Consider the following 144179-nt stretch of genomic DNA (forward strand, 5'->3'; position numbering starts at 1 on the left):
AGCATCTGTTCCCATGGCATTTCAACTACCGTCAACCATCATGCTACAAACAGCTTACCTTTTGTCAAAACAAAGTAATTTGATAGCATTTTGTCATTCTCTCTTATGTCTTTTGGATGTGAGGGCAATGTCATGGAGAGTATCTGTTCTCCTCACTCCTCCACGCAAAACCTACAAATCCAGAAAGCCCCAAACCCAACAGTTTTTTGGTTTTTGGGTTTTTTTCTGAAGAATATTTTTGATCCGTGTGAAACCAGAGATTTAGGGAAAGGGCTTCAGGAAATCAGTTATCATAGTTCCTGTGTTTCAGAGTCTCTGGTTTAGACTTTGATATAATCCAAATACTTAAATCTGTAGATTGTAGAGGTAGAGATAGTCTTAAAACAGCTTCCATTTCAGATACCTGAAGATACTGGAGAGAATATAAGTGCATGAGAGTCTCACCTCTATGTGGTATCTTAACCGTTAGCTGTAATACTCTCTATCGGCTGCAGAGATCATGCTACAGAAAACACTTGTCTCGGTTTGATTTTTTTTTTTAAATTAGCTGCTTATAGTAATATTTTTATACTTTTTAAATACATTTTTTGTTTCATTATCTGAATTCTGCATTTCAGGTTCCCGAATTCTCAGTGTGCGATACCCAACGTGCAGTAAGTAGGCTGTTCTGTCTGATGCAAATGACAGATTTCTCATAGTCTCCTCCCTATTGTTCCTGTACTTTTTTCCACCATGTAGATAATTAAAACACCCAAATGTAAGTGAGTGTTTTTAGAAACATATCACAACTATTCCCCTGGTTTCTAGGCAACGCTGAGGGAATGTAGCAATTTCCACTGGTTCCCTCTCAATCAGCAGCCACAGCATCCTAGAGATGTCCTGGCTCTGAAATTTTTGACCTCCAATGGTAACACATACCAAAGCTTTATGTATTTCTAATTGGTCTCACTTATGGTCCTTTGGCCTTTGGTTCACTTTGGTCTGTGAGAGTATAGATATTTTAACTGTGATTAAAAAAGTAACCCAGAGGTATAAAGATATGCTAACACATTAAGTCCTGTAACATGAACTAAATAAAAATAAGCATTAACAAAAATTGAATCAGTCCAGGACTTTGATACATCCAAACAAGTACAGAAATAAATAATACAGATCGCTGCAGAGAGCCTACCATTGTCGAAGAAGCAATAATGACAAAACCTGTAAGATTTCTCCTTTTCCCATTTGAAAAGAGGAAGCATTGAATGTTGTTGGCTGTCTTTTTCAGCAGGGCATTTTCCCCTTTTCCTTGGAATGCATTACAACAGAACATGGTTTTAAAATGCACCTGCACTAGGAGGAAGTGAAAGCAGCAGGAATATATTATGAGAGTCACATTTGCAAGCGTAGATGGGCATCTGTGCCCACCCTGACACGAACTTACAAAACTATTGCCTTCTTGTCTACTACCTCTGCCCTTTGTATCGTCCAATGTAGACACCTAACTGCTATGAAAATGTACAGTTAATAGTATTCAGCAACAAAATAGCATTTTTAAGCCCAGGGTAGTGTTTATTTTTGTGGAAGAAACAAGGTTGTTAGAGAAAAAGATTTCAAAAAAAGGAAATACCCCATATGATGTCCACTTTCTTTTTCATGCTTAGCCCAGAGGCAGGACAAGTTTCCTCTGAAAAAGACTGTGTGTCTGGTAGGACCTCAAATGGTTACCTGCTCACTTGGGACAGAGATCTGTTCATAATGTCAGAACTCTGCATTTGTGGGATTTGGCTTTCTTGGAAAAAATAGTTTGTATGTACACTGGAAAATTCAAATCTGCAGGTTTTTGGACAGTCTTTTCTTATTTCAAGCAATTGATTTTCTTTCATGCTTGCTTTTCCTTATAGCTGTCTATCAAAGTAAGCCTACATATGCAGGCAGAAAACATCCCAATAACCAGCTCTGCACACCGTATGCACATAGTATTCTAGAAAAGCCCTAAATTCATCACACTGTGCACTTTATGATGGAAATAAATCTCCTAGGTTTACTTGAGTTTTTATTTGGCATCAGTGCCCATTCTCAGTGCGGGTTTGTCACTCGCCCGTGGCTTGGGGAGTCAGCGTTCCAAGCCCATCGCTGCTGCTCGCAGCAGGCTGCTGCTGGCTTGCAGCAAGCCCCAGCTGGTGCATTCAGACCATTAACCTTGCAATCCGTTCCTCTACAACTATCTGGAAAGAAAAACGTTTCCCTGAAAGATCAGAGGAGGCAGTGCTTTCTAAATGCATTTAAATAGGCTGTCTGAGCAGGTTATTTTGCTACCTACTTAGGAAATTCTTGTATCTTAACAGGTGGAGTAGCTCTCATGCAGCTGGGGTGAGGAGGAAAAAGAAAAGACTTAATAACTACTGAAATACTTTGGGTTTGTTTTGTTTTTTTAAAGTATATTTTTCCAGGAGGAATGGTAGGTTCTTTTCTGCCTCATGTTTGCTGCATGTTCTTTGGTCATATGGTTCTTTGAGTTATTTAAAATCATGTACAGTCTTGAAATATCATTGCAACTTTCTAAATGATAGAAAGTTATGTGTTCTGGCAGGGCTGGAGATTCCTTCCCTTTCTTCATGGCAATGCATTTCGTTGTTTTGTTATTGTCTGTATGGCAGCAGTAGTCAGAGATTTTTGTAAAGCTAGGGCTCCAGTGGGAAAGATGATGCAGAAACAATTTAGAGGAGATGGTCCATGTCTTAAAAACTGCAGTATTTAATGCTCTGTAATTTAGAATGCAATAAGGGAACTAACTTAAATTAAGTGGGAATGTGATAAGGAAGGTGAGGGGAACTATAGGAATGTATAATGACATAAGGTTTCTGTGAACACAGTGTTAAACTGTCATACTATTTATCGGCTTAAAAGAAAAGGTGTCCCCTGTGGTATGAATAACTACTACCAAAACCCCTTCAGGAAGCTGCTGTGCAGACATACTCAGTACAACTATTCTTTCTCTTCAGATCCATACAGAGTCTTACAATGCATCTATCTCTGTGATACAAGAGTATTTTTAAATGTGGCAAGGAAGAAACCACTATAAATTGTGTAAGATGTTATTCTCGGCTGTAATGTAAAACCTAGTAGCTGGGGTGACTCAAGATCTGCTTATATTTATTCTTACTCTGTGTCATTTTCTGTTTACTGTTCCCATGAAAGTTTGCAGACAGGAGGCTTGTACGTGAAAAACTGTCCTTTATTAGGGCTCACTGCTGGGGGCTGTTCTTTTCTCATTACTTTACTTGAACTATTAGGTATTAAAGAATGCAGACTGCAGCAACTACTGGAGTAATTGGAATTTTAAAGGGAAAAATGATGTGAAGGTCATAACGCAGTTGTCTAAACCATAAGAAATGCTTTATTTTCCAATAGATTTACCTGTTGTGCCACATGGAAATGCTTACTCATAGTAATTAATGAGAAACAGGATGAAAACATATTTTTAGTATTTCAGTCAATATCAGGAATTTAGATGTATATAAATGATACAACTCCATTAAACCCAGTGAAGCTATTCCTGCTTAGGCTGAGATGGATCGTCTATGTCTAACCAGCCTGTGGCAGGCAGACAGAAGAATGTCAGTGTGGCATTTTGTGTGGCCCATCCACCTTCTACACAGTTACTACAGCACGCTCAGGCTTGCCTAGCAGTGTATTAATCCATGCACATGCTTGAACAAATGGGATCCTAAGTGCTGAAGAGAGTTCCTTCAGCTTTGCCAAGAGGAATTCCAAGAGGAATTCGCGAGGGCAGCTTTAGAATTGCCTACAAAAGACAATACTGATATACTATGATTTTCCACACTGCTTTGATACATTTTCAATATCTGCATCAATGTGAAATAAAGTTTTACTGGAAATAGGCTGAAATTCCCAACTGGAAGAGTTTGGGGTTTTTATTTACCTTTAAAAAGGTACTGTAATGACATTGCTTGTGTGTTTATTTATACTGGAAGATGAAGAAAACAGACTGAGAAAATGTCTTGCATGCCGTGTTTCATAAGTAATAACAATTTTGGTCATGTTAACTACTTGTAACTATGTGTGAAAGAAAGCAATGATGGGCAAGAAAATGGCAGGAATTAAAATGGAGTGTGTGAAGTTTAACTGTTGCAATGAAATCCTCTAAGAGTAATTTTTCTGTGGAATCATTTCATTAATACTAAAAAAAAAAAATGTTAGGAAGAATTGCCATAAGTACTTTCTGTTACATAGTCTAGGACTTCCCTTCAGCTAAAAGTTATATTCCAATGAAAACGTCTGCTACTTACTAAATTTGTATATTGTTACTGACATCGTAAGACTTCAGGAATGTCCATGTTCAGATTTAGACAGAACCTGAATTTTACTGTTTTAAAATTTGGTATAAAACCTTTTTTTTTCCCCCTTCCTGTTAACATGTTACATACATCAGAAAAGAAAGGGAATTCAGTTTGTTGGATGTTTCACAGACCCAAGAGTCAGGATGCTCAGGGTGTGTTTACAGCTCTGTCAGTGACTTGTGTGACCTTGTGTACACCAATTTGGGTGCCTGAATAGGTTGCAGTCTAAATCACCTTAATGTGATTCATAGTTGGTAGTAAAAATGGAGACACTTAGAGTTAGTGCACTTGTTTGCATTTTTGGGATGAGTCTTTTTGCACTATGCTTACCATCAATAGAAACAGAAATTACATTTATCCTTTGAATAATAAATATAAAAACTGCACATTACATGATATGCATGAGACCTAAACATAGAATAATATTTATTCCTAATCTAATGTCACAGAAGTCAGTAGGGCCAGTGATTTTTAATATTGAACATTAATAACTTTAGTGGAGAATAACAATGCCAGACAAGACTAGAAGGGGTTGAATTTACTCTGAGTAAGCCAATCAGTTATACAATGTAGAAATAAAGGAAAATAGGACTAGGATAGGGAGAAGTCTTATGTGTTATAATGGTTTCTTTAATGAGAGACAACATGGTCATATAAATCTCTTCCATAAGCTGTTCAATCTCTGCCTTAAAAGTTGTATGCTTTTATTCTTGCAGCCCTCTTTAAAAGTTTGCTCAAAAACTCAATTCCTAAGATGGCTAGAAACCTTTAAATTCAGTTAATGTTGTACCCATATTAGTCTCATGCTCTTCTATTCACTTTTCAGAAGTTAGGATTCCCATTCTCCCTGTTCATGTTTTTCTTCGTATGTTCTAGTAAGGTCTATGCTAGAAACTTTTACCTGATTAATATGAATTTTATTTTCCAAGATTTCCCATGTTCAGTTAATATTCCCATGTCTCTTTCCTCCTGTGTCATTTACTGTTCATAACAACAATTCTTCTTTGTCCTCCAATGCATGCCTTTGTACTTGGTGCTACTAATGCTAATTGTGTTCTAATCTGTACCACACAAACTTGCAGTATTAATAAGTACTTTCCAAATTATAATCTCTTTTTTCTCAGTATTGGCAATAGCTTCCAATTCCTGTCATTCCCACATCCCATATGTTATAAATATGCACAATTAGCTATTTTACAAAATGTACTGTGAAAGTACCGGAAGTCTTCCAAGATTGGTCTTCCAGGTTCATCACCAGTAACCTCTCTCCAATCCTTGTAGTTTACCAACAAGAAAACCTGTTTTGTCTCCCTTTTATCTAAGTACATCTCAAGAACATCTCAGATTCTATTTGGTTAATAAAACATATCAGGTTTTATTGCATTTACTATTTACTTCCACATGTCCTTGGTTTCTGCTTTCTTTAAAATACATCCTTGAAGAGTGTTGAGCTCAAACTAGCAGGCCTGTCACTACCCGAATAATTTTCCTCCTTTCTAGATTACAAATACTACGTTCACAATTTTCTAGTTATTTGGTATCACCTTGAGCTTGGTAGCTTGGTTATGGCTACTCATGTTCCTCTCCCCCATACAATTCTCTTTTCCTTTTTTCAGTTTTCTCAGAGCTATGGAAGGATTTCTGGAGAAACTTCATTGTATTGTGAAACTTCATAAGCTTGCTCTGTCTGATAGATAAGGGCCAGTGTCCTCACCTTCATCCGTAAAGGGCTAAGACACCTGACAATGATAAGGCAACATGCTTTTCAGTAAGTACCCAGTAAACTATGAGTTAGAAAATATTAGCAGGTTCTTTCCACCTCAGCAGAAGTTATGGGGAAGGAATTTTATTCACTTTACTGGAGATGTAGTAATTTGATTTTCAGTGGTGTTTGTTAATCATATCTCTAAGTCTAGGGATTTAAGACACAAGTTACTTGACTGATTAAAGATTAATGCAAGTTCTAAATAGCCTCAGTTGTTGTTGGCCTTAACAACATTAGCATTTTTTTAGGTGGAATAAAATATCTGAGAAGGAAGATGACACATAGAAAACAAAGCAGTCATGATCAAAATAAAATGGAGGTGAATGCAAGGCTCCTTGTAAGACTGTTGTCTTTAGATTTGCAGACTTAGAGATATATTTTCCTTGTTGCTTTGGAAATGACTGAAGAAAAATTGGTTCTTTTAGTAAAAGTCAAGACAGTAGCAAAAATCTTTGATTTACAAAGTACAAATGGGGATGGGGGTAGTTCAGCCACATCAATTCTGCTGCTTTTTCTGTGTGTGTAAGAAAAAAATGATTGTTGTTTCATTTGCTGAAAGTAGAGCTAGACTGCCTTTTTTTTTTTGGCTACTGATAATTTTCTTTTACTTTGAAGATTTCACTGGCCATTTCTTTTGGATCTCAGCAGGTTTTAAGGATTACATTACTGGTAACTAGCTCATGTTTGCTGTGTTGTGGCTGCTGCAGTGTTACTGATTTGAAAGCTTGTTTCTCCAAAATAATGAATCGTATACCTATATTGGTTTACTTTTGTCAGTTCCCACAGCAGCCTCTCCAGCTCTAAAGATGCTATGGACTGTCAGACTGTTGTGTATCCAATGTTTGCAACAGCTGGATTTCCTCCTACCACTATGTGTGAATCAGAAACAACTGCTAAAAAAGGAAGTGGACTGCCTTTTATTATTAACCCCTGATTAATGAATAATGAATGTCGTGGTAGAGGGTAAAGTAAGCCAAAAATAGATGTTCATTTTAGTGACATCATTCCTAAAGCCAAAACTGAAATATTATTCATTTTGGAAAATTTCATAACAAACAGCCACAATCTTAGAGAATTTTCATGCACAAAGCCCCTGTTCACTCTATCTCAAAACTCATTTTTTTGTGTTTGTTGCATAAACAAAGAAAAAAGCCCACTTGTTTAAATATCCATCCCAAATCAGAGTGAAGCAGAACTAAACCAAGTCCTATCTGCCATGAAGATGCCACACCTCTGGAGCAGAACGAACATGTTGAAAAGTCAAATACTAGATATCACTTCATTTGTTTTAAAGGTTGTTACAGCTTGAGCAAGTACTGATTTCAGTGCTTCAGTGAGTTTCCTACGAGAAATGAGGAAATGATAGGATCCCAGCTTTTCTGTAGTTTGCCTTGAGTATATGTCTTTATCCAGTTATGAGAGAAATAAAATGCATTCCAATGTTGAAAAGCATGGAAAATAATGCAAAAAAGAAGTTTCCTTTATAATTAAATAAAGTTGCAATAGATCTTTAATGAACATATCTTTGTTTCATTCAGTTTTGGCCACTGCTTTTCAAGACAGCAGAATAAAGATTGAAAAGACAAAGAGAACTATGGGAGTGAGAAAAAAGGAAGTTGACATACAAGAATAAATCGACAGGTATAGATTTCTGTGATTCCACAAAATGAAAAATTAAAGAGCCGTTGTGATTTGTTCTTTTTGGACTGTTACAATATCAAGAATGAGATATTTATTATAAGGATGATGCTGTATTACCAGAAAGTAATATGAAATGCTGATTTATAAACCAAATAGCCAGCATGTATAATCTATAGATGTTTGTGGTAATTGAGAGGGAGGGTGGGTTTATGCAAAGATTTTGTATGGAATAAACTACTGGAATAAGAGGTATATTTTTACCAAGCAAAATGACAGTAACAGATAGGTATATGTCTTGATTCTTATATTATTTCTTTAACAACAATATTTTTCAGTATACCAGTCTGTGTTCTTATGTCATAAAATTACTTTTTTTTCTGATTAAGTGGTTGGGCTTTGGAAAATCTCATTTTCATTTTTCACTGTATTCAGTGTTCTCATGAAATTAGATGAGATGCTAGACCATTCTATACACCAATTACCTCATCTGTAAATGGCCATAATAATATTTATTCTAAAACATTTCCATGATTCACTTTTGCTAGTAGAACGTTTTCAGATACTCAGCTGGAAGATGCTAAAGAAAATAGAATTAGCTGTATTATGTTTCTCCTTGAAATATCAAGTACAGGCATTGGCAAAGGCAAGTTATTGAACTATCTAGCAAGGACCTGTAATAGCAAACTTCCACGCTTGTTTATATATTTAGTGGCATCTAATGTTAGTAGAGTCAAATTCCTGTCAACATTTTTATAACCGTAGCTGCTCTGAGGTTCCAACCTGACATTCAGAAAACGTGCACCATAAATGTACACTTTTGCACTACTGATCTGACTGTTCAACAACCATGTTAAGTCACTTCTGAACTCTACAATGGAGTCCATTTTTATCACTGTCTGTGCAGATAGATAATTATGATGATGACAGCCTTCATTCATTCCATCTCCTTGCTTTACTCGAAATGCTCGCCAACACAGTTCTGTGCTAAATCATTTTCTTCTTTAATTCCATTAGCATGGTTACAGTACTGATGGATTGGGTGGTGTGTGCTTAAAATGAGGACCACAAGATACTTAGTTGCCTAACTGCCATTAACTCAATCAGAGTTGCTTGCCTAAATACCTTTGGGAACCTGTGCTATAGTCATTTATAATTATGGATCAAGACTAATTGTTTTGGATCCCTGAGTTCTTGAATGATCAACTGGAGATGATTTAAAGGGGCATCTTTTTCTCAGAATGAATACTCAGCACTGTCTGAAAACTGTTTTTTTCAAGGTGTCTTCAGCTGGGGAGCAAAAATCACTTGTCACTTTTGAAAGCTTTGGTTGACAGCTGCTATAATAAAACAGTCACCAATTCTCAATACTCTTTAGTATTTCAAAGAAGTGTTCTAAATGAGGGGGAGGTTTTTCCCTTAATAGACAGCCTTGTGAAACTATTTCTTTGTAACAATAAAAAAAGGAAAAAAGAAAAAAAACCGCAGAGTGGTTATCATCTGAGTTGTACATGCATTTTGTAGCACAAGTAATTTTGATCTAACTGTTCAACAACCATGTTAAGTCACTGGAAACTAGAGATTACCTGCATCACATTAGTTTATATAGTAAGGAAGCAGATTAGAACTACTAATAGACAAATACAATGTAAAGATGTGAAAGATATATAGTGGTTTCTATTGTTCCTTTTAAACAGAAGATCCCAAGACTTTTCTATGTATTACATACAGAAGTAACTGCAGCTGTTTTAGAGCTGTAAGGATGCATTCCCGAATTACTCCATAAAAGGCTTAAAGAATGTGTGCATTCAAAATGTAAATGGATAAAGGAGGCTGTAGACACCCTGCAACCATCAGCTTAGGAAGTTAAAATACATTACATTTTTCCATCCTTCAACATAAAGATTTGTTATCTCAGTACAATTCCAACTCATATAATCTCTTCATTGCCTTTATATTCCCAGACTACATATAGTCCAGAAGCTTACTATAATTATATATGGTGACACATTTCTTTTCATGGGTAGCAGAATGAAATGCATGTCACCTGTTGGTCTGTAGGCTGTAGCGGATGTGCTAACTGCGAGAAGCTGCTGCCTATGGGTTGATTCGCAGTGAGCTTCTCACTTTGCTGAGCGTATGCCATGTGTGAACAACACTGCAGTCTCTTGCCATGTTGCATTTAAACTGTTGTAATTCCTCTATATCTTCTCCCACAAAATACTATGAAAGAGTTAATGAAATGGAGAGTATGTTCATCAGGGTAGTTGTTGTAGAAGGTGATGTTATATACTATGATAAATCTAGTCTTTTAATTGCTTTCTTTTTTACCAGGTCCACTAGATTCCACTCATGGGTTTGTATTTGTGTTGCTTGTTCATGACTATATATGTGTGTCTGTACCATTTGTGTAGAAATTCAAATTGGGATGCACCTACTGTTAGGCTACGCATCTTCAGAAATGCAGGAATAGCTTTTTCCTTGCTGGTATATTAAGACATGCAGTCATGAGCTGTTTTCCTGATTTTTATTGTAGTGCCTGGCACACTGTTCCTATAATTAATATTAATGTTTTCTGATTTACACTCAGAACATAGACTTCACTCTTCCTACAACAGAATAATAATTTATTGATTCAATTTTGCTTGAAATATCATCCTATTTCAAAGTAATTTTCCCCTGAGAGATCCAGCACTGAAGGTGCCAGTGGAGTGCAGACACAGAGACCCAGGCAATTCAGAGTGTTAGCCTTTCAAACAATGGATAAACTACTGGTTGCAAGAGTTCTAAATCTGTGTGGCTGAAAAGACTCATGTCCTGGGCTACAAAGTTGAGGGAAGGTGGGGGAGAGTGCTGGGAGTGAAACTGAACAGGAAGCCTCATCTCATTCCTTATTCCACAGCTCCATAAAAAATACCATTGCTTTCACATTTTGGGAACAGCTTCTTACTACACAAGCCATGTGAGAAATATGGTACCTAATTTAGAAAGTAGTAGAGCTCTTCTAAGTACTGTAAAAGTGATGATGATTAATGCAAGAGTTGTAGTCAGCCCTTTAAATGCTCAGTATAGCTTCTTTCTTCCCCTGTTGTTCAGAGTAGAAAAGAAATAGGCATGACTGAAAGCTATAGGAGGACTGGTCACAGTGAATGAAGTCTGTGCAGACTGTTCCTCCCTACTTTAACTGTTCTACAGCTTCATTAATCCCCACATTTAATAGGCTGCTGAGACGATATACTGCATTGAAAAACACTGAAAGGAACAGCTGCAGTTAGTGGCATACTTGATTCTAAGAAATGATGTTTTCAGTAAAAGGGGTGGTAAGACAATGCTTCTGAGACCATCATTAACGTCTTTGGTGTGTATGGCCCCTGACCCTGCCCCACTGGCTGATAAGGCTGCTGTCATGTCTGCAGGAAGTAAGGTCAGAGGACAGGATAAGCATTCTTCCATGTAGCTGAATTAGTTCTACTAGTCCTGCAGATTAAGAAGGAAATAGTCAGGCTATGCAGCAATACAGAAAATAATCTGAAGTCTTGCCCAAGATCCCTGCGTGTTCTAAGTACAAAGCTTTGTAAGTGTATTTCTTGCACCTGGAGGCATTAAACAAAAAAGCATTAAAGCAACGAGCATATACATAAAACCGTGTTATTTGGCTCTATTTTCCTTGATTTACTCAAGTAGTGCAATTTTATACTACTTCTTGAATGACTCCTATATGTGCAGGTGTGATTTGATATATTTCTGTAGTGCATTAAACACTTCCACTCATTTATCCCCAGTTCTGCCTTCAAGCTAAAGAGTCTGTGTCCCACCCATTTATCCTTACCCTTTTCACGTCAAGGCCATCTATTCTTCAATCCTTCATTGGTATCACAGGCTTTGGGGTTTTCCCGTTCCCTTTTTACCCCATCACTAGCATGGCTGCTCGTACTTCTGTCAGTATGTTCCTGATATTGACTGCCCTTCATCTGCTGCCCCTCATTTTTCCTTTCTGGATATTCTGTGTTACTACTTTTCCCCTGTGCCTGCTGCTATGTTCTTTTACAAAGTCTGCATTGTCACTGCATTGACACTGCATTGCCTTGGCAGGCCAAACTCTCACATGGGGCCAGGAAGCTCATGCACCAGGGAGGCTCATACCCATGTTTTCTTGCATCGCTTGTTTCTCCCATACAATCAGACCCAGGGGTCCGCCCAGATCCCTGGTGTCAGTGAGACCGGTGGGTAAATGGGCAGCCGGGTAGCAGAGGGCTGCCCGCCAGCTCGTGACTGTCCAAGGTCCTGAAAGTCGTCAGCAGGCTGGGCTGACTTCTGCGTGTACCCTTCCGTTCGTTAGTGGTGTGAATGCCAAAGAAACATAGGTATCTCCGAAGGTTAACTCCCAAACTTTCTGTTTAATATAGAGGAAGGTTATCAACCTGCTAAGGTAAAGCATCATGTATCTATCTAGTAAGAAATCCTAAAAAAATGACATGAGGGAAGAGAATAGTACTGCTATAAAATGAATTTGATGGCTTGTTTTTATTAATCAGGGTTGCTATTTTTGTCAGATATCAGCCTTTGATCTTAAGAGAATTCTTCAGGGCCATCATGGAAAAACTAAAAGCCAGATTGTAATTCTCCCATGACTCTGATTCAGGAGTAATTGTACTGAAGTCAAATTAAACTAATGTGAAACAGATGTAAGTGGGTTCAGACAGAGACTCAATACTATGCAGCTTGAGTTAATACTTTTTTACATGGCAGATCTTTTACTGAAAAAAATGCTACATTATACTATTACCCTAATAATGTGCTTGTACTGTACTTTTTCAGATAGAATAAAAATGTGAGCTAACTACTCCACTGTAGTCCTTGCTGGCCAGACAAAGGGATTGATATAACAGGTGTCTGAAAGCTGGAGTCTGGCTAATGAGGAATGGTTACCAGAACAGAACTGAGGATGGAGAAGATGATTACAAACGGTGAACCAGGTACCCCCTCTCCTGTTCTGGCATTTACAGGGTGGATGTTTAAAGTGGGTCTGAGGATATGAATGATGTGTTAGGATATGACAGGCAGGATCCGTAGTGCATTCTGTTTAGTGTCACTGGCCAAAGGAACCTGCAGACAGGCTGTGGTAACTCAAACAGGTCAGATCTGAGAAGATACCTTCCTGGCATAAGTTATTACTGGGGTGTAGTTTCCTCAGGTAGACTCACTGATTTCATTGAAACCATTTCTGCCAGTAAGTAAATTTTCTGTTCTGTGTATTCATCCCTGAATGAATGAAGCCACAGCACTGCATGCTGTGACTTAAAAAGTGCTAAGAAACTGCATGCAATAGAAGACAATAAAAACAGTAAGTTGCTTTTCCTTGCACAGTACGTGGTAGTCCTGATTTGTAGTTAACTTCTTGATTCCTAACTACACTAAAGCTTCTGAAAACCATCTGAAAAAAAGATCTTTGGATTATCCTAGAGAGAAGGCTTTAAATGTCCTCCTAGACAGAAGGCTTCCTAGAGAATAAAGACATTATAAAAAGGATTCTGCACTGGATCCTGTCCAAATTCATACTATCAAAGGATGGGTCAATAGTATATAAAGAACAGGATGCACTTCACTTGTGTTATTCTCTGGCTCTCTTGGTCTGAGTGTAAATAACAGCAGTCCTGTGGCAATAAACTGAATGAAGAATGATCTTCACAATCAGAAATACCAGATTTCAAACAACCATATAGTTAACCATAAACTGAACAGTTATATATACAAATGAACATATTGCAAAGTGATGACACAAAGACTGTCTAGACTTCCATCTATCCATGTCTCATCTCTTCAGTGCATTCAAGAAATGGAACATACAAGTTACAGATTATTTCTATCTACTATTGATGCATTTTTCTGTTCCTGCTCACTGGATTTAAGTAGGTATAAGAACTAGTTATTCATCTGTTTGCTATGGCTTTCTTCAAGTTACATCAGAACTGCTTCTAAAGTACTCATGCCATATTACTAATGAACAGTAAAAGGGCACTTAGTATTTTATTTTTATTCCAGTGAGACTGCTTGTAATAGAAAGCCTCTGTCTATTGTTTTGTGACTGTCACAGGTCCAGTCCTGTAAGGTGCTGATTCTCAGCTAACACCAGCTCTGAGGGCATTAAGGCTGAACAATGAGCCCTAAATGAAAAGGCAGACCAGTCTGATAAACTACTGATATAAAGTCAAGTCCTGAAAATTCTTATGCAGGTACTAAAGTAGATTGATCATGCTATATTTAGTTTTTTGACTTGGTGATCTTTCATTTAAATATTAAACATTACTGAATCCACTTAGTTTATAAAAGTTGACAGAGTAACAGCTTGAAACACTATAGCTTCAAGGCACTAGTTCTCCCTATCATGAGAATTCGACATCACTGAGGGGTGAAAGGCCTTGTATTTGCATAAGATAATAGTTATGTTTCTATGCAACAGCTGCGCTGTCAGTGAAAGATGCGTTCATTGTGCCAAACCCATCTCTGGAGTAACCCCATTGATTTTAAATGAGTTACTTTGGGAATAAATTGGCCCACTAGATAAAACTGCAGGTCTGAGGCATCAAAATAATTGAGCAAGATTTCCATGATCATAGCATGGTAAAAAATTGCAAAACAATTACATGATGTCATGCATTTATGTACCTGACAGATCACAATTGATTTGCCACAAGGTTTTTGAACCATATAGCTAGAGCAAACATTTATGTAGAGCTTACACTTACTTTTTGGTAATATGGGATCATTAAGAGGATACAAGAAACAGTAATATGGTATTGTGTCATTATTATCTACTTAGTGTTACTGTAAGTGAAACAAATATGAGATGTCTCTCTAAGGTCAGTTTAATAATAAAGGATTCATGTGGCCACATGAAAATTCCTCTTCTTTAGACAGTAACAACCAGGATCTGTTTCTGGTAATGAACTACCTGAAGATTTCACCTCTAGACTATAGGCTTCTATATGTTAGCAGGAATTTAATGCTGTTGGCCTTTCAGTAACCTCTTTGAGTTTGGTGATCTTAGGTGAGTTCTCAGTGGACAGATGTTTGTGGCAGAACACCCACCACATCTGTTAACTGCTGATAGTTATTGCACAAAGACAAAGTAGTGCTTGGGTTAGGGTGACTGAGCTCCGAATCACAATTGAGTAATATATGTTTATATGTTAGTTTTTCCCAGTAACGTACAAGGGAGATGCCAGTAAACTGGAAACTGTTTTGAATGCTGAGGAAAAGTTATGTACCTGCATATATAGATGATATATTTGTGTGTATAAATGTATAAGTAGTTCCTTATTGATACATATTTGACAAGTGATCTTTTGGGGGGTTCAGAAGCCTTCTTTGAAGCCGTTTTGATTATTAGAATAATGAAAAGACTTCCCAATCATGATTCAAGTGATCGCACAGAACAATTACAAAGCCTACCCTCACTTTTGTTTCCATTCAGTTTGCAGAAGTAACGTCAACAGGGATCCCGAAGCCTGTTCAGAATGTGTCGTGATTTGCTTGCAAAGAAAATACCTTGTGCTCCTGATGTCATCATTGCAATCATCCCAAATTCAAGTCTGACTGAGCAGGCTCATTATCATTCTCACCATGTCCTCCCTTAGAGCAGCCTCTCCCGCCTCCTCCTGTACAGCACAAAACAAGAGCCACAGGGGTGCTTGAATTAGGGAAAGGAGAGACACCCAGCACCTCCCCCCAGGAAAACTTGCTGAGCTACTTCCATATAGTTCCTTCAAACTACATACTGCTTTACAGGACCTTGCACACCACCACCAAATGAAGGTGTGGATTCACAAATATTGATTTCCCCCTCCTGTTTAGGGTTGAACAAAGATGGGACAAGAATGGATGTGTGTATTTATTTAGCTTCTGAATGCGGATATGAAAAGAGTGTGCCAGCCTCCACAGTAAGAGTTGCCTGAGGAGAGCCACACATTTCAGACTGCTTTTTTTTCATAGGGCAAATTTCTCCCTTTCATCTTAGAAGGTTAACTAACATCTGAGCAACAAATAGGAAGGCAAGACAGAGAGGGCAGTTGAGCAAAAATAAGTATGGGGCAAAAAACAGGGGAAAAATTGTCTCAGGCACCAAGTTTAGATCACAATCATGTTTTCTGAAAGTTCAGAAGGCCCTGGCTATGGACCTCAGGACTGATTCTGTCTCTGACCCATGGCCCGTATGAATTTGTGGATCTCTCCCCAAACCATCCCCAGCAAACCATCCCCTTCACACAAGTTTGATTTCCACTCTGGAAGAGAGGAGGCAGGACAGGGTTAATCGCGCACAGTCTTCCTTCAGGCCCCCAGAGGGGCTGAGGTTTTGTTTTCCTGGCTAAGAGAGGGGAGCTGGGGCATGTATTGTAACTGGAACTGGAGACCTTTCTGGTGTTACCAGCCTGTTTTGGGTTTGAGGGAAAGCCTGGAGCAGCAGGGAAAGGAGGGAGAATGCAGACTTGGAAAGCAGCGAGTGTCTAGTAATTGCACAAGGTAAGCCCAAGTGTCCTCCATTCCCCGGAGCCTCCCTCCCAGCCCTCCTGCCCCTGCCCGCAGCCTGGCCAGATCTTTCAGCACTGCCGTGCCCGCCTTTCCCTTGACGCCAGGTGTCCATCCCTGTCCATAGCGCGGAGAGGAGCAGGAGGCCCCTGGCATTGGGGGTGCCCGGTCCTGATCCCCCAGAGCCTGCGGGGGCTCGGACGATCCCCTGCCCTTCCCCTCCCCCTGCGCTGCAGAGGCTCTGGATGCTGCCGTACTCCTGCCATGTGCTGCCGCCGCCGCTACTGCTGCTCGTAGCTTAGTCGAGCGTGTCTCCGGCTGCAAACTCCGCCAAACAAGCCTGCATCCTCCCCCAGGGAAGGATACCCTGTAAGTACCAGCCGGAGCCTGCCCCCTCCCTAGAGCACCCCACCACCGCCTCTTACAAAGGGACTCGCAGCCTCTTCCCCTCGCTTCCTCTCCCCACCCCCTTTTTAAGCCAGTGCAGAGAGGGGCTCCGTGAATTCCCTCCGAAGCTGTAGGGTGGCTCCCTCCTCCTCCTCCTTCTCCACCCTCCTCCTCCTCCTCCTTCTCTTCCTGCTCTGGCTCTCCTCGGCGAGCCAGGCTGCTGCTGCATTCAGCCGGGGTGGTCCCCAACCTCGCCCCAGCCATGCCGCTGCGGCTCACCCCCCACGGCTGACTTTTGTTACCCCTCTAGTGCCCGGGGCTGAACTGAGGTGGGCTCATTTTTGGGGGTGGCTGAGGCTGTGTGTGCGTGTGGGAGGTGTCCCTGGGGGTGTGGGGTCCGGGTGCCCCCTCAGGTGGGCGCAGCAGAGGGGCCGGGCTGCAGCGGCGACTCCGCCACCCTGACATCTGCAGGTGGACTGGGCGAGCCAGCTGCTGGAGCCTCCCCAGAAGCCAGCAGCGCCCTGGACCCGCTGCCCATCTAAGCCTGCTCCGTTCCCGCTCCCCCCCAGACCCTCTCCCGTCCTCACTCCATCCCTTCGCCCCCTCTCTCTGCTGGGGTGCCTGAACCCCTCCTCACCTCGCCGGTACAAACCCCTCCACTCCCCTCCCCTCTCCGCCCCTCCCCACCTTCTCGGATTTATTTGTGTATTTCTTTCCTTGGCAACCACCAGTTCCCCTCAGTCAAACAGCGCAGGCTCCCTATAATTTGAAATTAATTTGTTTGACTGCAGCATTGAGACAGGAAGGTTGGGAATTTATTTAATTCTTTTTCCTCCCTGTGCAAAAAGGAAGCGATGAAATTTCCAATCGAGACTCCAAGAAAACAGGTGAACTGGGATCCTCAAGGTTGGTGATTCTCTATTACTATCATTACTATAATAATAACAATAACAATTATTATTCTTCCTTGTGTCTAGTGACTCACAGGAGAGTATTTGACTTCAAATGGGAGGAGATGTTGGATGCTTGTCTGCTTCCCATGTGCACTGCTCAGTCTTTCTTGCTCAATCCTAGCAGTGTGTTAGAAAATGCTCCTCAGATGTGGGGTTGGGTGGGTGCGTGGGTAAAACCTCTTCTAGGTGTAAGTTTTATAGTTCTGTATTTGATATCTCTCTTCCCTCCCCTCCCCTCCCTTTTTCTTGAGTATTTCCATGGCAAACTTGCCTGGGATGGCAGTGATCTCTGGCTCACAGCATTGTTTGTTTTATCTATGGCTCCTTTGTTGTTTCTAGTGATCATTGTCTCTGCTAAATGGGTGGTACAGGAGTGGACACAGATGTGACTGCTTGCTCAGGGCTCCTTGATCGCAAATGTTTGTTGGCAAGCAACTGGAACAAAATGCTGCTGCAATATAACCCATAGTGTGGACGGTATAAAAAGACATATTAAATAATGGAGCCCAAACGGACCTTTAGACTCTTTACTCTGTCCTGTTAACAATTGATCAGCCCAAGTGGATAGTTTGATTACCTCTATAGTTAGGTTTGGAGTCTGTCTTGGGGAGTGTGTTTGTGTGATGGTGGAAGGAGATTTACGCCAGTGCAGTGGTTTTCAATAAAACGGTCCAACTGGTGTTTTAAAATAAACCATAATGAAATGCTCTCCTTTCCTGGCATGGGGAGGAGGTTCGTATGCAACCTACAGAAGAAGTGACTGAAAAAAACTCTACTGGTAATTTGTATACTGTTGTGTCATATTTCTGTGCATCGGTACAGGAGCAGAGTAACTTGAAGCCATATGCTCAGGTTTGCAGCAGAACTGCTGGCAGCCAGTCACTGTACAGCAGTGCTTGCAGGAAGTATGAAGTGATAGCACAAGCTTTGATTATTCATCTTTATTCCGCAGGTTTGTTTTAAGTGGTCAATTTGTCTGTCATCCTCCGTGCCCTCACATCTACAAAATGAAAGTTAGAAACAGTTTCTCCTGGTGTAGAAGGAATACAGCAGAACAGACACCTTTCTGCTGAGCAGATCTGATGTGCTGTTTGAATAATATACACAATTAAGCTTTAGTTTAAGCCTTACTACATCTTTAATTAGGTGAAGGCTGAAATCAACACATCAGCCTCCTCCGTCCTCAGTTTCACAACAAACACATGGATAGTAGTGCTAACAGAGATTTGATTATTTTAGTAACAGTATATTCCTTATCCTAGGGTCAAAATTCTGTGTGGTGAACTTGCTCTTCCCGGGTGCTTTTCTGAATAGGTGTTTGCTGTTGCTTCATTTTAATTCATTTTATGTATTGCAAAATGCCTTTTAATGCAAAAAGTCCTTTCCTCCCTTCCCCTGACAAGGCACACAGAACACTGTACTGAGGGCATTCTGTATGCAGCTCCTTTGCTTGGCAATCAGCTTTAAAGCATATGGATCCAACAGGTGGTTGGTCACAATTTACGAACGTGTCCAAAACCATAGAGTACCGTAACAGGTAAAAGACCTCAAAACCAGCAGGTTTCCTCTCTGCCAGGCTGAATCCCTGCTAAGGACTGCAGAATCCTACGTGTTATTTCCCCTCAGTGTATTGACTTCGTTAGCCAGGCAGCAATGATGCTAATGTATAGCCAGGAAGGAAGCAAAAAATGTTAATTTCTAATTCTCCAAGGGACTCAGGAAATAGATAAAATTTGGTGGAATGGAAAAAGGCAAATGGGTAAGGAAAAGTTGTCTAAGGCCCAATCCTTTAACCAACAGAGGAACAGTGCAATGACATTGTACTCACATAGTCCCGCTGAAGAATTAGTGATGTGGGTAGAAGACAAGGTAGATCAGAGTTCCATTCTTTTTGAAATGAAAATATATTTATGTAGATCTAAATGTTAGCAAAGATCTACACAAAATCACTTAGAGCCCTAAAATGAATTTAATTTACAGTCACATATGTAGTCTGTTCTCTGCATGTACATGTGAAGAATGTTGTGTTTTTCATCCTATGTGATATCCTTGGAGTTAAGAACTGAAGTAGCTTTTCTCAGATACAAAGATCAACATGTGGAAAGCTGGTGGTGCAAGGATACAAAGTGTCCTAAGTATTAAAAGCAGAACTCATGTCCAGTTAATGTTCACACAGAAATACCAGGCTCATTTCAGTGCATATTGTATGATTGTGCCCTGTTCTGGTCATCAGACAGAGAACGTGCGGTTTCCACAGTTTTGTCTGGTAGGATTTGTGCTAACTTGTGCTAACAGTAGTTGAAATATATCAACTGAGGTTCCTGGCAAGCAAGCTAGCAGTCCAATGATGTAAGTGAGAGCTATGGTATCTCAAAGATTGTTTAGCTCTGATTATTCCAGGCAATATTTTCTAGAAACTGTAGACATTTCTAAAGGCCAGGCACCTTGCTGTGGAGATATGGCTAGCTTGGGACTGATGATGTTGCTGGTTTGAACCCAGGTCAGAATGATAGTCATTGAAATGAATTAATGCTGAAACTCCGTAATGCTGACTGAACTATAAATATTTACATAGATAAATAGATGGTAGTCTGCTGGTAGCTTTCATCTGGCATAAAACTGGTATTCTCAGTTAACATCAGCAAAGATCAATATACCGTAGAAAGACTTTGTGGAGAGAACAGGTTCAAAAGAATAGAATTGACATGAGGGATGGTGTCTGACAGACAGCTAATGGGAGGATGATTTCTCAGCCATTAAACTGGAAAGACCAGGGCACTGAGACTGAACTGTGCTTTTATCCTGTGGTGTAGTATCTTCACTTCTTTTGGGTATAGAGTACATCTGTGTGTTTCCTGTAAATGCTGAGTGTGTTTTCTAGATAAACTAAATATTTCACAAACCTGGAAGTATACAGGGTCCAGATTCCTCCAGTGAAGTCCCGTACTGTCCCAGGCAATCAAATGATATAATCCCATTAACAGATCAAACTCCATTCCAAAAGTCTCTGGGACTTGTCGCTAACAATCCAATGTGAAATACATCCTAGAATCTCATATATATTGATTAAAAAACATACTATTCATATACAGTGAGTGAATGGGGTAAGAAATGAGTAAAAGACCTAAGCAGGCACCTCAAGAATGTTTTAGGGAAAGTTAAACACATTGAGTATGGTACAGGATCTCACACTACCTGGCCTTACATTTTTAAAAAAAAGCCTGCCATTTGTGTTACTGGTGCAATCAGCCTGGATATACACAATCATAAAACATTTGATCTGCCTATCACTGATTTTTGCTTGTCCCATTTGGTGCAATTCAGGTAAAGCAATAATAACTGAAATTAGTGAAAGACCAGATTTTTAGTTTTGTACCTCATAACATCTTCCCATCTATACTTTTCAGAATACAAGATTAGGTTTATAGCAGCATATGAAGACATTAATTCTCGTACTTGTTATTCTCATCTCTCCTCTTTCCTGCATTCCTCCTGCTGTTTGTTACACCCACCTGTTGTCTGTGCTTAAATTGGCTTATAATCTCTTTGCACATGTATTTTTATACAGTACTTAAAACACAGTGGGTCCCTCATCCTGACTGAGACATCTGGATGTTACAGCAACATCAGGGTTTTTTCCTATGAATTAGCTTCCTACGAAACAGCTTAAAATTGCTGTTTCTTTGTGGAAAAGAAGGGTATATGAGACCGTTTCTAATATGCTTAGAAATTATCCCCAAGCATGACTCTCTTGCAGGGTGATGGTGAGATGTCTTTTCCAAGGGAAAGATGTCTATCTTGGTGATGCTCTTAGTAGGCAGAAAATGGAGTTCAGTCTTGTTCCATCTTTTGTGCCTGCAGTTTTTTGCTGTTGTTGCAGTGATATGGATTGTCAAAGCCTTTTGAATTTCCAGGTAGATGTTTTGTTTACATTGACCTTTTGGAATTCTGAAGTTTTGATACAAGTTCCCGCACCCTTTCACAAAGACATTATTTGTGTAGGATGGCTTTCTGCAGTTTGGAAGCTTAAAATCATGCATTTATTATCATCCTTATATTTAGTGTGGGAGTTAGTGGTCTGTGGGGAATTCAAGCTGTGGTTGAGAGTCTGGAGCTCCTCTTCAGATTTTGCCACTAACTTACTGTTTAACCTTCAGTAAGCCACTTACCCTTTCTTTTCCTCCCTTATTCCTTGACTGCAAAATGGGAATATTAATGCTTCCTTAATGCACAGGGTGTTGTGAAATATAATTAACTTGTTTAGAGCAATCGGAGATCTGCTATTGAAAGAAGAGCATATGTATTGCAATCAAATGCTAAAACAATTAGGAGGGAGCAAAACAGCCTGTCAGCATACACAGATCACATCAATTAACAAATAGGGTTATCTCTGCACTTTACAAAGAGCAGAAACTAGTATTACTTGCGCTTCTTTACAGACACTGAAGACTCAATTGAGTTTCCCATAGAGGTATCTAGAGACCTTTGATATTCCCCAGCTGCCACTCCAGAGGGGCTCAAGTCTTCCACAGGTCCTGTATCACCTGCCATGGGATTTCTCACTTCACCTGAGATGTCTCAAAACAGCACTGGATACCTATATGTGGAACAACTGAGCTGAGTCTCAAATACCTTCATGCAGGTATCAGGATTGGATCATCCCTTGATGACTGTTGGAAAAATCTTCAGCATCAGCTATTCAGTATAAATTAAACTGATTCTGCCTGCAGAGTGTTACAAACTGCCGCAGTTCCTGCTTTTTCTGTCCTTTCATTCAAAGAGACCAATGCAGAAGGCAAACTTGATTATAAAGGCATAGATTAGTAGAATGAGGGTGTTCATTTCTGTCCTCTGTTTCCAAGAAGATATATGAAAAAAGTGGAGTCCAACTGTGAGCTAGACAATATCTTTCTCAATTAGTAAGTAAATTCTTAGTAGCTCCATGTAAGAAGACTACTATGGAAAGCTATAATAGCTAAAAAAGTAGCTCCGATCCCAGCAAATGACCCATGGTCAGCAGGGTACTGACTATGTGCTACCCGTATCACAAAATTGTATTGGCTACTGACCCATCTGATAGACCAGGACTCTGCTGTGCCTGGTAAGCATGTGTTGCAGAACAACTGTAAGGAGTTTATTTTAGAGAGAGATGTGAAGGAGAATAAAAATTGGATAAACAGGAGGATACTCCTGGCAATGCATGGTGTAGGTGCAATAGTGCAAAATACAGTCAGGTGGAAAACTTGAAGAGTTTGGAAAACAAATAAAAGAGAATTAAGAAATCAGAACTTTACTGAAGGCTATGTGGAGCCTGCAGGGGAGGCAGATGAATACTGTGGACCCTAATGTGGTAAAAGATAGGAAGATATGACTGAATTAGCAGGAGAGGAAGAAAGACAGCAGAGAGCTATTAGTTTCAATATTGTTGTCTTTAGGATGCCCTGGAAATGAAAAAAAATAAGGATTCAGAAAAGTAAAATTAGTAATAAGAAAGTGGCAGGGTGAAAGACTGGACAGCAGCTTTCTTAGTAATAGTGAGGAAACACTGAACTCCAGTCAAGGTAAGAAAGATGAAGGGTAGGTTATCATTAAGATGTCATCCATACTGTGAGAAAAAGGGAGTGAAAAGAATCAAAGGCAATATGAAGCTGTAAGTCTAAGATAGGGAAAACAGTAGAATTGTCAGCAGTGGGAGAGATTAAGACAGAATTATTATTTCAGTGAAGAACACCAATGCTATTTTTTGCCACATATGTACAAGAGTAATCCATTAGTAGGCTTTTGGACTGAAAAGTCCCTTGGGCAACTCTTGAAAACTGATGCTGCCTGAAGTGATGGAGTTTGCTTTTGGGAGAAAGATATATGATATCAGTTGTAAATATGTAGGTTTTGGTTCAGCTTTTGGCGTTTATGTGGATTTATGTAGCTAGCGTGTGGACTATATCAGCGTCAGACAGAAGAGTGCATATATATGGTGATACAGTTTAATTCTTACCCTCTCAATTTAATCCAGAGCTAGGAATTTTACCATTCACTTCAGTGCAAGCAACATGTGATTCTTCATTTTAAAAATATCGGAACTCTGTTGTCCCTGCAGGCTTTACTGAGTTAGAAGTAAAGGAGTGCCTGGAATCACTGGGAGAACAGGGGCCCTAGATGTTCTCTTGTAGATAGGGTAAGTACCTGGAGTGAAATGGGGAGGGAACAACGAAGAGGTCAAGATAAGAAAGGGGTAACAAACACACTAGTATTCAACAGGTAGAGTATTACAGAATTAAGTGTGGTAGGAGTATCTAGCCTTTATTTTGTAAGAATCTCAGTGTAATAGCAAAAGCCAAAGCAGAGAATATAAATGTTGGATGGTTGTCTGGTTTTTATAGAGTTTTTATGTAAAAGAAGTGACATTCAACAAAAGGCTAAATACTACCTTTTTAATACCTTTTTTATAGGAACGTCTCTGTTTTTTGTTTTCTGTAAGAAATTGAAAACATCCTGGGACCTGGCCTTTGTCAGACAGACACTGCTCATATTCTAGTTCCTGAGACATTGGTTATACTTCTCTTGTTTGTCTATAAAGCATGTATATGAAAAACATTTTAACTATAATGGAATATGTGCTTTAAGATTAACCCAATGACTTTCATAAATAACGTGCCATGCAGTTCTCACTGGTTACCCCAATGAGATAAAACAAGTGAGAACAGCACGTATCATATACCCTTGTACTTCAGGGTGGTAGTAACAATCCTTTTTAGTCCATGGACCATTATTATTCTCCAGCATACTTTCTGGCCTGCTTTTCACAGTTACAATCAAACATTAACCCAGATTATTTAAACAAAATGATATTTCCAAAGTGAACGATGAATCTCTTACCATGTTAATGAACCACAGAATTTAGGGGATATTTCCTTGGTCTGGGAATGCTGAGACCAAGAATTCAGATTTCATCTTTTTCTTTAACTGCTAATACAATTCTTATGCTATTAAAAATTTTATTATTGGCAAAGTGTCCGAAATGCATGTATTATTATGTGTTGTTCAGATGTTCCAAAATACAACCATAGGAGATCACTGGTAAGATTTTGAGGTTAGAGTGGAAATTTCAGTGTGGGTGTATCTGGGTGTTTGAAGTGGAAATGAAAGCCAGTAAGGTGATAGAATTTGTATCACAACCTGTATAGAGGGAAAAAAAAGGTGGAAGAGAATACACAAGCCTGGTTTCATTTTATTTTTCTGTTTTTAAAATGGAAGGGGAATATCCTACTGAAAGCTGGAGTTGTGACAAGAGGCATGACATATAAAATAAATGAAAGGGATTGAAACTTGTTGCACTTAGGATCTGGAGTCCTGAGCAGGGGTAGTGATCAGCTGCAAAGTCTGGGTGTGGGTTCAATTTTTTTTAAAAGTCCAGACATAGTTAGGTCTAGCACTTTGTCCGAGTTTACTATTTGAAATTTTAGAGGACATTTGAAAATAAATAAAGACCTAACAAGGAGAAACAAAGGAAAGCTGCTTCAGGTAATGTAGATTACAAAAGAATGGACCCAAAGTGTGACAGGGTTAGATCTGCTGCCAGAGGTGCAGAAAATGCAGAATGAAAAGAGTGTACTGTAGTAAGGCTGAAAATGCTCTGAAAAAAAGAAGGGTGGATATGAAGACAAGTTTGGCTGTCTCCAACTAGAATACACTGTTTTCAAGCGCATGACGTTCTTTCTACCTTTTAGAAGTAAGCACATAACCTAGGGCATATTTTTTAAAAAAAGAAGCATCTTTATGTTCTCTATTGGTTCCTCAGGCATGTATTAGGGTCCTCCTTTGTAAGCAAATCTAAAGCTCAGTATATGGGCATACTACAAAATATCTTCATCTCATGAAATAAGTATCTTTAATAGATGATCATCTGTTTATTTGGCTAGTCCTTCATTGGAGCAACATGCTTATTTTTCTTCCATTTGTTCCTCAATTCTGCCCCCAAAGCGATGCATTCAATAGATCTTTAAATTACTTCAGCTCTCTGTCTTTCTGATAACCCATAGATTATGCATGACTCTGTGACCGTTGTTTGCTGAAGACAAGAAACTGTTTAACTAGTAGGGGATAACAAAAGTTAACACCCTAAAAAACATCTTCTGACAAAGCAATACAAGTTATTTTGGTATCACTATCCTACAGGATCATCACAGTGCTTTAAGGATCAGGCTTTGAGTACCTAGATTTGTTAGAGCCATATGTTCATATCTCAGCAGGACTGATTCATTTTTTCTTCCCTAGGAAGAAAAAACAACACATTGCTGACTTTATTGGATGAGGATTTTGGATTTTGGCACCTTAAACTTGTGCCACTGAGATTCTTAAGAATCAGTGATATGCTGTTAAAGGGTGCTTGGATTATTTCTCTCTTACTTGATACTGTAATATAATAGTACTAACATGATTTGAAAACAGCAAATACATCCTGACAGCTTGTCCAGGGCTTTTATCCTCTCAAATTTCAGCTTTTCATTTAAAAGAAACAGTCACTAGATACTATGTGTGAAAAACCTCAGTGATGAAAGAATTATAGAAAAAATTGTACTGCAGGAACTCCCAGCTGAAATGAAGGAAGCACCTCACATATCTCAAAGGCGTCCCTCTAGGTTAACTCAGATCCACCACTGATTACTTAAATGTTAAGACTGCTAAGTTTGGATTGCACAAGAAAGGGTCGTGCAGAGAGGTAGCAGCAATCATGACAGCTACAGAAACAACACCAGAGCCACCTCTTCATGATGCTACAGCCATCATACTAATTTGCCTTCATGAGAAGCAGAGTTCATTACTGGGTTACAACGTAACCTTGCAACCTGAATTTCTCATTGCTACAAGACATTATTTGTTGATTCATTTTTCTAAAAATAGGCATCTGCTGCCTTTTAAGGGACTGTAAGGCAGCTGGGACATTTGCATAAGCCTGGTATGTATGATAATCGACCTGAGGGAGACCTCTGCCCTTTTGGAGCAACATCTTAAGGCCAATTAGGATATCCTAGGACCTCTCACTTATTACTATATAACATGGATGAGCAACTGAATTACACCATTTGAGTGTGACTTACATGGAGAATAAAACACTTAGGTAGGTATCTGAAATGCAGAGGTATTCTAAGTTTCTAAAGACCTGCTATGGTTAGGGGAGATATAATCAAATATGGTTCATGGAGCCTGGAGAACTTTCAGTAGATGTCTGGTTTAGGGTCAGCAGAATTGCTCTCCAGGCTGCACTGACCAATTTGACCACATCATTGACCCTAGTGGGATGTACTCCAAGTTACAGCAAAGGAAAGAAATGAGACAAGGGTTGTTCCTGCTCATATTTTGAACTTCAGCTCAAATGGCTTTGGGTAGCTTCTCACTAGAAGGATTTATGGCAGGTATACACCACTTTTTCCTCGTGGATTCATTCTCAATTTGTGCACGCTTTGGGGTTACAAGACGTTACACCATCATGGTTAGTGCAGCTCTGCCGAAAGTTATAAAGTACTACTTTGAGCTTGGCATTATTAACAGTGTTTTCTTTTGTTTTCCCCAAAAAGCAAAGTCCAAACCAGCTTTGCGCAGCCAGAATCAGCCTGGCATTGACCTGGAGCTCTGTGTGCCTGACCAGCCTCCCAGTGACACTGCTCATCTGTTCTGTTTATTATATACTGCTGTGAGCAGCATAATGGGTCTGAAGCCTCTTTAATCTACTTCCTTGTGCTTACCTGAGCTCTCTTCAACTCACAGTCACTTTCTAGTAATTGTCTTACATGCAGATTGGACAGATAAATCATTCTGACTGTGGCAACTTTACTGCTGCAACTTACACACTGAAAGTGTAAAAGAAAAATGAGTATGTTATAAAGAGTTCAGAATAAGGGAAAATAAAAATGGCTATGCTGGACAAGTGCATTTCAAATAGCAACTTTCTCTTCCTTGTGAAAGATCTTTTCTGCACAGACTAATTTTGTAATAGCTATCTTATATTATATGTATTCTTTGTCCTGTTCCAGAATAGGTATTCAAAGTGTTGAAAAGCCTTCGTTCACTTTACTTAAGACTGTTACTGTGTATAGGAAATTAAGACCACTAAATAGACTGGATCCTCAGGATATACAAATAGTATAGCTCCAGCAAACTAAAAAATAGCTCAACTGATGTGCTTCTTACAAGATTTCTGACCATTACCACATGATAAAAGATCCACTTTTATTGCTGTTGCCCAGAAAATTTGAGAAACTATCACTTAATTGAAATGGTGGACCAGTAATGAAATTTGCTTGAATTCGAAGTATTTTTCTGTAGATTCCAATCATTAGCCAGATTGGGGAAGACACAACTAGACTGATGCAGAAATTCTTACTTCTTGTTTTTACAGAGGAGCATCAGTATGAGCTCTTTAGGTATGGACAGTAATGTGCAGATACATCCTTAAGGATGTCCCAAGAAATCTTTGAAGGGGAACAATTAGTGCTGACACTATTCTTATTCTGGGGTTAGAGGCTATATTGCATGTGTTTTTCTGGCCTTACTCACATGTGAAAGATCTGTTCCTTCACTATCAACCTAAGAGTCCTGCAGGAGATATTGTACTGCCCCAGCTAAGCGATGTATTGGCCTCTCACAGTTCCAGTCTGTACTATAGTCAGTGGTGCTGCTAAAGTCCCCTTTGCATGACTGAGGTGATCAAGAGATTCCTTTACTCCACTGTTAGGCTGTACCCCTGGCAGACAGCCAGCATCAATCACATTTCAAATGTAGATTAGCTAGCTTCCTGCTAGGAAGGCCAACATGAATCTTTGCTTTGTTGTTTGTCTCCTCCACTTGCTTGTCTTACCACCAGGTTTCTGTCAATAAGAATGTTCTTCCGTTTGTATACACGTCTTCTTATGCTAAGTTGCAAGACTTAGGCTTCCTTCACTGGTTGGTCTGGCCATGAGACCATTGGCTGAATTTCTTTTCTGAATCCTTGAGATGGGATATTTGGAAGATCCCCATCCAGCTGCTCTAGTGGAAGGACACCAGCTAAAACCCTGACCCTACATCATCCTATGAGCACTTTGAAGCAGAACACCTTGAACTCCTGTGGTGGGAGATTCAGACTCTTCCTAAATGTTACTAGAATCCTGGGACACTTCCTGGTGAGGAAAAGTAATCAACTCGTTTCATCCAGTGGCATGTCATGGTGCAATGGAATTTTTTTTATTAGTGTTTAAAAAGAAGATTATGGATAAGCAGCAGCATCACTGCTTCAACCTGTCTGTTGTTCATCAAAGGGTAAAGTATGCAGAGAACCAAAGAGCAGCTATTTATTCTTTGGTGCTTGTACTCGAGGCTTGTGACATACTGACAAGAAAGCAGTTTTTCTATGTATTACCGAATAAGGAAAAGCAATGGTATGTTCATCTCTTCTGACAGGAACTCTTTTTCACAAAGTCAGCTCTATACCCCAAGATCTTGAGCCAAAAGCACTTGCTTCCTATTTGGCTCTTGACAGAGCAGAGACTTGCATGAACTAGAACTCCCACTTTTAGCAAGTGCAAGAAATACTGATCTAATGCTAGGGAAACAGGTTTTAGCAATGATCTATTGGTTTTAGTCTTATTTCAGAAAGGGAAAGGTGAGAATTTTTCTTGGGTTTCTCTGTATTCAGTTTCTCTATAAATAGCTTCATAAACCTGATGACAGCACTGCTGCCAGTGAGTGTGTTGGAACAAACACAGTCACCAATCTTGAAGCAGGAGGGCTCCTTGTTTGGGACTTGCCCCTGTCAATCACTTCTAATCTCCTCTCAACTCTTCCTGCTCCTCACTGTAAAGCTTTTCTACTCTATTTTCCATTTTCCAATACCTGAAGTTCATTGATGAGTCCCATCACATGTGAACATGTGCTTGGCTCCTTGCTCTTAGCTCAAGTGTGAGAGGCAACGGGGAGGGTAGCTGAGTGCCGAGTGCCAACAAGAGGAACTGAGCAGGGAGTTACTGGTATGCTGTCTCCCACACTGCCAGCACGGTTGGAGAGAAGTGAGGGACAAGAGCAGATGGATGGATTTGGAGGAGGGCAGGGTGGAAGAGAGGTCAGGAGAGAGAGAAAGCAAAGCAAGGGAAACAAAATTCGAACTGCCCTCCAGCAGTGTACGATCTCACTCCAGCACAAGACAAATCTCCCTCAAGTATTCGTCTGGACTTGGCAGCTCTGTAAGTAGTGCTACAGATGGTGTCAGTAGCAGTGCATCTTCATGTTAATGCCAATAAGTGTTAGCTAGGAACCCCCTGAGGACTGTTGTCCTGAAGCCAAACCAGAAAGAAAAAAACGAAGATGCTTTCGGCTGTTCCTGGAGTTCACATCCTCCCTTAGCACATCCACTCTTCCGACCAGTGAGCTGTCACGTATGCCTTAGAAAAGTGCAGTGCCTGAGAGAGGGAGGAGGGAGGGGAAAGTATCCCAGCATCCCATGACTGTGACTTTTGCAGAGATTTTTTTAATGTCAGTGGATAAGTTCTGGTTGATACCTGTGCAAGCCAGCCTTGGGCTTCCTGTTGTTTCCCTGCCATTTGCATAGCCTCAGTAGGCAGGAGCTCTAAGGCTATGTTTGCAAGAGAGCAACTCTTGGGCAGTCCATTTTAGGTTTGTGGGCAGGCTCTGACTGCAGTTCTGGTAGCAGAGAGGCTGGGTCAGAATCTGGAAGTTCTTGTAAATAATCAGCAGGAGCAGCTTACACATCGGTATCATATTTTTCCTTTATAACCAGCAAAAGAAAGGAGTCTGATTTATGGCCGTCTATTAATCTTGTAACAGACAGACTGGCATTTTGTCATGTATAGTGGAAAAGAGCGTGTCCCCTAACAGAATTTGAAGATTTGCTAATACATTGATGACAAATTGTTGTACCTGGTTGATGCACGTATGTCAAAGACCTTATTTTAATCAACTTTCAAAACTACTCTTGAATTTAATTAATTTGCTAACATCTCTGTGGCAGTGTTTACATGAGACAAACTGTGAACACATACAATATTGTTTTTCCTCAGTGTCACAGGGTTTATCTATTATTTGTGAAATGCTTTGAGATATTTAGACAATCATGAAAGATTATTACAGACTTGGCACAACTGATGTAAAGAGGAATGTTGAGATGTGTTTGACTGTCTTACACAGAAGGGAAGGGAAAGGATTTCAAGAGCATTTTCCTGCTGTGAGTCAGGACTAGAATATCAAGATGAATGTTTTTGAAATTTTTTTTTTTTTTTTAATGCCTTTAACATTTCACCAGTTTGTTTACAGATCCTGGATAATGAATACAAGCCTACAACATTAGGCTGTTTGTTACCCTTCACTGATAGCTTTTCTTCTTGAGTCCATAGGGCACAGATTGAAAACACTGACCTAAATGATTTCTGGCAGATGATTTTATGCCCTGTTCTTAGATACTTCCAATGAAGGAGATTTCAATATCTTGATGTCTGTTCCCATGCTTAGCTATCCTTGTAGCTTTTTCCTAAATATAAAGTTTTTTCCTAAAATATAATCCCCTACTTCCTTGGTACAGATTAATGGGTTATTTCTTGCCCTATTCTTAAGGGCTCTAGGGAAGAATTCATCACTGTCTTCTGTCAGTCAGTGTCTTATTTTTGTTTGTGAGACTACAGTTCACATTTTTATACTTAGTCCAAACAGCATTTTCATTTATATTAAGATAATACTTTAGAAAGTTGCAATGAGAATCAAAGTGGGATGTTGAAAAGATGACTGTGTTGATAATAATTTTGTGTGATGGACAAATGACATTTGAATATGTGGTGGAGTTTGATTTACTGTGGTTCAAACCAAAATAAGAGATCAGTCAAAACTGTTTGAAGGAAGAGACTGATATTTCCAATATTCTTTGAATACAGATCCAGCGTTTGCCTCCTGTAGTTTGATAACTTATTCTCTCCTCCTATATTCCTGTACTCTTAACACTCAGTTACAATGAAGCATTGTCAGTATTTAGTCACCATTCAATATCTTGGTGATAAGTGAAGTGGAGAAAGATGTTGAGTAGAGCAGCCTTTTCTGTGCCATTCAGAGTTTGCTTCCCTTTTCTATTAGCCCGAAGAAAGAAAAACATACCTTCATTTTCACTGGTTGCTAACTATATGCAGTCATATGCAAGGTTGTGTGGAAGCCAAAAATGGACATAAAGAAATAAAGTACAGATGTCCAAAATAAGAGTGGCTCCTTTTGAATAGGTCTTAAAACACACAAGTCTGGGAGCAGGACAGTGGATTTCTACTCCAGCCTTGGCGTTTTGTTGTGTTATCTTAGTTAAGCAATTTCTTTTTTGTCTAGGCTATACCTACACACTTGTATTCAGCGAGAGTTGAACACTGCTGTCTGAGCTAGGCCAGCCCAAGGGAACTGTGAACTTGAACATATCTGGTACAGCACTCCTTTGAACCAAATGTGTCCTGTTAAGTGGCTAGGCCTATAAACAGAAGCTCAGCACTATGCTAACAAAGCTACCCAGCTTTTCTTGGCTTGAACCTAGCTTCCGTGCAAATCTTAATGCAAGTTGGATCAGTCTGCAAGAAGGAGCCTAAAAATACTTTTGAATTCCTCACATGAAAGATTAAAGAAAAATATTGTTGTCCAACATCAGATTTTTCCAGAATTATTTGAAAGACAGTGATATATGTTAATTATTGCTATTTGTAATATATTCCAGACAGTGACACTCCTGTTCTAAACACTGCTAATGTTAGGGCCCCTGTTCTGAAGAGTTTATTCTCTATGAAATAAATAATATGTAACTATTAATAAGGACACATACAAAAATTGTTCTGGATTGGATTTGTTGGCATAGTGAGATTTTCTGTTTTTTATATGGTTAAGGGCACTGAGATTTTAGTCCTGCAGACTTCTTATTTTCCTAAGCAGCCATTGTGAGTTTTTCCTTTCCCTGCTTTGAAAGCTCCTTGTGAGATGAATGCTTGAACTGCCATTCTTCTGTGCTTTAAAGAATTTACAATTAGAAATGGCAGCGCCTTTCAGAAATACAATAAGTATAAAAATGGTATTCAGACCCTCCTCTCGTTCTCACTATACTTTCTTGACTAAAATTAAATTAGCTTGTACATACTTCTTTTCTATCTCTTTAAGGAGGCTAGGTTCAGAATTGCTAAAGTGAAATCATAGAATACCAGAGAGTCTTTCAACAGCCTCACAAAATCCGTTGAAAACAAAGAAAATAGACATGGCATAGCTCGGGGAATGGTAATTGCATGGACTTTTTAATCTTTTACACACTTGTTAAACTAATCACAACTAGATTAAAAAGTAATCCAACCAGCCAAATTTACCCAGCACGCAATTTCTAGCCATTTAACATCTGCAAGCCAATAGTGATTTTCTTATACTTTTCAAAATTGTCAGTCAGAGATATCACATTGTATTGCTATTTTTCCTTCATTGGTTAAGAGTGTATGGGCTTCCTACCAGCATGATATATTTAATGAATTTGACATTAGCTTTATGTGAAAATGTATGCTGTTAACATCCGTTTTCTTAAATGTGTATAGAAAATGATTGGAATAGAATGCTTATGTGTGGGAAGAAAAAATGAGAATGAAAGATGATAAAAAGTGAAAAAGTCAAATCCACTCAAGACAAATGAATGTTTTTGTTCCATATTGACCCAGCTCCAGTACAGAGTGGCAAAAAGGCATTATTGTTGGAAGGCTGCTTGCTCTCTCTGTAGCTAAGTCACGTTCATCACTGTAGTTTGGAGTCCTGATCTATACATTGATATTCTCAGGGCATGATTGTAATGGACTGATGACTTTTTCACCAAAATCCATATGTACCCTATGACTGGTGAGACTCGGAGGAAAACCAGTGCTGAACAATACAGTCTGAGTTGTGTCCTCACCTTTATTGCCCCTGTGCAAACTGTCTGTGGTGGGTAAACCTTGGCTGGCTGCCAGATGCCCACCCAGCTGCTCACTCACTCCTCCTCAACAGGAGAGGAGGAGAAAGTAAGATGGAAAAGTCTGTGGATCAAGATAAAGACAGGGAGATCACTTAGTAATTACCATCATGGGCAAACCAGGCTTGACTTGGGGAAAATTAATCTAATTTTTTGCCAGTTAAAATAGATTTGGATGGTGAGAAACAAAGACAAAGGTTAAAATACCTCCCTCTCCTTTATTTTTTTCCTAGGCCCAACTTCACTCCTTCATTCTTGACCCCACTTCCTCCTCCCCACCACACATGGTGCAGAGGGGATGGGCAATGGGGGGTTGTGGTGAGTTCATAACAATTCCTCTAGGCTGCACCTTCCTCCTCACAGTTTTCCCTTGCTCCAGCATGGGTCCTTCCTATGGGCTGCAGTCCTTTAGGATAAACCTGCTCCAGCATGGTCTCTCCGTGGGCAGCAGTCCTTCAGGAAATATCTGTCTGCACTGGTCTGGGGTCCTCCACGTGCTGCAGTATGGATATCTGCTCTGGTGCGGTCCTCTCTGTAGGCTACAAGGAAATGCCTGCTCCACCATTGTGTCTTCCAAAACTCACAGAGGCTGCAGGAGAACTGGTGCACCTTGACACCTAAACCAAATATACTGTCATGAAGACCGGATAGCCAGGTACTTGGTTTCAGTCAGGCAGTTGCTGCACAACTAAATGGAAACAGTGATACTTTGGTAGTATGGACAGTAGAAATTGGAGAAGATTCCCACAAGATTTGTCCTTTGGAAGAAACTACTATCAAATAGGAGCGTCAGTGTCCTTCAGTGGAAGGCAAGATTCATTCTGATGACTTACTGTATAGCTAAGTTTCTTGTCTGCTACTGAAGAAGCTCTCCAGGATCAGAGAAGAGGCTTAAGTACCCCTTAGTTCTTTTGATCTCCAGTGAACCAGCATCACCACTCTGTGAAGACTCTTATAGTTGGGAAGTGCATTCTACAGAAAGAGAGACCTTAACTCAGATGACACTGATTTCTTAATTTCTACCATGTTCTGATTTAGGCTGTTTAAGATTTTTTATTTTTGCCTAAACTATAGTTTTCTAATGAAGAAGAACAAAAGCCAAATTATAAAACAGTGGTGTGTTTTTGTTTTCTCACAACAACTGCGTTCCAAATCAATTAAGCAGTTGAGGTATTCCAAGAGCTATTAATTAGTATGTTTCAATTATAACTGATGAAGCAGAATTATGTAGATTTTTTTTGGAAACTTACTGAGAATCATAAGTTCAAGCACTAGCTGGGAATATACGACAAATAATACAAAAATTGCAGAAGCCTTTTTATGTGACATTTTCCCCAAAGCTGCTGCCAGGGATGGCAAAGCAATGGTTAATATAATTCCCTCTGGTACTTATTACTGACCGCCAGTAATATATTATATTTCCCAGAAATATAAATATATTTCTCTCCCCACCAACAGAGAGAACTCAATATATGAACTTTTACTCTGTTTCACTAGCATTATCCTATAATAGGAAGTAAAGAGTGACTTTATTCCTTATGCAGTTTTGTAACCTAACATACTCCTCCCTTCTCCCTGCCCCACTCTGGGAAAGGAGCAATTGGGAGCAATCAGTGCTACTTTCTTTCTAACAGCACATTCAATCTTTTCGGTTTAATGTATGTTGCCCTTTCTGCCTTTACCTGTCTCTCTTTCCGTAGTTCATTGAATGCCTTGCCACTGATGACTGCATTTGCAGCAGACTGCTGAGATGTTGCTGAAGTCAGCAGCACTAATACTGCATTAGAGAATCCACTTCAGGGAAAACAATGTTAGATTTAACCAGTGGGGTACTGCTGCAGTGAAAAGCTATATGCTCGGAGGCACTCTGTGCATTTTCCAAACAAACAATATGTGAAGCTTTGCTTTCATGAACAGTAAATGTAATAGTAATGCTTCTCACTTCAGTGGCAGTTTGCAGCAAAATGCTTACAAGCAGTAGGGTGAAATTCCCCTTGTGTGGCAGGCTCGCGATGACTTTCACTGCTCAAGTGGTGTGGTTGAACACTTTGGGGATATGCAGAAGGAACTGCGCCAAACCAGTGTAAAACATGTCAGCACCGAGAGCAGTTTTCTTGATCCATAGCTGTATGGATCCTGTGGTCCCCAGACAGCAGTGCTTATTATTATGCCTCAATCCAGAACAACAGCCACAGGGATACTAGTGTTCTGCCCCATATGTAATCGTAGCCCGCAGGCAGGATTTTGTCTCCCATTTCATGATCACAGCTGAAATGTCACCTGTTAATTAGCCCACACCATGCAAAGATGCTGCACAAACACAAAGGCAGACACAATCATTGCCTACTGGGATTTTTGCTCTAAAAGCCAGACCTTCTAAACCAGTGTCAGATTTTTGAGTGCCCAGTGTGTAAAAATCCAACATTCATTGTGTTGGTTAAATGGATGCTCTCAACAAAACCTGTTAAAAACCCACAACAGGCAGAGATGAAGAATGGGGGTGGGGAGTGTGCTGGAATAGCAAGCAAAGCAGGTGGTGGAAATGATTAGCCATGTCCTTGTAATGCAAAATTTTAATGGCTTAATGATTTTTTTGGTTACACATGGACAGAAACTTCCACGTTTCATTACTTCCATCATGCATATAGCAACCACCTGCTTCCTGTTGGACATACAAATTCCCTTCATCCATAAACCCGCATGCATTTTCTGTTTGTGGCATATTCATGAGAAGTTCATATAGCTGATAGCTTAACACACTGATTGCCTCAGCTCTTCCTCTAACATACATCTTATCCTTGCTCTGACTTCCAGACACAGCTCTGCTATCTTAACTGGTAGGGGAAATCACTTTGGGGAGTCTGGGGGAAGGTTGTGAGATTGGAAGCAAATGCTAGATACCCATATCCCGCAGGAGCTTCTGTCTGGAGATGAGCCAGAGCCTTGGAGTGCAAGACCATATGTTATCCACTGGTGGGCTTTTCATTTTCCTGCCTTTCCACACTGTTCAATCAGGAAGCCTTTTGATGTTAACTTCAGTGTGTGGCCATTTCAGAAGAGGGATGGGGGGGGGAACCTAAACAACTAGAATACTCTGTCCAGTGAAAACAAATTAAATGAGGCTCCTGCTAGGATGCTAAAACAGTTATGGCCAGTGGAGTCCCTTCATCCCCCAGTCTTTTACGATCCATTTTAGAGAAGGGAGATCCACCTACTTTTAGTGGCTGGTTCAGGGAAGCTGTAGTGGACTTGGCTAGCACCTCACAGACATTTCTGAGCCTTGGTGCTCCAGGTCTCTGTTCTGCAACTTCATACACTTGACAAAATACTGTACTTCTAAATTACTTCAGGAGAGAATTCTGGCTTATAAGTAGTGCTACAAGAAGGATGTACAAGTGCTGTTAACCCAATGTAGGATCTTGTGAAAGCTGTAGGGAGGATGATTTGCTCATGAATTTTCTCAATGAAACTGAACTTCATGATAAGATTATTTCATAATTTGAACTAAACTTCTAGTTTTAAGACAAAGATAAGGAAGACTCCATGGGAAATTTTGAGTGCTTGGCTATGTAAATGTTTGAAGAAAGCATAATTTCCTTTCTTTAAAAAAATCTCCCATCATATTATGAGGATTTTGGGGAGACATACTGGTACTTACCCTCAGATGCACATCAAAGAACCTTTTTACTTGAGCTGAAAGTACTTTGTTGTCTTCCTTAGATGGACCCATTAAAATGGAAGATGAAATGTCCAGTTTCATTTTTGATCAACTCATGTATTAAACTTAAAGCCAGCTGCTGGGTTTATGAATGCATAAGTATATATGGTCTCAATCTAATTCTGTGCTGAATCCTGTGAAGCAACACTTGCATCAGACATGTGAAGAATACTCTATTATAGTCACATTAAAATGTACATACATTCATGTAACACAGGAACATAGAAGAAAATAAAGAACTAAATAAGACACTCCATTAAACCTGACTTACATCTTTTCACAGATAAAAATTGTGACAGCAATACCACAGAGGATGGTATGTTAACTTTAAAAAATTGTATTTGGTTTAAACCAGTTGAGAAACTCTCCCCTAAAACCAGATTTCTTCAGTAACTCCTCTGTTCTTGGCATATTGGGTAAGATAGTTGCCAGGATATAGGTCAGTGTGGCAAAGCCATGCTTAATGTTTTCATAGTCAAAAGCCAGTTGAACATTCTCTCAGCATTTTGGGTCTTATTTGAAGCTGTCCTTCTGAGGTGGCTGTACATTGAACCTCTCTGACTGGAGATTTTCCCTTTAAATTGCGACTATTTTCACAGAGTCATAACAGGTTATCTAGCTCACCCAGCTGCTGTAAAGCAGTGCCAAATATACCTAAATATTTCTGGCAGAAATTAGTCTAACCTGTTCTTAGAAACATCAGGCTCCTAAAGCAAAGCATACCTGCAGTAATAAAGGACAATTTTTAATCTGAAGCAATGTCTTATGATGCATTGTTTCAATAGCTCCAATGTTTTACAGCATTTTGCTTTAGAATAGAATATTTCAGTTGGAAGGACGCTACAACGGTCATCCAGTCCAACTGCCAACTGCTTAAGTTTGGTTAAGCTTTGCCCCTGTCTTCTTGATGGTCAGTGAGTGGGAGTTTTGATTCCTTAATTCTCATCAATATTAGCAGAAATCTCAGGTATTTAAGCTCCTCACATATCAATGGGAAGCCTGGCTGTACTGTTTGTCAGTACATCAAGTGCAGGTAGTGTAGTGCTCTTGGAGATGAAAAACTGTACAGATCCTAACATTTTAATTTGACTTGTAACATCAATACCTTCAGTTGCTTTATTTTGAAGCTTATCCAAACAAACAGGAACTCACCTTTCTTTCCCCACTGGCATCCTTTTACTAGGGTAAGGCCTGTGTCAAAACACTGGTGTGTTCCTTTGAGGTTACCTGTCTACTAATATTTAGTGCATGCATGTGAATGGAGATTTATCATTGCTTTCAGTGAGGCAGATTTAAGTTTTCTTTGATATGATTTAACAAACACACATGTATGAGACTCTGTTCTGGGAAAAGCCTGTTCTGGCAGCAGCTTGTTTTGAAAAAACATGGATAAATAAAGCAGGGATTGTTCTGCATTTATTGTAAACATATCCTCTTCTCTTTTGCTCTACATTTGTCCTAAACTATAGCCAAAACTACAAATCTAAGAATTTATGTAGTCCTTCATTTTCTTAAACTCTTTTTATACCTCTGACCATTGTTGAATTGCCACTGTAGTCCATCCTTTGATTTTAGTAAAACTACTTGTTAAACTTCTGGAAGTTTATATAGCTTTTATATTCATATGTTTGTTCAAAAATTGTACAGACATGGATTCTTACAGGACACTCGTGTTAGAAAAGTAAGCACTATTTTATCTTTTTCTAAGTTGGTGAAACCATGGTTTAAAGGCGAATGGTAGCACTTTTCTGAAAGCACAAATTCATGCAGGCAGAGTTCCAATTAGAAATCTGGACTTCTGACTTCTTACCATGTGCTCAAGTCACTAACCCCACTCGCTTGTCGTAAAGAGTGAGATAGCTGCTAGACGGCGCATCTACACTGGTTTTCCAATACCTAACTGCTGCTTAAAACCTACCCTGAAACATCTCTGCGGTATTGACTGCAGTTGTGCCTTCTGCATCAGCTTTGTAAGAAGACCGTCTCTGTTATACATCAGTTGCTCAGCTAGCTGCTTTAGTAGAGTCTTCCTGTGTATTAATTTATATAATATATTTTAGGATCAACATTTCTGCATACACTTACAATAGATATTACTAATAGCAGAAAATGAAAGAATTTAACACAGTTCTTCTTACGAAAAGAGTTATCTTTTATTTTAGAGATAAGCAAGCCGAGCACAGTAATCCAATGAGCTGTTTAAGTGACACAATATTTATAAGAACATTTTACGTTCCCCACCCTGAACTTCCCATCTTGTTCTTAAATCAGTACAACACATTTTCCTTTGAAGACAGAATCAAACAGGCCATGATTTTACTGTAGAGCTGTTATTAACACTTTGCCAGAAATATGATTTGAATAAGAAACAACATTTATACTAGCAGAGCGGAAAAGAAAACTCAAAAAAGCTGTTTTAACTCCACCAGCTTTTGACTTCCTTCCTCTTGATTTATCATTTGTGGGTATCGAAGTCAGGAATCTCTCCACTGAAAGGCTCACCCAGCCTATACTGGACTATGCCAGTCATGGTGAGGTGGATAGCTGTTTCAAAAAATTGCAGCATGCTGTTTCTGTCATATGAATTCTGCTCTCTTCTTACCATGTGAGTCTCGGATCCTGAGACTATTTTGCTGAGTAATCTCAAGTGTGCAAAATCAGCCCTCAGGCTTGCAGATTTTGTGTTGATTCACAATATACACAGTAGTTATGGGCTCTAATTAATGTAAATTGATTGATTTCCATGGAATCCATGATAGTTATGTTACACTGATTTGCATCAGCTGAGCCACTTCTGGGAATACTCAAGTTTATTTAGTTCAGTAAGGAGACATTGTGACTCATATTTAAGACATTTGCCTATAGAGCAGGGCAAGTTCTAACTGCTTCACACAACATCTCTATTTTACATTTTTTCTGAATACTTTTCTGATATTTCCTGCTGAAACTCATTGTATCTATTACAATAATCCTTTCCTTTCAGGAGATCTAGAGAATGAAATAATTGATCACTTTTACAAAAACTGTGACTTCTTTCTAATACTGTCACTCTTCTCCCTATTGTCACTTCAAGTTCTTAGAACTTACATGACATATATGTGGAGGTAAGAGAAAGTATCCTTTTAAGTTTGATGTCACTCCATCTTGGCTGATAAGGGAACCATAATGACCTTTTGATGGTCAAACTTAGCAGCTGTGTCATGAGGTATTGCAAAACTGAGACACACACGAAGGGGATCAAAGAGTCTTTTCCTCTGATCCTGATCCTTTCTAATATATTTAGTATCTGGAGCCTCCAAGTCACATATGAAAAAAAATATTAAATGTAAGTGTAAAGCAACTATAGATTTCTGTAGTTTATTGGTTAGCAAGTAACCTGGAAGGTCTATCCTCAATGCAGTGCTTCAGAGATGTATCACTTCTAGGAAAATGTGACTGTAGTAAACAGCTGAATTCTTAAATTATTCAGTATCATAAAATGGTTTCTACTGGGAAAGAGTTGTAGCCCACTTCAAACTCAAGGTGTAATCACATTGTGTGTTCAAATTGTATAGAATCAGTTTATGGTGCCACTCTGATCAGATGTTGTAAATCCTTCTGCTTTAATTTCTGAGCAAAACAGCAAAGACACTTTGGGAATAAGTTCAGGAAATGCAGCTAAAGTTACAATATTTTAACTGTAATCTGATTTAGGTCTGATACAAAATAAAACAATCTGGTTTCAGAGAAATTACAGGCCAGTGACAGCTCCACCGTGGTAAGATTACAGCAGGGATTTGGTTTAAAATGAATCCAGCATCTTTAAAGTCTGCGTGTGGTACCATTATACAAGTGGATGCTGAGGAACCCGGCCTCATCCTGCCATTGCTAACACCAGCAACGGAGAGTGAGGAAGTGTGATGCTGAGACACCTGAATTACTTGGAGGCAAGCCAGCTTTGATTTGGATGCCTTGGTAGCTTGACACAGTGGTCTGACTAACAAGTCTGGCTGGAAGTCAGGGCTATTAGCTCTGATGTACTGCTAATGTCACATTATATATGTGTGCTATACAGTATCTCAGTCCCAAACTGGGAGGTCCATTATTGTGCTTGGCGTGTGAGTGACTTTGACCTCAGATACCTAGTATGCTTTGGCTGAAGAACGATTTATGCTAAAGTTTGTGAAGCTTCCAGGCTTTAAGCACATTTTCAGAAGTGATGGTTTTGTGAATCCATGTAAATAATATGGGCCTGCTTATGTTGGGAGCCAAATGGCATTACGGTTTGGAAAGTATTTTCTCTTTCTGTCAATACCGGGCCAGGTAGCAGTGTTGTTGATCACCAATCATTAACAGTTCAATTTCCTAGCACTGTTAATACTAATAGTATTATGATTTAAGGACATAAATCACTGCCAGGGTCCCTCACTGAACACCACCTTGTGTAATTTGTATCCTAACTAGTCAAAATTTTCATGTTCTTATTGGATAAATGGTTTTCTGCATACATCTGAAATTTTTGTGTGTGCAACTGGCCTGTCCAGTTCTAGAGGTAATGGGTGAAGCAAACCCTTGAGGTGGCTTATGTATGTATGGATAAAAAACACACATGGAGCCTTCCAGATGAGAAGAACCGCATCTATGTGGATAACATGGTTTATGTGAGAGTCTTGAAAACCGTATTTAGGAAAGTTCTATATGATGATCAAGGTCATACCCTTAGGGATTTGATTTTGAAGAAGATTTTTTTACTTTGTGTTTCAGTGGCTGTTCCATCACCAGTGCCAGCTTGTGAACCTGAGCCCAAAACTAACGGACATTACCCAGCTCCACGACTCTCCGTTTCCTCCCGAGCCACTGTTGTTGTTACCATGGAAGCCCCTTCTCAAGGCCTGCAGACAGTCATGAAGTGGAAAACAGTGGTGGCCATCTTTGTCGTGGTGGTAGTTTACCTGGTGACTGGAGGACTTGTCTTCCGTGCCCTAGAGCAACCCTTCGAAAGCAGGCAGAAGAATACAATCGCACTAGAGAAGGCTGACTTTCTTCGGGAGCATGTTTGTGTAACCCAGCTAGAGCTGGAGACACTGATTCAGGTAGGCCACGTGAAGAAGACAGTACTTCTTGGAAGTTAGGATAAACAGCTTGGTGGTTCATTGATCAGCTGAGTCGGTGGGGAACAAAATTGTTCACAGAGCCCTCGCAATGGGCAGTGTGAAGAATAGGCTCTTTCCAGTCATTTTAAAATCTGGGAAACAGAAACTAGGTCTCCAAACATTGTAAATAGAGGTAAAATGTATTCACTAGAAAAATGAAAAATGTGTGCAAAGAAAATCAGAACTTAGTATCTGGAAGAAATTTTTGTCAGAGGTGACAGATTTGCAAGATATTTGCTCATCATCTCTCTAAATTTTCAAATTATATTAAGTTCTTAATTCTTCCTCCAAAATTAAACACAGCAACCAGGAGAGCAAACAGAAAATGATAGGTGGGAATTCTGAAATAAATATTCAGCCAAGAATTCTTGCTTTTTTGCAATTTACTATTGCGAATTTTATGTAAATGAATGATGATGAAGTATGCAATTAAAAGTAGAAAATAATTGACATTTAAGAACTACAGAATTTTTAGTCTGGTCTAGTATGCAAAGCTTTAGAATCAATTTTGAAGGAAATAAATATCAAGTATGTAGGGATAAGTGGAAAATGGCATAACATGCAAGAAAGGTCTCTCAAGGATAGAGTTATCTTTCATTGATTAAAATTCTAAACAAGGAAAGTATTACGGATCTTACAAGACTTCAGTAGAGTATCTTCTAGGATGCTATGTAGAAACCTATCAGTTAGCCTGGAGAAAATAGAGATTAGATAAGAAATGTGAGATACCTAAGGAATATATTCCAAAGTTGAACTTCAGCCTCATATTTCAGATCTGAATTTGTGTCTGAGCCTTCCAAGAGCACAATGTGTTTCCCTCTGGGATGTCACACCAGAGCTCTGTTGTGATTTCAGGCTGTTTGAAAAAACACAGAGCTATCCCCTGGATTCTTGTGTCCATCCAACCAACTGTGTTATAAAATCCTTTCTATAAGAAGTGAATCAAATTTATAAACTTAGTATTTCTTTTAAGAAGCTGTTCCAGTATCTCATTGCTGTGATGGAAAAAGCATTCTCCTACTTTTCAGCCTAACCTTGTTCCGTTTCCTTGTAGTTGGTCTTCCACAGACAATGTCCCATTGCTTAATTGATTCCTCTCCCTTGCCCACATGTGTAGAGAGCAATGCTCTTCTGCCTCTCCTAAGCAAAATGAATTTCTGTTTCTTTGCAGATAGATGTGGGGTCTCCCTGCTTGTGCTCTGTGTTCACAGAAGACAGGTCAGTTCTGAGTCAGAAGCTGTGTACCTGTACCTTTGGGCAGCCTGGTACTGTAGCTAAGAAGCCAAACCTGCTTCAGCAGGAAGCGGTATTGTGCTGATGTGACTATACAGCTTTTGGATCAGGGCTGGCTTGGATCACATCCATCATCTGTCTGCAAAAGACAGGTGAACATATTTGGTTGGCAGGGTGAGCTCTGTTCAGGGATATTGGTTCAGATGTGTTTCTCGTGGCAGTGTTGCAGAGATACATGTTTACCTCAACTCCTTAGGTATAATGTGTGCTGGCTGATTAAAGCAAGCTGACTAAAAGCAAGAAGTTTGTATTCCCTTGATGGGAATGTCACTATTAAAAGATACGCAAAATGCTTTCTTTTCTAGCAGAAAGCGGAACACATAATAGATGCAACAAGTAAAGCACCTCAACAGGATGGTAGACTCCTGCATGCTGACTGCAGTACAAAGATTCCTATATAGCCCCTATTCTCTAGCCTAAGCTATGTACCAGTTTTTATTTTTTATTTTACAACATTTTTCCTTCTTTCACCTCAGAAGTGGTGACACTAAAATAAAAAACAGGCATACTGTGTCACTACAAGGCAGATACTCTGAACGAATCTTATCATCTCCTGAGATTTCAGTATGTCCTCAGGCATTACACTGGGTAACTGGAAATCATTTTGCAAAGGTAAATTAAATGGGTTTAGCAGCTTAGCATGTGAATGTCTTAAGGCCAAGTGATGTGAAATATTGAAACAGATTTGTCAATAAAGAACAAATTCCTTTGGATTCTTCCGTATGTCGGGGGGTGAAATTGTCTCCAGTGATGTAGTTGGGTATGCTGATACAGAAAACTCTGATTGTAACTAACTGATTTGCACAGAAGAACAATGAACCACTGCTTGAAGATAATGTCAGGGGGTTAATATTGTGCTTTCATGCCTTCATGCTGATGATCTCAAAAGTGACATCTCCCTGGCTGGCACAATGCATTTCTGCATTGCACCAAATGCTGCATCTGCCTTTACAACTATGATTTCAGACTGATGTGGCAACCTCTATGTGTCCTGGCTGCTTTGGTGTGTGCAGTCAGCACCTGGCTACTGCTAATGGAGCTATTTATAATGAATGTTATTTGATTACCTGAAAACCTTTAGATGAACACAGATCATACTATCCAAAATGACTGTGTTGATTTACGTCTATGCTTTGGAGAATATGGAAAAAATACAAAAAGACAGACCTTAGAACTGGCTTGTATCCTTTTACTGTGGGAGTGGCTCTGGAACAATCTTTTAAGGAGAAGAGGAAAGAAGTGTCATGGTCTTTAAAAGGCTAATGATGGAAAAATTTATTCCTTTGCCTAAATTTCAATCTTTCAAAGGATTCTCCTTTGGAAAACCTGAAGGAAGATGTACGGCACTGTATGAGGAAGCTGTTAAAATTTAGTGTGGGTGAGACATCCTTTCCAACTTGATCTCCAATAACCCACTGCAAATATTAGCCCTGGTAGCACCAATCTGAATTGCTGAGTCCAGACTGTGAAGTTCATTCATAGACTTCAGGAGTAATATAGTGATGAATGCAGTGCAAATCCCTAGGAATATTCAAAGTACTTTAATTTTGTATTTATCTCTTGGCTTTTGGCTCAGGTCTGTCTAATACTAATACAACGACAGATAATTTTTTCTTAACAATATCAAGTATTTCACAATGCAGCCTATATTGTCCAAATTCACTTGAAATGGAAGTTCTTAACTGTACATTTTTAAAGCCCATTTCTGCTTCTGAAGTCATTTGTTGCAGTGAAGCAAGTTCATTATTTAATGCCTTGTGTGATCTACAACTTGGCACAACGGTGAATACCAGAATAAGAAAATGACAAAATCGTGTGCTCTATCTTGACACTTTTGAGTTTTCAGAGTTAGAGAGAAATGAAATCTAGAATATGCTAAAAGACAGTGAAACTTCCGGTGCTTCAAGTGCATTTAGCTGTACTGTACCCATTTGAACAAACAGCAGAAGACAGCAGGACTCAAGTGACTGGACATACAGTTGGAAAGAATAATAACATTGGTAGTTACACCTGCTAACATACTACAAAACTTTTTTTTAGTTCTTATATGTCATAGCATAAGCTTATTAGTAGCTGGGCTCAAAAAGAAGTTGTCTTGCCTTTGTAATAACGCACACTTAGACTGTATAATGGGGAGGTTATGCCTCTCAGAAAGATGAGATGTTATCTATCATTATGAGAGGTAGGCAGGAAGACCATCAACGTGTTTTGGCAAAGTAATTCCTATGGACCTGATAAGGTTATTCATATTCTGTTTCTATGTAGCCTGTGCACTGTGTATGAGTAAAAACTTTTGTAATAAGCCCTGCTTTCATAATGAGCCCTGCTTACGTCATTCATAATGATGTAAGGTAGGGTGGCTTGCTACTGTAAGAAGTTGCTTAAGTTATTGGTGGGCTGTGTTCTTCTTCCTTTTCCTTCAGGATTTAGTTTAGGAGTGTGAGTGATTATAGTATAAAAAAAAAAAATCACCCACATGGGAACTAAGTCATATTATCAATGTCCACTACTGACAACAGCAACTCATTCAGACTTAGCTTGTAAGCTGAAAAGGAAGCAGAGCTGGAAATAAGCTAGTTGGGCTTTCTGGCTAATTATGTTAGTATGAGTCCATATTTTGGATAGGCACTTTTTATTAGTGTTCTGAACTATTTTTGCCCTGAAGGTGAGCAAGAAAGGAAACATCCTGTAAAAGATGTTTCAGTTTTCAGCCGCTTGACAGGTTCACGAGTGTCATAAGCCACCTTGTCTTTTCAGGGTGTTTCTTGTAAAATGAAGATAACTTGGATGGCTTTCATGTGCTAGAAGAAAGCTCTAGATGGAGCAGAAAAAAACAGTGTTTTGAGTTAACTATGGGGAAGACTTGCCTGTTGCTGAAGACAGGAGAAGACTATTTGAACTGTGAAGAAAAACAATGGCAAATATCTTATTGAATCTTCTGCCTGTGCCTCTGGAAGTTGTCTTCTACATGTCCCTTCTGCCCCTGATCTTTATTTTACCTTATTGCCCCTAAAAGGATATGAAAGAAGAATTCAGATCTCTTGGGTCCTGTCTAAGTTGGTGCAGGCACTCTAGTTTGTAACTTCAGTCCAGCGATACTCCAGTTGGATAGGAGACAGACTGAGCCCAGGATGCTGCAGAAGTCTGCAGCTGTCCTGTAGCTACGTTGCTTCCAGAACTTAGCTAAGAAGTTTTCAGGGAGCTAAGCCCTTTGGACTTAGATCTCTGTACATGTCCCTTGTTGAATGCTGTAGGTCTGCCCTCAGACATAGTGCATGCACCACAATCAAATCACTGTAAGTGTAGGTAGATCACTGTCTGTCTGATTGTCACCTAAAGACCTTTATGGGATAGGCAGAAATATTTAAGGGATCAGCTTTCAAAGCTTATTACTTTTGATTATACCTGAATAAAAATTCCTGGCCTTGGTCCTTCGAAAATGCTATTGTGGAAAAGTGAATAAATGGGAATTTATAATGAGGATCCCTTAATCACTGTATGAGGGGTGGTGAGAATAAGTAGAGAGGTAGGAAGTACAGAGGAAAGTTATTAAGGAATTAGTCTTTAAAAGCTGCTTGCTAATGAGAAGCATCCTAATAATCGTAAAAGAGAAACATCAGATCATGAAAGGCAATTGAAACAACTTTTTGTATGCTTGATAGGAATACGCCTGGAAAAGAATTGTAGAGGAGATAATCATTATTGGATTAGCATGATCTGTGGAGAGGAATTAATGGAACTAGAAAAAAGATGACAAGAATTTTCTTTTCTTATCAAATTCCCATCCTTGATTACACATAGGGTACATCCTTTGAGTAGCTCAGCACTCAAAGAAGGGTATTATGCTTGTCCTTGGAAAAGATTTGTCTTCTTCATGCTTGGGATCTTACTGGAGAAATTTAAAAAACATGAACAAGCGAACCAGATAAAAGCCTTTCTTCCCAGAGAAACCATAAACAGTCTGTTTAGTTCCTGTCTCCTCATCAGCTGCACTAGCTCCCAGCTATCTTGTTGCCTATGGGCATAACTCTAGACTTTTTCTTGATATAATTGTCTTAATTAGTGATCAAAGTACCTAATACATTAGTGAAGGCTGGCATGTATTCACTCATGCACCAAGGAGGATCAGGTATGTGAGTATCCTGGCACAGTGAGGACCACCTACACTCCAGGGCATAGGGAGCTGGTGGCTGTGGACCCCACCACTGCTAGCCAGGGAGCATGGCTGGCTGGGGGCAGCCAGGGGCATCTTCCAGCCGAGACTATCAGGCACCTCACTGGGAATGGGGATGGGCTGAGGCTGGGCCAGGACATCAGTCCACAGGTCAGGCCCCAGCTCAGCAGAGCCTGTGGCTGGACAGGGCAGGGCTGTGCGGAGCTAGAGCCCGACGCTTGTATGGTGTTGCTGGGGCAGGGACTGAGATGGTGAAGCCCGAGTAGTTTCTATTTGGTATAATGAGAATATAATTGATTTTATCCATACAGAAGAGATACTATCGATCTTATGTTGTGTGTGTGTGGGGAACTCTTGACACCTGGTGAGACAAGTTAGTGTTCACTACACCTTTCTTTGGACTTTGAGTCCTATATGCTAACAACTAGGCAGCCCAGGGTGGGTCCATGCCTCATAGCCTTTAAATATTGCTGCCTGAATATCAACAGGTGGAATTGGTAAATCCTATTCCAGACTGAGTTGGAGTCTGGACTGCACTCTTTTTGGGAATACAGGGTTCAGTCGTCCCAGTATCACCACATATGCTCGGCTTTTACTGTGGGGTTTGCCTTCAGTCCCATGAAGATTCACCAGACCATGTCTTTTTGGTTACAGAGGGACTATAATGTGCTGATACCAAAGGGGCCGAGAGTAAAATACACATCTGTACAATGATAGGGAACCAAACTGAAAATCATGATCAGAAAGACATGTTTAAAAAAAAAAAAAATAACATTGAGTACTTGGATTTACTTTGGTAGCTTTGTCATTTCCCTCACTCCTATCTGCCTATCGGCTTCAGGACACATCCATTACTTGAACAGCAAGAAAGATGATTTCAGTCCTTTGAGGTATTCGAAGTTATTGCCTTCCCTGAATGGGTTGCATTTCGAAAGATAAATTACCGTTGATTAATAATTATTCATTAAAGAATAATGCTTTCTGAATTAATAAAAAATATTGAAAAAATGTTGTGCACTGTGTAGGTAACTCCTCTTGAGAAGGAAGAAGGGATCAGGAAAGGAGTAAGTGTGAAACAGCTATGGGTACTTTGATGACCTCTTACTTCTGATGATACTTCAACTATAAAAATACTTGAAACTACTAGTTTAAAATTTCTTAAATGTGGAAAGTTTGCCAACAGAGCAGTTAGCACTCTGGAAATTGGTTCTTTCCCTACTCCAAGATAACCTGAGGATGCAGCTCTTCAGGTCATGCTGCAAAGCCTATCTGAAGTTTCACAGATGGGAAACTGTTGTAAAATTTCATGGTCTGTGTGAACTGGGAGAGTCTTGCCAGTGATAGTGTCCTTGTTCGAGTTTTGTGTCAGTCTTCATCTAGCAGGATACTTCTATGTAGGTGGACTTGTGGTGGTGGTAGTAAGGCATCCTTTACTCATTGCATGGCCTGAAATTGCATATTTAAGTGCTGCTAACTGCAGGGCTGCTCTCCTTTTACTGCTCCCTTTCTGTCCTCCATCGCTGTGCGCAAAATACTATGTATTAAGGGATAGCATTGGGATAGTTGGATATTTATAAATGAATGATGTCAGTTAATCTTTAAAGAAAAAATGAATTTGTTCTGGATGAGAAGGGAGTCTGAGAATCTCGAAGCTACCTAAGGCAACGGGATGCTCCTTCGCTTCAGGGGTTAGTGCTTGGCCCTAACAGACTTGCTGAACTGTGTAAACTCGAATGTGATTAAAGTGTTGTAATTAGCTCACAGAGATTCACACACTCAAGGGGAAGGCAAGCAGCATTCCTTGGCAGAAGTAACATGCCGGGATAGCTGACAGTGTGTCATGGCCTATTTAAATGGGCAACCTGTCTGTTATGTTGATTTACTCTCTTCTGGGTAAACAAACAAATGATCTCTGGTTTCACACCATCTGCAATATGCCAGCAACTGGTACAGAAGCCCTTTCAAAGGGTTTGGTCCTAAACACTTCCTTTCTCTATATCCCTGTTTCTTGAGGTATGGACAGGTGCTGAGGAACCCTGGCTTTCTGCCCACATGAAATGCAACCAGTCCAGTCTGGAGCTTGCTCATGCTGTAATTTCACAATCACCTTAGCCTGGCATGTAGCGGCTCTACTGTTAAAAAAGGCTGTCCTGTACTGATATCTTTAGATATACCTGGCCTCTGTTCTTGCCCATGCGCCTCTTCTCCCACTGCTTTCTGTTTTCGTGGGGCAATGTGATGAATAACTAAAAAATGGGGAGCAGATTAGCTGAAACTAGCCAAAGGAAAAAAATGTGGTAGAGGAACATTTGTGATGGTGAAGTCAGTTGGAAATATAGGCAAAAAATGAGTAAGGAAATGTGCAAAATGGAAGGAGAAAAAATGTGATAAATGAGCCATCAGAGGGAAGAGCTGGATGATGAGAAAAGTGTATCATGAAAGTTAGGGATAGAAGAGGTGTTAAATGGATGTATTTAAAAGGCAGTGCTAAAAGCACAAGAGAATATGAGGTTATAGAGAAGATCAGGAGAGAAATTATAGACATGAACAGATGAGAAGTGGGGCAATGGTCAAATAGAATGGTTAACCTTGCTTCCCACATGGACTGTATAGAAAAAGGTGAAATAAAAAATCACAGTGACAATTCATAGATCATAAGTCAGAGACAAAAGACAAGTGGTTAAAGAAACAGAATAAGGAAAGTCAAACCAAACTTGTATTGACAGGTGGTAATTCTGTGTTGAACAAAGTCAAAGAAAGAGAGGAGGTAAGAGGCAGCACTTTGCCTCTCCTGTTGAGCCTGGCAATAAGGTCACTGAAATAACCAAGGCTAAAGGCTGGTGGCAATATTTAGGAGGAGGAGCAAATATCAGAATGAGAGAGAAGGGGAAGATCTGGCAGTAGCACGAGTAACATGGTAACAGCAACATTAAGTGAGGTTGGAACAGAATGGGAGAAAAGCAAAGAGCTGGAAATGGTCAGAGGCAGAAAGAGAGAAGCTTGGTTTCTTTGCATTGGTTTTATGGAAATTAATCTCAGTTGGGAACATTTGGGAAGGAGAAGTTTACTTTGAAAGGCAATCTGCTGTTCCAGAGTGAGGTCTGAATTTCTCTACGACAGGCAATAGAATGCATGAGACCTACAAGCAACTAGAGAATACGTACCAAAGGGCATCTCAAAAGTGAACTTAGAGCAATTCAGCTGAATGTGCCAGATGCTGATGAAAGATTTATTTCTGTGCTTTGGAGGCTGGGAAGCTGCAATGAAAGGCAAATGTGTATGCCCCCATGATACAATATGGTGCATTTTTAGAAATTCCCAAGCAAACATTCAGCAGGCTGATATGTCTGCCTGGTTTGATTCAGTGCTGTGTGAGACACAGGACAGTGACTTGGAAGTAGTAGGGCTACCTCAGCTTCTGTTCTGGATTTAGTTCGTTCAAGCACTAGCTGGGAGTCTCTGTACCATGCTATATTTATGGACAGGCGATCATGTCCGGTGTGGCAACTGAGAAGTCCTAGCTGATCACAAAGTTGTTTCATGATATTTCCATAGCTATCCTTTTTGTTCATTTCAAATGGGATATGTATATATCCTATTTTTTCTTTAGTTAGCATAAAATATAAATAACTTAATCAATTATTAATTGATTAATTGGGAATTAAAATCCTTGGCTAACTAGCTGCAGTTGACTTCACAAACATTATTTGTATTTACCACCCTTCTTGCTGCTTCTAACATCAGCTGTTCCCATTGGGGAATTTTTCCTTTGACAGTTATTGCTACAAGAGTGATATTTATGGATCTCTTTGTGGTGTCCATCCTCTACTTCTCAATTGCCTCAATTGTCTCAACATTTCTTTTGCCATTTGTCTATGCATTGTATCTTTCTTCCACCTTAGTAGCTATTTAGTTCAGTCGTATATTCAGCTCTTGTGTACAGAGGATGCTACTATACTTTGAGCAGGTATTAAAAAGTTTAAATCTAAGCTGTTCCCATGGTCCTAGAAATTTCTCTTTGGAGCCTATACCGACTTGCATAGGATATGGCAAAGCACGCATAAGGCTGATTTGTTGTCTCTTTCTTTGCAGCATGCTATTGATGCTGATAATGCAGGAGTCAGTCCCATAGGAAATTCCTCTAACAACAGCAGTCATTGGGACCTTGGAAGTGCCTTTTTCTTTGCTGGAACAGTCATCACAACAATAGGTATGTTTATTGCTTATCTTTTAAAATACATAGTCACACTGAGACCTGGATAATGAAATAAATTTGAGGAAGGTAGATCAGAAAGAAATAAAGTGGCTGAACTGTATTTCTCTCAATTCTCAGAAGGCATGCCTCTGGTATGTGTCAAGGGCATTGAGCCTCTGGGTAAATATCACAAGTTGTTTACACAATTAGGGTAGAATAGCAATGCTGAACTGAAAACAAGTAGCACTGATGTAGCTAAAGCTTTATAACCCTCTTCTTGGTGTAGATGCAGATGGTCTTAATTTTCACTAAAAAGATCAAGAACTAGTACCCAATGAAATAACTATTCTATGGTTGTTGGGAATTTGGATTTTAATATTATAGATGAATTTACCCATAATGGTAACTTTCTTCCTAAGTCCATCAATTAATTTTGGCTTATGCTCTGAAGTTTGATATAAGTAATTCTTCTCATACCCTACTCCTTGTAACTGGAAATGTATTCACATAAGTATCACAACCTTTTAAAAATCCTTCCTCACTTTCATACTAATAATTGGAAGGAATTCCAAGAATTGTACATTGTGTAAAAAAAATTTTTTTTTCCATTCTAGAATTTGTGGCCTTGAAACATTGACACATTTCTCTGTTTTAGATGAAGGGTATACTGAACTGCTCCATTTACTTTTCTTGAATCACTGATTTTAGTAAAATTCATTATTCAGACCCTTATCATCTGTCCCCCCTGCACATTGTGTCCAGTGAGTTTAGTCTCTTGATCTCTGAATGCTGGCCTTAGATATGCTAACATTTTTATCCTCTCCTCTGTGAGCCAGTTCCTCTCCTGAAGATTGTTGAAGCAGCTGGGATTTCGGAAGATGGTGTGAAGTGAAAAAGTGATAAACTGTTAACATTGATGATAAAGTTAATCTGCTGACAATTATACTGTGGTTTTATAATTTTAAGCTTGATTTCAGTGCTGTCATGGTTAGAGGACAAGAGATCTGATTATTTGGAAATCACTGGCAGATTGTTGTTTTTTATTTGCATTGCCTTTGAGTATTTTTCTGATTTAAATATTGGATAAAGTGCTTCTCCATATTACAACTGTGATGCACACACTGGTGACTGTATAGACAAATAATCTGACAATCACATAACCCTTCATTAAAGTGTGAGTATTTGACTGAATTCTACAAGTTTTTTATGCAGGCAATACAACAAAAAAAAACCTGTGGCAGTTACAAAACTTGCTGTGGTGATCATCTCCAACAGTGGAGTCTGTGCCTTTGGCTTTGCCTTTTCTCTGTTGTCAGAGTGAGGGTGAAAGAGCGATTGGAGAGAGTGTACTCCTCCCTGTGCTCCTCTACATACTAAGCTACATTACCAAGTATTTTTAATGGTAGCATAAAACCAGCAGGCGGAAAGAAAGAAAACATTTCTGAATCAAATGTAAGAAAACCCTCCCTTAATATTTGTTTACTCAGTAGACCCAAGTGACAAGCTTTTAAATTACTCATTAAAATAAATGCCACTATGTAGGCCTAGTTTATGTAGGCATATTCATTGACATCTGCTATTTAAATAACTTATTGAAAAGAGCTTGGATTTTTGCCCATATTTGCTTTAAATTCTCCATGAATTAGATTTTTATAGGTTGCATAAAGTCTATGTATTGTGTCTGAGCAAGAAAATGATTTTATTTTATCCACCAGAGCCCTGTTAGGGCTTCTCTTAGGCAGACACTCAGCAGGCTACCTGGTCAACCTCAGTCCACTGGCCTGTGGAGCCTGGGTTTTCTTGGACTTCTAGAAGAAATCTGGGATCACGGATGCAGCCATGAAAAGGACTGTGGGTTTGGGGGAGGCAGTGTTGTGAGTCAGCATAGTCCTTTCACCCATGATAGAGAGATATATCCAGTGCCAGTGTCACAAACCTAACAGAATTAGGACCTGGGAGCCAGGCCTTAATTCCCAAGGACCAAAAGGAATTGCTGTAGATGAAGCAGACACTCTCTTACATCTCCATCTGTCTGGATGCTTTGTGTTTCCACTTTAATTCATTAGTGATTTGTGATTGTGTGATCATTTTTAATATTCAAATAATTATGTCTAGTCAGAATACAAATCTCTATAACATTCCAATAAAGATACCTGATCTTAAATGAAAAGGTGCAAATATTACTGCCACAATTCTTTTTTTTTATCTTTAACATTAACATTTTAACAGAAATACCATGGCTACTGGAGTCATAATGGTCTACGTAGGTTCCTAAGGTTAAATTCACATGGGTGGTGCAGGGAAGGGAAGAAGTGCCTGAACAAACTGTGGTGACTGCATGTAGGTTACTGCACAGGACAGGTGGAGAGCTGCCTTTCTGCCAGTATCAGATGTTCCCCACATTTTATCTGGGGTTACAAGGCTAGGAATCGAAACCAAACATGCCCAAACATGCTTGGGCCAAAATGAGAATTTTCACTCAGGATATGTAGCTGGATAATTATGCCTTGGTCAGAATCTGTCATCTTTTCAACAGCCCCAGGTTATCCTAACAGAGGATGGAATGAAGGCATGTATGCACCTTTATTACAGCATCAATAATGATTTTTAAATGTAAACGGAGTAGGAGCTTCAGAAGGAAGGCTTAAAAACTTCCTTGTTAAAAGCTATTAAAAAACATCATGAAATACAAATGTTAGGCTCTTTATTGTCAAATTGAAAGGGGAACTGAATAAAGAGTTCAAGGGCAAATTTGCATAGTGTGGGTACAGTTTGGAGGCTGCAGTGTAGCTAGTCAGTGTGATGAGGGGCTGAGGAAATTATGAGCTAACCACTGAAAATGAGCCTTGTCAGGTGAATCACACTCCCATCAGGAAGTCACTGGCACAGCCCAAGAGGAGCAGCAGCATGCAGGCACCAGGCCAGCATGGAGGGATTTCTGTGCCATGATAAGTCAAGCTAGGTTAATTAATCAAACAACAACTTTAGACAGGACCTGAATCTATAGAAAATATTGGTAACTGGGGCTACAAGAAGAACTAAATCACAGGGGGTAGCTCGCCTGGGAAATGACACCATGCCATGGGAAGTCTGTAAATAGGAATTACATGTGGAACAAAGGTAAGTCTGCAGTAACAGCAGTTCTTCTAAACCCATTAGTTTGTCTAAAAAGCCATGTATAAGTTCTGAGAATTTGACAATTGTTTTTCTCCTCAGGGTATGGGAACATTGCCCCAAGCACTGTTGGAGGCAAGGTTTTCTGCATCTTGTATGCCATCTTTGGGATTCCACTGTTTGGCTTCTTGCTGGCTGGGATTGGAGACCAACTTGGAACCATCTTTGGGAAGGGTATCGCAAGGGTGGAAAAAGTTTTCAGAGTAAGTTCACTGTCAGTTTTTTGCTTGTGTTGTATAACACTTTTAATTCTGTTGCTATTACCTGCAGTCCTTTTTATATGTTGGGCACCATGTAATATTTTCATACTTAATGTCCTTAGGGGCGTCTGTAGTCAGTGGAGAGAAATAGACTTCTCTAGATGGTGATGCAGGGGTTACAGATCAGGCTCTGAATTTCCTTCTTGAGGCTATCTCTGGGGAATGTATCTCCTAAGCTAGGTTCTTTACAAGGACTGGTTGTAAAGCAGCCTTCAAAACACCACAGGTTGCTTTGGACATGTACATCCATTCACTGAAAACAGAGAGAAGGTAGAGTAACTTCTGGAGGAACAGGGATGCAGAGCAGGTCATGACTGTATTACTAATAAACCCTAGAAGACTTGGAAAGCAGGGTTACTGGAGTGAATGTGAACTTGGAAAGAGACATGGCTGAGTGATATGCTGTTACTGCAAGAGGACAGATGCATTGAAGTAGATCTGCAGCTGTAAAAACTGGCATAATGCCACTGACTGGAATCATCTTCATGGTATTTACCTGCCTTGCCTACCATGGATAAATCCTACACCAGATTTCTGTATAGAGTTTCTCATGTGTAATTTCCCTTCATGTTGCCAGTACCCTCTATTTTTGAGTCTGTATCACCGTAAGCAATTCTTTCACAAGCAGTGCTGCAGACCTGCCAAATGCTGTTTTGCTAATTTGCCAATGGTTCACTTCGGGGATTCTCTCTTTGAAGCAGAACTTCTAGAAGTGACCTGTGTGATGCTTCCCTTGGAGGTGGTGTAACTGGAGGTAAGTCTTTCCAGGGATGGAGTGGATGAGAAGCTGTCCAAGCTGGTTAGTTTAATAGGCATCTATTTCTAAAACATTCCCACAGATGAGACCAAATTATTTGTAACTGTTTTTGAAAGGAAGTAATTGAATATTAGACTGTAGTATGAGCAATTTCCCTTTTGATTAAATTACTGTGAAGTGTCCCAGACCAGCCATAAGGAGTATCTCTCAGGCTACATGTGGAAAAAGGTGACTAGTGATTATGGGTGAGTAAGCCAGTACATGCCTGACTGGAGAACACTTGAAAATGGGCTACATTTTCATGAAATGAAAAATAAGGTTATTGAAAGGTGGCTCGGGTTGGGTCTGCAAAAACAGAAGTAGCTAAGATCCCTAGTTTCATTTTTACCTAGCTTCTTATTATACCTGCTTCACTTCAAAGGAATCTCTGAACCTTCCAGCCTACTTCTGCCCAAGAAAAACCACATCTCAAAGTCACGATATGAATTGCAAGTCAGAAAATCTTTGATTAATTGTCAGCTGTAGTATTGGCTTTCTGGGTGATGTGGACAAGATGCTTAAACTGTTAGCATGATAGATTATGAATAAAATAATACATGCTCTACCTGAAGTATTTTAAGATTCACAGATGAATGCTGATACTAACGTTTCATACAGAATATAGCCCTTTGCCACTTAATGGGAGTTCTTTTGGTATTCAAAGTACTCCTTCCTTGTCTTGAGTTAAGGCAGTTGCTTGTTTATAACCATCTAAACTATTTCTTTTCCTCCTTGGTATTTTGACAGCTTCCAAAGCAGTATAGAGATCTGTGGTCCCCTTGTTTAGCCAAGATATATATTTATTCCTTTTTATTCTCATAAATGCATTACATCTGTTCTTTTGTGATTTGGTGGGCAAGGTGATACATAATTTCCTTAATATTCCTAGTAATGAGGTTCCGCTATTTGAAATATTCCTGATATAGTTTACAATTTACATGCATCTTAGTAACTAGTCTTCATATCAGTGGTTTCACTTTATATGATTATTTACATAACATTTGATGTATTATATATAATCATTAATATATTATACATGATATGTACTTTATATTGTTAGCTAATGCAGAATATAAAATCATTAGAATTTTAGTAATTATGTAATTTATTACCACATTGTGTTTACATTGTTAGGCTCCATAAATGTTTGAACCTAATCAGAAAAATCCACAAGTGGAGTAACAGTTCTTGATTTAATCCTGAGCAGTGAAGAAAATTTAGTTCAATGTGTAACTCTTGTTTCTTACTTTGTAACTGTCTCCATAATGAGCTCAAATTCAGCATGTTTGTGGGCATAAAGCAACCTGCTACAACCTTTAAAGAGAGGACATAAAAATTAGGATTGTAGTTAGGAGGAAACTAAAAGGAACAAACATAGGCTAAAAAGGCACTGAAAAGCATAATAAAATATTGGGTGTTGTGCCTTACAAATCTTTTGGAGCTAGCTGAGGGGTCACTGGGTCTGTGTCAATGATCTAGTGATTATAACAGATTGAATTTCCAGAAAGCTTTTGCCAAATTTTATGATCAAAGGCTATGAGGAAATGAAACTGTGATGAGGTAAGAGAGAAGGTCTCACAAGTCAGTACATGTTTAAAGGGTAAATGGAGATTAGGAATAGATGATAGCATTTTTGATGTGATTCTATTGGAGTCCTTGCTGGGATCTTACCGTTTTAACAGAGGTGGTCTGGAATGGTTCAGACAAGAAGATGAGTGTGCAGATGACAGTGCAAATTATGTCTCCAGATGTTTCAGGATAGCTAAAGTGGAAGCTGCAAAAGGATGATAAGATGGTAAATGGAATCCACTGTTGGTGATAGAAAATAATACATATTTCATAAGTTTGAGGAAAGAAATCCTAATATGTTGATACAGGCATAGCAACAAATTTCAGTACTCCAAAAGACACTTGGGATTACTATGGATGGTTGTCTGAAAATAGCACTGTGAAACTTAGCAGCAGTTAAAAAGGGAAAAAAGAGTGTCAGCGAAGGAGTTGAAAACCAAAAGACCATTTCACCACTGCACAAATCCATGGTGCACTTGCACCATTAATATCACATGCAGTTCTAATAATCCCATTTTGAAAAGCAATTAACAGAAATGAAACTCAGTGCTAGGTCTGCCCCACAGGCCTTGTATCTGAGCCTCTAAGATGGCATTCACTAGCTACCTGTATTATTTGCCTTCTAGTGGGTCCTCAAGGGCAATTTGGGACAGTCTAGCTTGTACCTTTAGGGAAGGGAATGGGAAGAAACTTTGCATGTGTCCTGGACATTATAATAGATCAAGTTTCCATGTGCATATGCCTCAACACTGCTTCTGTCTGTCTCCGGTGGCCTCTGTTTATGCCATTCACCCTTAGGGGTGTTACGTGGCAGCCAAGAGTTCCTGAAACCCTTGCCACTTTGTCATTGTCTGTACAGGTGAATGGGATTTGAAGGCGACTTGATTTTGCATTGTTGTTAGGATCATTTTTGAAGCTAGGTAAAAGGCAGTATGCATACACTGGCAGGTGGGAAGGAGAGGAAGGTTTCTGTCGGCACAGCAGTCTTTTCACCCAATGCATTTCCTTAACAGGTCTCTTGCTCCATCCAACAGTGTAACTGTGAGCATGGAGCCCATGCCACACAAGGGACAACTTGCCCCTGACATCCCCTGACATAGCTGGGAAGATGGAAGGAGGATTCCTCCCAGAGGAATTGTGCTAGTGCACTTGTGCTGCCTCTGACATGACCTGTGCAGAGCCCCAGAGCCCCACTAAACTTATATTAATTAGCAGCACAAATTAAAGCCCAAGAATGCCACATTTAGCTATTGCATGACCAGCCCAGGCACTCTGTGGGGATTTTAAGAACAATTTGAACTCCATAAATGGGGAAAGAGATCTGCTCTTATCAAACACACACTACCCCCACAGTAGCGACAGAATATTTCAGCAGAGGAGCTGGACACATGCCACTGCGCATCTTGTAATCCAAAGTGTTGCCGCTATTTCAGTGTGTAGATAACCAGGAAAACAACTACTCATTTGTGACTAGGCAGGACTGGAAGTATTTCTTTGCAAAATGATGCTTTGTAAAAACAGAAACTTTTCATGTCCCATTTTAGGAAAGGGAGGCACTGGCAGAGTGACACTGCCTGGGATACGAACACCACACATTGGTGTCAGATCTATGCTTTCTGTCCTACTGGAGTAATCGTTTTTGGTACAAGTAAATAAACATCAACCAGGTCAGAGACGTAAACCAAAGCGTCCCCCATACAAGCCCTACCTACTCAGCTACTGATTATTCCTATACATCCCATCTTCAATAATCTGGGGCAGAACCTGGCTATAGTCTGTTCTCACATGCATACAAGTGTGATTCCCCAGGAAATGGATATGTACAGGGTCACCATATTCACTATATGCACTGGTCACAAGCATTCAACATCTGGGTTCAGTGACGAATCAGTTATCCTGGCCCATCTGCAAAACCCACGTACACACTCAAAATGTGATTAAAAAGTTGATAATTCTTACAAATAATTTTCACCTGGCAAAGCTTTCCAGACACTACAGAAATGAAATATGCATTCCACAGTGACATAAAACCATAAAAGTAGTATTATCTTACATATGTGAGGGATCTTATGAATGATCTGAGACTGTTTCTATAATAAACAGCAGAATAAACCCCATTCTTTTGGCTTGCTCTGTACACACAGAGGCTGCAAGCATCTAAAGATAGAAAGGAAAGCACTCCATAGACAGAGTGCACAGTTACAGAATGCAGCAGCTGTCATTATCATGAGTTAAATATAGGGTAAATTCAGATAGACTTTATTCAAACGTTGTAATGAGTGTTGAGATTCTCACTGGAAATAGATGAGATGAGCATAACCTGATGAATCTTCCCTCATCTTGCAGTTCAGTACATGATGCAGGCATTCAGCCTGGGCACAACATGCTGAGAGCACTCCAGGATTTTCTGGCTTCTGAGGTGAAACCACTGTGAGCAGTTCCTGGACTTGCTTACTGCTTTCATGCCTCTGGCTTACAGCACTATGCTGAGGACAGGCCTGGCAACACAGCTGGTAGGATGTGAATTGCAATACAGAGATGTGAGCGAGCAGCCAGAGACATGGATGGTGGCAAGGCTGCACCCCTGAAGCTCGCGTCTCAAGAAAATACACTGCTTTGTGCAGAAACGCAATGGCTCTGTAAACAACTCACACTTCACTGAACCAGGGACTTGCCAGAACAGACACATCTGATATCTGTCTTTCAGGTTTTAAGCTTAGAAAACCTGTTTGTCCATTGATCTCTTGAGAAATGGTTCACTCTAGATTTAAGAGACATGTAAGCATTATGAAAATTATATACTTTTTCTGAAAGACAGCAGTAGGCATTACCTTAACCTTGAAACAGTACTAGGAAAAGCAGTTCTTCGCTGGAAGATGGGGCTGGGGCAGGAGTAAGAGAAGTCCCACTGAGCTGGTGGAAAGCTTCCTTTCAGCAACTGCCAAAGCTCTATCTTTCCTAAACTTTGTTGTCTGTCTTTCTGAATACGTCAGATCTACTCTAGCTACTCTTTCTTTTAGAGATTCAACTTCTTTTTAGAGATTTTTGTCTTCTCTGATCTCTTTTGTTACTGTACAAGTGACAGGAATTGTCTTTACAAATTCATTATCTGAAAATGAATGGAAAACAGATCCTGGGAAAGAAACTTTGTACAAGATAGTAACTGCGCAGAGGAGAAACACTTAAAAGTACAGCCTTTTTTCTTTGTCTCCCCTCAGTCCATCCATTTGCTCTATTATCTCTCTGCTTGCTCTTTCTCCTCCTTTCCTTTGGCTCACATCAAACCCATAGCATTATACCTGACACCAGTGAGGGACTGGTGAGTGAGTTCTCAGCAAAGTTTGCTGTTCAGAGAAGTTGTTTGAGGTATCCTTGAAGTACCACCTTTACCTCCTCTTCCCTAGGGTAATGCCATAGCCCAGGGACCCCATCTGCTTCCTGCCAGGCAGCCCCCACCCTGTGCTTTCTCGTCCAGCCCCATATCAGCATCGATTCTTCTCATTTTTGGCAGCTGAATCAAAATTTCAGATGAGGTCCTTCCCAAAGCCAGAGATTCAAATCCAGATCACTGTTTAGGCAAACTGTGCTGGTTTTGGCTGGGATAGAGTTAACTTTCTTCATAGCAGCTAGGATGGGGCTGTGTTTTGGATTTGTGCTGAAAACAGTGTTGATAAAGCAGGGATGTTTTAGTTACTGCTGAGCAGTGCTTACACAGCACCAAGGCCTCTTCTGCTCCTCACCCCACCCCACCAGTGAGCAGGCTGGGGGTGCACAAGAAGTTGGGAGGGGACACAGCCGGGACAGCTGACCCCAACTGACCAAAGGGATATTCCATACCATATGATGTCATGTTCAGCATATAAAGCTGGGGGAGGAAGGAAGGGGGGGACATTCGGAGTGATGGTGTTTGTCTTCCCAGGTAACCGTTATGCATGATAGAGCCCTGCTTTCCTGGAGATGGCTGAACACCTGCCTGCCGACGGGAAGTAGTGAATGAATTCCTTGTTTTGCTTTGCTTGCCTGTGCGGCTTTTGCTTTACCTATTAAACTGTCTTTATCTCAACCCACAAGCTTTATCACTTTTACTCTTCCGATTCTCTCCCCCATCCCACCTGGGGGGAGTGAGCGAGTGGCTGTGTGGTGCTTAGTTGCCGGCTGGGACTAAAACACGACACAAGCCAGTGAAATCATTCTGGATTTGCACTCTTGTTACTGAATTCAAAATTTGGGATATGGTTAATAGATAAATGTATTATAACCTAAGTGATACGTTAGCTAGTAAGATCCTATTTGTAGTTCTGAATATATGGCCTGACACCTGCATTTCTGAGCAGATTAAGTTAATGGAAGATAGATGGAAAAGTTTCCTTTCCACTTCCTGACATCTAACCAAAATATACCAAGAATCAACACCATCTCTTTTATTTTGTTTTATTGCATTTCATTACTAGCCAGCATCAGTGTGTTATTACATCAGCTGCTCAAAACCCACTGAGGATATTAACACCCTATCTTCTCTTTTTTAATATGGTGTTATTCATTGTGGTTTTCTGTAAGGAAAAAAGCTACTTTTTTTTTTTTTTAAATTAACTCAAGGACTTCCACAGGGGAACAGTCCAGCACAATGACCAATCTGCCATCTGCTGGCATCCTGTCTCTGGACAGAGCTGTCAGGATGGGGTGTGAAATCCAACATACTGGTGCACATACACAGTATTATTCCAACATGATACAAGATTTATGAGCTGAAATTTCAGTGTTCAGAGCTTAGCCTAACAATTTCCTGGGTCATTTCCACCAAACAAAATGGCTGAGAAATGCAAAAAATCAGTCACCAGAAAGGAATCCTACATTTTCATAATCTAGTAAGAATTTCTTATTGTTGCAGTAAAGACAGTAGATATAATTATATGCTGTTATTAGTTATTAGCACTTGGATACCATAGAAGCCAGCCAGGAACAGGACCTCAGTTTATGAAGACTCTGTGGAAACACTGATTTGTAAACAGTGTTTTTAAATGGACAGGAAAATATACAGACAGAGAAAAGGATGTGATAGTAACAAATGGCAGGTTGGTTGTGAAGCAGAAAGTTTTGGAGGGAAGAAGCCATATGGGAATTAAAGACAAAATGAGGCTGAGAGGTTGGAAGAAGTGGTTAGGGATGATAGAAATTAAGTGAAGCTTATGTGAGGATACTGCTCGAAGAATGGGAAAGTATGAGCAAACAACCACTTGCTAAGGAGGACTACAACGATCTTGTGAGGTTATGCAGGGAGAAAATTAGAAGGACCAAAGCCCAACTAGAACTTAATCTGGCTACTGCCATAAAAGACAATAAAAGACATTTCTATAAATATATTAGCAACAAAAGGAGGGCTAAGGAGAATCTTCATCCTGTAAAGGATGCGGGGGGAAACATAGTGACAAAAGATGAGGAAAAGTCTGAGGTACTTAATGCTTTCTTTGCCTCAGTCTTTAATAGTAAGACCAGTTTTTCTCTGGGTACCCAACCCTCTGAGCTGGAAGATAGGGACAGGTAGCAGAGTGAAGCCCCCACAACCCAAGGGGAAATGGTTAGTGACGTGCTATACCACTTAGACACCCACAAGTCTATGGGGCCTGATGGCATCCACCCAAGTGTACTGGGGATCTGGCAGAAGTGCTCATTATCTACCCTCAGTCCTGGCTAACTGGGGAGGTCCCAGTTGACTGGAGGTCAGCAAATCTGATGCCCATCTGCAAGAAGGGCCAGAAGGAGGATCCTGGGAACTACAGGCCTGTCAGCCTGACCTCGGTGCTGGGGAAGGTTATGGAGCAGATCATCTTGAGTGCCGTCACGCTGCATGTACAGGACAATCAGGTGATCAGGCCCATTCAGCATGGGTTCATGAAAGGCAGGTCCTGCCTGACTAACCTGATCTCCTTCTATGACTAAGTGACCCGCTTAGTGGACGAGGGAAAGGCTGTGGATGTAGTCTACCTAGACTTTAGTAAAGCCTTTGACACTATTTCCCACAGCATCCTCCTGGAGAAACTGGCTGCTCGTGGCCTGGATGAGTGTACTCTTCGTTGGGTAAAAAACTGGCTGGATGACTGAGCCCAAAGAGCTGTGGTGAATGGACTTAAATCCAGCTGGTGGCAGGTCACAGGCATTGGGGCTGGTCTTCTTTAATATCTTTATCAATGATCTGGACAAGAGGATCGAGTGCAACCTCAGTAAGTTTGCAGACAACACCAAGTTGGGTGGGTGTGTTGGTCTGCTTGAGGGTAGGAAGGCTCTGCAGGGGGATTTGGACAGGCTGGATCGATGGGATGAGGCCAATTGTATGAGGTTCAACAAGGCCAAGTGCCGGGTCCTGCACTTGGGTCACAACAACCCCATGCAATGCTACAGGCTTGGGGAAGAAAGCTGTTCAGCAGAAAAGGACCTGGGGGTGTTGGTCAACAGCCGGCTGAATATGAGCCAGCAGTGTGCCCAGGTGGCCCAGAAGGCCAACGGCATCCTGGCCTGTATCAGAAACAGTGTGTCCAGCAGGAGCAGGGAATGTTTGTACCTTTGTACTAGGCACTGGTGAGGCCGCACCTCGAATACTGTGTTCAGTTTTGGGCCCCTCACGACAAGAAGGACATTAAGGTGCTGGAGCATGTCCAGAGAAGGGCAACGAAGCTGGTGGAGGGTCTAGAGCAGAAGCCTTATGAGGAGCAGCTGAGGGAACTGGGGTTGTTCAGCCTGCAGAAGAGGAGGCTGAGGGGAAACCTCATCTCTCTCTACAACTACCTGAAAGGGGGTTGTAGCAAGGTGGGTGTTGGTCTCTTCTCCCAAGTGACAAGTGACTGGACAAGAGGAAATAACCGCAAGTTGCAACAGGGGAGGTTTAGATTGGATATTATGAAAAATTTCTTCACTGAAAGAGTTGTCAGGCATTGGAACAGGCTGCCCAGGGAGTTGGTTGAGTCACCATCCCTGGAGGTTTTTAAAAGACGTGGATGAGGCACTTAGGGACATGGTTTAGTGGTGGACTTAGCAGTGGTTAACAGTTAACGGTTGGACTTCATGATCTTAAAGGTCTTTTCCAACCTAAACGATTCTATGATTCTATAATTCTATAAAAGTGAACTTAAGGAATATAGGTACTGTAAGAATCCAGAAACTGCAGCAACTGTGTAGGCTCTACAGAAAGAGCACGGCAGAAAGAGCAGCTTGGAAGAGCAATGTACAGCAGCTAGCATACTGAGCATGGATGCACCAGAGTCAGCAAATGCACTGCCTCTATTTATTTCAGCTTATCTTTCTCTTCAAACTTTATTTAGACCAAAAGTAACTGCCTTTAAAAACACAGTCAGTGCTGAGTTGTTAGACTCTTTGGAATCATTTGTCTCTAGCAATTTAAGGCTGATGTGCTCTCCTCAGGAAAATAAGACTTCAGCACAATGACTTTTTAAGCATATGGAAATTCAAACACTGTATCTCCCACCACACTGGAATGGGTTGTGAACTACTTCTGATGGGTGCACTCCTCCCTCCATCCTCTTGAAAAGGAGTTTCACTATGCAGAAAACAATAGGGTGCAGTGAGGAAGCATGTTTCAATCCTTCCAAAAGATACTGTCTGACAACTGTTTAAGTCAAAATTCGTGAGGACTCCTGAAATCCAGGACTTCATTGTCAAGATGCATGGTCCAGGTTGGAAAACTCTGGGTGCATTCTCCTCTAGTTCATAAGTAATGTATTTGTTACAAAGAGGACTGTTAGTCTTTCTGTACTCTACAAATGTATTCCTCACTCTGCTCCTTCCTGCCTGGACTCCTTCAATGTCCTTCTAAACAAGAGTTGTTCTAATTGCTTTTCTTGGATGTAAAGCAGTCCAGACCCACAGCCATCTGGACACTTCACTGTAGTATGTCTGGTAATGGCAGAAGTGTGACTGTAGACTCTTACAAAGTTGAACTGGAGGATGAAAGGCAGGAGTGGTAAATTTACAATGCCTGTCTCTGAAATATTTTTCTCCTTGAGGTACTGCAGGCCACATCTTTTTTCATGTTTCTAACTGGTGCTTTAATTATGGTGATGGAAAGATAGCAGGAAGTTTTATTTTTGCTTTTGATCATCACCTGCTTTAGTAGTCCTTGTGCTCCAGTGCCAACAGAAGATACAGGCAACGATAATCCTATGAGTGAACTAAACAACTAAAGGTGCAGGCTGTGACTTCATTACATGCAGTGACTTTTCACCCACCAGATCCAAATCTGTCTCTGAATTCTATTTTAGGTTCAGCCACTGGCTTGTGGTATGGTCTTGAATATGTTGGTTTTACTCTTTGGATCACTTTCCCCCTCCATGATATTTGAGCTGCAAGAAAGTATCTTTTTCTGCACAGTGCTGAGATAGTATGCTAGTACTAAAAAATTCATGACAAAATCTATGGATCCCAGGTTATGGCATTTTATTCTTTCTAACTGGGTATTTAATTCACTTAGTGATGCTTACAGCTAATCTGCTTCAGGAAAAGTAACTTAAGTGCAGCAAACCTTTTGCTGATTTGTTCTTATCCAGTGGTCTTTGTTGCTAAGTTTAGAGTCTAAAGATTACAGAGGCTGGTTGTGGAGTACATCCTTCTTTAACTCTGCAAGTCAATAACCTCTTGCAAATTGGCATATATTTTAAGGGTTAATATTAACCTGAACAGTTAAATTCAGATCTTGACATCACTGAAAGATCTTTTAAACATTTTGGTTTATCAACAATGTCTGTTGGGCCTGTAAGGGCTTGCGAGAAGTATAGCATCAGACTGAGATGCCTTCAAAGATAGGATCATGAAGGTCTTGAAGTGAGTCTACCTCTAAAGAGAGCCCCAGGAGGTGTTAAGCCTGGTGGTAGTTGAAACAGCATTCCTGGGGTTGCTGGAAAGAGAAGGCAGCAGCTCTAAGAAGGGAGAACATGTCAACACCAGGAAGAGAGAATAATTCCTTCAATTTTACAATCAAATCAGTCTCACTAAAAAGATGATAGTATAACCAGAGGAGGAAAGACTATTCTAAACCCAGGCTTTAAAACTAGCTTAAATCCAGAGTATAGTGTTATCTGGAAATCTCAAGTCAGCTCCAGTCCACCAAAACTAAAACCCAATATGCATTGAAGTCCATCCCCCAAAGTGATTACCACTGGTATTACTGTAACACCTCTTTCTGTGACAGGCATTGCACAGTGTAGCTGTTGACTACAGGGCTCTTCAGAGGAAATCTTGTACTCTTTTGCCTGCTTATGTGAGGGCTTTTAATATATTTTTATTATTTTTTCTTCATTATTTAAAATTATTAAGGGTTCAAACCTTCAATAATTCTTCTTACTGGAGTCATACTCTTGTCACTGAACTGCAGTGCTCATAATATTTTACAGCTCTTAAAAACAGAATATGGTAGAAAACCTAGTCAGAAATCCGTGATTAATACAAAGGCTTTATTTGTCATTGTTCAGGTATCTATCTGTATTACAGTAAATTGTAATAGTTAATTTTTCATTTGGGAAGGCAATTTTCATTACATTGCTTTCTGACTGTGGATAGACTGCAGCTATTGTACTATATGATCCCAAGACCCTCTGCTTTCTTCAGGGTTTTTCTTCAACTACTTTAGCTTTTTTTGGTAGGGTGCCTAATATTTTAGCACCTGTTTGAATGTTTACACAGAAATAATTGATAAACCAAAGACAGGTGTAGTAGGCAATTAGTGGCTAAAAAACTGATTTAAGTGCAAGGTAAGAGATATTTGGCAATTGACACTGAGTAGAAGAGTTTCCAAACTCTTCTATGGATGATGAATCAATCTATGGATGATGATTTATCTATCGTCTTTAAAGAAGAACATAAAAACAATAGAGTAATGATGAAGTAAGTTCAGGAAACTGTTTTCTTCCACTGTTAATTTGAATGTACTCAGGCTATTTTTTATGTGCATCAGGGATTATCTCTGGAATATGATCTCTGTTCTTTTTCCAGCTATTGTTCCCCCCTCTCCCCCAACAAATACATAGAGCCATTCTATTTTGTGTTCTTCAGAATATCCTCCAAAACTCCTGTGGGCAACCTTGGGGGAAACATCAGAGACTGAGCATGAGGGGGGTGATGCATTTTGAAAGGCAATAGATAGAAATTACTTCATGAGGGTACCTGTACATGGTGCCTCATCCCAGGCATGAGGACTGTGCTAGTTTCCCACTCAAGAGATGCTACTTCAAGGTTATGTACAGGCTGGATGAAGGTGGCAAATTTAGCGTTATGTAGCTTTACATATTCAACCTTCACCTTTCAGGACTGTCAAGCTATCATATTAACCACTCTAATGTAATTTACATGCTCATATTTTCCCTCGGCACATACACGTGTCATTGTGGCAATAAGAACTATTTTGAGCCATGGGACAAAGTGTTTGATGTACCCTTCACCCTACACCAGACCTTTCCTTTTGAACGCACTCCCTGCCCTCCTTTTACCTTTGCAGATAAGCAGTGGCAACTCCTGCAAAATGCTGGAGAAGGCTGGGAGGAGCAGGGGGAGAGTTGTGGCATGGAGGGACACTTCAAGGAGTGACACGTTTTCCACTCTTTCCACGTTTTTTACTGGGGGAAGCTGCTCTGTCTTCCTCCTCTTACTTCTGTTCTGCTCTTCTGGGATCTGTATCCCACCCAGAGTAAAATTCACTCCCTGTGGGCTAGGTACCTGAGAGAACACCCTTTGGTTACTTGGCTAGTCACAAATAGTGTTTTTCTTTAGAAAGACTGCAATATCACAATCTTTATAGTGTTAATATCTATAAGAAATCTCATGGTAAATACAAAATATGCTTTGGAGGCTTCTCCAAGAATTTCTTGCAGAGAATAATGTATGATATTGTACCTGAGAAGGGGAAAGGGAAGGCTGCTTAGCCAGTTATTCCAAACTAAGCAGAAGTGGAAAACTGTGGGCTAGAAACAGGTACAAGAAGTCTAGCCTGAAGATCTACTCCCTGTTTCAAAAGGTCACTGTTTAACCTTTCAGTATCTAGTCCAACAAAGTATCCACTCTAGCCTTACGAATGCTGATGTTGTTACACTCCTAATCACTAGAGAAATGTTCTGAAAACTCAACAGTATGAAGGAACCTGGATGCTTTATTCCACTGTAGAGGAAGAAAACAAAGCAAAACAATAACAGAACAAAAAAATTAAAGCCTAAACAGAGCTAAAAAAAAGGAATATTGAATTTCTACACCCTGCTAAGGGAGATAATTCTAACATAAAGTTCAATTACCTTTTTCTTGCTAAGTCTTTGAAAGTGGCCATGTCATGCAATATATCTCTTATTGATTTAGCTACACTAATTGTCTTTTTCTGTCTCAGTGCATTTCTTAATTAGATGCTGAGCATATACTCATAAATCTATCCTTGCTGCTATGTGGCACTTTTCTTTACACCATCATAACTGTATTTTTTTTTTTTTGGCCTGAATTGCACTGATGAACAAGATGAAATCATTGACTCAACACTGATCAAAATCAGGGTTACCAGGAATGGCAAGGTAACATCCATTCAGGTACAGGCAAGTAATGTGAAACAACCATTATTAACCCATTCTTGCACTCCCTGGGAGAGGGGAATATACATATAACTCAGAAGGGAGTTGAAGGAAGGAAGGAAGGAACAATACATTCCAAATTCGGCCTCTGTGAGCATCCTTTGAAATTGCTTAAGTCTGTGCTATGAGCCTCTGTTGTCCTTTGTCTGCTCCAATGTCTGAGAAAAGCATATATATACATGGATCTCTCTTATTCAACATTTATTTTTTCTGGGGCTGAACACAGCTCAGCCAGAACATAGGTTTGGGCTCATTATTGTTATTTTTGTTTCTTCAGTAGCGTAATAAGCAGCGTGCAGAAATTAGTTGGTGCATACCACAAAGCCCTACGTATGCTTTCTAGAGAGAGGAAGAAGGCTGAAAAGGGGTGCATCAAGCCCAGAAAATTTCCGAGCCAGTGTTTCTGTTTTTTCATAACACACTATCAGTACTCACATTATGACTGCAGCAAGATCCATGCCTAGAGGTTTACAAAAATAACATTAGAGAAAGCTGCTGCTCTGTGAGAAGCTTACTGCATATTCCATCTGGGTCTAGACAAACACCCCGCAGAAGTGTGGTTTTACGGGGAAAACCAGCAATGTAAAAAAATCCTTCTTTACTCTGACCCGTGCCTTGCATGTATTCAGGACTGTCTCTCCCAAGCTTAGTAACAAATGCGAGTGCTTACAGCTTTTTTTATCTGTCTCCCCTATGGTGCTTACTACAGTTAAGAAATGGGGGATGGATTTTACATCTTCTTGTGCAGCTATAGCAGCATTCTTTATAAAACGAGAATTAAAATAGCACTGAGGCACCAAAAGATCTGGTTAGACAAAGTGGGGGAAGCCAGTCTCTAGTGGAATGGTTCAAACCACTGTTCTTAACCCATGGATATATTTAAAAATATGTTATTTAGAATTCTGCTTTGCTTTCAAGGGGCGTTGCCTTCTTCATTAATGTGGTGAGTAGGCCCTGGCTGGCAGCAAGCACCCACACAGCCACTTGCTCACTCCCTTCCCCGCAGTGGAACAGCGAGAAAATAGGAAGAACAAGAGTGAGAAAACTTGTGGGTCAAAATAAAGACAGTGAAATCACTTACCAAGTACTGTCACGGGCAAAACAGACTTGACTTGGGGAATTTAATTTATTGCCAACTAGTATAAATTTTTAATTACTGAGTTGGGTATTTGGAAATAAAAAAAAAGACAAACATTCAAATTGCCTTTCCTCTCCCTTTCCCAGGCTCAGCTTCATTCCCAGGCTCACTTCACGCCACACACTCCACACCTCTTCTCCACCCATGTTATTGATGCAGGTCACACTCAGTCCCTCCAGTGTGGCAGCACAGGGGTTGGGGTCAAGACACAGTGTTTTCTCTCTGCCAAGCCTTCCTTTTCAACTACTTTCCTCTGCTCCAGCGCTGGTCCTCCATGGGCTGCAGTCCCTCCAGGGAAGTACCTGCTTTGCCATAGAGCACCACCCACTCCCCTGACCTTGTTACTCTCTCCTCCTCTGCCTGTCCAGCATTTCTGCCCTTTCTTATTTAAGAATTTCCCCAGAGGAAATTCTTTTTCCCAGAGGAAAAAGAATTTTCCCATTTTCCCAGAGGCGCCACCATCTCGACTGAGGGGCTCAGTGGTGTGGGGGTGGTCTGTTGGAACTGGCTAGTACCAACAGACCCCCTGTTCAGGGAACACAGAACAAAAGATTTGTATATTGTTCTTAGGTGTTATCTCTAAGCCAGTGATATCTAAAATACATTTTGTTTCAGTCCCATTTTGAATGTGAAGGAGCTAGGACAAGTTAGAAAGAAATCCACAGTGACAGGTATAGGCATCAGTGAAGTTGATGCGACCATACCGCTGATCACTGAGGAGCTCTGTGAGCCCAGTGCTGTGCCAGTTTTTCCCTACAGCCTGTTGAGATGGGCATTGCACTTTACTGAGGAATGTGCCAGGCTCTGGACCAGGGCTGGCTTGCATTTGACTGATCTGAAAGGCAAGCAGTGTGAACCTATGTCTATCTGCACTGTCTGTGCTAGCCTAGCAAAAATGATTTGACTAAGAACATACCTAATGTTTGTGGCAGAGAAAAAAATAGAACTGGTATATCTGATGTTCTGTTTTATGCTTTGAGTACTAAGACTGGCTTTCCTCTTGTTAAAATATTTTGATCTGGAGAAAGTGATTTAGAAGGCAAGCTGTTTAATTAGTGCATGGGCAGAGACAATCTGTTCCAAGAATAGTTGGCAGCATGGGAGAGGGCATAAAGTTAATAGTAGATGAAGGGGACAAAAGAAATGTTAAAGAAATGTGTTTTCTTTGGAGGAGTGCTCCAAAATGCAGAGCCTTGTGGAGAGATGAGGACAGCATGTTCCTTGAAGGCGCCATATACTAGCACTAAAAATATGCCATTGCTCATCTAGCCAAAAAGGTAAACAACTTGCTTGGACTCTTGGGGATATTTGTCAGGAATTCAGAAAAGAAAATGTTTGGAAGACAGAGGAACCATCTGAGCTCACTGTGAAGCAGCAAATGTTCCAGTGCTATTTTTGGTTGAATGATACTGTATATTGGGGGAGTTTCTATGAAATGGGATGTGACACCACGAAATCTTGGAATATGCATCTTTGAACTATGTTGTCCATGGAAATAATATATGTTCCATATATTTAGCATTTAGTCTAGTCTGAAAAGTGACTGTATCACCTTTTTATCCCATACTTAATGTCTTCTACTTGGAAAAAAACATCTACTCTGTTTTAGAAGGAATATATATAATCCCTCTGGCCTCAGCTTGGGAACTTAAGAACCTTGTTTGGTCCTTTTGTTGTCAACAGTCAGAAAAATCATGCCTGAGTTAATGACCAGAGAGAGAGAAAAAAAAGGAAAAAGAAAAAGGGATTTCTTTTAACTCCTGAAATTATTGGATAAGACCAAAACCGATAAGACCCCAGTGTATGTAATAAAAAACAAAGAAAAAGCAAGGTCAAACTCATTGATGGAAAAGATAGATAAGAACTAAATTCCACTGATAAGGATGTCTCCATGAGAATGTCTGTCCTCATTCCTCTTGGCACTGGAGCAGATTGATTAGGTTGTTTGAATTAATATGAGCAAGATGATGTCACATGCAGTTATGTTGCCTGTTTAGCACTTGACCACCTAAAGAGTAAAATCAGCACCTTCATTAGTAAATGGAAATGACCCCTCATAGGTTGTTATATGATCAACAACTCTTCATAAATGACATATATGCCTTAGCATTTTTTGGCGCTTTAGCAGTTATACTATACTGTGACCGTCCTCAGAATGCATATCTAACTGTAAAAAGACCCCCTTTTCACCTGTATCCTGAATTTCATGTGTCATTGTCCATTAAGTAATCCTGGTTCTGAGTATTGCTTTTGTGCTCTTTTCAGTAGCTCTAAAAATGCTGTGCCTGATTCACCATTGCTTTCTGACTTCATTTGTACCAGTGGAAGAGTAAGGAATACATAGACCCTCAGCCGCCCCGCTTTTGTGGGAGTGACTGAGGTGCACAATAACCATGAGTCAGGCCTTTCTGCAGAGCCTCTCATTAACATTGTTACCATTTTTACTTAAAAAAACCAACAACCTTTGGCTGAATTTATCACTGATGAACAAGTGGATGTCCTGAACATTTGGTACTGATTTGTAGGCCATTCTTTCCACCCCTGTTTCTACCATGAGACAAGACAATCCTGACACATATTGAAATGCATATTAATGTTGCTATATGGGGACTGGAGGAAGGTTTACTATGCGTAACTTTGCTTTACTAGTAGTGCTTGGCAGCTCCAAAGTACTTTTTGTCCGAGGATTCCCAGAACTATACAGCACTGCATGTGCCTCGTAACTTCCACTGTAGCGAGGTGTTTGCCATTTCATTTTTACATACCAGGAAGCTGAAGCATTTAGCAGAAGTAAATAAGTCACCTTGGCCAAACCAGTAAATAAACAAGAACCTGGTTCAATCCTGATCCTCCATGACAAAAAGCAAGTATGCCAATCTAAGACACTATGTAACATCCTTGTGATCAGTTGCTTTCCCTTCACTACACATAAGTAAGTCTGAAATTCTGTCATTGTGAATGTGTGTCCCTAACTCTTAAAGAAGGTAGATCATCCTTTAGTATTTTAGCAAACTGCTCAAAATGGGTCCTCCGAGGGAAAGAGGAAATAAAAAGTCAAGTCAGGTTTTATATTCTTGTGTTGTTTTTCTCCTTGGTACTTCAGTGGCAGTTTTTTCCATGTCTTGTATTTGATTAATCTTATTTATGGCGTTATATTACTAATCCTATTTAACTACTTTTGTTCAGCCAGACACAGAAAACAATGCACACACACACACACACACACACACAAATAAAATTAAGCATAAGGATCATCTCAAACAGTTTCAGAACTAAAACTATTTCTGAAATACGGTATATTTATTCTGGGTTCTAAACGCAGAGCATCCCAGGTCAGATGAGTGCCTAATGAGGGTCTGACATTGCACCTCTAAAATAAACGCTAATGCTTTAGTGGAAGCAGTAGTACTGCTCACAAGCTGGTTAGATACTTACCAGTTCAGGCAATATCCCTTCTGTATGTTATAAAGATAACTTAGGAGACCTTATTTCCTGTCTAGGCAATGTCCTAATCTGAAATGAGATCTCATTTCTGGCTTAAGGGAGATGCTTGATTTGGAAAACGAATTTGGAAATATGTGACTTACAGTGACCTCCACATTCCTTTTCCAGCATAAATACAAAATTTACACTGCCACTGTAATTAATCCACAGTAAGGTTTCTAGTAATTTCCAGGTTTCTTGTGGAACTCTATTGTGTTTTGAGTTTACTTACAGCACAGAAAATCTGAAATAAATCCTTCAATTGTGTTAATCCAGGCTTACATCAGTATTACTAAGTTTATATTAAATTAAATGAGAGTTTATATGATCTAGGAGTGTAAAATGTTGCAATTACACTGCTCATATTTGTATTTGGTTCATAGCCAGTAATACACATACTCTTTCTTCAAGAGCTTTCCAGTGTGGATTTGCATAGGTAATTTTATCTCAGGTTGTTTGGTATTTGACATAAATCCTTCATTTCTGGAGTGAAGCGATAATATAGCTATCTATTTTTGAAAAGTAGATTTAGCCTTCAGATTTGTGAATGAAAACTGGAAATCCTGAGTCAAGGAAAGTCTAGAAAACTCGAAGCATTAATTATTTCTACATAAAATCTCAGGGTTTCTGAAGAAAAAAAGGGTTTATTTTCATTTCAGTCCTGGTCTTGCTTGTTGAATGCTTGGGGCTGGTGAGGCAATGTGGGTGTACCTATATATGTATGGAGGTGTGAATGTGCACTTTTTCTTACACATCGAACCTGAACTGGAGCGTACTGGAGCCTTTCTGAAGTTCAGGACTGTTTTTCCAGGCTGTATTTCTGGTAGGTTAGTAACTGCCTAGTGCACGGAAAATGGGAATCACCATTTTTCTGAGGCCAGACATAAAGGTTCACTATTACTCAGGGAGGGCTCTCACTAATGGGGAGGGAGGGTTGTTTTCTACCTAATAAGCTCACAAAAAGCAGAAAGAGGAATACCAGGTGACACCAGAATGATCAATCTGCCATTTACAAGGTATACAGTCCCAGAAATCCACTCAAAAATATATTTTTTCTTTTGTTATTTCCTTTTTCTAGAAAAAGCAAGTGAGCCAAACAAAGATCCGGGTGATCTCTACCATCCTCTTCATCCTGGCAGGCTGCATTGTCTTTGTGACCATTCCTGCAGTTATCTTCAAGCACATCGAGGGATGGACAGCCTTGGAGTCCATTTACTTTGTGGTTGTCACTCTGACTACCGTTGGCTTCGGTGACTTTGTAGCAGGTGAGCAGCTTCGAGCCTAGGCGCTGTGCACGAGGGCCTTGGCTCTTAGAATTTGTTTTCTGGTGTAGAAAGGAGGCTTTTCATGATGTTTTACATTCCAGTGAAATGATGCCAGGGTTTCTGTTGAGGTTACTGTGCAATAGGACACGAGGTTGATTTAAGATCCAGGTGCTTTGCCATCTGTAGATTGCAAGCTTTCAGCAGTGTAGATAACGCAAGCCTGGGAAGTCCTGATTATCCTTTATCGTGCAATGAATTATGCACAAGTCAAATGACTTTCCCATTGAATTCAAGATTTGTATTAGTTCATTAGGTCTCAATCTGAGGCTGATTGCTGAAGCAAGTAGCCAAAATGATGAATGGATGAAGCTTTTACAAAGTAGGGCTGAGCCATAGGGCTGGAGAAATCTCTGGTCAGATGCAGTAGTGGGCTGCTACTACAAGAGCTGCAGCTTTTCAGAAGCTGCATTTTGTTCTCTAACCTTGGCAGAAATTTTGACATTGCAGTTGCCCTGTTAAGGAAAACTGAGGTCGGAAGAGGTCTATTGGGGTATGCATCTCAGTGCTAGGAGGATACGCTCCAAGATTAATATAGTACTAGCAGGAACTATAAATATCCATCCTTATCAATTTCCGAAGAGGGAATCAAGACTGTTGGCTGGAGACATGAGAATTTTTTTTTTTCACTCTACTGCTTTGCTAACAAAAAGGTGGTTAAAATAAGTGGAATTTTTTTTCCCATTAGTGCATGACCCCAACACCTCATTCCTGTTAGTGGTCCTAATTAAAGGCATTAAAACACCTATGTTACAAACAGCCATGTAATGCTATTGTTCTGTTACTTTCTACAAATAAGTGAAATATGAATGAGTTAAAAATATCAAATGAAACTACAGGGATATATAAAATTTTCCTTGCTGAAGAGCTGTAGACAAGGCTTTATGTAGACAAGACTGTGATCTTCCTTTTTTTATGACATAGTGGTATAGAAGACATGAATTATTGAGGAAAAAAAGGCACTGAACAAAGAGAGCCCCAGATATGAAAAAGCAGTGTTTTACGAGCATTCAGATACAGAAGTGATTGTATAAGCTTGGTCCATTTTAACCACTTAAACATGAAGAGAAGCTCAATGATACTCTGTCTTTGTGGTATCACAGCGTGAAATAAAAATAATTCACAATACTTTTCTTGAGCATATCACACTTCGGTATTGTTTTCTTTAATAATACAATAGTAAAAAAGCTCTGAATATTAAATTAAATTGTTCTAAATCCAACATGATTAGGAGAACATAATCCACAGCTGGGTGGCTACTAACAACCAGGATTTTTCAAAAATCAAAAGGAGGACACTGAATGAGAAAACTTCAGAGGTGATCTCATGATAAATGTTTAAGGCAGGTGATCACCATGAGATTTGGGTTTCATTGCTGCTTTTGGGACAGATTTTCTTTCACTTTTATTTTCTGTCACTTTAAACTCTCTGTATCTCTGTCCCTTCGACATCAAAGGAAAAATAATACATTGCATTGAGTAAAACTGCATCAGTGGAGCTATGCTGTTTTATTCCACCTAGAACATGTCCCAGCTCTTCCCAGACTGGGAAAGTTTTTGTACTACTGTTGGAAACACAATTGTGGATGGAGCCTGAAAAAACAGAATATCTGATAGGCTGAAAAAAGTGGTCTCATACTTTCTCAGTCGCCTGATTACTCCGTAAGACAGACCTAGACAATCTGCTTCATAGCAAGCTTCCTCAGGGACACGTATGATCAGAAGAGCCTCGTTGTATCATGGCAACAGCAGTCCCCACCTCCCATTGTTTCCCACTCTTAAAGACTGGAAAAAAGAGAGTGATTCATGCGGTGTATGGGGAGAGATTAATATCAAAACCTATGTTTGTGTCCCTGCCAATTCTCAAATGTCTGAGCTTCCACAGGGATGTTTGATCACTGTACGTACACTCATACTGAGTCTGCATAAAATTAAAGAGTCGTAGGAATGTTTCAGATTGCAAAAAGCTCAGGGGGAAATGCTGAACTGTGTTGTCCGGTGATTTTAATGGGGGAAAATACTAAAAGCTCTCTGTAGTCATACAGAGGTACAGATTGGTGTCTAGCTCTTGTCTAACCAAGACTGGAGTCCAGGAAATATGCAATCCTCTGCCTGAGTCCCCTGGTAGGCTTGCTCTTTAGGCAGAGATTTACACAGGTACCACCAAGGGTGGTGTTTCTTCACCTGCATTGAGGGATGTGGCTGTGCAGCCTCTTTGCCACTCTCTCTTCAGCTTGTGGCTGTGCCTGCCTCTTGCTGTTTCTCATTATTGCAATGCACATAGTACTGTGAGACGACTGGCAGTCTCAAAAGTGAGGTCGTGGTTGCTTTCTTTTGGAAAAGTTTATTCTATTCTGTGGTAGGTAGCAGTCTCGCTGCTACTGCATTTATTTTAGGCTCTTCATAGTCCTTTAGAGTTGCCAAATGTCTCACATACTTGCTTTACCAGCTCATCCTAAAACTTGCATGAAAACAATATAGGATATTTGTTGCTTCATTTGATCCGTATCTCCTCTCAAGATGCTGGCCAGAGAATGTATCCCTATAACTGATACTCAAGCAGATGGTATATCCTTATTATCAGGGCTGACGCAGGGCTGGCTTCCTGTCAAATGTCCTAATTTGGAGGGGAAGACAAAGCTACTTTTCTTTCTCCTGCACATAGGTCTCTGAATCCTGTAGTTAAAACAAAAAAAAATCTGGAAACTCTATAACCTGAGGGGGTTGAACTGTAAAGTTTCTCAACTACCAGGCTTAGGCAGTTCAGAATAAGAAAGACTAGCTGCATTAAACTTTTTTCTTGGAAATGTGCTCATGCTGTTGCAAGTACTATCAAAGCAGGAATTTCAGACTTGCTTCAGAGTATGAGCGATGTAAAGAAAAGTGTTTACTAGCTGCTCTGGCTGGTCACATAGCAGCAGAACAATAGGTAATTTTAAAGAGTCTTAAATTAGGAACAGACTGTGTCCCATCTGACAGGCCTCTTGTCTATTATTAGAACTACAGTAGTGTTGGCAAGAGTCAAGAAATACTTTCAGGAACTTCTCAGAATTGCAGACATTTTTTCATAATTTTGGCATCTCATGACATGATTCCTAAGCATAAGTATATGCTTATTTCAGGAGGAAATGCTGACATCCATTACCGGGAGTGGTATAAACCCTTAGTGTGGTTCTGGATCCTTGTTGGCCTTGCCTATTTTGCTGCTGTCCTGAGTATGATTGGAGACTGGTTAAGAGTCCTGTCCAAGAAGACAAAAGAAGAGGTATGACTAGCAATTTCTCAGTGGTTTGTCATTTTATAGAGAGCTTTAAGTGCCTGATACCTGCTTGTCTAAAGACGGATGGTCCTCTGCATAACCAATGCTCAGTATTCCCTGTGGTTTACTCCACTGGCTGCCTTTGGTATCCAGTTAGCTCTGATCTTTAGCTCCTTCACAAAGGGAGGAAAAAAAGCAACTGAAGCAACCTAGGTTGTTACACCTCTATTAGTACTACCAAATACACAGAACACATCAGCAGGATTGCCATTATGCAATAGGAGAGGCCAGCCTTCACTCTGAAACTAGCTACAAAATTGTAATAAAAATTTCAATGTACTCTCTTTAAAAATTGGAGAAGCATAGGTTTTGAAGATGGCGCTCTTCATTATGAAACAAGAATCTGCTTTTAAACCAGGGTTTTATATTGAGTTTTCCCACCTTTCCCTATGTCAGGGAATATGGTTCTGAATAAGAGTTTAGACTCAGGCCCCTTACTGAGTACCATATTATTAAAATTTGAAGAAACTGAGTAGTCAGCATCAGGGAGAACATGATTAAATTCACTCAGAACATGCCCTTCATGATTCAAAGACAATATTGCTAGTGCTTCACTCAAGTAAGAGTAGAAAATAGAAGGCAATTGCCATGACTGTAGAGCTGAAGCCTATTGTGGAGGATGTTAGTCATACAATTTCAATTGTTAAGGCAATCTCCTCCTGCATTACTAGCAAAGCTAACCTGGCAGGGTTAGCCAAAGAGCAGGCATAAACAAAGTCTGGCAAAGGGGTACTGCTGTTTATCATTTATGAAGGCATCTGTGCTACCTGAGGCCTAGTGCATCCCCTGTGCATCTCCATGAATAAAGGGGGCTTCACAGAGAGTTTTGCTGTCAGGTTGTTCATCAGCAGGCACCTATAGGTGGGAATCTGATCTCTCATGGTGAATGTGAGATGCCTGCTGCCACAAGTAATACAGTTCTAAATGGACACCTGCTCATCTGGCCTAAGGAACCAAAGAAGATGACTTCTTTGTGGATCACTCAATGCAGAAAGTGAGTGCTGGCTGCAGCAGCCCAAGCAAACCATTGACCTTGGTGGGCTCCTGCACACCTCGTACTCCTGAATTTGTTCTCCTTTAGCTGAACTTTGGAAATGGCCTGTGTTGGCTGAGATACTGCTTGGTCATTTATCTTCTTTTTTCTCTGTATTTATTCAATACAGCAGCCACGTAGGTGATTTATTCTTAGCCATTATTCTGCTCTCAGGTTCAAAGGAGTAAAATAAAACAAAGCAGCGAGATGTTTAAGGACATGTTCATGGTGCCCATGCAGAATATGTGTGGACAATTCCTCCAGCTGGCTTGAGAAGGTGGTATTTAGACAGTTATGCAATGGAAACCTCCATTAAAAACAGCTACATTTGTCCCTGAGAATGAACCCTAGACTGGATCAGTCAGAAGTTCACTTGAAATTATCTAATAGATATTTCCAATGTTAATTGTTCTGGGGCTCTGTGGCACTGAACAGAACCTTCAGTGGGGCTGAACAACTCCATCCATGAGCAATACGGGAAAATACATTACTGTATTGCTACAATGGTTGTTGTGCTGTTCTGAAGCATATTGGTATAACTGTATGTGATTAATTTTGCTCACCCCTGACCATCTACCGCTGACATTATAAGAAGTCAGGAATTTTGTTCTTAACCAAGGAGGGATTAGCATGAACCTCCCATCATGTAACACAGCTATAAAATGTGCGGGGTGGCAAAATGTGAAACAGGCAGACAAGTTATATGTCACACAAGCCATTAGCTAGCCACTAGTTGGTGTGTTTAGAGCTTGCCTGGTATAGCCACTTTGCTGCTGAAGTTTGGGTCCAGGTGGTTGCACTGGAGCTGGGACCAGTCTCCGATTCTACACCAGACAAGAAAGCGCTTGTGCTACCCTTCTATAGGAAAGACTGTCGCTTCATTTTTCTTTTTCTTTTTTTTTAATTCATTTCTCTTTCTTGTTGTTGTAAAGGTTGGAGAAATAAAAGCCCACGCAGCTGAGTGGAAAGCGAATGTGACAGCTGAGTTCAGAGAGACACGGAGGCGGCTCAGCGTGGAGATCCACGACAAACTTCAGCGGGCAGCCACCATCCGGAGCATGGAGCGCAGGCGCTTGGGCCTGGACCAGCGAGCCCACTCCTTAGACATGCTCTCTCCAGAGAAGCGCTCTGTCTTTACTGCCTTGGAAACAGGACGCTTCAAGGCCTCATCTCAGGAAAGCATCAACAACAGGCCTAACAACCTGCGCCTTAAAGGGTCAGATCAGCTCAACAAGCATGGGCAGGGGGCATCCGAGGACAACATCATTAACAAGTTTGGATCGTCTGCTAAGATGACCAAAAGGAAAAACAAAGACCTCAAAAAGACCATCCCTGAGGATGTGCGTAAAATTTACGAGACCTTCCGAAACTACTCCTTGGATGAAGAAAAAAAGGAAGAGGAGACAGAGAAGATGTGTAATTCTGAGAACTCTTCTAGCACTGCAGTCCTGACCAACTGCATCCAGCAGCACTCAGACCTGGAGAATGGAGTGATCCCCAATGAAACCAAAGAAAGGGAACATGAAAACAAAGCGTTACTTGAAGACAGAAATTAAATGTAAAAGATGCTTGACTTGAATTAACAATGTTAGTGTTTTTATATACATATATATATTGAGACACGTGCCTTATACAGACTCCTTATTCAGTCTGAATTATATAGCATTGAAGAATATTTCACTGTGCCATAAAGACTCAAGCTTGCTCTGCCAAAACAAATCAGGAACACAGCACTGCAGAATGGCAACAGAAAGCTTCGCACATGGAAATTTCAGCCTGTATAAGATTACCAGGGCAAGACAGAAAGGAAGAGATTGAACCATGGCAATACCACCAGAGTACTCCTACTATGGCATAATATTAGACAAAGGGCAGCTATGTAAGAAGAGCCTTTGAAGGGGATGAAAAAGAGTATAACTTTGTAATGCAGTATGCATCCATAAAGCCTTCCCCTGGTGATTAAAAAGAGGAGAAATGGTTGGGATGAACTAGAAACTTTCACTAAGGCTTAGTATATGTTTTGGCACGTGATCCAAGCTAGATTTTTTTTCCCCATTTTTGAATCAGATGCATTATCTTTCTAAACTCCAAAAGAATGTCCGCGGACACAGCTACCAGCTGGGTGCTGGTTTGAAAAATCAACACAGACATATTTAAGGGTTGGATTGCTCTTTTCATTAAAAAAAACAAAACAAAACAAAAAACCTCTGTGGGTATTTATCTTAACCAGTGACAAAAAAAAAGGAAAAGAAACAAATGGATTTTTTTCCTCATGTAGGAAATATTCCATGTAGAGTCAAAGCAAGAAAGTGCACATGAAGAAAATACAACATCTCGTGCTATGTTGTTTAAAAGAAGAGAAACATTAATTTAATGATATTTGGCTAGGTGTATAAAACAGTGGGCCAACTGTGCTTTTTAAAAGAATTTCTCATTCACACTTTCTACCACTGAAAAAACCCCTTCAATTTTAATGCTGTAAGACTATGAAGACAGAAGGAAAGCTATAGCTTTTGCATGTCAGCAAACTGCTGTTCTCTGTAACTGAATCTGAATTTTTAAAAATAGACATAAAAGCATTACGGTATTCAGATGTATTGGGCCAGGGCAACCATAGCATCTCAGGGTTCTCTGCCCCTTTTGCTGGGTTTGGGTTTAGAGATAAGCTGCAGTCATAATCTCAGAAGAAAAAAGAAAAAAGAAATTTAGGAAAAAAAGTTGAGAAAAATATGGTGATAATCTTTTAAGTGCTTATAGCTTTAAGTGCCATTAATGCTGTCATATTTTGTAACTTTTTAAACAAGTATTTTGAATTATTTGTTTTATTTCCTTTCAGATACTATCTTTGTTTGACATTTGCTATCTCTTTTCTTGATAAAATCTAAACATGAGCTCTCTGCATTTCTAGACTAAAGTGACATGTAACCAAACTGTGGGCATTTTTAAAAAATCTTTTGTGGTGTCTGGACATACGGATATAAGAAATACAAGTGTCCCTAGACTTCACAGTAAATATTCCAAGAAAAGGTTGCAAAATAATTAATGAGAATTACAAAACACACTAAATTTTTGTAGCCTCAGCCTGTGGGCTACTGTGTTTGCCATTGCAGATAGAAGATCTTGCATGCTGGAAATGAAATGCACATGATTGCACCAGCGATGCTTTCGCTGCGCCTTCACAAAATCCTAAATATTCCTGCAATTCAAACTGTAGGCTTATAGGTAAAGTAAGCATGGATGTAGATGGCAGAGACCTACCGAGTCTTCAAGCTAGTCAAACATACAGACACTCACACGCTTCATTTTCTGTGATAGTTTCTGAGATTTTATGCACAGTGAGCAAACTCAAAATCTAACTGGTCACCAGAATGCATGATTGCCATGGCTATGAATAGAAGCACGGCAATGCAAATGCAAATTTCGAGTATGCATATTTGCATATCTGATTGACTGCACAATTTGCAGTAGTGAGCCAAATTCCACCAGTGCAGAGGAGGAAAGAAGTTCTTAGTATGTTCTGTCTGCTGGTTCACTTCACTTGAAATATCATAACATCTTTCTAATTTTGTTATCTGTCTGAAAATTACGGATGAAAAAACAACGTTTGAAAAATTTCAGGTCGTTTGGGATTGCTTTAACTCAATAAGACCCAACAGAAATTGAATTCCGCTTAGTTCACCAATGAATCTCTTAAGGTGCAGGGCTGTGCTCTGGCTTTAGCTTTCTGGAGGCAGGGCAGTGAGCCCAGTCCCCAGGGAAGGTTTCCTCTGACTCAAGAGCTGCCGTGGCTCCTGGAGGCTTTTGTGCCGTGCAGCCCTGTGCTCGGCTTCACAATGATGCAGATGGCAGCTTGTGGCCATCCTCAGATCCTGTCTTCCTCAAGCCACAGGCAGACACCAGCAGAAAGCAGGTTGTTCAAGCATGGGAGTCCTTTAGCCCTCCTGTTGTCCCTGGTTTTGGGCCCGCCTGGGATGAAGTCCAGCCTCGAGTGCCACACGTGAGCAAATCTTCTGAAGTCTTACTCAGAAATACAGCAAATCATGTTGTGGTAATTCTGTAGTGTCAGGACAGATGAAGCATACTTGGACGTACTAAGGTTTTATGTTGTTCAGATCTAGGGTTTTACTGTGGCCTGGTGGGAAGTTAGGTGCGAAAGCTACAATTTAGGTTTGCTTTGGAATTCCAAACATGGTTGAGAAGAGCTCAGACGTGCAAATTGGGTCCTGGTAGTTAAAGTAGTGCCTGGTTACACCACCCTCTGCTTTCTTGTATGAAGGATCAGGCACACAAAAGCATCTCATCTGACACTGAAAGTATGCAACACATAGAGATTGTGCTAACAATCTCCTTGATTACCAAATGCCCAAACCAACATCACGCATGCAGTGTTATTTGTTCCTCAGCTGAGTTGTTCTCACAAGAAATGCTTGCCTGTAATGGAAAAGTCCTGCACAGATGCGTAGGCAGCTGTTAGGATATGGGAGATGCATTTCCTGTATGTGAAAAATAAAGCTTAGTCATAGCCAGAGCATTTCTGCTGATTAGGGTCAGGGAAAGCAAAAGTCTGTCTTGTAGGACTTGTCTGTGTGAGCAAGAAATTGGATGGTGAGCATATCATGGAAAACAAGTCAGCATGGACAAAGTGACTGAGGAGGCGAAGTTTGGTGGCCAAATTCAGAACTGGTTGCTCTGATGGAATAGAATGACAATGCAATCTTGGCATATTCTTCATCTCTAAACTGAGTTCTCAATCTGTCCCCTGTTCAGATTCTAGCTAATGGGGTGTGTGTCTCACTCTAGTTTCTGCCTGGCCATGCCATGCAGGAGTCCCTGGCTGACATTTTATCAGCTGTGTCTTCAGCAACTGCTGGTTTGGGATATGATAGTTTCAGGGACAAAGGCTGAATAATCCCAGTGAGATACTGAACAGAGCATTTGATGACCTTTTACATGAAAGCAAAATGCTTTCTTTCATTCCCACCCATTTCTGTGTCTGTGAAACTTGCTGAGAAAGCTGCCATTCTGCTACTGGAGTAAATATTTTCTCCTATATGATTGCCTATTAAATACCTCAGTATACATCATTTTTATAATAATATGGGAAGAGCAAATGGTTTATTGCATAGGGGGCCAGACAGAAATATCTGACAGCTAAAATGACATTTTAATGTCCAAAATTGCTTCTCCCCTTGTAAAGGCCATCCCTTGGTTTTAGTTGTATGCAACAGCTTGGGAGACAATCTCAGTTCAAACATCAAGTGTTTTTATGGCTAAAATTGTCATCCTTTGGCATTTAATAATACTTACAAATATCTTGTGACGTTATTTCTAGTGAGGCTGTTCCACCATTATTGAAAGTTTTAGCAAAAGGTAGTCTGAACCATATCCAAAACTCCTTGCTCTAAATTACACCCTTTCACAGCAGCCTGAAAATAAAAAGTCAAACAAAAGGGTCACTCACTGACTTTAACTGTCAGATCCTACCCTGAGCACAACATGACTTGACATGGGAATTGGGACCTGAAAGAACAAAGGAAACATGGATTTTCTGTATCCACAGCCCTCACACATAGAGAATGACTCAGCTTCTGTTTTCCTACAGCTTTCAGATCTGCAGTCCCACTTTCTACTGTCTTGTGCAGGAGGATTCTGGCATGCTCCTTTGGGGATCCTCCTGAACCATTAACCATCACTGAACTTGTGCAGATTTTGCATGAGTGGTTTTGAAAAGGTTTGTAACTTCATCCATGTGGCAGTCTGTGAATTTCATTATTCTTTAATAGGGAACATTATTTCTAATAAATGTTATTAGAAATAATAGTAAATAAAAACCCCAGTGATTTATATTCATGAAATCTGATTTTGGTTGTTGCTGTGAAATTATAAATCATCAGAGCTTCTGCTGTCTGGCTTTATGATGTCTCTAGTACAAGTCTGCTTCTTCCAAAGCCATTAATGGGCTATGCCAGAAACTTTCTGCAAAATTCGCTAACCCACCATAAATGAAAGTATGTCTGTGAGTTCAGGGTGTTAAAAACCCTGTCCTTAAAACCCCTGCATTTTCCTGAAGCATTTGTGCTTATGCTGTACATGGGCTTTTTGTTTGCCAGCTTTGGTTTTGTTTGCCAGCTTTGGTTTTCTCAGGGGCTTATTTGTGTTGTCAGGTTGCATGGTGTCTGCTAGTCTCACTATTCCCATCATCCACTAAAAATAAATAACAGGCAAAGACCAAGCTTTATGTTATGTTGTGTACTAACTTAGAACAAGAAGTCTTCTACTAAACAGATACGAATTTAAAAGGTGACTGGGAACTGCTTCAGCCCTTCCTGTACATCTATTTGTTCTGAACTATGTTTTGTCTAATCTAAGGCCAAAATCTGCCCCCATCAAGTCAGTGCAGTAAAGTGGAGCTAGCTTGTTATTTTTAAGCTTTTTAGAGCGAAGACCTGCTGTTTTAACTCATGCCTGCCATTTACACTTACTGGGATGGCATTATATCGATACTAAATACAAATAAGCCCAGCTTCAGAAACAGTTCCCTAGGCAAGTAAATATCAATGAAAACACAAATGCAAATCAACACAAATCTATGAAACTCCAATAAAGGCTTGTAGATTAATGTATGAAACTAGTTGCCTGAAATATATCAGCAAAAAAATGCAGATCTGAAAATTCCTTTAGGTTGCCTAATTCTGAGGTCCCCATCTCCTTTGCTACCAGTAGCAGTTACCCTCCTTAATACTATTGCTGATCTGGACCATATTTTTTTTCTCCTGCCAGTGCAACTGAAAGTACATAATGATGTTAGACTCTGTTGACTCATGCTGTTGAAATCAACCACTGAGGAAGCAGTTGCGAAAGCTAGTTTGTGGGTGTCCTCATGTAGCCAACACCTGCTCAGTGAACGAGATCATGCTGGGTTGAGCAGGTCACTCTAAAGGCAGGTCTTATCCACAACACTGGTGAGTTCTCAGGACCCAGTTGAAAAAAGGCCCCATGCGAACACGTGCACGTGCCCACCCTTCACATGGCACGTGTAATCAGTTCTTGCACACAGATTTAGTAGTGATGCCTCCCCCTTCCATGCAGGTAGATGTGAACTTCTGTACTCTCTCATCTCCGGTTACAGGTCACGTCTGAGCTGAGTCTTATCACCAGGAAATACCAGTGCTGCTGCTTTTGGGGGAAAGCGGACATTTCTTTAGCAGGTGGCCTTTTGAGGCAAATAGGATTTGCTTTCCTTGCCTGAACTCCTTGCGAGCAAGTCACAGGCAGGTGATATTTGGCATGTGAGAGAGAATATTTTAGTCTCCCAAATACATTCCACCCACACATTCTTTTTTCCTTGTGAGAGCTGGGTGCTTAAAGAGGAAAGCTTACGGTGCCTATTGTGAGATGTAAGCCAAACATACCAGCTTTCAGCCTACCATTTAGCAGTTTCTCAGATCCTGGAGTCATGTAGTAGGTATAATTAGAAAAAGGCAGGATTTGTATCTGGATCACAGCTTCCCAAAAATTTGAATTTATTCAAGCCAGTGTTCCAATGTAATTTTAGACTGAATTTTTTCAAGTTCTAATAGAATTTGATCTGGACCTTGTGGACAGGGCTGAGAAACCATGATTAGTCATTTTCAGCCTTGCATTTGAAAAACTGTTACTTAAAATTTGGGGAAAAATTTCAGTGGGATGCTGATCTACTATTTACTATTCCTGATTAACTTCAAATTATAGTATAAGCAATCAATAAATCCACTTGCAAGAATGTTCTACCTACTCTCTTGTCTCTGTCCCTCTTTCTCTCTCTCTCTCTGTGAGATTTTATGGTGCTTTAGAAAGGCATTTTCAGAAAAGGGACAATTTCATAAATGTCATTACCAGGGTACAGAGCAGAATGTGCTTGTACCATCTTGATAAGTTTTGCTGCTATCGTCTTTATTTTACAATGTAATGTTTTACAAAGATGTTAAAAAAATTGCAACAAAGACCTTCTGGATGATGAAAATGCTTTTCCTGTTGTTTTTTTATCTCTCTGTTGTCCTGTCATCCAACAAGGGCAGAGGAGCTGTAATTAATCTTCCCTTTTGCATATCCCTGTGGAAAACAGTTCATTGCTGGTAATCTCACTGTTGCTGGATTTTTGTGTTTGGTTTTGCCCCTCCTACCTTTTCTCTTTGGTTGACAATCCAGATTGCAGTGTTTTCTGGGTCTCTGATTTGGGAATTGGTGGTGCTGGGCTTGTTTAAAAAGGGAGGCACAAACTTCCAGCCACTTGTACTGAGCCATGTTTCTGCATCTGGTGACCAGTCAGTACGGAAGCAAGAAGCAGAGCTTTGAGGAGGCTCTGTCTCTCTTTCCTAGTCTCTCTCCACAGAAATTATTTGCCAGGATGTCTGGAAAAAATTACTAATGCAGTGAGGAGGGAAGAGGTGAAGTTTTTGACCTTGGGAAGCACAGACAAGGTTGGGGTTGTCTTTTACTGTGAATTCTTTTGTCTTTTTGCAACTTTTTTGGTGTCTTCATGTTGACTACCTTCTATGTGAGGCTTCAGTTTCCTCTGCTGCCTTGCTGTTTTTCTACCAACTTGTGAAACAGCAACACAGGCCACTCATAGTACACTTGCAGAGGGTGCAAACTCTTGAACTACAGTTCCTTTGGCAGCAAATAGGGGTGACAAAAAACTCCTGCAAGCACGGTTGATACTTCTGTATAGTGCGTATAGAGACCCCTCACGGCTGAGCCTTCCCTTGACTCTGAGAAAAAAAAAAAAAAGAAAAAGAAAAAAGCCTTCTCTGGACTGAGCAAAAAACCTCCCGTTTTTGTGCTACTCTTTATATGCTGTTTATGCTACACAGTCCATACTGGTTCTTGCTACTTGTTGTGTATTAATTGTGTAAGTCAAGACATATTTCTCCAAAGCCCACCGACTATTTCCAAATTATCTCTCTTCCCCTATGAGCATGTGTCTCTTAATCAGACCTGCTTTAGCTACTCTGTATCACTCCCATTTTTTCTTGCAAAAGTGGTTATTTGCATTTTCTAGTTTATGCACATTCTCATTCTGCTTGTCCACTTGATTTCCATTTCCAGGGCATGACCTTATCTAGGTCCAGCTGCTTGCTCTGACTTTGTGACCTATTGCTTGAGATATACAGAAGGCTACTTTGTTTTTAGAGTCCTCCAGCAAGCTGATCTATATAGCCAGCTGACCCAAACAATTGTTCCTAGAGCTGATTGAGAAAGAGAATGAAAAAAACCCCAACAGGGTGGATGTGTGACAAGTTGTGAAATATTTTTTTTCTGCTCCAAAATCTGGATGCAGGATACTAAGGGTTGCGCTAAGATTCTTGCTGAAACATGATTTTCTCAGTACAGTCTGCTGTTCTGCATAACACCAACTATTTTCAAGACAAATTGTTACATAGTGGAAAAAAGAATAAAGTTGCATTAAAAATAATAAGTTTAGAACTAACATACTGAAACTGAATAGTGCAGGAAGGAGGATCCCACACAGATTTCACAGCACATTGCTTGGGCTGGCAGTTGTCAAGGTGCTTTCTGGCAAAGCTTTAGATCATTTCCACAGAGGACACTGGAAACCTTCCACACTGTAGGAAACTGCCTCTGGATCATCCCTTCCTCCCCTTCTGGCACAAGGTGCTGATGTTTTTTTGATGGTGCTCTCTTGATGGTGCCATTTCTTGGGCAGAGCTCCCTGCTCTCTTTTGGGAAAATGTCACTACTGAACCAAATTTAAACAGGATGGATGGACACCATAGGTTTGACTTGAAGCAGTTGGCTAAATGGACCTGTGCCACTATTTCCTTCTAAGTATTATCATATGAATAGGAAGAATAAAGCACTAAAATAAGGTTGCATTATGTTCCAGAGCATGTTGGGACTGAATCTTGGTTGTGCACATGAAGATCTTTTTTATGATATCCACTCTATTAAAATGCACTGCCATGTGCCGAATAGGTTAATTGATGGGGGTCCAAAACTGCAGTCCTCTCATTTAGAACCATGAGAATCAATTTATAAAAAGAAGAGTGTAAGATAAGCAAAATAGTCCTACTTTTTAGCAGAAATGTGAATATTTCTGTGAGGTGGACAATTGATTCCCATGTTCAACCAAAAGCAGGAAAAATATATTGTAATTCCCGGGGAAAAAAAGAAAAACAAACAACAAAAAACCCCAGACCAAAACCTTTTCCCTAAGCCACTATTTCACTGTACATATCTGGACTTCTGTGCATTTCATGCTTTTGCAGGTGGCATCAATGAAAATAAAGACGTGCACACTGCATTTTGCTCTTGTTAACCTTTAAGAGCTATTCCAGCAAGGAGAAAGTCAGCTGACTATTAATCCCGTGTATGTACTATATACAGATCTAACAATTGCAAGTTAATTGTTTCCCCTTGTGTGAATATCTGGGCAGAAAAAGAGCACAGAAAATTCCACAATAGACAGAGTTTGGCTTGCAAATCTCTTCTTCCTACGAGGGTTTGTGGGAAAGAAAGTACCCAGCACATTCCAGAGCACAAGCTGCGAATGCAAGGATTGAAAAAGAAACAAACCAGCATGTAAACTGAGGCTGTTTTGCAAAGAGTAATTAAAGACAGACAGGAACTTCATGAGGACATTTTTATGATGTCACACGACAGACCTGGGGATGACTTTAAGATGTTGCAGCAGGAAAAAGAAGAGCTCTGGCAATCATTGTCACATCTGTTAAAGTGTGTTGAGAGGTTGGAGCTAGCCTAAGCGATACTCCTCCACAGTGTGAATACAGCAGCAGACTTTTGAGGGATTAAGCACAAACAAGTGATGACTGCGTGTTTTGTTACAAGGGAAATAAGCACTATCTGAGTAACAACAAGATTTCCAGTGAGCCTTAGGTGCAGAAAGATACAAGTTGTGCTGTCAGATTCACACTGAAGTGTTTAATCCTGCAACTGGAGGGGTCTCAAAGACAACAGCCTACTCAGCTGTTCAGCCCAGAGTCTTCCCTAGAGTGGGTTCATCTTGAAGGGAATGCATGTTGTGCTGTGAAGCCCATTATATTGTTCCATTTCCATTTCTCATTCTGATGTATCTCAATTTGACAAACTAAACATAGTTGGTCAGGTTAAAAAAACCAAAACAAAATAACAACAAAACCCCCTGTATAGGCTGCAATTTTCACCTTTTTCCCTTGAATCCCTTCTGCACAGCTGCCAGCTGAGAATGATTTATAACAAAGAGCACAATCGTGCTGTTTGGTGGAAGGTATATGACTGGATTTTTCATGGGAAGGAAAAGAGAAGGAATCCCCCTGAAGTCTAGGTTTGTCTTTAAATAAACTGGAAAATAAGATGTTTAATATCTCATCCTGAAAATATGAATTCCTTTTCAGGAGGAAGTTATTTTATCTTTCACAGCTTAACAAGATCTTTAAATGAATAATTTCATTTCTGCTTTTCATTGCTTGTTTCCTGCCTTGCTAAGTCTGCTCTGATCTATTAAAATAAGTGGTTTCCTCTCTGTCAACTGGACCACTCTCACCCAGGCTGAGCGCTAATAAATTAGCCATACCCACTTGCAATCCTGCACGAAGCAATCTGATCTCACTAGCTCTTATTTGGCAGTTCCCAAACAAGGCAATTTAATGCAAAAGCAAAACAGGTTCAGGCTGTGCTTGGCAATTTCTCTTGTCCATCATCAGTCACACATCCCTCCCTGGGTTTCCTATTCCTGCTTGTCTGCTCCTTGTTAACACCCCTGGCAAGGGGCCCACCTATGGTAAATTTAATCTAAGTTCTCTGCAAGGTAGTTGCTGATGCATGTTTTTTCATGTGTGAGGGGAAGATGTGAAGGCCAAGAAAACTGAGGTACTTTCCATAAATACAATGGTGACTATTGTATTTGTGGTCCTGAGGCTGTTTGTTTTAAGCAATGACCATCTCAGCCACCGTGTGGATCTCTGCATATTGGTCTAGACAGACTTATCTGTCATTAACACGTATAGTAAATTCCCATCGAGCATCCATATTATGGGAGAATGAGTACACTGGGAATGTCCTCAGGTGCTGAAAAAAGTTTGAAGGAAATATAGTGTTATATGTCCAAAATGTAGCTCAATAAGAGGAAATAGTTAAGTCTTTTCCTCTCTGTGTGCACTGGTATAGCTTAGCTATTTAGTCAGTTTACTGGTCAGTTTGTACTAAGAATTAAAAGGAGACCTACAGGTGCTTATGGACTCAGAAAAAGAGCTTTGTTTAACAGCACTGTGAGCTTTGGAAAGGAAAACAGGCTTGTAGAGAGAACCTGCAGACTTTTTGGAGGAGGTTTTCATGTTCATTTATGTGATCATTAATAGCTTGTGTCGCAATCAATATGCATTCGGAGTGCAGGTCAGAAAACATTAGTTGAAATGTCACCCTGTTAAGCAGTAAACTCAGATACATCAGTGTCCCTTGGCTAGGCAAAGATTTGAATGTGTTATCAGCTATGAAACAGGTGGATGTTAGGACACTGCAGTGCCAACATTAAATGAGAAATAGTGCAGAGTATACAGATGTGGGGTTTCTTCTACTGTGTTGGGGGGACTTCTTTGGCACCTCTGGTCCATTTAGAGGGCAGAAATACTCACTTTGTTTCTGAGTATTTTAATGACAATAATGACCAAAGTCTTACCTTTTTTTTTTTTTTTCATTGTAACAAAAATTCTATTCTATCTTGACAGGTACTAGGAATAGTTTTCCAGAGAGGCAAACTCTGCTAAAGAATAAGTTGGGGTTTTTTTCAATTTTAGGAAAGGAAAATGGGAGTGGATTGGATTAAGGGATACTATGTTTGTATCAGACTTTAAACAGGGGTTTGATCAAGCATTAGGTGCAAAATTACACAAGGCTAGCAAAATATTGTGGAATAACCTCAGTCCCTGGGCAAAGAACAGACTGGAAAAGAGATGAAATCTTGGTAAAACTGGAGCTCAGAATTACTGATCTTTTAGTTCAAAGGTAAACTCTGGAAGACAAAAAAGTCATTTGGGGGTCAAACCAAAATGAAGTATTCTCTTCTCAGTGAAATACAAAAGCAGTAAAAAACTCGAGCCAAATTCAATTTGTATTACATATCTTTTCAGCCTGAACCAAAATGTCCCATTTCCATTTAAAATGAGCTTTTCTCTGGAAGTTAAAGGAACCATCTATTACTTCAAATGAAAAACGTTTGGCTTACAAAGTGAAAAAACACTTTGTCTTTTTTTTCCCCTTTTTTTTTTCTTCCAGATGAAATAAATCAACATATTATTCAACTGAATTTGGTTTGTCAACCCAAATGAGAAGAGTCAAACGGTTTAGCCAGCAGGAGGCATATATGGTTCAAGTAGGATAAGGCTGCTTCTTTTCTGTTGTACGCCAAATCTCTGAGCAGCTCTGAAGCCTGCTCTCACCAGTATGCATTTAACAAAATCACTAGAAAAGACAAGCTAGTGTTTGGGAAACGTAGTCTTCTCCCAACAGGAGTTTAATGTGATGATCCCATCTTCATGTGAGCAGCCAATGCTAAGGTAAGGGCACATATGAAATCTTAATAATTTAAATTATCTTGGTAGCATAGTAAATTCTACCTGGTTTTATTAATTTCAGCTCTGGGCAGAGGATGTTTTCTTCCTTGAGGTACTTGTTTCAGCTTCATATTTAATGTGCTGCATTGTATTTTAATAGTCACAGAATTTCCATGAAGCACTAAGAAGACGGGAAAATGGGAAGTGTAGGACAAATTGTAGTGTTGTTAGTGACATGATGATTAATATTTGTTTACATTTGTTTTTTTTAATATTTTTTCAGGTGAACGCTTTCTTGCCAGATCTCATATGCCAGGAAGTAAAAACTAATTCTTGTCACAAATACCTAGGAAATATCATTATTCCTATTTTATAGCATAGGCAATGAACAGTCTGAGGGTACACAGAAACCTGTGTCCAAGCCAGGGTTTTAACTCTCACTCGCTACTATGTGCTTTAGTAGCAGGCCAGCCTTCCTTTCTTGATTATATCATGACTTTCTCACAGGCACAACTTTCCCTATAAATAAACTGCTAGATTAAACTTTGATAGTATTCCATGTACTATTCTTGGTTTTTTAAATTCACTGTTAAATTTGTAGTCAGGCACTCACAAAACTAGGAAATGCCAGAACTAAAATTGTCCACGCACCTTAATTCCTCTTATGTCTGCATTATGAGACAATCTTTGATTTATGACATCACATACTTGTCATGGGGTTTCTGTCTCATGCCGTGTGTTCTGTGCTGTGCTCAGTTATCGGGTATTTTACCTTTTCCTTCTTGTTCACTGTATAAACTCTGGCCTTATTTACAGCAAACTGTTCCACTCATGCTCTGTAGATTGGTATTTTCTCATGGGGTTCTTGTTAGCGTTAATCACTAGTGTATCTGGAATGATTCACAAGTGTTAACTGCTCTTTTGTGGTGCTACAGGGAGGTAAGGCAGTGGTATTCCTCCACTAAGAGAGGGGAGGATGAAGCACAAAGAGTGTCTTTCCATTAATGCTATGGGTTCAGTCTGAGGAGTTAGGAACCTGAGATTTTACTCTAGTATTATGTAGCACTTCAGACTTTGGGTTATAAGGATTCAGCTGTTTAGCAAATCAGCCCTGAAGATAAGTGTCCAGAAAATGAGAATGAAACAGATTCTGATCACCTTCGAAAATACTGGTTATGTGACTTGTTCAGCATTTCCAAGCAGAGATAAAAGAAAGAATCCAGTTTTTCTACCATGGCATTTAATGTCCTAAACTGAGACCTTTTGTAGCTTCTGCATCAGAGATTTTGAAGACAACAGTCCTCTTTACTGCATGGTGTTGATTCATCCCTAGGACTACCGTGTGGCCCAAGTAAGATGCATCACTCTTGAAACTTTGGAGAAGATTGTGCCATGTTCCTTTCTCTTCCATTTCTAATTTTCTCAAGTCCTCTATCTCCTTATAGTGGCTCCTTCTCTTGCTTAAGGGTGAGGATCAATATTTTCAATACAATCTTTTCCAGCTTTTAAGAGTAAGCTTTCTTCTCTTCCTTAAATCAGGGCACTTCTCATATGGAAGGAAGGAGAAAGGTCTCCATATCACATCCTGAAAGAACACAAGTGTTTTCATGAAATTCTGAGAAAAATGCTTGAGGAATGAGATTTGAGACTTACCCTTTCTTTCATTCTACACGGAAGCTAGTTTTAGGTTAGGCATCAAATACGTTAGATATTATAGCACCAACCTTTTAGACGCCAAAGAGAGTTACTGGATTTGTCCTGAAGTTCTTTCCAAGTTCCAAGAAGAACTTCGGATAAAAAGCATCTTGACCCATGTCAGAGCAATGGGACAAGAGGAACATCAGTGCTTGAAGATACTAATCCATCTGTAAGAAGGAAATACAGCATAAAGAGTTTACAAAAAATTGCTTTGCTCTCTCACTTGAAAAACAGGAGCACATGCAAATATTTCCCCAGAATGAGAGTGAACTTTTGGTGATGTATTATGAATATCCAGCCTTTTTGTATCCTGGCTGTATTGCATACTGCTGCTTTGTTTTCAAGGTGGGAGGAAAAGTGACACATACATAGATAAGAACATGGATGTCTGAGAAAATGCTTTGTGCGCGCAGTTCAATTTAAATCCTTGTATAATATCTTAAATTCGCAGTAGACAGTGCATTATTAATGCAATGCAAGAAGCCCCACAAACCCATCATGTTTGCTAGTTAATCAAAAGCTCAATTAAAAAAAAAGGCCAACTTTCCAGTTGAAGTATTCAGGAAGTCATGGGGTTTCAGATTTCTAAAAGGACATTAAAGTGAGCATCTACATGCATCCATGAAGATCAGCTTCAGAAATGGCACAGTTTGCGCTCCTCTGTCTTCAAGCAGAACTTCCTTGTTGGCTTTGCAACTAGAAAGCAGCATGATGGTTTTGTTTTATTTTTTTCCAAAAATGCTTCACAAGTTGCTCATGGATTTTGAGTTACTCTTTGATCGAAGGTGGAAATGATGGCTCAGTTTTGGAACTGCCTGTTGAACTCCCTTCCACATGGTCAATGCACTGAGCCCTCACATTTCTTAACATTCTGTCTCTACCTCTGTTACCACTGCCATCTTTTCATGACTACCCCTTTGTGTCCTGCAAAGGCTGATGAAGTAACTGAGAAGCAAGCGACTAATTAGCAAGAGAGGTCCTGAAACAGGACCCTCCTTCAGAGAGTCCTACTACACAAGTGTCTGGTCTCTTTTTTGCCAACACTTTTTCTCTTTTGTCCTGCCAAGTGAAATGTTTTTTGCAGTACTTCCCTGCCCTGCCCCCCAAGTCTTTGCAAATATCAGCTGTTACCAGTGCAGAGTGAAAATACTCCTTTCAACTTGTGCCATCCAGTGAACCTGGCACTTAGAAGCTGAGGGATTGATTGGTTTTGATATAAGACCTTGATTTCTCATGGTCAGTTGCCCTGGCAAGTGGGAAAGAACATGATCATCTGGCAGAAGAAAGGATTACAGCAGGGTGTGAGAAATGCCCTCCCAGTCAATCTGGCCAGTCGTTCTGGAGCTAGGGAGTAGGCTCTTCAGTGCGTTCCAATATCTCTTCTGCTGCTCCTCTCCTGCCCTGAGCAAATGCTTAGGGGACAATCCTACAGGAAGTGGGGACCCTCATGTTTGTCTCCCATGCTGTCCTTTTATACACAGTTTAGAGCTTTCTGGGTAGTACACCTCCCTCTAAGCTTGATATTCAAAGTCCTCCTGAAGGCCCCTCCTATCACCTAGACCTATCCATCTTTATCCTTTCCAGAGAAGTCCTTTACGACCCTACATCCTTACGGCAACAGCTTTACTTTGAGCAGCAGTCTCCTTTCTTTTTCTCTCTTTATTGTAGTTATTTGATAAGCTCAGATGGATTTAACCCAACAGGTTTTCTGCTGTTTCATTCTACAAAGGAACAAAAAATTGCATTGAGGTCCTGTGGAAGGTATCTTTCTCTTCCAAACCAATTCCAGTCACAGATCTCAGTGAAAACTGGATTTGGTTTGCACTTCTGTAATCTGCAGTAAAAACTTTAAGTAGTACAGCAATATTTTGCTTTGAAACTGGAAATCTACTGCTTGGCCACACTATTTTATACTTCATTGTATTTCCTTCTATTTGTACATAATTCCTTCTAACTATAGTGACAATCTGTGTTTTTTCTTTAGTGCATCTCTTCTTTTATGGGCTGTGATTAGTTCTGCTTTTGTTGTGTGGGGTTTTTTTTTTTGTTTAAGTACCATAAAAACACCCCAGTTCATCCTCTGGTGACCCTGCAGAAAATATTGCTTTTTACATGGCTGTTGCAGACTGGGATCTTGAAGTCTTTGATCTGGACCATCACATAGAGTCATTTCTTCACTTTTATAGCTACAGTGAAGGTCTGTTTTTTAAAGCTCTATCAGCCTTAAGAGGCTGTTACCTCCTCCAGCTGAAATGCCTGTGATGGCTGAGCCACTCCATTGATGTCAGTGAGGTTCAAGTAAAATACAGAAAAAACCTGAGTGCAGTTCCCTCTCACTTGGCTGCAGCAATTGTGCTGGGCTAACAGGAATCAGAGGCAGAAGGTATTTAGTTTTGGGACTGCTTTGCTATGGTTTTGAATACACACCACAAAGTGGTCAAGTTCAGTTACCAGTTTTATATAGCAACTTGTCAGAGTAGAACCAGACTATCAGCCTAATGTTTATTGGCTGCTTTTGAGATTGAGTCACTTATGCATCGATTTAGTCCTTTCTAGGTGCAAAAATCTCATTCTCTAAAAATGAAGATGGTAGAACATGTCACACATCACCTGTAAAATCGCAAGGAGAAAAATTTAAGGCTCATCCTGTAACTTTCCAAGGTCTATTACAGGTATTGTAACTTAAAGGATTTGAAATGAAAAAAGAATTGCATTTTTGCCCAGCTCCAATAGACCGTGTTTTGAAAACCTTTGTTTCTGAATCCAGTAGACTATTAATCATGGAACTGAAGGCTTTGCCAAAGAGTTCTGAGTTATGTTCCAGTTAGAAATTTCTACACAGTAAATGTTCGGTTCAATTTCAAACTGAGGAAATGGCTTGGGCATGGTATTATCAAAGGACATTTTAATCATTTATGAACAACGTGGAGGAAGCAGGGGAGTAAATCTCTTTGGAATTTTACTTCTTATATAAGTCGCTTAAGTTTAATGTAGGGATTTGTGGACCCCAGTGAGCAAAGAGGAACGGAGAAATGGAAATTCAGTCCAATCAGTAAATACTCTGATTTACAGCCATAAATTGGAAAGACATTGAAGAGCATTTTCAAAGACCTCTTTATGCACTGCATTTTCATGTTTAGCTGACGACTGACTGTGGCAGAGCCAGTGTGATGCTTGTCAGGAACAGGGACTGGTCAGGAGTGGGGACCTGTATCTCCTTGCTGTCTCTTGTGGGCCTTATACTTAGATCAAATAGTTATGCTTCCATTTGCTGCTCTAGACAATATTTAATATATACTCTACAAAACCAGCAACTGAAAGAGCTCCATTCTAGAAAACTGAGTGGACAGGATATTTCTTTTCTGGAAAATGGCGGGGATGAGGGATAAAATTCCTTCCAGGCATATGCCATAGCTGAGATTAGCTCTGTAAGCAGTGAAGCCCTGAATATATATCCAACCTCCCTGGGTTGGATTTTGTGGGGAAAAAGATTGGCAGAGACATCTACTTCCAGATGAATCTTCATCTCTATTTTCCCCCCTAGAACAGTGAAGTCTCTCCAGGATTTGAAGCAGGATATTTAAACATCTGAAGTGACATGATTTTTCAGATGCTTCCTTGCCCTTGGTGTGATTAATGATTCACCAAATCTTCAGGGATTGGGCAATGAAGTTGGGACCACTAGTACCTGTGCATTTTCTCTTTGCTGCTTTTGACAGGACTCCAGTTTCAGTGTCTTTTGACTTGACACGTTTTACTGCCAATGAACTGAAACATGCAGAGATTAAGACAGGTATTAAGGCCAAAGGAGAACCACAGCAGCTTTGCTTACCTGCAGGGTTATGTCAGGAGGCAGATTAATTTAAATTGGGAAGAGGGTATGTTCTTGCATAGCATGGGCTAGAACAGGTCCTGCAGTCACTGGGGAAAAATCCTACCAATCAGGTAGCTCTTTCCAAGGCCCAGCGTTCATATGTCTTTCTTATTCCTTCTGCTGACAGCACTATACTCATTTCACTGAAGACTTTAGAAGTAGGGACGGTGATAGGAAAACACATATTTCAAAATAAGAAATTTAAATATGGATTTTTAATTTCAGAAAATATTCCTCTGGGGTTAATGGATAAGGTCTGGGGAAAAAACAAAACAGTTGATAGCCTTCGCTATGTATAGAATGAAATATTTGAAACAAGTTTTCTTCTTTTCAAGAAGTGAGGTCCTGGAGTACTGTGTAAAGACTAGTCCCTACACTCTTAGGTGTGTAAATCCAAAATTACACTGCTGGATTTACATACCAGTATATGTATACAGTGTTGTGTCTTGGATAAGGATGGGGACTTCATTTCAATATGGCAATATGTCTCTGAGGACCCTTGATAATGGAAGTAGATAAATAAAATAGGGCTGTGCATGTCCAGTATCATCAATACATGTTATCATGCCATGCCATTTCAATGAGATTATCTGTTTATATATGCATCAAAGAGGAGCAAAAAATGTTTAATTTGCTTCAGTGAGCTGTAAGCAGAAAGAGAATAGATGATAGCTGAGGGTTTGGAGCACATGGCATCATATAATATCTCATTCAGGAAATCTTCTGAATTATTGATTACGTTTTTCTTTTCTTTTTTCACTTTGCAAGTCACTCATCACATTGGCGTTAGCCAGCCATAGTCTTCTGAGGTTATCTGGATTAATTTACCAGTGGCTTCTAACTGTCACACTAGTTCAAAGTGAGATGTGCCCTTTTTTCCTGAGATCATCAGCAGCCAGTATGGAGTGCTTAATGTGGACCCCTGCCTGCTGCAGAATGGCTTGATAACAATACCTCCTTTCTGTTGTCTCCTAAGCAGGTATAAAGGCAACAAAGGCCTTTGGTTAATGAAAGGAGCCAAATTCAAATATGTCATTTAGAGGTGTTCATGTCTGCCTCTTTCAACCAGACCCACGAGGCTGCCTGTCTCCCTTCCCCTCTTGGGATTTCATACATTTTTACTGAAGATTAACTTCAAAAAGGGCTTGTGTTGTTTCATCCAGAGGGATGTACTGTCACTGTGCCTGGCAGGTGCTGACAGTCTGTCATGGGGACCAAAGTGTCCAGAAAGTGAGGTCTGAAGGTAGTAAGAAGCCAGAAGAGAAGGGATGAGCTCTTCCATTTGAATGTGGACTCCAGCATACCACCTGGGACCAGCTGTCCTTTGTGGCAATGCTATTGTGCACGCTGGATGCTTTGTGATAAAGTGGTTTTAGGCAAACAAGGTGATGACAAACCTGCTCTGCCCTCCATTGCTTAGTGCTGTATGTGGCTGCCTGGTACTCCCTCCGCTCCACAGCAGTGATTAGCTGTGGCTCTGAAGAGTGAGATTCCCCAATGCTGAAGAAATAAAAGCTGGCTTCCTTCTAAGCTCAAGGGACCCACAGGAAAGGGAGAAAGAGATGAAATTGTCTCTGCAGAATTGTCACTGGCTCCTTGAGGTCTCACTGTTCAGCCTGACGGTTGAGTGATTCCTGATGAGCCTGCAGATAATTCAGAGGACTACTGGAAACCATATGGCTTGGTCTTTTGCTTACTTATTCTAATACATTTCAGTCTTCACTGTATAGTAAATACACAACTAGCAGATGGTAGGAAAGCAGAATCTATTCACCAAGATGAGATGACCATTTTTGCATGAACATGCCCTTGCATGTGCTGGGGTGGTTCTGGGCTTTATTGCCAACCCTTGGCGAGAGTGGTCCTGTGTGGCTGCTGTGCCATGCCACGCAGTGCCTGCTCGGTGTTCCTCCTCTGCCCCTTCTTGGGTGGCAGCTTGTCTCCACCTCCCCTTTCCATGCTATGTCCTCATGACTCGCATGATGAGGAGGGAGAGGATATTGGATGCTCTTCTAGTCACTGAAAAACACCTCTTTTTTCAGGGTGGGGAAAAATGCAGCCATTGTCTGCACTCATCAGAAGCACAGCAATGAAGCCATTGTTCCCTGGGTCTTACCTTTTAGAGTACTTACCTCCTTTTAATATAGCTCTTCCACTACCCTGTTATCAGAAAGTCTCTAGTCAACACGTCAGATTGTGTGGATTTTTATACAAAAGCTTTTGACGTTATTTTGTGTTGTTCATGATATACTTCTTTTAAAAGAAGCCACTGGGAACTTATTACCTCCCTTTATTGTTTGTTTTCTCAGATGAGACAGAGATGAAATTCTTTCTCTGATCATCTGAAGCCTTGCTAGAGCTCAGCATCACTTATATAAGGATTTCTAAATCACTTAGCCCACCCACTGACAGACAAAAGCCTTTTGCCTCAGGCTCCCAAATCATCTCTGCAAAGTATGTTCTGTTCCTTCCTCCTAATTGCATCACAGCTAATTGCAGTGCCTGGTGCTGCATAAAGTGCAGCTGGGGAGAGCTGCCACCTGGTCCCAGGGAAGGTCACTGATCACCATACTCATGTGTGGACAGAGACCCTGCTGGGATAGAAAGGGAGGGAGTACTGCCAGGACACGCTTGTGGGCATCCTCGTGGGTAAAACCAGTTGTGCTGCTGACAGTCATCACCCCTTTAATTGACAAGCCCATGGGAGAGGGAGAGCCTAAGTATCACAAGGCAATATTGACAACATTTTCTATTCCAGGAGAGGAGAGGAGTGAAAGTCTTTCTCAGGCATTTAATGGACTCTTTCAGAGAGCAGACTGACTAGCAAGCAATGAGCATCTATCAGTATTTGCCCCACAGTCAAAGGGACTGGTGTCCCATCAAAGAAGATAACTAATACCGGGGGATCAGGGTTAGCACTTCAAATCAAGTTGCTTTGCCTGCTAAAAACTATGAAGATTGAATTAATAAAAACTGTCATCTGGGAAATCCAACCCACAACATTCAGTTGAGGTGATCTAAGTACTACCAAGTGTCTCAGACCCACTGCAGATGCACAGAGCATCCACGCCAGCTGTGGGTGTGTGCTGTTGTATTTGCTTTCCCCGAAATCACTGTGCCTGGGTCAGCTTGGATGGTCGATCTGATACGCTCCAGTCTAGCCAGGGTGCTCCTCATTCAGTTCGGAGAGGAAGGGGAGGGTGGCCGTGAAGTGGCTCTCCCCACCGTCTGGGTTAGGAAGAGCTGTGCGCTGGGAAGCAGATGAGCCAGGGGAAGGAACTGAGCACGTGAGATGGCTCTAGCTGTGGGTGGTAAGAGGCTCAAGTGCCCTGGACTAAACTGTTTCCAGTGCAGCTATTTACAGCAGCGATGTCACTGGTAGCCACAAAACCAATGCATCTCAACAGGAGAAGAGAGATTTTTCAATTGAGTAAAAAACCTAATTAACCTCTTTACTGTATTGCACCCAGTACACTGCTAGTCTGGCACCTACATTCTGTACCAGAAGTCTCTGGAGATAAGTTGAAAATCCCAGTGGTCCCACGTTGCTCTGTGTTTGAGCTACCAGGGCTCCATGCACAGGGAGGCAAAGCTGTGCCTTCACCTTACTGCTCAGGGTGAGTGAATGGAGCTCACCCAAGCCACTCCTGCTCCAGCCAGCACTCGGGACTTCGTCCGCTGAGTGATAACACTACAGTGATGACTCCACTTGAGAAATTCAGCATTAATGACTGTGACAGCCCCTGGGGAAACCACGTGGCTGAAGTTGACTGAAGACTGCAGAACAACTGGATGGTAAATTACAAAGTTCTCCAGGGAGCTGAGCAGCTCCTCTGCCTGAGCAGCCTGCCATAATGGGCTCTTATTTTGCTAATCTTCACTCTCTGGTGTTTTTCAGGCTGTTCCCTGACTGAGATTAAGACAGAGCTACAGCATTCACCCCCAAAGTGGAGTGAATGTAGGTGGATATGGGAGGGAAACCTGCTGTTCGCTCCTCTGCACTAGCTTCCCCACCTGCCACTCAGCATGGAGTTTGCAATCAAAAGAAAAGAGGGAGCGCTGCACGTTGCACAAACTAAGGCCATTGTCCCCAGGGGCAGAAGATCGCTTACCTATTGAGTGCTTTGCCTGAGCATCATGATAAATCCAAACACTTGAAATAAGCTTGGCAAGACCCAAGTGGTTAGTAATGGTGTGCAAACCTCAGAGGTTCAATCCAAGGAAAACAAATACTGCAGAACACTACTGGGGAGCTAGTTGTCTATTTAAGGATCATAAAGCATTTTAGAAATGTGCTTTAGGTCTCCATACCAAGTAAGAATATTGTTGTGCTGGGCCAGGCCAGGTGTCTGTCTTGGCTTTATGTCTCACTAACCTCCCTGTTACATTTTACATGACAGTACCATGAGATACAGAGGTAGGAGTGGAACATGCACCAAATCCTCCTCCTCCTGTTTGCTGCTTCTCGTCCACCTCCCTGTTCAAAATACCAGGCAGTATAGCTCCATGTTTTCCGTTTCCCACTGAGACCTCCTGGCTGATTATTACTATTAGCAAAGCAACTTGACTATACTTTTCTCCTCCTTGCTGCATTTTAGCAAAGGTCACTGGTGTTAATAATTGAAGCAATCATTTATATTACTACTTATCATCCGGATGGCTCAAGGCAGTAGTGTAAAATACAATAGAAAACAATTTAAAATAAATTAGTTCCTTGCTAGATTTAACAAAGAAACACTTTGATGCTGCAAATAGCAGGAGCTGGAACTTTGGAAGGTAACACAGTGATGGTGAAGCTTTTAGTGCTAAAAAAATACAGCAGAAGAAATTTCAGGACAGCTAGGCATCCCTGGAACAGCTTCATAATAGCTAGCACAAGTAAATAGGAGCAGAGCTAGAAAGTGGGGGTGAGGGGGCTGTTACCGATCCAGAAGACTAAGTATACACACCAGCTGATTGGTGCTAAGAAGGAGAACAACTCCAACCCTGGAAATCTGCACTCTGCTTGGCAAAGCTGTGTGGGAGTGCATGTGGCTGCACTGTCCCTGCTCTTGTTACCTGTGCTACCAGGTGAGAGCAGCAGGATACATATCCCTGCTGCTGCACACCTTTAGCCATGCATGCAGACATACTGAGGCAGGCCTGAATTTCCATGTGTCTTGCACAAGCTTGTTATGAAGATACCTTCCCTTATTCTCTATTGTAATGACCTATGGAATCAATTTTAGTACATATCTTTATTTTTCCTCAGCCAAAATTTTATCAGGCTTAGATACAGCTTGTTCCTTGGGAAGTGAAACAAATGAGAGCAGATAAATATGCTGCTCTGTGGAAACTGTCTTCCCTGTGAGGAAACTGTCTCTGCTTGTGACCCCATCTGAAGCCAGATAATATCAAAAACATAAAATGCACTTGAAATCTCAGCCTCCATCACTCTGGACTGTCATAAATATTTAAAACTTCTGGTTTTATTGTTTATGTTAGGTCTTGCCCAAACTCTGAAGGAGCTGCCTAGTCTGAAGACTCCAGCCTGGAAAGCCTGCAGTGGCCGAGTGACTGTCCTCAGAGCCGTGCATTAACCGTGGCACTGGATAAATCTGGGTGCAATTCCTTGCCTTGCCACAACTTTGTTTGCTTTACTTTTTCATGCCTCTGACTTCATGGGGGTGTTATGAATAGCAAGGTACTACAAGGACAGGGACGGTATAAGAGCCTAAGACGTCTGAAAGGCAGGGAGTGAGGTGGGGGATTCATTTTGAGTTTGGGACATCTGTCATTAGAAGCCTTCATCAGGTGAGAGTTTAGACGCCCAGCTCATGTTCCACGCTACAGGGAGTACTGAGATGAGGAGTCAGCAGGTGTCTACTTAGGTCTTGGTGGTACGAATTGCTCTGTTGCTTGTGCTTGCTGGGAATCCAATGGCTGTAACGTGTTTAGTGCTCCAGTAGACATCTAAAGGTGGGTGTCCTGATCAGGATCCACTGCCTGAGATGTTGCATCCCATCAAGGCTGGCTCGGCAGGCTGCCCTTCGCCAGCTACGGTGAAGTTTCACACCAGGCAGTTCCCCACATGCTCTCCAAAACCAGGGTGTGCAGCCAGGCCCTCGCTCACCAAGGGGTGGCTGCAGTAGGCCTGAGCACACCTTTCCAGCCCCACGAGGTTGCTGACATGTGCAAATGGAGGAGGAAGGGCAGGGCTGCCTGACCTCGGGGAGCTGGGTTGGCTGCCCTCACGCAGGGCTGGGCCGGGCAGGGCTGTAGCCACGCTTCCTCTGCAGCCCACGCACCTCCCGGCTCGGCTGCGAGCGCACCGCGCGGGCGCTTCCTCTGGGGCAGGCGGGAGGAAACCCGTGTTTGCCTACACAGTATTTAGCTCTGACAGCAGTAGCTGCCCTCCTTTCCTCCCCTGCAAAGGCGCACAGGGCTGCCTGCCGGTCCAGGAGAAGGAAGGAGGCCAAGGGCAGGGTCAGCTTGTTGCTTCTTTGCTCCCCTTGTGTGAATTAAAGACATTTCTTTCCCTGCTCTCTTTTCCCTGTTTTTTTTTCCTCCTCAAAACGTTCAGGGGCTCTTTTGTCACAGTCCTCAAGTGTTTTTTGTATATGGGTGGTATAGACTAGAAAGGGCATATGGGTGTGGGAAAATCAGATAGACCTATGAGCTGGCAGTGGTGGCAGGAAGGAGGGAAGGGCGCTCGCATGTGGGCTAGCATGCTACATGAGGTAAGTGGGGAGGGACAAAGCTGGTAGGACTGCAAGACGGTTATACTTTGATCGAAAAGGTGACATCTGAGAAGATATTACAGTACAAAGCACTCACAGTGAGTGTTTTTGGTTAAGTGTTTTTTCCAGAGGGGATGGTGATTTCACAACTGTGTTCTGCAATGACCCATGCACAAGAGATTAGAAGTTATGAGGGATGCAAGTTCTAGTGCTGTGAGCAGAGATAAAAGGCTGGTCTCTTTGAAATGGTAAATACTGGCATGTTCGTCCTCCCTGAACATGGAGGTGATGGAGGAAAGTCACGAGCACCTGTTTTGAAAACAGAGATAATACTACAACTGGAGTCTAGACAGGTCTGATGGCTGAAATGCAAAAATTCCCCATATATAATTAATGGACTTTCCAAAACATGATGAATATTTGGATTTGGGAGAGAAAACTCCCACCATATTTTTTATGTTTCAAAATACAATTAGGAATGTAGATGCCTTTAAGGAAAACAGTTAATCCTGTGATTGCTAAACACTATTTATCTCCACCTTTTTCAGGCAAGTGAGATTTTTGCATAAACAGAAAATAAGTTTTCATTTTTTATGAAATAGAGAAACTCATTGTAAACAGTAATTATTTTGGATAGCCCTATTTGAGACTTCTCCCAGGAGAGCCAATGACGTAATTTGGGGAAACTCACATGACTCCAGTGTAGCTAGACTTTAGATGTTTTGCAAGTTACGAGAAGTAGGTACAGCTGTATTATATAAGAAAAAAACCCTCCAGACTCCTCCCAAGAGAAGTATGGAAATGTAATAAACTCTTGCTTTATTGGCAGAGGGAACCATTATGGACGAAATCTGTGTACTGAAATGATCTTTCTTAAAAATTCAATCAAGGCCAGAAGAATTCTGCTCGAATATGATCATTACAAGCAAGGAAATACTATTTGTATTTGTTTTTAGTTTAAACCAATTAAGAAAACAACTTTTATGCTTGGAGTTACCTACATATCACCCATTTTCTTCAGATAACCTGCCCAAAGGAATTTATGGGCCTATAGTTTCAGATTCATGTTCATAGCTGTGACATTCAAGGTTTTTTTGTCTCATGACTGCTAAAAGCTTCTTTAAAGATCTCAACTTCTTTTTCCTAGTCCCCAGGCAGTTATTAACCCGCTTCCAAGCATCTTCTGTTTGTCAAAGTTGAAATACTGTACTGATCCCAGATATGAGCTGGGGACCAAAACGAAAGTAATCAATGTCCCTTTTCCTCCCAACTATCCCACAGAACTGATTTTATGAGAAATTTATGGAAAATGTTAATCACTGAAAATGATGAAGTGAAATACTGTAAAGCCAATATTGCATTAAAGAAATGCTCAAGGTAGTATCATGTACACACTTAACACATGAAGATGAGCATCTTTATGCTGGGATCCTTATAAGCTTGACAATATTGAGAAATGCTAATATGTGTCCAGGTCACTAGTGCTGAACCTCACCCAAGCTGTTGGGCTGGCTGAGTTGAGAGCTAGCACGGGCAGGAGCCTCAGCATGACCTTCCTGAGTCCAGGCCACAGGAATGCTGTGCCTGGGCACGGGCCATCTTTATTACCTGACCACTAATGGAGAGCTTCATCGTTACAGATATATGTGGGTGTAACTAAATTATTAAAGTGTTGATAAGCAAACTAGTTCTAACCTTCAGGCTTATTTTTGTATCTGTGGTTGTCTAAGCTAGTCAGATCTCATTCTGGGATCCTCTCCAACGTGTAGGTGACAAGTTCACTTCTAGTGCTTCCTCTTGCTTGTGAATATTTCCCTTCTTCTCAGGTCAAAAGGAGATGATAAAGCTTAAGCTAAGAGTCTTATTAAGCCTTAGTCTATAAAGCAGCCTAAAAACAGAGACTTTAAAAAGTCTGTCAGTGCTACACACCGTGTAGCATTTCCTACTTATTATTTGTATTAGGAGCAGCACTCTGCTACGTAAGTGCTGCATAAAGCACTAGCCTGTGACCTGGGCTCCTAATTTCTGCCAAAAGTGTAGAGCAGGTGGAGAATAAGTGCAGACCCCAGAGCTTTTTTTTTCTGCTAATACTGTTCAGGGCATCTCTTCACGTTACAGGCATACTCTGTTTAGGCAAGAAGGTATCTGATCTACACCAAGCTGGGTCTATGCTGGGAAATACAAATTTCATAGGTTGTGAGAATTGGAAATCTATGTCACGATGCAGGAAAATCAAATAGACCAACACAAGTCTTCCCATAACAATTTGTTCATAATAGCCCTGAAGTCTTCTTCAATTACTTGAAGGCAGATAGGACAATTTGGCTGTTTTTTCTTCATGTTTTGATGTTGAATCCTTCCAACGCAAGGATATCTTCTTTTTGCCTCTGTCACCTAAAAATTACCAAACTGAGATTTGGTAATTAAACTAAAAAATTTACTGAGATCTACCAAATAACTTTTGGGTTTCCCAATTCTGAACATTACCTTGGAGAGTTTGCAGAATGAGAGGCCATTCTGTGTTTTATCATCTGCAAAGTCTAGCAGTATTTGCCCATCCCTTGCTTTTCATTTCTTCTCCCACCATCAAGGGTCCTTCAGTTGGAAGGTGGAGGTGAAGCAAATAACACCCCCTTCACACAAGTCTCAAGCCTTAATAGGTTAAAAAAGCAAGAAGTGGGAAGCTAAGGACCCTCCCAGGCTCACTGCTATTGAACCACTTCTAATTTACACTGTCATTTGTTGCATTCACCTGAGAGCCTTTCTGTGGCAAGTTCAGCCTCATTATTCTCTGGATTGGAGAACTAATGAGGTAGAAGTGCAGATGAAATTTATCCAGCTTCAGTCTCAACTATGTAGCATCAAATACTATTTCATAATAATGCGTGCAAACTGCCAGCCTACTGAAACCAAAGCACAAGAAAAATTGCACTAAACTCACAGTAAAAACACGTGACTAACCACTACAGTGGTTAGTCAAAAGGGCAGGGAGAGGAAGGATTAACTCATGATAGGCTTTCTTGTAATGCTTCTTGAGGGGAAGAACACAGCTAGGGCAAGATACCCCCAGTGCTTCCTCTTCGGAGGGAATACTGAACTTTCCGAAACCCGTTACCCATCGCATTTCCCTGGGAAGCCTTGAACTTGAGTATATCTCCCCAGAATGAAAGACTACATCCCAATAGTCTTTGGATTTCCAGAGCCAAACAGACAAAGTTTTTATAAAAGAGATTCTTAGACTTACAGAATTATTTCTTTAAAAAAAACCCAACAAACAAAAGAGGTGGACCAAGAATGATAGATTTTGATAGGTATATGATTTGTCTAGAACCATGCTGGTGAACGGAAGAAAGGAACAAAGTAAGGAGGTTTTGGCCTCAAAAGAAGGACCAAGTTCCTGTATAAGCAGAATTATATGGAGTTCTAACTGGAGCTCATCTGCATAAAATGCCAGATCATGCACTTAGTACACTAAGAAGAACAATTTTTGCTCTAAACTGTTGACTTGTCAATTTGAAGAATAGGAGAAAAGTCTGGGTGGATGGGTTGGCTGGATGATGATGAAGAATGTTCTGCTGGTTCATCTCTGAAAAGGAATTTTAGCTGATGTGAACCTGCTTTTGCCATTCAGTAAGCTTTGATTTGGAATATCGTATACTGCTGTCAAAAAAAGGATTTAAATTAGAATAGATGCAGGTAAATCCACTAGGATGATTTGGGCAACCTGGTATTTGAAGCAAACCCTGCTTTGTTTAGCCTAATTAGCCAGAGAGACGGTTAGAATGAGTTGTTGTAACTGTATTTCAGGGACAAGATGGGGTGATGGAAGGAGAATAATGTTTAAGGAAGGAAAAGCATTTAAACTGTGCTATAGATGATGAATCTGACTGATGGGGGAAATAATATGTGATGGAAGTTTTTGTTATTTTCTAGAGTCAGTTCCTTTGTGTGAACTTCTCCCAGAGTACTAACCTTTCTGACCTGAGAACCACGCATGTGCTTTGTGTCTCTTGGTGCTTGGGGACTTCAAGATACAGCTTGATTTATAATAGCAACCACTTAATTAGAGACCAGTGGCATGAGCTGTGGCATTGACGTCTCCTTATCATTTCTTGTGGCACACCATAGCTGTGATTTTTTCAGTCTTTACCACAGATCTTAATTTTGTTGAAGGTGTTGGGAAGTCTCTTGTGCTGTTTGGTGGAGTATGTCATCATAGACTTCCCCTTGATGCTCCTCAGGTAGATTTGTATGCAGCACATGGTAGCCTAAGAGGGCATCAGTCTGGGTGTGATTCCTAGTCCCGTGCTCTCAGTAAAACTTCTGACATACAAACCAGACCTGAGGAGTCCTTGGGGAAGTGGGCAGAAATATATTTCCTTGATGGAAGCAGCCTACTCTTGCCCATCCTTTTTCCAAGCTATTTCTCAGACCCAAATAGGGATTGGGCTGCCAGCAGGAATAGATATATGCAGAGCTAATATTTCTTATGTATGTAATAAATGACATTAAAACCAATTTATGATATTTTTGTGGATTAATGTGTATGCAGAAGTTTTCAAAGTCAGGCCTTGGTATCATTTTCCCCAATTTCATCAAGTGGTTGCATAGATGACCATTCCATTGCACAACTAACAACAATTTTGACCAAATTCTTATGAAACAAGTGCTTGAAATACCACAGTTAAAAAACAAACAGACAAAAAACACTCCCCAAGGCTTTCCTGAATGGTGATTCATTTCTATATTTACTTTGATGAGCATGTATTTTGCTTTTAATAATGACCAGGAAAAGAAGATTTGGGGGGGAATTAATTATTTTGTGGACATAATGATTCATCCGTTCATGTAAGCTGGTAGTTAATTCCCGGGAAGTGGATCCATAGTACTTCAACAGTAGTCATATAAAATTTAAATTAAAATTACTTTGGGAAACTTAATTCAGCATGAGTGACTATGGGAATATGCTACCCTTAGCTCCAGTCCAGCTGAACTGCATTCTAAAGATTCATTTGAAAAGTCCTGTTATGAATATGTGTTCCTGGCATACCTGCAAAGCCACAGATTTCCTATTGTGGCTGATATTTTCATAAATTTACAAGCTTATGGCAAACAGGTACAACCAGTTTTGGTATGATGTAAGAGACCAAATACAGGTTATGCAGACTCAACAAACAGGAACTGCATTGTATAGACACTCCTGAAGCGACCTTGTTAATACTCCTCTGTGTCATATATGGCTTTTTAGCTGTATCAAACCCACCATATTAAATTTGTATTTTGAGGTGATATGGTAAAGGATTCTCTGTCTTAAGTGGTGGATGTTACATAACAGTTCTTGAAAACTGCCTCTGAAGTTTGTGTAGTTTTTATGGATGCTTGTCTTTTTTTTTCCATGAAGCCTATTTTGCTCAGCTTTGAAAGGAAAGTTTCTAGAAGTAGGATGTTGATTCTTTCTCCCTTCTTCAAAAGTTTGTTCTTTTTTGCTTGTACAGTTTCTTTTTTTCCCCAAAAAAAGAAGTGGTGATCATACCCCATTGCTCTTTACATAAGCTCCTTTCTTCTCCACCTCTCATATGATGTTATGTTGTTCACAACCCAGGGAAAATGGCTTGTGTGTTCTCCCCGGTGGAACAGAGGGATATCGTTGCAGAATGGAGAAGAAAGATTAATCCCAGCTCAGCTCCAGACCACCAGTGTGCTGACCCAAGGTTGATTTAGAAGGACACTACAGCAACTATAGGTATTTTTGTCTGAACAGGAAGTGGAGAAGGAGACAGCCAAAAACTACCACAGAGAGTAGCGAAATCCCCTCTAGCATTGACCTGCTTAGGTCACAAACTGCTTTATTTCTGAGAACAGGGTCTGTTGCTTCCTGTCCTGAGATTTTTCACATTTAGTCGCAGAGAAGGATAGGCTGTCCAGTGCAACCACTTCACTGGGTAAAGGAGCAGGTTACTTACCTTCTTCCTCCACCACCATTACTTGCTGGCTTTCTGTCATCAAGGTCCCAAATTGAGCACAATTGTAGCAGGCAAGGTTGTACAAGCAAGTCTGAGTGATCATAGACTGTTTAACGAGCCCTGCTAATTTTTATCCTTTAGAAACTCTTTCAGATGCATCTAAGTCAACATCTAAAGAGTCGAAAAAATCCCCCTTAAGAGTCATAAGGAATGCTCCCATCTTATGGCAAATATTTTAAAAGCCCACGAAATTAAAAGGTAAATACAGGGCAAACATGCTGCATTTTCCCAAAGCTCAGGTTTTCTGCCAAAAAATTCAGATGGTCAAATTTTAAACAGTCTTCTGTGAGCTGCCTTTTGAATCTGGATTGGAAGCAGAAACTGAGAATTCTCAGTCTCTGTAAGACTGGAAATAAAGGATCTTCTGCTCTCCAAAATGCAGTACTCACTGGGTGGTCTGCTTATTTGTGCCCCTATATATCAATCCTAAAATGGGCATGTGTCTTATAATTTGTATGAGATATGAATTTATTTAGAACTACATTCTCATGTGATATTGCTCGCATATGTAGTCAGCAGTTTTCAATTCAGAGCTCTAACTGAGAAGGAGCATCTGACTACAACTGAAAAAATATGAACAAAAAAAGGACTGCAACAATGTCAGAAATGTAGAAAGCATTAAAGATAAATGTCAGTATAATAGTCTTGAATATCTGCTGGCAGGCAACAGTGACTTTAATGGAAGTTCGATATAAAGGAAGGTTATGATGTTTCTTGCTTGATTTTTCTTTTCTCCTAGCCAGAAGCAGTAGATGAAAAATGAAGTTTCTCAGCCCTATTAACCATTGATCTTTGTGGATTGTGGAGACATATTTTACCAGGCTGTTTCAGCTGCAATCCTAAACCAACAGTTTGTTCTGTTGATAAAAACAATTATAGAATTAGGTAAAACTAACAGTTTAGAAAAATGCACAGTGTGTATTTCAAGGTTCCTTTTTGCCCTAATTTCTTTTTGAAAAATAATTCCTCTGTCAGGTAAAAGAAGCAAGTAGTTGTCTATGGCAATAGGTAGCTCTTTGACAGCTTCTTTAGTTGCATTCCCCATCCATCACTGAACAGTGACAGACTGGCCACTGTCGTTCTCTCCGTAACTCCATTTCTCTGCAGTACTTTATAATAGAGCTCCATGTTTCAGATGGATGGTTTGATAATAAATACTGCAGTGATGCTTAGATTGTTCCTAAATTTTCTCTTTCTCTAAACAAAGGATTCCAGATTTGCAGCCAACAGCTTTTTCTGAAAACAGATATTGCTGTCTCTTCTCCCTGCTTTCTTTTCATGGTTGTAACTTTAGGTGAGACTGTACAGGAAAGGAGAAAAGAAAATGTATCTTAGCAACTTTTTTTGATGACTGCTTCCATGTCACAGCTTTCTTTTAAGCTTTTAAGCATCCAAGATGCTTTCTGGTTTCTTCAGATCAACACGATCTACTGCATGAACAATAAAATTTGCAGCAATGGCAGGAAACACAAGAGAAGCTGCGTTTCGAAGCAAGATGAAGCTGAGACATGTATTTTGTAGTACAGCAGTGATTGCAAATGTCCTGTGATGCTGAACATACTTGAATCTCATTTTTCATTAGTGCCATTTTTACATGCAGTCTTCTCTGCATTTAGCTTTTCAATGAAGGCTTCTGACATTTTTCTCCTACTTTCACCTTTTCTGGCTTGTTCTAATCCCATCAAAAGATGGCTGTTTCAGCAGGCCACAGTATTGATGTGGCAGATGTGTACAGCATGGTTATTAACTACCTCACCCTTCAGAGCTCTGCCTAGAGAGCACTGGGCAAGCCTGATTTGATAGGTTTGCTGTTGGTTTGAACGTGTGCAAGCAATTCTGCAAGGGCAAAGTTGCAGAGAATTTGGATACACTGACAGCAGGTTTAGAGATACTTAGGTTCCTGTCTTTCTACAGTGATGTTCAAACCTCAAAAGCTCCCCATTTACACATCAAAAAATGGATACATACTGTGTGAGGGGACAATTTTCTTGTGAATAATAATAATTGTTTTATAAGTCATGCTGCTTTTGTTTGAAGGATTTAATTCTGTGACAACCAGAAGGAAATCAAGGAAAGACAGGAGAATTTTCCTAAATATCTATAGCTATCAGAAAAAGAGAAAAGATCGAGGAGATTTCAGTGACATTTCATATTGAGATGGCTTGTGAAATCCGATACATTGCTTATTGTTGTTTATAATTCTTTCTAAATACCTGCCTCTAACCAGTAACTTACTGCTCATGTAGGTGTTTCCATGATACGTAAATATGGAAAATGGGAAGTGCCCACAATCTCACTCTTACCGGTTTTGGGTGAAAGATCATTGAGAAATGATCAACGTTTCTGGTGTCGGTGGCTACCTCAGGCACATCATGCTGTTCTGCTCTGGCTGGCTGTGAATTACAGCAACACTCAGCCATGATTTTAATGAGTATTCTGCATTTGTAGCAGGAAATAATGTTTAATTTTTGTTGTCCATTGAGGACTTTCCTCTTCAGTACCAAAGCTGGTTTGCATCGACAGGGTGTATTTGCTCTTTTGGTAAGGTGGGGCCTAGCTTACTGCTGGAGAACACATGAGGTGTTCAAAGTAGGAAAGCAACTATGTGTATGAAGGTCTTTCAACAGTACTTAAGGTTCAATACATTGCTGAACAGAGGGGTTTTTGCATGTTTATGAATTTTAAATGTAAGCATATGTTCTTAATATTTTGCAGTTTAAAATACTACAGCAACTTTTTCCAGCTATCCAGAATATAAAAATATGCTTACCTATATCATATGCTCCTCTGCCCTTACAGTATCTGACAGCAGCTCCTTCAGATGTAGTGAAATATCCGACAGTAAATGGTGACTTTCTAATGAAAAACACTGCAAACGGAATAGCTATTTCCCTGAAATTATTCCTCAGTGTAAAAAATTTAATGAACGAACCTCGTTTCTCTGCTCATAATAAATTGGTGGATTTCATTATAGCTTCAATTCCCATGACTCCCCCCAACCCTGTATTCAAAGTCTCCCAGCAGAAATCATTTGAAAGGGAATACGGTTTTGTCTTGCCAGCTTGCAGTGCTGGGGCACTGCAGACGGAACTTTGATAAATGTGTAGTTAAGTTAATGACTTAAACATCATTTAATTGGTCAGGAATTTATATTCTGAAGTCCTCCTTAATGCCATTTGATTGCAGTAGTGTGACAGGTAAATTAAAACAAACCAAAAACCCCAAAGGTATCTCATTATGGCAAATCATAGTTCCCTCTGGATCATGTAAATGAGTTAATATACTACTGTATGCTTCCAAATGTATTTATTAGCAGTTTACTTTCACCATGTTCTTCAGTGAGCTGTTTCTTTTACTAGCCAGCTGTTTAATTTTATATTCTCTGTATGTCAGCAAATGATATCTTCTGTCACTTAAAATGTTAATGGGTAGCACAGGACTGATACATCTGTTTGAATTGGCATGAATGTAGGAAAAATCCCATACTGTGCTGGTAGGTTCCTTCACATGACTGTTCCCACTTTAGTGCAAACAAACTGTACTAATTTAAAAAAAATTGCTATTATAACATTCAATCTAGATGAATCATAAAATTGCAGCTTTGAAAAACTGTAATGCCAATGTAGAATGAAATTGATGTAGAATAAAAATAACTTGGATTGGGTACTCTGAACTCTAGACAGTGTTGGAAGCCGTACCTACACTGCCTTAACAAATGCTGCCTGTGCCTGGACTTAAGTTTGCAAGCCGTGCACGAGTGTTGTATCCTCCATTCGTTCTAGTGCTGTTTGTTCCACTCAACCTTGCATTTCTAATCATGTGTGCTTCTTGGGTCTTGGTCATGCCTCATTTGCCTGCTTTGAATGTCCCTCTCCAGCAGACCTGATAAAACGGGCTATCACCCATGTCTACTCTGAGGTTGTCTCCCTGCTGCACTGCAGCCACAGCTGGCAGACGGGTACAGCCTCTCACAGAGCTGGAGGAGCCCATCTCAGGGGCCTGTGTGAACCAGGAGGCCCCATGGTGAGCAACTCCTCAACTTCTACCCCACCTGTCCTTCCAGGAGGTATGGCAGGTATCTTCCTGGGAAGCAATTTCTTTCATCTACCAGTGGCTGCCTGAACTTTGACTGAGTCCAGTCTCTCCTCTAGAAAGTTTTGGATTTGGAGACAGTCTGTCAGCATCCACTGAAAGGACCCTCGTTTCCACTCTAGCACGCAGTGACAGTGACAGACAGAAAACTTCTGGATGAGGTAGGTCATGCTCAATGCCAGGTACCTGCCTTGCAGATACAGCATTTGCATGTCTGTCACAATTGCCTCAATTGTAGTTTTCCCACAAAAAGAATGAATCCAAAACAATCGGTAGGAGGGGCAACCAAATTCCACAAAACCCACTTTACTGTTTTAAGTACATTTTGTACAGCTGGATTCAGTCTGAAAATGGTGGTGGGGCTGGGGGGCGGGGGGCACGAAGTTCACAGCTTGTTAACATTTGCTGACTGTCTTGAGTTTGAAAGGTCATCTTTTCTCAACGTCAACTGACTGTATATCTTGTCCACAGACTTCGCTGTTGATTATGTATTGTATCGATACTTTGCTATCACACCAAGCTACCTCTTAATTTACTAGGTGACTTTTTTGCTACTTTATTCTGGTCTGAAGGCTGTGCGATGCCTGAAGTCATTATTGTTAATGGCTTTTCAATAAAATCACACAATCCCTCCATGAACTGTTCCCACAAAGCGCTTGTTTTTTGTTTTGAATAATTTAGTTTTGCAATATCCAGCCTTATACTGAGACACTTATTCACCTACTTGCAGTGAATAATATAAGACCAAAGCTTTTCTCTTATTTTTCTTTTTTCTTCCCTTTCTTTCCCTTCCTTCCCTTCCCTTTACTTCCTTTCTCTAAAATACTGACATAAAAGTAAGCTTTGTCCTGAAATTCTCTACTTGCATTATCATAATTCTTTTGCATATTAGGGCAAATATGGTCATAGTTAACCTGTTTCTGCTTTTCAACATCATGCAGTGGTAGCATTTTTGATTTACTGGAATGCCTGTCTGGCTTCCATTGCCCATCCAAACCAGTTTCTTGCTTGTACTCTCAGAGAGAGAATTAGAGTCATGTTGATGCCTTCCTAAGGTGCAAAAATATATGGCAGACAATGGACAGTTATTTAACCTGTACAGAGGAAAAGAACTACTAGTGGTATTGATGCTGGTCAATAGGTATTTTAGCAGATGAGGATTCCTGTAACACAAGATGACCTATAAGCAATAGCCAACCTTGTGCTGCCTAATTCCCTGTCAAGTGTAAATGTAACAATGATTTGAAGGACGCACACACAAAAAGTACTCAACACTTGATGAATCACAACAGTTCTTGGGTCTTCCTGACAAAGGGAACTATAGAGGCAGTGAGAGAAGGATATCTTTGGGGCTATATACCTTCTTTACATTGCTGCCAAAGGAAAACAAAATGAGCAACAGAAGTCACGAATCTAAACTTGTTGCATGACTAAAGCAGTCGGGTCATGACTAAAGCTGTTATGCGACTCCACATACCAAACTGCCAACATTTAGTAGAAGGCTGAACTGTGTTCCTAACAAATATTAAAAGCACAAATGTACAGTTGCCAAATATGTCTGGCTTGCAAAGTTCATTCTGTTTTATTCTAGCTGTTTTGTCCCCAGCCTGCCCACTTGCATTCCCTGTAATCAATAATCCATCTGGTGTCTAGAATGATGACAATTCTGTATAGTTTCTGAGATAATGAAATCTTGATTAATAGGAAGCTTATTGTGAAAATTTCTTTCATAGAAGACCACTGTGGAAACAGCCTGTACATGCCTGCTTCTGCCAGCTTGAAGGTAGTCACTTGAGAACGTCCTGGGTGCTGGGCAAATGGAGAACTTGAGAATCTATCCAAGGGAAACTGAAAGTCTTTTTGATCTACAAATAGGTATATTGAAAAAGCAGTTTTTGCCTTGCTCACTTCATCAAACCTGAGTTCTGGCTTCCATAATTAATTTTTTCCTCAATGAGAGTGTGAAATGCTTTTATCTTTCTCCATTTTTGTATGATACTTTGCAGATTTGGTGCTCTCTTGGTGTTCAGAGACTGAACTGTGGACAGAGTGGTTGAGATGAACAGTTCTGGTTCATGAGGCAGGGCAGTATTCTGATGGGAATTAATTTTAAGAGAATTAAAGGTCATTAAAGAACAGTACACATGCAGGAAATCCCTTTAGTGGCTGCTACTGGGCTGCTACTGCACAACTGGATATAGACTGGCATTCCATGGAGAGCAAAATCAAAACCAATGTCTTGAATCCATGAAGTCCAGTATCTTGAAACGATGAAGTATACTCGCCTGAAGTCAGAAGGCAGTGAACTGAAAGCTATGTTTATTTTAAGGCAGAAATGCAAGGTGAGTTTGATGAAGCAAAGAGGAGTTTCACCTTCAGTTCTAAATGGAAATGTCACACAACATTTGTGTTTAGTCAAGATGTACCAGATTCAGGTAATGAAAGACCCAGAAGGAAGTCCACATGAATGTTTTGACTTTATGAATGAATCGTGCAGTATGTTTCAAAGGTACATTAAGCACAAATAGTCTGTGACAGGCACATTAAACTGTTCATGCATGTTCTCACCACAGAAAATAAAGCACAGCCAGTGGCTGGGTGATCCTGTAAAAGCTTTTCTTTTGGTTATAGGTCTTTTTATTAAACCTCTTTTTTTGAGGGAAGAGACCAGTAGAAAAAGAATTACTTTGGAAAATTTCTATTTACAAAGATTAGGCAATTACATATTTTTTTTCTGTGCTGCTTTTTCTGCTTTAGCTCTGATCTACCCCTCCTACTGTCACCTCCAAATTAATTTTGCACAGTCTTACAGCAGAAACATTGATATTGAAGAAACATTTTCCCTGCAGCCATTTCAAGACTGGCTTACAGAGATACCTTGTGAATGAGTGCTTGAGAAGAGTCTGTGTAAGGGGACCAGGAGCAAAAATGGCTACTGCTCCATATAAGCTGTGTGATGCTAAAAAATTCTTGTATGCAATGGAGGGAACAGGATTTTCACTGAATACTAATTAGAGGAGTTCCACTTTTCCTGAATTGCTGACTGACAGATTGCAAAGTCTTGGACCTGTTAATTATTAGATTTGTGAGTTTCCTTACTGGATAATTCTCAATTTATGTGTAAAGCAATAAATAATAAGCAGCTGACTGCGTGAGGTTAGTTACGGGAGTCATGTTCTCTCCTTACATACGTAACATGAGATTTATAGTGTAGCTTGCCACAGAGTGCAAACAAAACCAGCAATAGATGAAATACTTCCTTGGAGAATACTTGGGCTAATAGTGATCTCTTCACACGCTACAAATGCTACTAGAGGTCAAGACTGCAGCCTGTCCGAAGAAGTGTTCATCACCAAAAAGTCTCTAGCTAATAGTAGGTATACATAAACCAGCAAATTAAAACAGAGCTGGATTATTTGATGCAAACACTTAAACATGATCATTTATCTTCCTTTCTCAAGGAAATCTCAAGGAAATTTTCTCAAGAAAATCACTACAGTAAACACAGCTGCAGTGTGCATGCTATGTGGGCAGAAATGTATGAAGGATGGGGCCCAGATCCTCCTAGACCCTCAGCGTCCAAGACCCTTGAAATCAGAACCTCCATTTCTCTCAGATGGATGAATATTAATTATTTCTTGCCACCCTCACTTTTTGACTCTATGAAGGTCATGACAGAAATCAAGCTGGATCGTTCTTCCACATCTGTAATGGCAGGGGATGCTGTGAAATGTGGTCTCCCAAAACCCTGCAACTGAGTTTCATGCTGGACCCATTTTTAGATGGCTCGGAGTTAGGATGAACAGCCGCATGGCCCAACACCAGGCAGGCTGTGAGCAAGGAGACAACTGTTTGAGACTGCAAAGGGGAATCCGAGGAGTACCACAGTCATTAGAGTGGCAGCTTGCTCCAGGCATTGAGCTTGTTATTCCTGCTTATGCAGGGGACAGGCACGTCTGTGGATGCACCCATGTTTGTGTGAAAAAATGCAAGAGATTTTAGGCGAAACAATCTTTGGTTAAAAACAAGGCACTCATACCCAAGTATCACCTTATACCTTGGGAATGGTGGGGCCCACCACCACCAGAGCTTCATAAACCTCAAGTTTAAAATCCTGAAGTCTTGTTTCCTTCTTGTGCTAGGTGGTGACACGCAGGCTAGTACCTAAGCACGTCACACCAAGGCACCCAAGCACACTGTGCCAGCACAATACCCCCAGTGGGGATCCCCATCAGCCAAAAGACTTTAGAGTCATCGCTAGCTAGACGTAACCTTTTACTGAGCCAAATGCTATATAACAGCTTATATAGTACAGGCAGGTTATAAACTCAGGTGGCAATGGCTGTAAGAGCTATGTGATCTGAAATGATCTAGCTCAAGCTTTAACTTAATTTTTAATTCATCACCCTTGCACCATTCTAAGGCATTTGTTTTCTGGTGCTTTAGAGGGGAAGCTGCTGATATTTGACTCACCGCTTCCTGCAGCGCGTAGGTGTTCTTGGAGCTTCATCAAACAGTGACCCATCCCAATGCTGCTCACCATGCGAGCTGCCTCTGAATCACAGCCACGGCACCAGAGTACTGCTTAAAGCTGGAGCATCAAGGCTATTCATATAGAATAACAAAAGAGGTATCAAGTAGCTAAATGTACCTACTGTATGTCTCCTAATTTGTAATATTTTTGGTCTGGTTTTGCACATTGAAAACAAAGGATGGAATTTAATTTCTGGTAGAACCAGCATTGTTGCAGTGGAGTTGGACTAAAATGAAAATGGCCCCAAAGTTTTGATTCACTGGCTGCAAAACTGAATAGCAGAAGGATTAAATAAATTGTAGAAGGCAAATGAAGCTTTCCCTGCCCGTCACTAAAAGTTAAAAGCATTACAATAAGTAACATGGTTGTCATGGTGACTCAGTGTTTGTTTATGGTAAAATACATCAGGCAAAGATGAAATGTTTTTAATTCAAAGCTCAGATGACAGGGAACTGAGTAGTGTAAGCAAGAGCAGAAATATATTTTTGGTAGATACATGCAAGTAATTATTTTTTCCTGTGAAAATTCCTGTCACTGCTCAATGTTTTTCCTGCTCCCTTATCTTCATTCAAGTTCTGAATATGTCTTCTGCCAGCATAAGGAGCCAGCAAGACAGGTTTAAAGGAAGATGGAAATGGGCACTACTCATAGGCAGACTCCTGGTAGTAAACAGACAATAGGGCCTCTTACAGCAATGTTTTAAAGAGAAGAATAATCCTTAAATCTGAATGCTGCACTACACATTCTGTGGTCCTGGCATCTGCAAATATATAAGCACTCAGCCGAATAATCTGCACCATAGCATTAGTTCAGCATTTTTTTCTCCTGAAATTGTCAGATGACTCAATTGTCTGGGCTCCATAGACTAAAATTCAGTTTCCTTTGCCTAAAAATAGCAGTCACTAAAAAAAAAAAGTTAATGAAATATTCAATTTGCCTCTATTTAAATCGAGGGGAAAATCCTGTTAATGGAGGAAGTGTCTGATAGAGTAGAAGATAGTTTGCCACATGATTACAAATTAGTTGCATGTAAATTACTCTTGTTAAGCTGTAATAGGCCCTACTTCTGCAAGAAGCTTTATAAAACCATTGGGGCGAAACTGCCCACTTGAATTTGATAGCAAATTTCCCAGCAACTTTAGCGCCTCTGGGCTCGGTCGAAGACTAATAAACAACAGCATCCTCACCTACAGCTGTGTAGTTCCAGGTAGTATTTCACGTCCATGGCAAAATATCCAAAGGACTTAACAGGAGATCTTCACGAGGTCTGGGACACAGAGTTCAATTATTTAAGTGTTGGAAGCAGGGAAATTGCAGAAAGCCTAAAGGTCATCATAGACATCACCTTGTCTCTCCTTCTCTCTGTCTCTGTTTAAGGGCAGTGAATGGGATAAATGGAGATGAATACCTGAGTGATTTGTGTGTAATGACTGCTGGTTTACAGTGGGCTTTTTGGTGGTAGTAGTAGGGAAATCAAGTTTATTTTACATTTAAGGATATTTTTAGCAACAGACCACTTTATGCTTTATGATTTTAAATGAACTGGTCAAAAATTAGGTAGTAACAATCATTATAGATTAATAGTCAGAGGTAAATCTCATTGAAATCAGAAGTAAGACATCTATTAACTTTAACAGGCATGAGATCAATACTTTAATGGTACATGACATGAGCTAGGTACCTTTTGAAGATGTCACTTCAGAATAAAAGAGGAAAAATGTTTAAAGTTCTCTTTCTGTAAGAGAGAAAAAGATGTGGTTTTAGGTTAAAGTTGAAAAACCTATCAGATGACTTTGCTAAATAATTTCATTTGTTAGATAATCAGATTTGCAGATTCCTATAAAAATTACCAAACTAGTAATTATTTTCAAGGCATTATTATTAACCACAGTATTATTACTTACGAATGGCATAAGATGAAAATCAATATAAGGGATATGGCAAGTTACTTAATCCACTGGGCTAAGAAGCGGTAAGAATGATTCTGTCAAAAATGCTTGAATGCAGAAATATCAGCATTTTATAGAGGGTTTTATCCCCTCTAGTTTAAGAGGAATAAAATCCACGACTTTCCTGGGTCCCCTTAGACACCTTTTTAGCAATGCATTGGTTTTCTGAGAGGAGAACTGGGTGAAACATTTACCATGAAAGTAGCTTTTGGATGAAATTTCCATCTCCCCACTTTATAATGCTTCTGCAAAATAGTATCAATTTCATGTTTATTGAATTTTCATGAAAACAGTCCTTAGGCATGGGTGAAACTGAAGAGTGAATTTTATTGTTTGGCCTAAGCAGATATGTTAAATCAATGTAGCTTAAATTATTTCAATAGTTCTATATTTGTCGCAACCCAAAGTGTGTGCCTTTTAAAACAGTTGAAAGTTCCTTAAGGTCTCCATTTTGCGAAGTGCAACATCTTTGAGATGCAAAACTGGGAAGTGATATGCAATTAGATTAAGGCTAAAATTAATCCAAATAGGAATACTTGACTGGTGAAGGCTTGGTTTCAGTGAGAGCTGCAAGTATTCAGCTCTTGGGAAGTGAGCAAGGAGACCTGTGTGAGCATTTATATGGGGAAAACTTTTGAGATGGCTTTCTTGGGAGGTGACACAGAATTCAACAGACCTGAGACCTAATACTAGTTCTACTACTGGCTACCTGTGGTACAGGCAGCACAGATACAAGTAAACATGGTAAACAAGGTAAACAACACAGACATCTGCTTTCTTCCACTGGCTTTACTCTTGAAGCAGAAGAAATACCTGCAGCAATGAAAAGTTTGTTCTTTCATCTTTATCCTAACAGTTCTGAATGATGCCATGGGCTCTGTCATGAGGATATTTGGTCTCCTAGGAGGCGGACTGAGATCCCCTCATCCATTTCTCATAGTCCATAAAACTTTCTGTCACACTGGGCAGGAGTTACCTGCACATTTTTGGGAGCACTATAGTTCGTTTTTTCCATCCTTTATAGGTTTCCCCTCACGTTCATCACTGTAATATTTGAGCATATTACCCAACTCCCAGTCAGGCACCAGTGGCAGCATTGTGGAGAAAAGAAATGGTCACATAAGCACAATTTTTTGCTGCATTTAATGCTGTTATTTTGTTCTTACAATTTAATATTTAATTTATTAATTTATTAATTTAAATTTATTAATTTAAATACAATATTTACTTTCATTATATAATTCAGATCTGAAAACCTAGCCTGCAGGTTTCCACTGGAGTGGGCTAAAGGGTATCTGACTTCCTGTCTGTTTCACCTGCCTGCTTCATAACTGTTCAACAGAAACAGGAAATTAAGGGTACAGATTTTTCAGCGCAATGGCAGGGAGAAAGCTAAAACACTAAATGTGCCGAGGCTTCTTCGCTTATGTGAAATCAGGCATGTCCCTGCCTGTTGGCACGGGCTGGGGTCTGGAGCAGCTGCGAGTCACCTGCTCAGCCTCCAGCCCCGCACAATTACTTACCCTGCACAGCCGGCGCTAACATGTTGTGACAGAGGGGTCACAGGTGAAATAGGAGACCTTTTTTTCCTAATCCAGGGTAAATTACCTTTCCAATAACATATGGGCGCAACCTTCAGGGCATCAGGGTTTAACCGCGAAGGTCAGGTTATTCAGAATGCAGAAATTACAGAAGCAATGACACACAATTCATTCATATAAGCACTTGTTTTCTAAGAAGGATAAGTATTGCACCTCTGCTGGAGCCCAGCTGGAGTTCTGGACACTCATGAAAATCAGGCTTTTTATGCCTAAAGATCAACCACAAACCAAACCTAGACATATTAAGCACAAATGCCGCTTTGTAGAGAAATGAGAAAAATAGGCTGGAATTTCAACAACTCATGAATGAGATTTTTCTTTTGATGGAATCCTGGTCTTCAGTAATTTTTGTTGGTGGTTTTCTGCCTCAGACCTAAATTAAGGATGATTGTAGTTAAGCTTGACTAGATGTCTTCTGGCTACTCTCTAGAAAGGCAAATAAGACCCCTAAGAAGTGTCAGCTTGTATACAGAACACAATTCTAAACAATAAAAAGGCTCCTACTAGTACCAGAGAGCCTTTGTTCAAACACTATTTTTTTCCTTGATAAGTTTTTGCTGTGTTAAGAAATGATCCCTTAGCCTTTTTATTCTGAAGGATACTCGTCCAGAAAGGCATAGTATTTCTCAGTAATTTCAGAATGTTTGAGATCTTCAATAATTTTAACATTCTTTTGGCAGCAGCTAACACTTAGGTGAGTCCCATTTTCTTATTTATTGGGGTATTATACAGTTTTGAATAATCCTTTCATAATACTAAAGGTTACAGCACAGGGAGTTTCATAATCTTGTGTGGTGTTTATACCTAGACAGTCCCAGACCATCTGCCAGGACTGCTTTTCCTTGATTATAGGTCAGAACAATTATAGTGACAATGAATAATTATTTTCCATGATAAACCAGGAGGTGGATGACTCAAAAGACTAATAATGCTTGGAAAACAAGCCTTTGACTTCCAGTTCACTGGTTCAAATGCACCTTCAAATGCCAGCAAAACCACTACGATGGACTTCCAGAGGGCACACTTCAGTCTGTTCAGGACACTGGTCGAGAGGGTCCCTTGGGAGATGGTCCTGAAGGGCAAAGAGGTCCAGGAAGGCTGGATCTTCTTCAAGAAGGAAATCTTAATGGCACAGGAGCAGGCAGTCCCCATGTGCCATAAGAAGAGGCGGCAGGGAAGACGACCGGCCTGGCTGAAAGGGGATCTTTTGCTGGGACTCAGGAAAAAAAGAGAATTTATCACCTTTGGAAGAAGGGGCAGGCAACTGAAGAAGAGTACAAGGATCTCATTAGGTCATGCAGAGAGGGAATTAGAAAGGCAAAAGCCCAGCTAGAGCTCAGTCTGGCCATGGTCGTAAGGGATAACAAAAAATGCTTCTATAAATACATTAACAACAAAAAGAGAGCCAAGGAGAATCTCCATCCTTTACTGGATGTGGGAGGGAACATTGTCACGAAGGATGAGGAAAAGGCTGAGGTACTTAATGCCTTCTTTGCCTCAGTCTTTAACAGCCACACCAGGTATCCTCAGGGTATCCATCTCCCTGAGCTGGATGACAAGGATGGAGAGCAAAATAGGCTCCCCATGATCCTGGAGGAAGCAGTTAATGACCTGCTATGCCACCTGGACACCCACAAGTCTATGGGGCCTGATGGCATCCACCCAAGGGTGCTGAGGGAGCTGGCGGCGGAGCTTGCCAAGCCGCTCTCCATCATTTATCAACAGTCCTGGTTAACAGGGGAGGTCCCAGACAACTGGAGGCTTGCCAACTTGATGCCAGTCTACAAGAAGGGCCTGAAGGAGGATCCGGGGAACTACAGGCCTGTCAGCCTGACCTCGGTGCCGGGTGAGATTATGGAGATGTTCATCTTGAGGGCACTCACAGGGCACGTGCAGGACAACTGAGGGATCAGGCCCAGCCAGCACGGGTTCATGAAGGGCAGGTCCTGCCTGACCAACCTGATCTCCTTCTATGACCAGGTGACCCACCTAGTAGATGAGGGGAAGGCTGTGGATGTTGTCTACCTGGACTTTAGTAAAGCCTTCGACACTGTCTCCCACAGTATTCTCCTGGAGAAGCTGGCGAATCATGGCTCAGACAGGTACACTCTTTGCTGGGTAAAAAACTGGCTGGACGGCCGAGCCCAGAGAGTCGTGGTGAATGGAGTAAAATCCGGTTGGCGGCCGGTCACAAGTGGTGTCCCCCAGGGCTCAGTTTTGGGGCCGGTCTTGTTTAATATATTTATCAATGATCTGGATGAGGGGTTTGAGTGCACCTTCAGCAAGTTTACAGACGACACCAAGTTGCGGGGGGAGGGAGTGTTGATCTGCTTGAGGGTAGGAAGACTGTGCAGAGGGATCTGGACAGGCTGGATCGATGGGCCAAGGCCAATTGTATGAGGTTCAACAAGGCCAAGTGCTGGGTCCTGCACTTGGGTCACAACAACCCTTGCAAACACTACAGGCTTGGGGACGAGTGGCTGGAAATCTGCCCCTCAGAAAAGGACCTGGGGGTGTTGATTGACAGCCGGCTGAATATGAGCCAGCAGTGTGCCCAGGTGGCCCAGAAGGCCAACGGCATCCTGGCCTGTATCAGAAATAGTGTGGCCAGCAGGAGCAGGGAGGTGATCGTGCCTCTGTACTCGGCACTGGTGAGGCCGCACCTCGAATACTGTGTTCAGTTTTGGGCCCCTCACTACAAGAAGGACATTGAGGTGCTGGAGCGTGTCCAGAGAAGGGCGACGAAGCTGGTGAGGGGTCTGGAGCACAAGTCTTATGAGGAGCTGCTGAGGGAACTGGGGTTGTTCAGTCTGGAGAAGAGGAGGCTGGGGGGAGACCTCATCGCTCTCTACAATTGCCTGAAAGGGGTTGCAGAGAGGTGGGTGTTGGTCTCTTCTCCCAAGTGACAAGTGATAGGACAAGAGGAAATGGCCTCAAGTTGCACCTGGGGAGGTTCAGGCTGGATATTAGGAAAAATTTGTTTACTGAGAGAGTGGTGAGACACTGGAACAGGCTGCCCAGGGAAGTGGTGGAGTCACCATCACTGGAGGTGTTCAAGGAACATGTGGACGAGGCATTGTGGGACATGGTTTAGTGGGCATGGTGGTGTTGGGTTGATGGTTGGACTTGATGATCTTAAAGGTCTTTTCCAACCTTTGTGATTCTGTGACTCTGTGATTGGAGCCATGATGGACCAGAAATCAGGCCCAACTAATTCTTGGGGTACTATATGGAATAAGCTTGGTCATATTATTCTGGCTGTTGTGGCACTTTATAAGAAAGTGTGGAAGAATAAGAAAAGAGCCAACAACCTCAGGACAGATTCAAAATCAAGTTAAGGTAGATAAAACAATCTGAGGAAGGATTATGTATACCCATCTCTGTCCATTGTTTGCTCTCTCCTGTTCTTTAACTAAATGTATTAACATGCTGTGGCATGGGGTGATATGCAACTCACCATCAGACAAATATTTACTAAGATCTCCTCGCACCTTGCAAATTATGATATTTTACTGAGTAAGAATAGATTTAGGCATTTTTATTAGCTGTCTTAGTAGAAAGGTTGTGAAAACAGTAGGACGTGGAGAGCGGACCCTCCGTTATAGTGAGTAAAAGCTGCCCTGAGCCTGCACTTGTCCTGGGAGATGGGCAGACTAGAATATAGTCCTAACGTGGGCACCCAAAATTGTCTTTACCCTGAGCTCTCCACACCTATGAGAGCTGCAGAAAGAAAAGAGCTGTGAATATAGCTGGCTGGAGTTGCAGTGTTACTGAAGGGGAAAGCACTGGGCTGGGCAAACGCCTGCCTTGGCGGGAAGGGTTGCCCGATATTGTTGTACTTCAGGAATTAGATGTCATGCATTGCTCTCTTTATCTCCTTTACTATTTTTTTTTTCTTTCTTTCCTCCCTTTAAGATAATATTGTTAAGCCAATTGATTCACTTGCCTAAGGGAAAGTCAAGGCAGAAAATTGAGTTTTGTTTTCCCTGGTTTCTGAGCGGATGCTCCAGCTTGCATTTTATTAGTGATCCCTTTAAATTTCAACCCAAGCCTTGTTGCTGTCAATTAGTGGTTGGCAGAAAGATTACAAAATAACATTAAACATCTAGCTCCACGGCAGTGATATGATGCATTAAGAAAAGGACTGCTCCTAGTGGCCATGGAAAAATGTCCAGTATTTAAGTGTCTCTCCTGGCACACATGAGAACCAGGCAACCAGGCTGAGACTGCATCTGCTGAGGACCATCAGCAAGGCAGATAAAATATAAGCGTAATAGAAGAGGCAGTGGGAAACCAGTCCTTGCAAATGGTTATGAAAATAATAACTATTTATACACTTAATGTATAAACTTTCATCTGCATGTCTCAAATGGTTTTATAAACACCAATGAATTAAGTTTCACTGCACCCTTGTGAAATACTTTACTCCCATTTTGCTGCCATAATTAATGTATAAATAAATGCACAGGGAGCTGAAGTGGTCTGGCAATAGGAGCGCTGTAGGTTTATGTGATATAGTATAAAAATAAGGCCTAATGGTCCCACCTCTCTGCACCACAGCCATTAGATCCTTGGGCTTCCAAGGGCACCAGTTAATACACTCAGGGCTTGCCAGATTGTTCAGCTGCCCTTCTCATAAAGGATGGAAGAAACAGGGGAAATTTTTAGATTTTCTGTGCAACAATTACTGATTATATTCCCATCGATTAACTGATGGCTAGCTAGATGCATTTGTTTTCCTGGTTAATTAAAGAGATGTTTCCCCATGCACGATGATGTCTCTCCCCTATTAAAAGTACAGGCAGAGATACCCCTCTGAAATTGTTTAAAAACTATGCAAAGGTTAAAGAGAATTATTATATATAATGACCAGCAATAGCAACAGGGAGTATGGAAAGAAAAGACTCAGAGATTTACACTGAACTCCTTTCTTCTTGAATTCTCACTGTATTATAGGATGTTTCTTTTTTGATCTAGCAAACAGGACAAGTTCTTATTCTCTGAAAAAATTAATTCTGAGTAAAACCAGAATCAGCTGTCTTCCTGTAATCAAACTCTGTTTTCTGTTTAATGATCGCTGTATATGTAAGGAAACCATTACATCTTCCGGTTTTGATTTTTGGTTCAAAGCTCTGGTTCACTTACATGTGCTTTCCCCATCCTTTTGAATCATTTTGTAGAGGAGACTTTGAAACAAGCTAAAATCCAATTGGAACAAATAACTGGCTTAGGTTAAAGCAAAAAATGCTGCTTTTTTTTTTTTTTAAATTCAAACATCAAAAGATCTTTTTTGTATAAAGGCAAGTTTAAAAAATTGGTAATTTTACAAACAGAGAAATGTGCTTTGTCTGTGGTTTCCTTTGTTCCCTCTACTGTTGTTGAAGGTTTTGTACTTTATCACCTTACTTGCTGCAGTTCAGGGTTGCTGTCTCTCCAGAACAGCTCTTTGAAAGATAGGTCTGATTCTCCATGCCTTACTCTAGCCTTAACTCTGCTGCTATTTCCCTGATTTCAGCAGAGTATTCCTGATTTACATCACAGGGGAAGGAGGAGTGGCTGGAAATGACTGCAGGGGGTTAGAGGTAGGGCAGGCAGCTCAGCAGCCCTTAATAACAGCTCTGCATCTCACTGACAGCCTTCACTTTCTGCTTGATTCTGCATTTCAGTCCTAATCACTTAGAGCCTGTCTTTAATGTGTAGATAACTAACAACAATAAGCACCGACTTCTGTATGAGAGGGATGAAGCCTAGCGTTCTGCAGAAGTAGCTTTGGTTACAGTACACGGGAGAGAGAAATTGCGACACGCACAGTTTTCATTGCACTGGCTTTTTCTCTTCTTCCTTCTAGAAAGGCAGGGATTATGTTAATAATTATAATTTTATTTGTCTTCAGTTCCGCTTTCAAAATATTAGCAGCTCGTATACCCTTAAAAGCTTTATCAAACCTATAGACATAAATCTGCTTCTAGAAATGTGAAATGTCTTTTGGGGGAGATTGTCAAAAGCATATAAATGATTTAGGAGCATAGATTACTGGGCTTTTGAAATGTTTGTCTCCTGTTTTAATGCTTTTTACCTATACATCTGATGGTTTTATACAAGGCAGTACTTTTGTTTCAGTTTCTTCATAGCTTGGCAGACTGGCCACTGAGAGAACTGTCAGTCAGCTTAGACGATGGCACATATGGCAGACTTGTTAGTGTGTTTGAAACTGAGACCCATCCCAGATCTTTCATATATGAATCTTTTTCCACTCCTTTACTCACTCATGCCGCTGAATACTTTCCTTGACTCTCTCTTCTTCAGCTGTAAGAGCCACTGTCATGGGTACAAGGCTTAAAAAATAAGCTCTCATCTTGCTGTGTTAAGTGATGTATTAGTAAGCAGGTTTTACTGGATAAGATATACCCTCATTACATGTTTAACTGGAGAGAAAGGTTGGACTGGCCTCACGTCTTTCTTCTTTGAATACCCCCGAGCAGATCCCTCAGTTACCATGTCTCTGTACTTCTATCTGCTTCTCCATGCTGAAATATTCTCTCATAGCCAGTTGTGTCACTTAGTGGAAAAGCTGTCATTCAGGGAGAAACTGGGGGATGGACAGTGAAGGAATTCAGCCATTCAGCGTCAGCTTACCTTCATCATTTCTGCAAACTGAACTAGTTCTGAATGAAAGTAGCCTTGTGAATTGTTTGCATTGTAGGCAAGTAGCACTGCGGCATTGCTTGAACATACCCCTTCAGTCAAGTAAATTAGCCTGAATACAGAGCACTTCCCAACATGGGTCACAGGTTTTCCAGCTATATGCCAAAGGATTAAAGTTTATTCCAGGGGAGGCTCCTATTTAACTGTGTATTAGTGAAATACACCTTCAGTGCTGACAGGAATAAATAATGCCCAGCACTACCTGCAGGGTAATTATGCTTTATACGATACTGTGCATAAGCTGATGAAGTTTTCTAATTAGTACATTTCATATACACAATTAGAAATATAATGTGAACCTGAAAAAGAAACTGATTGAAAAATCCTTCTTGTGGCTGGAGCTTGATGGGAAGTTTTCTCCAGCTCAGAGTGGCAGTAGCTGGCCAGTCTATGCCTCATGTCTTCACGGTTTCCTCCATGGCTCTGTAGGATGGGATCACAGCCCTGGATCTCTTTTATCTTACAGTTTCCCTGCTAGGGAAAGGACCTGGAGCATTAACAATGTCCTTGAGTTCACCTGCCTTCTCCACCTTTTCTTTGGAGTTGTGCCTGCGGGTATTGTATTAAAGGTTTAAGGTTGTTAGAGGGGTCTGGGGAGATGTTTTATGCTGTGTGGGAGTAAGGGGGAATAGGTACTCCATGGATGTTTCTGCGCTTCCCGCTGTACAGTCACGTTTTTGGAGCTCATATGTTCTCTTCTGGTCTTACATTTCTACTGTCCCAGTATCTTTTTAATTGACATGGAAAGGTTTTCCCATGTTTATGTGTCACAGAAAGCTGTTTTTGAAAGTAGAGTTTTTAAAGGTGTTTCAGGAGTCTGAAAGAGAGAAGATAAACAGAAAAGGGAATGTGAATGGCAAAATGTAATTTTAATTGCTAAGGCATTTTTAGACAGCAGACACAAGCCTTTCTGAGATGCCATGATGCAGGGGATGCTTGTGTTAAAATAAAGTGCCCAGGGTAATAAAGAAAACGGCAATTTCTCAATTCATTGTAGGAACCAGACTTCCAAGGAAGTGAAGTAATTGAAATCAGACACTATTAGCCAGAAGGGAAAACATAAATCACTAGCTGGAGGAAAATTAAATGACAAATAGATGGGAGTGTTGAGGAACCGGCATAGTACAGCGAAAATGACATCATCAACAACAACAACAAGATAAAATCTATAGCTGTCCTACAGAGCCAAGTTTTGTGGGTAGAGAGAAATAACATATTCTGGTTTACTTATTTTTAATAACTCGGACAGCTGATTTCTGACTACACACTTGCTACTTTTATTTTGCTAGTGGTTACTCACAATTGTGGACGGATCATGGAGAACATATTTGAAAAACCTCTTCTGATGTCAGTGGAGTTTCTTGGATTTGATAGGCAATGTGTATACCTGCATAACCACCAGTATTTTCTATTCATGTAATAATTTCATTCTGTTGAAGACAGTGGCCATTTTGTAGTAGATTCAATTTGTTGTGTGCTCCAGACTTGCATCTCTACTTCAAGCTGGGACTCTTTTTCATGGAAACTGGATTCCAGACTTTTTGACTGCTTTTAATCTGAAATTATTTCAGTTTAAATTGCAAAATGCCTTTTATGATAAGGAAACATGAAGTAACAGAAGGCAAACTTCTCCTTGAAGGTAATTCTTACCTACAGACTGCAGTATTTGAACATAAATCTGTAAATCTGACATGCTGTAGTTGTTTCACCAGACATGTTTCTCTGACATGTTTTAAACACAATGTCACACAAAAGTAAATACTTAACCTTTTGTCTCCTTCACAGGAGCCTGCATAAAGCATTTAGCATATACTTCAAAATCCTTTACTGTGCAGTTTCTCCTGAATCTCAGGTGAATATGCCATTTAATTCACAGCCAGCAATCTTACTGGGGAAACCAGCTCATCTAAGCTTTGGACCTCTGACTTCTGCTGTAACTATTCAATCTGTCTTTCTGTTTCTGTACGTGACATTTTCTGCCCTTTCATTCATTCCAAATAGGTTTTCTCTTTAACCTTGTGGTACCAAACCATTTCATTGTATTTGAAAGTAATGGCATTTGGTAATTGGTGAGGCACCAAGTGGTAAAGGGCACCTCCAGTAATCTACTTGAATGCTGTCTGTATGAAAGCTGAAATAATTTGATTCTTCAGCGAAGGGGTATGAGCATACTAACAGTATCTTCCAAGCCATTAGTGTAAAAAGGCTGATAGCAGGCTGCCTTGGCTCTGTACTTTCCCTTTCACTGCTTTAGTTAAAATTAATAATCAACACCTATTGATAAGAAGGATACATAGTAAAGGTTTAAAAGGGTTTGGAAGGATTTTTCATAGTTGTTTTTGTTGGCTAGGTTATATACTATCATTATTGCAACTACATTTCAATACCTAATTAAAAACAGTCAGGAGCTTTTAGGGTTATGAATAATTTTCTGTCTATGTATTTGAAAGTTCAAAATGTTTCACGTGATGAAATTGTAGCTTTCTGGCCAATCCTAAGTATTATCTGTATGCACACATGGCAGAGGAAGAAAATGAAGTATGAATATAGATTTGTGTGTGGATATGAGTGGATACAAAAGGGAGTGGGTACTAGCATCATTGTGGATTAAAAGGCAATGTAAGCCATGGGGCTGTGTACAGGGCTGAGAGTTAGAAATTAAAAAAAAGCATATGATGTTTGAACAAAATTATTGAAATATATGATTGACCATATGAGTTTACATGAATTGTCTCCTGTGTCTTAAGTGTCTCCTTCTTCAAAATGGAAATGATGAATTCATTCTGTGGAGTATTTTGAGGTCTTTAAGTATTTGTTCCAGGCAAGGAGGAACAGGGAGTCTTGCTAGCTGCTATTATTTTCTTCTGTTGATATAAAAATATAAAGATTTATTTTGACCAATCTATCATTTTTAAGTTAGTGTTGTTCACCTTAGTAGGCATTATTATCTAATCATTATCAAAACATAAGCTAAATATATGTATTTTGTTAAGTTAAAGGTGAGAATTATTTGCCTAAACAGAAAAAGAAGGGAGTAAAAAGAGAGGCACAGGTATGTGAAGTGACTTGCATAATGACCTGGCTGAGAACCCCCAGCAGAAATAGAAGAGCTTTCTAGATATATATTTTGACATGTAGTGCTTTTTTTTTAGTCTACTATTTCTCATTCAGAACAATTCTTACTCATTTGCATGTCATTATACAATGCTGATGGGCTTCTTAGTGACAAGAATTGCGTAAGTCTGCAGGTTCAGCAACAGTTCAGCTACACAGATAGATGTTTGTTCATTCTTAATGGCATTAGTTTAGGTGACATTTGGCTTTCAGTGCACATTATTCATGCTCAGTTATGGTGGAATAGATAAAGAATTGGAAGACACAGTCACATCTGTGTTCCTGAATGAAGAGTCATTGTGTCATGCTTACAGAGACTGAAGTGTCATCCAAATGAATTAATTATAACAATCTGTTTTCCAATTTAATCTGGCAATTATTCCCTTTTCAGAATAGCCAGCTTTGATTTTGTTTACAGATTTTGCACAAACTTTGCAACAGTCCCGTAACCACGTCACCAATTCACTGCCTCTTCGAGGGTATAGGGAGACAGCTATGCAACTGCGGAGGTTACAGCAGCATTGAGCCTGGAGGTCGGGGGGGGGTCTCTGTTCTCTGCTGTTGCCTGAGAGCATCAGGGTAAGTCTATCTATCTGAGTCACAGATCAAATTTCTGAATATGGATAATGAATGAGGTACCCTAAATGGCTCTGGTTCTCAGTCTTTCCAGTTCTGAAATCTTAATCTGTCTGTCTATAGTGTGTAAGATCTACTTTGTGAAAGTGATAGTTTAATTGTTTTTCATAAAGTATTTTGATCCGTTCATGTTGGAGTCTATAGGGTAAGAAAAGCTGAACGTTGGTCATGTCTGTCAGTGTGGATGTATGAAAATAGTAACATCACTTCTTGTTAGACTGAAGTTCCTTTTTAAACTCGTAACAGTGTCTTGTAATGTTTGCTGCTATGAGAGTTGTCTTCAAACTGCAGCTGAATTTCACACATGCTGCCAGGGTGCCTTTATCCTCAGGTCCCTCAGAATTACATACTTCTGTGCTAATACTTTTTTGGCCTCCACATCACAACTTTAAAACAACTCTGTCCCTTTGGACATTTTAATGTTAATATCAACTATATTTTTTCTTTCTATAAATCTAAATATAGTAAGGTATAACAATCATTAACACACTTTTCCATTAGTGGCGTATCTCCAAATTAATCCTACAAATAACTAGTACTAAACCTTGAAGTACTCAAGACATTCAGAGCATGAATGAACAGGATTTGGATTTACATTTCATTACTGCAAGTCTGAAACTGGCTTTATACTTCTTCAATGTCCAGCATAGTTTAACTAATGGTGGTCTTGAATCAAATGTTGGAGGGATGTGTGCAGACAGGTGTGCGTGTATGAAACTACATTATTTCTATCAAAAGATATTTCATTGGATTTTTCAAGAGGAATGAAGAACTGCAGGCTGAGGGAGGAATTTTTTTTAATTGAAACATGTTAGATGTCTCATGGTTGTTCAATGAATGAATCCATCATGATAGTGCTATCTCCAGGGAAACTTTGAAAGCTATTACCTAGAAACTCAATGAAGATCAATTATCTCCTACCACCTGCACATGTGCAATACATTTAAAGAAAGGCAACCGCATGTAATGGAGATAGTGGCAAAGACAGTTTTTTTTTTCTCCTTCAGTATGTCAGTCATAGTAATCAGCTGCTTCTTTCTGTGTCCCAATAGATGAATTATGAGGAGAAAGTGCTTTGAATACAAGGAGAGATGTTGTCTTGCCAGCATATGTCCCTTTGCTATATGATGTTGAAGTATCTTTACAAAAGGTAGGTCTTTCTCTGGGCCAGCACGCCATCAAGAGCAATCTCAAAGCAAAGAAGGTCCTTTACTAGCTAGGTTCCTACCACAGAGCAAACTTTCTCTGATGGCTCAGCCAAAAGCTGTGTCTTGGGTTTGCTTAACCAGAAAACGCTGCTAATTGCCAGCAATGGCAAAGCACGGGGAGATTCAGAGCCCTCCCTTCAGCACTGTAAGAGAAGAAAAGATTTTTACAGGTGAAGGAACAGCATGAACTGCTGCAGAAGTGATTCCTTTAATGATTCACGGATCTAACTGTTATTGTTATTAATGATGATACAGTGCTTAGAGCCATTAGTACAAATCTTAAATTAATGCAGGGCAAACACTTTTTTTGCAGCCTGGAATTACAGTCTAAGGGATATTCATAACTAGAAAGCTGCATTATAAAAATATGCATTATGATTGTTATATCAGTTAATTCTGCTGAATTTGTCTCATTTCTGGATTTGCTTATAAATCTTAATTAGCCACAGTGGAATTGAAAGCAAATAAGAGATTACAGAAAACAAAATAAAATGTTTAGACAAAATATATTAAATTATGAGAATTAATTCTGTCACATATCAAGAATAATAAATTAATTGACTTTAGGTCTTACCACAGCCATAGTGCAAAAGCACATTTTAGTCCTGGTTTTCAATATTCAGAGCAAGCTGGCTTTTTATTTGCATGGAAGCAAGGACCTAGGAATGTAGATTCTTACAGAGATGCCGTCAATATACATAAGGCAAGGTTTGGCAATGTCCTATGTCCTCTGAAGTTCGATGGGCAAGTGTCTTCAAAAATCATTTTTTTATGTAAAATGCAGACTGGCTTTGCCACTTTCAGCACTAAAGTGTTATATACACCACCAAGTAAAATATACAGTAACCGGTTCCTTTGAAAGTTTTGGGGTGCTGATGGGAAAAACCCCATCACTAATGAAGAGATCAGCAAAGAAACTGAAGAAATGTTTATCCTCAACAGAACTGGAAACCATTGCTACATTCAGGGCACCTACCTGGATACCAGCACACACCCCACTCCTCACATCCTGTGGAAACAACCAGTCTAAGAGAAAACCTGATAGCCCAAGGGAAACCAGCAGCTGCCAGTACTGCCAGACAAATGGAAACTCAAGAGAATGAGTGAGAGGCCTGGAGACCCCCCATGCTCTTTGATTCTGAAACGCCTCAGCCCCCCTGGATGTTAGCCTATAACGTATTACCAAAAATACCCTGTAGCTCTACAATAATCTGTTTCGCCTGCTATCTCCTATTACAGATAGTCATAGTTATAGATCACTCATTGCACATACCAAGCCTCATGTTATTTTTTTTTCCCTGTCCTTGGTATTGAGTTACTGAATTTCAGCAGTAGTGGCTGTAGCTGCGATACTGAGGGAGCAGCAGGAGTGAAACTTCTCCAAGGCACAGCCCAATCCTCCCCTTCATGTTGCACAGATCAGATAAAACACAATCCCGTGCTAGCTGTGCAGGGTAAGGGACAGCTTTAGCTCCTACAGCCACCCTAGAAAATCTCTGCTTGCATTCAGGTTAAGTGTCGAGGATTCACTGACTCAAAGGCCAGCACAGTCTACCCTGCTTATCCGGTTTGCAGCCTTGTATACAGAATATTTACTGGGAGAAATGGATTATGGACTTTTTGAAACCATCTTGCATCATTTTAGAGACTCCAAGTGATGGTGCTGCTGCCTAGGGAACTTACCGATGTTTAAACACCTTTGTCACAAAGAAACTTGGCCTTTTTCATATGTGACCGTCAAACTGCACCTTCTAAGCCACTTGGTCCTGCAATGCCTTTCTGGCTAGCCAGGCAGAGAAGCTGCCTCCTGTCACACACATGTTTTCAATGTCTAAACACGTAAGGAAATGATCAAATTACTCCTCAGCTTTCTTTTTGGGTGATCAAATATAATGAATCCTTGTGACATGCAATATGGTTTTCTAGCCCCTGGATAATTTTTGTGAAATTTAGACTGTGCAACACAAAGCAATGCACATCTTTTAAAACCTGACACGCAGTTAAGATTTTATCATACCAAACAAGCAGCAGAGAGATGCTTCTCTCCTATTGTGGGCTCATCTGTGCTTCGCTACTAATAAATTAAAATCTCTCTGTTCACTGGTGTATTGCCAAAATGTCATAGCTGTTGAACATTCCATTTATTTAGCCTTAGTGTTGCTCATTAGACTTGCTCTCTCTAGGAATTACTCTGCCATAGTTAGTGGTACTAACAAAGATTTGGATTATACTTCATGTATTGATTTCCAGTCAAACTAAGAGGAAATGCATTATTTCACAGGTACGCCTTCTCTTGTGTTACTAATGCAGACTTAGACTTTAGCCTTTTTTACCTGAAAGATGAGTAATTTAGTAATGTCAGCTAGCTGGCTCTTTTCTTATTAACTCATTAATATGACAAAGGGCAGCTATGTCCAGAATGGTCATTATGGAATATATGTTATGCCCAGCTGTTACAGTAGGCTATCAAGAGCCTAGAGAAGATGTTTCATAATTCTGAGGCAATGTCCTACGGATAGTATAGAGCATGGTGGCAGATGGAAAAAGATGGATCCTAGCAGATGGATCTGGGTGTGGTTCATGTTGCACACACTGGTTTACACTGAGGCAAAGCACTGGGGCTAATTTCTCGCCAGCAGGAACGGCCTGCATTGTGGCACTCCGAGCAATCACCAGCGATTACCAAAATAATTCAGCTGAGAAGGCAGGCATGCGCACAGCTATCCCTGCCCAAGCACTGTCAGTGCAGCTGCACAGGAATAGCCAAGGGCAATATTTTACTTCCAGAATAGCATGCCAGAGTGACAAACTACATAATGTGTTCAGGTGTGACTGCTGATGGTGTCTAGATTTATTTTGGATTGACCGATAGGGCTTCCCAGACACCCACAGTTACTCATCAAAAAAGTCATTCTGCAGTGACAGTGAGGTGACAAGTACATTGATGGCAGAATGTACTGTACTATATCATCTACTGGAATGCCAGAATTTGCATGAAGAAGGCAACTCTTCATAAATTGCAATACACTGTTTTCAAAACAATGTAGTAATACTTGAGATACTCCAAAAAAGCAGACGAACCAAGTGAGACCTTTAGCAATGACACTGTTTTGGAAAAGTGAATCATACTGATTAAATACTATTTTCTATTTAAAATTTGAACTTGCCGTTACTAATATCACAAGTGCTACTCATTCTGTGAAATAAGATGTAGCCCGAATCTCACCAAAGTCCCTAGGAACCTTTCCTCAAAGTCTGACGGGAGCTAGCTTATGCCTTTTGTACACTGATACTGACTTCGGGAAGGAAGTTGCTCAATGAAAAAAACATTTACAAGCTGAGACAAGATGACGAGAAAGAGAAATAAGTAATATACCTTACTAAAGTTATCATTAATCACTTCTCTAACCTGATTTCTGTTCAATTCACAAATTGCACTAAGTCTGGGTTTGAGAAGGGAATATTCCCAATGTACCCTCTGCAGGGGGTTTCAGGCAAAATTCAATTCTGCGTAACAGTGTAACTTTGCAGTAAGCCCAATTAATTGAGTCTTTCCACTTAAAACTACATTTTCTTGCTTTCTTTTGATCTGCAGGTGAGAACTATCAGAATTCATCAAGTATATTTTAATCAATAGTGGGGTTTGACAGTACAAATATGTGAATGGTCATTTCAACAGCATTCTGGAGCTCTGTGAGGTTTTTTCTTCACCACCATATCTACCTGCAAAGAGACAGCTTGAGGAAGAGAGAAATATATTTAAAATATGCCAAAAAAGATACCTGCACCCAAAGGATGTCTGAAGAAGCCTGTGTTGGGGCTCAAGGGTACACTATGATTTAAGAGGCATAAGTTTGGCACGGGACTTGTGCATATTTAACAGCTCTCTCCCTAACGTGCACAGAAAGAGCTCATATGTTGTGCTTTCCTCAGTGTAGGTAGCAAGAGCCCACTTCTGTGAGGTCCCCAGAGTCTGTGAGGTGCTCAGCAGCCTCCATTCCCATTAGCACCCTGTTGTCTCAGATCCTGCTCTTCAAAGTTTCTGGATAAGTTATAATTAATGACTTAACAGGATTTTGAGGACCTCTCAGGATCCTGGCAAACGGACTTCAGCTGGAGTCTCAGATGCTCAGAACCACTAAGAATCGGCTTGTAATGAAAAACAGCATTGTAAACAGGCTATATTTAATAACTTTGCACACTTCCAACCGTGGTATAATGTTCAAGAGAAGCTCTGAAAGCGGGAGGCAGATGCATGTTGGTTATATAGTCGCATTTTGTACCTTCCTCCCTCTTCTTTCCCTTCAAAAGGATTTTTATAGCTACATTTCCCATTCTGTACCTTCTTCCTTTATGCCTATATTATAACCCCCATCGCCCTGAGCTGAAGAAATCAGCTGTCTAGCAGCCTTGTCTATTTTAGGAAATCTAATGATTTACCTATAAACAGAAAGGCACATGTCTGCAAGGTTCATCATAGTAAGCCTTGTGCTTCTAATAAAATATTGATTTCCTCTCATCCAATAATTTATGTCTTCAATTGGCTTGATCGGGCACCCTGCTATTTTTTCACAAGATACAGCAATCACCAAGGGAGTTAAGGTCTTTTTAGAATAAGGATTTGCTGTGGGCTTTTTTTAAAAGATAGTATATTCATATGCAGCTTTGAACAGAGTATTATTACAGATAGATGAATCCCTGCAAGGCAAGCACTGTTGCCATACCCAAGGGAAACACAATTTTATTTTTACACTTAGCTGAATTAGTTTATTGAATTGGTGCATGCTATAGTTAAAGGTCACTACATACACATAATTTCTAATAGCTGCAGCTTTTAGTGTGATTTCTCAGGTGCCATAGATAGAAAAATGAAAGCCAGGTTGAAGACAATGGGGTTCTCCCATTCTGTGCTGAGATTAAGACATCTTCAATACCTTCTTTCTAAGAATCTTCATGGTTTAGCACCTCATACTAAATTTAATACTTTTCCACAAATGGCTCATAGCAAGGAAGAAATACTATTCTCTCAGGACAAAGAGTTTATTTTCAGAGCTCTGTATTGTCTGCTTGGCATCAGTTTTCTATAATACTTGATATTAGCATGACATATATAACATGTGTATAATTGGACTACTCGCTGCACTGTATTCAGACTCTGATCTTATTTATATCTTTGCTGTAGGAGGTTTATATCCACATGTGGTGACTGACCAGCACAGCCATAGCCTTTTTTTACCATCTGGTGCAGTCACTGGTAATTTAAGTGTTATTGGCAGCAGCAGTTCACTAATAACAAATGTAGAAGAAAAATGGGTATTTGGGAAAGAATGGCCATTAAAATCTATGTTTTTATATTCATTAGAAAACAGAGACTGTGCTGGTGACCTGTGTTTAAGATGATATAATACTGGTTAGGTAGGGGTGGCCATGTGATACAGGATCTATCTTGTCATGGTTTCCCATAATTCAGGAAAGGGAATTTTTTTGGCTACAGTGATTCTCTGCATTTTCCAGCAGTCTTAGGTGTCTGTGACTGCGCATTTATACCTGCATGCATGCTGCTCCCCTGCTGACTGCGCGCAGTGCGTCCTCAAGGAGAAGTGATGCCCGACACAAGAAAAGAGCAAAACAACATCCCAGCATGACAGCATGATAGGAGAGGGGGGAGTGTGGGCATAGTGACTCTGGCCCAGCGGATAAGCCTCTACCTTAATCGAAAGTCCTATATGTGGCTTAGCATGAATGGCAAGTACAGCTATTGCTAATGCTTATTACATAAGCACACAGCTCTGCACAGGATCAGGCCTGTACGTTCCTTTAGTATCTGTTTCATTTGATCATGTTCCCATAAGACCAGAAATTTCAGATACCTTCCTTATTGAGAAAACTTTTTGGCACTCTCATTCTGTCTTGAATGGCATAGAGTGAAAATGATTGGGATGTCTGTTTTTCTTTTGGTGAACTACACAACCACTTGTTCTTGAAAAAAGATTGTACTAGTGGGAAATGACAATGATAATGATGATGATGATGATGATAATAATAATAATAGTAACAATAATAGTGGTGTTGGTGGGTGCTATTGAGAACATTACCACAATATATTCTGAGATTAAAAACTAAACCTGGGTCCAATACTTCAAAGAGTCTTGCAGTTATAAAGTCGGAAGCTGAAGCTGAAATTGTGTTTTTTGCCAAGGATTTCTATTCCCAGAAGCTGAACATACCACTGGTCCTCCTGACCCATTATTGATTAGTTCTATTTTTGTTGCTGATAAGTGTTGTTGGCATTGTTTACAACTACAGATCATGATAGAGTCAATACTAATTGAGGCGAGAGCATGCATCCTCCCTGCATTCAGCTCTGGCACAAATCACTATTCCTAGATTGCAAAAGGAAAGGATGAAGGACATCTTTCAAGGTTCTTGAAAAGGCAGTATAAATAGAAGAACTCAAAAAGCCTCCATTTCCTTGTTTTAATTCTCAATTACTTTGTCTGATGATGTAAAAATGGGTTTAGTCCTCAGGTAGCAATGACAAAACAGTAAACCAAAACAGTGTGTGTATTTTTAAAGCAATGACATGCTTTACAGAAAACACAAATACCCACAAGAAGCAGATGCATTAAAACAACCTGAGGACACACAAATATGTGGGGTACTGAAGTAGGGGTTATAACTTGATGATGATTGCTTCCTCTTTGTCTTGTTTATTGTACTGCCCAGGGGAAATACTGAGTTTCAAGTTTTTTGATTCTCAGAAGACTTTGGTAACTTTAATTAAAGGAAGCTTTAGATAAGAGTTGTAGCAGACTATATGCCTACAAACCAATTCTGGACATTTCTGTGTGTTTCTGGTGCTGCTGTAAGACCCTCTGACAAAAACTGTAGGCTGAGTATTCAATCTTAGTAATGGGATCCAGAGCTAGAGCCAACACATCTTTCATCTGTGCTACTTACGTTCTCTTCCGTCATCGAAGGATAAGTTCTGTCATGGCTTAGACAAGTGCTGTCACGACTTGATACCTGAAGTCACAGCATGGAAGCAGAACAGGTTAGTGGCAGATGTCACTGATGTGTCAACAGATGAAGCACCCTCAGAAATGGCAGCTATTAGCCTTTCCAAAGCTTCCTGTGCATGTCCTCACTACTCACCCTAAGAAGTTTTTCAGCTGTGTGTGCAGTGCTGTCCACGTGTCCAACCCACAGCAGCCTGGCTGTCCTGGTAACTGTGCTTCCTTGGCACGCTGTACTTAGAGGATAAGCAAGCAAAGACATGCTGACTCCTGAGGGAGCTGGAAAGGCTTTTTGTGGATCTTGCATCAAGCTCCATGGTCAACAGCTCAGAGAACTTTAATTAAGTATAGCTCATCTAATCCTTTGAGCACCTCATTGCAATGCTTGCATATCTATGAAAACATTTCAAAGCAAATAAATACATTTAATGCTTTCCTTGTTGCTACTCATATCTGAGAATATGAAGAAAATTTCTCAACAATGAAAGCTGATTATAGATTAGCCAACTTAATGATAGAAATTTCTTCATGTGGGACTTTTGAAATGAGACTAATGAAAAGACAGTGGGGAACAATTGTGTAGGGGAAGGGGATAACGGAGTCATGTCATTATTAATTAGTGCTATTGTAACTCAAGTTCTGAAATGTGGATATTTACTTTTATTTTTAAGACTCTAGATGTAGATTTCATACTTATGGGTTAGAAAAGCATTATTGACTCCTTAATTAGGTTTTCAATGGATTAATGGGCTTTTTGCCAGTGAATTCAGCTCATGCATAATTAACTTATATTGGTATCCCCACAGCCTGATTCATTGCTAAATTTCTAAAACATGGTTTCATTTGATACCCTAGCTTTTATTAAATGTCTTTTACCTTAACTATCACTGCAATGATGGATTTCCTAAAAACAGCTTATGAACGATGTATCAGTCTTTGCTGAGTCAACAAGGCTAGTGGAAGACACTCAGCCCAAGAAAATTACACTCAGTAGATGGTGCAGGACAAAGAATTTTTTTTTTATTTTAACTAACACAAACCCATCTCATTCTCTGGTAATTCTTTTTTTTTCTGCCTTTCATTGCACAGAGGAAAAAGCATCCTGTTTTAAATAGGTAGTTGTTAATCCTGCCCAACATAGCACCCTACAGTTATTCATACTGTGTTTATTCCCATATAATTATTAATATGATGTAAGGGCTCAGCAAGATTCATCTCATTATCCTTCCAAATGAGAGCAAAATGAACTAGCAGTGAGCTACCAAAAGCTAAAGCAGCGTGTGGGAGAACAGTATGGTGCTAAAAGGTTAAGGATCTGTCCTGCTGGCCCTCTGAGGATGCATATGACAGTTTTCCAGTGGGTGTGCACCAAGCAGAGTGCTGAGTGACACCTAGCATTTACAAGTTGGAAGCTTTCCTGAAATAAAAGCCTGGCGTGAGCTGATGGAAAGAGCCAGAGCTCCTCATAGCAGCAACAAGAGGCTTTGCTATCCAAAGGCTAGCTTCGTAATAGAGGTAAAGCTGCCTGGCTCCACTGAAAATATCTTCTCCTTATGCCCAAGATTCTTCATTTTCATTTAAATATGAAAGCAGGTTGAGAGCTTTAGGTGGATTTCCTGGCAGATCACAAAATCAGTTTATTTTTTCTAGTT

The 144179-nt window shown here is 40.3% G+C and overlaps 1 protein-coding gene across 1 annotated transcript; it reads left to right on the forward strand.

The window, feature by feature from the left end:
- The first annotated feature begins 17513 nt into the window (after window positions 1–17513).
- Window positions 17514–81367, forward strand: KCNK10 (potassium two pore domain channel subfamily K member 10). Its single transcript, XM_059819793.1, has 7 exons — window positions 17514–17565; window positions 42059–42387; window positions 52007–52124; window positions 55326–55486; window positions 75217–75403; window positions 78582–78724; window positions 80744–81367. The coding sequence occupies exons 1-7, from the start codon at window positions 17514–17516 to the stop codon at window positions 81365–81367; spliced, it is 1614 nt and encodes a 537-aa protein (XP_059675776.1).
- Window positions 81368–144179: the final 62812 nt, after the last annotated feature.

Source organism: Gavia stellata, chromosome 7, assembly GCF_030936135.1.
Source record: "Gavia stellata isolate bGavSte3 chromosome 7, bGavSte3.hap2, whole genome shotgun sequence".
Classification (NCBI taxonomy): domain Eukaryota; kingdom Metazoa; phylum Chordata; class Aves; order Gaviiformes; family Gaviidae; genus Gavia; species Gavia stellata.

Excerpts from the sequence above, each read along its gene's own strand:
- KCNK10 (XM_059819793.1), top strand. The coding sequence starts at position 17,514 with ATGAAATTTCCAATCGAGACTCCAAGAAAACAGGTGAACTGGGATCCT. Across the intron at positions 42,388-52,006 it reads AGCTGGAGACACTGATTCAG|CATGCTATTGATGCTGATAA; the intron begins GTAGGCCACGTG and ends CTTTCTTTGCAG. Across the intron at positions 52,125-55,325 it reads AACAGTCATCACAACAATAG|GGTATGGGAACATTGCCCCA; the intron begins GTATGTTTATTG and ends TTTTCTCCTCAG.